Source organism: Miniopterus natalensis, chromosome X (genome assembly GCF_054644295.1).
Source record: "Miniopterus natalensis isolate mMinNat1 chromosome X, mMinNat1.hap1, whole genome shotgun sequence".
Taxonomy (NCBI): domain Eukaryota; kingdom Metazoa; phylum Chordata; class Mammalia; order Chiroptera; family Miniopteridae; genus Miniopterus; species Miniopterus natalensis.
This window is the reverse complement of record NC_142103.1, coordinates 65,923,594-66,067,772: the sequence shown is the minus strand read 5'-3', so window position 1 is coordinate 66,067,772 and position 144,179 is coordinate 65,923,594. Positions and strand designations below refer to the sequence as shown.

At 38.6% G+C, this 144,179-nt stretch overlaps 1 protein-coding gene and 1 non-coding gene across 2 annotated transcripts; one reads left to right on the top strand and one right to left on the bottom strand.

The window, feature by feature from the left end:
• Nucleotides 1-36,812: 36,812 nt before the first annotated feature.
• On the bottom strand, nt 36,813-104,943 carry PASD1 (PAS domain containing repressor 1). Its single transcript, XM_087813378.1, has 15 exons — nt 104,912-104,943; nt 103,788-103,942; nt 101,305-101,387; nt 90,011-90,100; nt 73,683-73,782; nt 73,165-73,278; nt 70,808-70,938; nt 64,977-65,056; nt 48,570-48,654; nt 48,128-48,230; nt 46,195-46,334; nt 41,648-41,830; nt 40,513-40,745; nt 39,009-39,249; nt 36,813-36,941 (listed from the first exon to the last, which is right to left on the bottom strand). Exons 1-15 carry the CDS (start codon nt 104,941-104,943, stop codon nt 36,813-36,815), a joined length of 1,899 nt encoding a protein of 632 aa, XP_087669504.1.
• A 20,747-nt stretch (nt 104,944-125,690) lies between these two features.
• On the top strand, nt 125,691-125,794 carry LOC148090520 (U6 spliceosomal RNA). Its single transcript, XR_015713806.1, has one exon. It is a non-coding gene; the product is annotated as a U6 spliceosomal RNA (small nuclear RNA).
• Nucleotides 125,795-144,179: the final 18,385 nt, after the last annotated feature.

Genomic DNA, 144,179 nt, shown 5'->3' with positions numbered 1-144,179 from the left:
AATCTAATGAACAAAATAAACCAATGAACAAAATAGATTTAGAGACATAAAAGCATAGAACAGACTGACAAATCTCAAAGGGAAGGCAGGGGTAGGGGGTTGGGTGGAGAGAGAATACCTAAGAACTTATATGCATATATGCATAACCCATGGAGGGTGGGAGTGCAAGGTGGAGGGGATCAATGGTTGAAAATAGGGGACATTTGTAATACTTTCAACAATAAAGATAAATAAAAAAAGAAATTATGTCTTAGTCAAGATTCCGTACACAAATACAACTCCAACCTGCCAGCGACTTGATGATATGGATGCAAGGTCCCAGGTGAGTCAAACTTCCAGAAACACTGCTCTAATCTTGACTTTCTGCTAATGGGAAGCATCTCTCTCTCTCTTCTCTCTCTCTCTCTCTCTCTCTCTCTCTCTCTCTCTCTCTCTCTCTCTCTCACACACACACACACACACACACACAGAGGCAAAAACATACATCCCTGCAGAGGGCTCCCAGAAGATGGACTGTAAGAGGAAGCAGCTTGACCTCTGATTTAAGAGGTCAAGTGAACAAACACATGAGGTCTTTAGAAACCCTAGTAGTCATCAGGCACATCTCAGGTCCTGGGACAGGGCTCCGGAAAGGTCTGAGTAAGGTTACCTGGGCCAGCCTGGCTCAGTCTGGGGATAGGGGGCCATTATATAGCCCATCACAACCACATACCCCTTCTATCCCAACATATACAGATACCCTACTCCCGAAAAAGATGATTAAGCAAACAAATTCCCAAAGACTTCGGCCTCCCACCTCACCTAAACCCTCAGTGCATTTCATTTTCCTTACTGCCACCTTCTGGACACTGTGGACACTAGAACTACTACCACTCCCCAAACCTTCTCCCCACCCTCACCCGCTATGGCAAGAGCAGGGCCATTCCTTTCTTATGCCAGGCCGCTCTGGATACCACATCACACAGTTTGCTCCAACCATGCTTGCGGGCTCCAAACTCAAATCCAAATACATTCCTTGCCCCTGACTCTTATGATTTGGGTGTGGCACTACAATCATGCAGGTTTTCAAAAAAGATTGAGCCTCCTGGAGCCACTGCCTTGACTGCAATGTTCACCAAGCATCAGAGACAACCCCAGCCAGCAGCCAGCAGCCTCTGATCTTTGGAAGTGGATACCTTAGGGGAGAAGATGCCGATGAAGGATCTGAGAGGTCAAATGACAACTGTAGTAGTCAGAGTAAACAAAGCAGCTTCTGTCAACAAAGCAGCTCAAGCCACAGTGGTGTCCTTGCTATTCCAGGAGCACCATAAGCATGTTCCCGCTTCAGGATGTATTATACTTGTTCACGTTTCCTGGAATTCTGATTTGTTCAAAGTATGTAACAAATGTTTACTGAGCACCCACTATGCGCAAGTATGTTCAAGAGGCTGAGGGTACAGCAATAAATCAAGTCGTCTAAAAGCCTTGTCTTCATAGGCATTACAGTGAGGGAAGACAGAAAACACAGTAATAATCAAGCAAAATATGGATCATATTCCATCAAATCAAAGATGACATCAACTGCATGATTTAACAACTAAGCCATGCTTCCGATTAAGCCATGATACAATGGCTTTCTTAGCACATACAATTTTTATTTTGTACTTATTAAAAGAGCTTTTTTAGACTTCATGAGACATTGATTTTTATCATAGATCTCTCTGGTGCTTTCATGAAAAAGAAAGTGTAAGCAAAATAAATTGGTTAAATAAAATTGCTCATATTCGGTGGTCAACTCACTTGAATTACTTTTTGACTGAGACTTGTAGATGGCCTGTTTGTCCACCCAGGATCATCCTCTGTGTTGTCAGGAATGTTGGGGAGGTGCCCCGCAAACCCTAAAGCAGGTTTTGAGATTCTCAGAGACTAGCCCACTGTGGACTCCTGCTTGGGGAATGTAGCTAATCTAGCTGATCAAGTTTGATTCACCACCTTGGCACCACCTCCCCACACTGTCCCTATTGCCATTGGTCCCTAGAGGTTAAAGGAGTGATTCCCTATTGTCTCAGAGTTTCATCCTGCAGGCTTTACGTTGGTCATTTTAATGTTTGTATGTGTGTTGTGTTTGGTGCCCTGCTGATAATATTGTAAGATGAGAGGCATCCTTATTTCAGAAACTGACATGTAAACAAAATGCGAAAATAAAAATGCACTTCTTAAGTATGAGCCTTTACATAAATGAGTCTCTGAAATTAACAAAGGTAATATTAAAGAGACATACCTCAATCAGTTGGATCTGAGTTTACACTTGCTCTAAGAATTCTTGTATCCAGGAAGGGTAACTAATATACAGGTGCTTGAATAAAACATTTGTTCCTGTTTGGGTGTATTGTATGCTCACAAGTCTTATATTCTGTAAAAACTTTCTAATTAAAATTTTATTTCAACTAAAAAAAAATGTAGTTCTTGGCACGTCAGGTGGTGATAAGGCCTATGGAGAAAAATAAAGCAGAAAGAGGGTATAGGAAGGGGTAGAGGGTGAGGGACTGGGAACCACTCATTGAGTGGTAACATTTGAGCAGCATTTAAGGCATGTAATGGAGAGAGCTGTGTAGGCAAATAAAGGAAGACTATTCTAGAAAACAGGAACAAGTGCAAAGGCCCTGAGACAGGAGTGTGTTTCTCATGCTTGAGGCACACGGTGTGCAAAGGAAGGGCACTCTGGTGACCTTGCATGTCTCCACACAGGTCACGTAGGCAAGGATCAACCACAGCCTGACTCAAGCCTTGGTGGAATGGCCCATGATCCTTCAAGGAGCATCAGAAAGTGGCCAGTCTTTTGGAGAGCTGTCATAAAGACCCTTTCTCATTTGCCTTTCTATCTCTTGTGAAAGTGCCATGAGGCGGCTTCTCATCGAGTTCCCTGGTTCCAGTGAAGGATAGGACTCTCTACCATGCCTCCTCCTCACCTTACATATAACTGCTATACCCCTACTTTGCTGCACTATGAAACTGGCTTCTCAGCAACAGAGTACTCTTCCACTTGTTTGGCCTATCACCTGACCCTTGTGGAACTAGGGGCATGAAGAGGTGACAGGAGCTCAGTGTAGAAGACTGGTAAGAGAGGGAGTTAGATGAGTCCAATCATCTGTATTATTTCCAAGCCCCTGGTTTCTTTCCTTCACAGCATCTGCTACTCTGCCATTTTTCTAGTTCATCCAGTTTTTCTTGCTCCCAACAGATTGTCGGCTCTTCTCTGTAGCCTCAGCTCCTTCCTGCCTTTCTCATCTCTTTCCAACACATACCTTAGGAACTGTACATATTTCTTCAGTTCTGATTATAAAAATTATCTGCTCCCATTGTGGCAATTTTAGAAATAACCATTCACAAGCCCACGAGATAGAGAAAGCCATTATTAACATTTGTATATATTGCCTTTTGTTTTTTCACTACACAAATCCAATTTTACATCATTTAGTTCATACAGTGTAAAGATATTTTTATTTCCCATTTTTATCTGATTATAAAAGTAATAACATCCACATTATAAAAATATTAAGGCAAAACAGACATATATAAAATAGAAAGTTAAAAATCACCATAATCCCACCACTTGGTGAAAATCTGTATATTTTCTTCCGCATACACATTTTTCTCACAAACACAAAGGAATTGTGAACTGCTTTTTTTTCCTTTATAAGAACTGATGATCTCATGGATGTTTCTCCTTATCAATGCAATACAGAGTGTGGTTGAACCAACATTCTCTCCTATATTTCCTATGTCTTTCCTACTTCTGTTCCCATTTCTTTTTTTTCCCTTGAAAACATGGCTGTTATGATCTTGCTTGTACACATATCTATGGTACTTGACCATTTTCTCCTTTTGTTTTCATGCTTGCAAAGACCTTCTCCACAGTCAATATTAAAAATATATATTATTTGTGCCATACATTTTTACGTTTTCATTAGTTAACATGTACATTTTTAATCTGTCTGGAATTTAATTTGATTTAAAACTTAAGCTAGGGATTAGCTATATTTTTCTAATTGTTTAATCTGTTTGTGGAACACCATCATTTCTCCCATCACCAGTGTGGGAGAGAAGGGGTGGTTTAGGGGACTTGAGCTCCTATAATATTCCATTGACCACTCCCTGGCATTTCTTTGACATGGACAATTAATATTTCCTCAGACTTCAAGTGTCCCCTGCCCTCCCTGCTGACCAGAGAGCCACCCTAAAGATTTGTCTCTAAATTAACTAGAGCTACAGCTATGCTACATGATGGAAGCACCAGTGCCATACATCGTTGGCTCCGTTTCTGGTTTAGCTCACTTGTCTAGTCCATCTCTTCCTATGCCAGTCACAAACCATTAGTAACAATGCAGCTTTAATATACCTGTTAATATATGGTGGATAAAACACCTTCTCATCTCTTGCCCCCAAATATTTCTACTTCTTTCCCTCCAAAATTTTATTATTGCTTATTACCCCTCTATCTAACCTCTAAATTAGTTTAATAAAGCCACAAAAGAAAAATAAAATCACTGTTATCTTCGTGGTAACTGGATTAAAGTTATATATAAAATTTTAGGGAAAGTGATATATTTACAATATAATTACTTTCAATAAAGCACTTGGAATTCCTAAATCTTGTGTGATGTTCCACAGTAAGGTTTTCTAGTTTGCTTCTTATACATTCTACATATTTTAATGTTTTATGCATATATATATATATAAATTATATATTATATAGTATATGTTTTATATTATATTATATAACATATATTACATATAATAGTATATATTATATACCATATGATACATATTATATATTTGTTGCAATTGTGAATGGGATCTTTTTTTTCTAGCTAGTTATTGTTGATTTATTAGAAAGAGGTGGGTTTTTAAAATTTTTATTTATTTATCTTTATTGTTGAAAGTATTACAGATGTCCCCCTTTATATTTCCAAATTGATCCCTTCCACCCAGTATCCACAACCACCCAAGACCTTCTCCACACTATTGTCTGTGTCCATGAGTTATGCATATATGCATGTAAGTTCTTAGGTTAATCTCTCCACACCCATGCACACACCCCTACCTTTCCACAGATTCATCAGTCTGTTCCATGCTTCTATGTCTCTGCATCTATTTTGTTCATCAGTTTATTTTGTTTATTATATTCCACATATGAGTGAGATCATGCAATACTTGTCTTCCTCTGACTGGCTTATTTCATTTAGCATAACACTCTACAGGTCCATCCATGTTGTCTTAAAGGGTAAGAAACTCTTCTTTTCTACCGCTGCATAGTATTCCACGGTGTAAATATCCCACAGCTTTTTTATCCACTCATCTAGTGATGGGCACTTGGGCTGTTTCCAGATCTTAGCTATTGTAAATTGTGCTGCTATGAACATAGGGATGCATAAATTCTTTCTGATTGGTATTTTGGGATTCTTAGGATATATTTTTAGAAGCGGGATCACTGGGTCAAATCGCATTTCCATTTTTAATTTTTTGAGGAAACTCCATGGTGTTTTCCATAGTTGCTGGACCAGTCTGCATTCCCACCATCTGTGTGCAAGAGTTCCCCTTTCTCCACATCCTTGCCAGCAAGTGTCATTTGTTGACTTGTTGATGGCAGCCATTCTGACAGGTGTGAGGTGATATCTCATTGTACTTTTAACCTGCATCTCTCTGATAATTAGTGACATTGAGCATTTTTTCATATGTCTCTTGCCCATCTGTATGCCCTCTTTGGAGAAGTGTCCATTCAGGTTCTTTGCCCATTTTTTAATTGGATTGATTGGTTTCCTTTTGTTGAGTTGTTTGAGTTCCTTATATATTTTGGATATTAATCCCTTATCAGATGTGTCATTGGCAAATATGTTCTCAGATACAGTGGGCTCATTTTCATTTTGTTTATGGTTTATTTTACTGTGCAGAAGCTTTTTATTTTTATTAAATCTTTTTTTAAACATGTCTTTATTGATTTCAGGGAGAGGAGGGAGAGGGTGTGAGAGAGAGAAACATCAATGATGAGAGAGTCATAAATCCACTGCTTCCTGCATACCCCCTGCTGGGAATCAAGCCTGCAACCCTGGCATGTGCCCTGAGCAGGAATTGAGCCAAGATCTCCTGGATCATAGGTCCATGCTCAACCATGAGACATGCCAGCTGGGCAGAAGCTTTTTATTTTGTTTATTTTTTTATTTTCATTTGTTTATTTTCTCCTTTGTTTCCCTTGCCCCTAGGAGATGTATCTGCAAACCTATTGCTACAAGAGATGTCTGAGAATTTACTGCATACATTTTCTTCTAGGATTGTTATGGATTCAAGACTTACATTTAAGTGTTTTATCCATTTTTAGTTTTTCTTGTGTATGGTGTAAGTTGGGGGTCTAGTTTCATTTTTTTTGCATGTACCTGTCCGATTTTCCCAACTCCATTTATTGAAGAGACTGTCCACTGCATTATATGCTCTTGCTTACTTTGTCAAATATTAATAAAGCATAGTGGCTTGGATGAATTTCTGGGTTTTCTGTTCTGTTCCACTGATCTACATACCTGTTCTTGTGCCACTATCAAGCTGTTTTCATTACAGAAGTTTTGTAGTATAACTTGATATTTGGTATTGTGATCCCTCCAACTTTGTTCTTCTTTCTCAAGGTTGTTGTGGCTATTTGGGGCCTTTTTTGTATCTATATACGTTTTTTGGAGTATTAGTTCTAGATATGAGAAATTTGCAGTTGGTATTTTAATAGGGGCTGTATTGAACTTATAGATTGTTTTGAGTACTATGGACATTTTAATGATGTTAATCATTTCAATCCATGAACATGGAAGATTCTACCACTTGTTTATATCTTCTTTTATATCTTTTGCAATGTCCTATAGTTTAGTGAGTACAGGACTTTTACCTCCTTGGTTAAGTATCTTAATTTTTTTGTTGCAATGGGAAGTGGGATTTTTTATTTTCTCCTTCAGAAAAGTCATTATTGGTGAATAAACTTTCCATTGATTTTTGGGTGTTTAGTTTGTATCCTGCCATATTGTGAATTCATTTATTAAATCTAGTAGTTTTTTGGTGGAGTGTTTAGGATTTTCTATGTATAGTATCATGTCATCTGCAAATAATGACAGTTTTACTTCCTCCTTTCCAATTTAGATACCTTTTATATTTTCTTCTTGTCTGATCACTGTGGCTAGGACTTCCAGTACTATGTTGAATAAGAGTGATGAAAAAGGACATCCTTGTCTTGTTCCTGTTTTTAGGGGAAATGCTTTTAGGCTTTTGCCCATTGAGTATTATGTTAGCTATAGGATTTTCATATATGGCCTTTATTATTTTGAGGTATGATCAGTCTATTCCCACTTCACATAGTTTTTATCAAAAATGTGTGTTGGATTTGGTCGAATGCTTTTTCTCTGTTTATTGATATGATCATGTGATTTTTGTCTTTCAATTTGTTTATGTGATGTATCATGTTTATTAATTTGTGAATATTGTACCAGCCTTGCATCCCTGGAATAAATCCCACTTCGTAATGCTGGATGATCTTTTTAATGTATTGCAGGATCTGCTTTGCTAATATTTTGTTGAGGATTTTAGCGTCTATGTTCATCAGGGATATTGGCCTGTAATTAGGAATTAGGATAATGCTGCTTCCATAAAAAGAGCTCAGAAGTGTTCTTTTCTCTTGGATTTTTTGGAATAACTTGAGGTGAATACCTGTTAGTTCTTCTTTGAATGCTTGGTAAAACTCCCCTGTGAAGGCATCTGGGTCAGGGTGCCTGTTTGCTGGGAGTTTCCAGATTACTGCTTCAATTTTATCAACTCTCACTGGCTAATTCAGATTTTCTGATTCTTTCTGAGACAGCATTGGAAGATTGTATTGGTCTAGGAATTTGTCCATTTCATCCAGGTTTTCCAGCTTGTTAGCATATAATTGTTCATAGTATTTTCTTAGAGTCCTTTGTATTTCTGTGGTATCATTTGGTATTTCACCTCTTTTGTTTCTGATTTTACTTATGTGGGTCCTCTTTATATGTTTCTTGATATGTATGGCTAAAAGTTTATCAATCTTGTTTATCTTTTCAAAGAGCCAGCTCCTGATTTCACTGATTTTTGTATTTTTTTTAGTCTCTGTATTTTATTTCTGCTCTGATCTTTATTATTTCCTTCTTTCTATTTACTCTGGGCTTTTCTTGTAGTTCTATTTCTAAGTATTTTAGTTGTAGGGTTAGATAGTTTATTAAAAGTTTTTCTTGACATCATACTCAATGGGCAAAAACTAAAACATTTCCCTTAAAAACAAGAACAGGGAAAAGTTAGATGGTGGTGTAGGTAACAGCTGTACCCGCTGCCTCCCGCAACCACATCAAAATTACAACTAAAATACAGAACCACCATCACTCAGAGCCTCCTGACATCAGGCTGAACAGAAGCCCTACAACCAGGGACCTGAAGAAGCACCAAGACCAGTAGGAGGGGGGAAGACGCCGGCGGATCGGGGCTGAATCACAGAGATGCATCTGCTGGCCTACACCCGGTGCCGCGGTTAAAACCTGGGAGGGAATCTAGGCAGTGGGGGTTTCCCAGAGGACTGAGGGGTCCCAGCTCCACAGCAGGCCCTCAGCCCAGGGCTCAAAAGCCAGGAAGAGACATTCCCATAACTCCGGGCTGTGAAATGAGCAGGGACTGTCTCTGAGGGTCATGGAGGCTTCGGGAGCCCCAGCAGCTCTTCTTAAAGGGCCCGCACACAGACTCAGATGAGCTCCCTCTGAGCCCCAGGGCCAGGCAGCAGCCTGAAAGGAACCTGAGACACTTGGGGAGGAACTAACCTGCCTGAAATCTGGGAAAGAGGTGGAGGGGCAGCTTTCTCCCAGGCAGAAGAGCTGGCAGAGGCCATTGCTCTTATGGCCAGTACTCCCTGCACACAGCCAGCAGTCAGGCGCCATATTTGAATCACCAGCACCTGACTCACACCTTTCACCCCACCTTGGTGATTCCCAGAGGCCCTGCCCCTCCCTTTCCAGGGTTTTTTCTGTGCAAGTGGTTTCTCGAGCCTCAAGCTTAGGACTTTCCTAAAATCTCTCAAACAAGCAGCAGCGTGCCCCATACAGCTTGATAAGTGGCCCCAGGCCTGGCACGAGTGGCAGCCTGCATTGGTTCATAGCTTGGCCTCTCTTGAACACCTCCAAGCCCAGGACAAGTAGCAGCCATCTACGGTTTGCTATGTAGCTCATGCTGGATGGTCCTGGGCAAGGCACTGGCTCAGGCTGACTTTGCACCTCCCAGGAGGCCTCAGAGACAGTGCACCTGGTGGTCAGACTCAACCACACTGGATTACAACCCTACCACATCCACAAGTGACACGCTCAAGGGGCACACTTGGTGAACACCAAAGCTCCACTGAAGTAAATCCTGCTCCATAGGAGTGTCTCCAACATAGCAGCTCTTTGGCCATAGTTGCAGCTGGTCCTCACAGCTGACTGATCTCGGGGGTCAGTTCCTCCCAGTGATGCAACAGCAACCAAGGCTCCACTACAACAGGACAGTGCACACAGCCCACACAGGGGAGCACCTAGAAGGCCCAGCTCAGGTGACTGGGGAGGCTGAGCCACTGGACCCTACAGGACACCTACTACACAAAGCCACTCTACAAATTCCAGCAGACATAGCAGCTCTACCTAATACATAGAAACAAATACCAGGAAGCAGCCAAAATGTGGAGGCAAAAAAACATGTCACAAAGGAAAGAGCATAAGAAATCTCTAGAAAAGGAACTAAATGAAATAGAATCAAGAAAACTAACAGATACAGAGTTCAGAATAATGGTTATAAGGATGCTCAAGGATATTAGTAAGAGTATGACAAAAATGATTGAGAAAATCGATGACATAATAAAGGACCAATTTGAAATGAAGGCTACACGAACTGAAATGAAGAATAATTTACAGGGAATCAACAGTAGAGTAGAGGATGCTGAGAATCAAATCAGCAATTTGGAACATGAAGAAACAAGAAACACCCGACCAGAAGAGCAGAAAGAAAAAGAATCCATAAATATGAAGATAGCATAAGGAGCCTCTGGGACAACTTCAAGAGGCCCAACATTTGTATTATTGGGGTGCCAGAAGGAAAGAAAAGAGAGCAAGAAATTGAAAACCTATTTGAAAAATAATTACATAAAACTTCCCCTACCTGGGGAAAGAAATAGACTTACAAGTCCAGTAAGCACAGGGGGTCCCAAACAAGAGGAACCCAAAGAGGCCCACAGCAAGACACATCATAATTAAAATGCTAAAGGTTAAAGACAAAGAGAGAATCTTTAAAGCAGCAAGAGAAAGGCAATTAATTACATACAAGGGAGCACCCATATGACTGTCAACTGATTTCTCAACAGAAACTTTGCAGGCCGGAAGGGAGTGGCAAGAAATATTCAAAGTGATGAAAAACATGGAACTACCAATGTTACTCTACCCAAGATTACTCTACCCAACAAAGCTATCATTTTGAATTGAAGGTCAGATAAAGAGCTTCTCAGACAAGGAAAAGCTAAAGGAGTTCATCACCACCAAACCAGCACTACATGAAATGTTGAAGGGTCTTCTTTAACAAGAAGCTAAAGAACAAAATAATTTTATGAACTAAATAGATCCAGAGACATTGACACATGTAACAGACTGTCATATCTCAGAGGGAAGAAGGAAGGGGGTTGGAGGGTGGGAAGAGATTAACCAAAGAAGTTCTGTGCATGCATGCATAACCCATGGACACAGGCAATGATGGGGTGAAAGCCTGGTGAGGGTATGGGAGCAAGGTGGAGGGCGTCAATTGTGGGGAGAAAATGGGACACCGGTAATACTTTCAACAATAAAGATAAATTTAAAAAAGAAAAACACACATAAAAAAATAAAACAGGAACAGGACAGAGGTGTCCACATTCCCCATTCTTATTCAACATAGTACTGGATGTCCTTGCCACAGAAATCAAACACAAAGAAAAAAATAAAGGCATACAAACTGGAAAGGAGGAAGTAAAACTGTCATTATTTGCAGATGACATGATAGTGTACATAAAAACTGTAAAGATTCCACCAAAGTAATACTAGATTTAATGATTGGATTCAGCAACGTAGCAGGATACAAAGTTAACATCCTAAAATCAACACCATTTTTGACCATCAGTTGAGCGTCGACCTAGGATCCAGGTGCTTGGGGTTCGATTCCCGGTCAGGGCACATGCCGGGGTTGTGGGCTCAATCCCCAGTCTGGGGCATGCAGGAGGCAGCCAATCAATGACCCCTCTCATCACTGATGTTTCTATCTCTCTCTCTCTTTCTCTCCTTTCCTCTCTCTGAAATCAATAAAGATATATTTAAAAACAAACAAACAAAAACAACCCAGCATTTTTGTACAGCAATAATGAACTACCAGAAAGAGAAACTGAAAACACAATACCATTTACCATTGTAACTGAAAAAAAATCAGATACCTAGGAATAAACTTAACCAAGGATATAAAAATCCTGTACTCAGAAAACTGCAGGAAACTGGAAAATGAAATAGAAGAAGATATAAACAAATGGAAAAAATATACCATGTTCATGGGCTGGAAGAATTCACATCATTAAAATGTCTATATTACCAAAAGTAATCTATAGATTCAATGCAATTCTTATTAAAACACCAACAGCATATTTCACAGAACTAGAACAAATATTCCAAAACTGTATATGGAACCAAAAAAGGTCCCAAATAGCCACAGCCATCTTGAGAAAGAAGAACAGAGTTGGAGGGATCACTTTACCAAACGTGAAACTATACCACAAAGCCATTGAAATTAAAACATCCTGGTACTGGTAAAACAACAGACAGATAGATCAATGGAACAGAACCCCAGAAATTGACCCACACCATTATGGTCAATTAATGTTTGACAAAGGAGACAAAAGCATACAAGGGAGTAAAGACAATCTCTTCAAGAAATAGAGTTGGGAAAATTGGACAAGTACACGCAAAAAAATGAAACTAGATCACATACTTACTCCATAAAGAAGAACAAATTGAAAATGGATAAAAAACTTAAATGTAAGTGGAGAAACCATAAAAATCCTGGAAGAAAACACAGGCAGTAAAATTATAGACATCTCATGTAGTGCAATTTTCACCTATACACCTCCTAGGGGAAGAGAAGCAAAGAAAAACATAAACAAATGGGACTACATCAAACTAAAAAGCTTCTGCACAGCAAAAGAAATCATCCTCAAAATACAAAGGAACCTCAGGGTATGGGAAAACATATTTGCCATGGATACATCTGATAAGGGGCTTATTTCCAAAATATACACAGAATTCATACAACTCAACAAGAGGAAGGCAAATAATCCAATTTTAAAATGGGTTAAGGATCTGAATAGACACTTCTCCAAAGAGGACATAGATAGCAAGAGATATATGAAAAAATGTTCTACATTGCTAATCATCAGAGAGATGCAAGTTAAAATCACAATGAGGTATCACTTCACATCTGTCAGAATGACTACCATCAACAAATCAACAAATGATATGTGCTGGTGTAGATGTGGAGAAAGGGGAACCCTGATACACTGCTGGTAATGCAGATTGGTGCAGCCACTATGGAAAACAGTATGGAGCTTCCTCAAAAATTAAAAATGGAACTGCTTTTTGACCCAGTGACCCTATTTCTAGGAACATATTCTAAGAAACTTGAAACTTATTAGAAAGAACTTATGCACTCCTATGTTCAAATAAGCACAATTTACAATAGCTAAGATCAGGAAACAGCCCAAGTACTCATTAGTAGATGAGTGGATTAAAAAGCTGTGGTACATTTACACCATGGAATACTATGCAGCTGTAAAGGAACAAGATCTCTTACCCTTTGGCACAGCATGGATGGACCTGGAGAATATTATGCCAAGTGAAATAGGCCAGGCAGAGAAAGACAAATATAACATGATCTCACTTATATGTGGAATCCAATTAACAAAATAAACTGATGAATAAATTATATCCCGTGGCATAGAAGAATGGAAAAGACTGACTGATGAGTCTTAGAGGGAAGGTGGGGGTGGGTGGGGTGAGATTAACCAAATAATTTATATACATATATGCATAACCCATGGGCAGACAATAGTGTGGTGAATGCCTGGCAAGGGCGGAGTGTGCGGGGTCAATTGGGGAAAAACGAGGATATCTGTAACTCATTCACCAATAAAGATAAATTTTTAAAAACTATTTTTTTTTTCTTGAGGTAGGCCAGTGTGCTATGAACTTCGCTCTTAGGACTGTTTTTGCTTTTTCCCATTGATTTTGGGTCACTATATGTTCATTTTCATTTGTCTCCAGAAAGTTTTTGATTTCTTCCTTAATCTCTTTGGTAACCCTTTCATTGTTTAATAACATGCTATTTAGCCTCCATGTGTTTGAATGTTTTTGAGTGTTTTTACTGTAGTTGATTTCTAGTTTCATGCCATTGTGAATGAGATGCTTGATATGATTTCAGCCTTCTTGAACTTATAGAGACTTGTGTCCCAACATGTGTTCTATCTTTGAGATCTTCCCATGTGCACTTCATAAGAATGGATATTCTGACAATTGGGGGTAAAATGTTCTGTAAATGTCAATTAAATCCACCTCATCTAGTGTGTCATTCAGAGTCACTGTTTCCGTGTTAATTTTTTGTCTGGAAGACCTATCCAGTGAAGTCAGTGGGGTGTTAAAGTCCCCTACTATGACTGTATTGCTGTCAATTTTTCCCTTAAAGTCCTCCAGAAGTTTTCTTGTATACTAAGGTGCTCCTATCTTGGGTGCATATATGTTTACCAGGGTTCTATCCTCCTGTTGGATCAATCCCTTCAGTATTATGTAGTGACCTTTATTGTCTTTTGTTATTACCTTCATTTTGAAGTTTATTTTATCAGATATGAGTATTGCTACCCCAGCCTTTTTTTCATTTCTATTTGCCTGGAAATTTTTTTTCCCATTCCTTCACTCTCACCCTTTGTGATTCTTTTGTTCTGAGATGTGTATCTTGTAGACAGTATATATTTGGGTCATGTTTTCTTATCCATTCAGCTACCTTATGTCTCTTTTTTGGAGCATTTAATCCATTTACATTTAAGGTTATTATAAATAGGTACTTATTTATTGGCATTTTCATTCTTTATGCCTATGTTTCTCTCTATCTTTCTTCTTATTATTACAGCAGTCCCTTTAACATTTCTTGCAATGCTAGTTTGGTGGTGATATACTCCTGTAGCCTTTTTTTTTTTTTTTTTAATCTGGGAAGCTCTTTATTTCACCATCTATTTTGAATGATAGCCTTGCTGGATAGAGTAGTCTTGGTGTGAGATCCTTGTTTTACATTACTTTGAATACTTCATGCCATTCCCTTCTGGACTGTAGAGTTTCTGATGAAATCAGTTGACAGCCTTATGGGAGCTCCTTTGTAGGTAACAAATTGTTTTTCTGTTGCTGCCTTTAAGATTCTCCTTTTGTCTTGAATTTTTGGCATTTTAATTATGATGTGTCTGGGCTTGGGCCTCTTTAGGTTCTTCTTGGTTGGGACACTCTTTGCCTCCAGAATTTGTGTGACTTTTTCCTTCACCAAATTAGGAAAGTTTTCTGCCATTATTTCTTTAAAAATATCCTCAAAGCCTTGCTTTTATTCATCTCCTTCTGTCACTCCTTTTATTATAATATTTTTACTTTTCACATTGTCATAGAGCTCTCATAAACTGTCCTCCTGGTTTTTCATTTTTTTTTCTTTTTGAATTTTTGATTGAGCTATTTTTTCTACCCTGACTTCTAATTTGCTGATCCAATCCTCAGCTTCAATTAATCTGCTCTTTATTACTTCTAATGTATTTTTTATTTCTGCCATGTCATTCTTAATTTCCTTCATAATTTCCCTATCTTTTCTCATGCCATTATGCATCCTTGTAATCAATATTCTGAACTCTATATCTGATAGATTGCTTATCTCCATTTCATTTAGCTCGTCTTCTGGAGAATTCTCTTGTTACTTTATTTGGGGCTTGTTTTTTGTCTCTCCATTTTGGCTACATGTTTAGGTTTGTTTCTATATATTAGGTAGATCTGTCTGGACTCCTAGTCTTTTGAGAGGGTCCATGGTGCAGTCCAATGTCAGACTGTCTATGTGACTGGTCTTGATTACCCTGTTTGGAGCTGTCAAAGTTCCACAGCTTGTGGCTCCCTCTGGACCATGATGGGCATTAAGGTCTGCTTTCCCAAAACCTGGGTTCAGATGCAGATCAGGCAGACTCAAAGCACCCAGTGATCAGCCTTTGCCTGCAGGCTGATTGTAATTCTGAGTCTCTTAAGGAGCCTCAGGCTGTAGACCACAGCAAGGTATAAACTCCAAAGGGTAGGGCAAGAAGTTTTCAATGGGTGGGGCAATTTTCTCTCCCCACCCCCCAGCAAAAGCTGGATGGTAAATGTGTACCTCAGGAAGATGTCCTCCACAGTATGGGGGAATGACTCAGTAGAGGAATCCAGATGCCCACCCTCTGAGCTCTATTCACAGAGCCAGCAAGCCTGGATTCTCTTCACACAGGTCTGGTCCAGTCTTCCCTCCCTCTGCCAGAGCCCAAGGTGAGTGGCTGCACATGAAACTTTGTATGTTGGCCCTTTAAGAGGGTGCCTGCATTTCCAGCCATCTCTCACTGGTGGACAAAAACCTCTCTGTTTTTCACCACCAGATGTTATGTGGGCACATTTCTCAGTTCTGGAGCTCTGGGCTGGGAAGCTCAGCTTGGGATTTAAACCCCAAAATTCTCAGTGGGAAACCCCACAGCTGAGATTTCCCTCTGGACCTTCAAATGCTGCCTATGGGGGCCCAGCCAGCGCTCTCACACTTCTGCACTTCCTTTCAGTCTCTCTGTGGTCTCTGGTTTAAGTACTTGTTCATGAAGGTGCTCCTCCAGCTATTCTTCATTTGATTTTTCAGGATTTTTAAAAATATTTTAGTTGTAATTCCAGTTTGGTCCTGAGAGCGTGTCAGTGTAGCTTCCACTTATTCTGCTGTCATCTTGGAATCTCTGAAAGGGGCTAATTTTTGTAAAAGTATCCTGTATCCATCAGCTTTGTTAAAAATGTTTCTTGCAAGGCTGGGCGTGGCTCAGCGTTTGAGTGTCAACCTAGGATCCAGGAGATCAGGGTTCGATTCCCGGTCAGGGCACATGCCCGGGTTGCGGGCTGCAGCCGATCAATGACTCATCATTGAGGTTTCTATCTCTCTTTCTCCCTCTCCTTTCCTCTCTCTGAAATCAATAAAATATATATTTTAAAAAAAAATGTTTCTTGATTAAACATCTGTAGTTTTTTCAGTAGGTGATCATAGAATTTGCTGATAATCACAAATATATCTCTTCATTTCCAATATGCCTACTATTTCTCTCTTCTTCTAATGCTACTGCAATGTCCTGTCCTAGGCTTTCTTTTTTTTATTTTATTCATTTTATTTTTAATTTTATTTTTTATTTACAGTTTACATTCAGTATTATTTTGTATTAGTTTTAGGTGTGCAGCATAGTGATTCGACAATCACATAGTTTACAAAGTGTTTCCCCTGATAAGCCAACCTGGCTCCATACAGAGTTACTACAATATTATTTACTTTATTCCTTATGTTTTACTTTACATCCTCATGAGTCCTGTCTTTGGTTTTCCTGGCAAGTCCTCTAATGATTCATGGTGTATAACAATGTTTCATTTGGCATTGGTTGGTATATATTTAAAATATCATGATGAGAAAGAATCATTTTATTCCTACTTTACTACTATTTGTTCAGGAATGAAGTTAAATTTTATTAAGTAACTTTTTTATTTAGAGTCTTTTTAAGTGGATACTAACAATTTTATTCTATGAAGATTTTTAAAATGTACATAATAATTCCTCAGGTAATTGAGGTCTTAGGTTTTTCTATTTTTCATTACTGTAAATGACGCTGCAAGTTAATATCTTTAAAAAATAAATATTCTTATTTTTATTCTTCTCCTCGTCCTCCCTCTCCTCCTCATCCTCTTCCTCCTGTTTCTTCTTCTTCCTCTTCTTCTTCTCCCCTTGGCAGGAGATCAGTGAGTGGCCAAAATTATCAAGCATCACTTATGTGCCTGGTATTAGTGCTGGTGTTTAAAGTGTGTTGATTTTTTGGTTCCATCATCCTTGAATTAGTTGGGGGCACCTTCAGCAGTTAAGTTTTGGTGAACTTTAGAGTGAGTAGGAGGTAGCTAACACAGACAGAGTACTCAAATTATGTTTTTTTAGACTTCTATTCATCTTAATTCAGTTCAATAAATAACCACTGAGTGCTTCTTGAAAATCAGAGATGATCTGAATTAGAGACAGATTCTACCCAGCCTCTGCCTTTAAGAGTTTCTTAGTCACCCCATCGTCATGTGAGTGAGAATACGCATCTACTTCTTAAAAGTAGAATTATGAGTTCATCGCAGTAAAATTCCTGGTAAAAGAATATGCACCTTTAAAGGGTCTATCCCTGAAGAGCTGAGTTGCTATACAACAAGGTTGTAAGAAATCGCAGTGTGTAGTAATTGTTCTATTTACCTCACCCTTGACATAAAGAAATAGTGCAATTCAATTTTCTTTGCAAAATTTATTAAAACACTTTATTGTTTTAGTTTACATTTTTAATCATGCTTAATTTTTCACATGTTCATTCACCTTTTCCATTTCTTTTCTGTGAATTATGTGTGTGTTTTCATTTTTCTGCTTTTCTTGTTGATTCACATATACCGTTTGCATTTTAAGTACACTGATAAGTAGCACACATTTACTCTCTTATTTGCCTTTTATTGTTCCTTATCTCCTTAGCACTCAGAAGTTTGTTTTTTCAATGTATATAAATCTATTTTGTTTTTCCTTTGTGATTCTTTCCATTTCTATTATTTTTTATTTTTTATTTTTATTTTTTGTTTAAAATATTACAGATGTCCCTTTTTCTTCCCAATGACCCATTCCACTCCATCCCATTTCCCTCCCCAGGTCCTCTCCCCACCATTGCCCTTGTCCTTGGGTTGTGCATATATGCATATAAATTCTTGGTTAATCTCTTCCTCTCCACCCACCCACCCTCCTCCATCACTCTGACATTCGGCAGCCTGATCTATGCTTCCGTGTTATTGAATCTATTCTGTTCATCAGTTTATTAAGTTATTTAGATTCCACATATAAGCGAGATCATGTGATGTTTGTTTTTCTCTGCCTGGCTTATTTCACTTAGCATAATATTCTCCAAGTCCATTCATACTGTCCCAAAGGGTATGAGATCCTTATTCTTTACAGCTGCATAGTATTCCATGGTGTAAATGTCCCACGGTTTTTTATCCACTCATGTACTCATGGGCACTTGGGCTGTTTCCAGATCTTAGCTATTGTAAACATAGGAGTACATATATTCTTTCTGATTAGTGTTTCAGGATTCTAAGGATATATTCCTAGAAGTGGGATCACTGGGTCAAAAGGCAGCTCCATTTTTAATTTTTTGAGGAACTTCCATACTGTTTTCCATAGTGGTTGCACCAGTCTGCATTCCCACCAGCAGTGTACCAGGGTTCCCCTTTCTCCACATCCTCACCAGCAGGAGTCGTTTGTTGATTTGTTGATGGTAGCCATTCTGACAGGTGTGAAGTGATACCTCATTGTGGTTTTAATTTGAATCTCTCTGATGGTTATAGATGTTGAGCATTTTCTCATGTGTCTCTTGGATATCTATGTGTCCTCTTTGGAGAAGTGTCTATTCAGGTCCTTTGCCATTTTTTAATTGGGTCATTTGTCTTCCTCTTGCTGAGTAGTATGAGTTGTTTGTACACTTTGGAAATTAGCCCCTTATCAGATTAATCCTTGACAAATACGTTTTCCCAGACCGTGGGGTTCCTTTGTATTTTGAGGCTGTTTTCTTTTGCTGTGCAGAAGCTTTTTAGTTTGGTGTAGTCCCATATGTTTATTTTTTCTTTTGTTTCTCTTGCCCTAGGAGATATATCAATAAGATTTACTGTCTATATTTTCTTTCAAGATTTTTATGGTTTCAAGACTTACATTTAAGTTTTTTACCCATTTTGAGTTTGTTTTTGTGTATGGTGAAAGTTGGTGGTCTAGTTTCATTTTTTTGCATGTATCTGTCCAATTTTCCCAGCACCACTTATTGAAGAGATTGTCTTTACTCCATTGGATGCTCTTGCCTCCTTTGTCAAATCTTAACTGACCATAATGTCATGGGTCTATTTTTGGGGTCTCTGTTCTGTTCCATTGATCTATATGCCTGTTGTTGTAACAGTACCAGGCCATTTTGATTACAATGTCTTTGTAGTACAGTTTGATGTCTGGTAATGTGATCCTTCCCACTCTGTTTTTTGTTTTTGTGTGTGTGTGTGTGTGTTTTTTTTTTTTTGTCAAGATGGTTGCAGCTATTTGGGGTCTTTTTGTGTTCCATATAAATTTTTGAAATGTTTGTTCTAGATCTGTGAAATACACTGTTGGTATTTTAATAGGAATTGCATTGAATTTATAAATTGCTTTGGGTAGTATGGACATTTTAATGATATTAATTCTTTCAATCCATGAGCGTGGTATCTTCTTCCACTTGTTTATATCTTCCTCTATTTCTTTTTTCAGTGTTCCGTAGTTTTCTGAGTACAGGTCTTTTACATCCTGGGATAAGTTTATCCCTAGATACCTTATTTTATTAGTTGCAATAGTAAATTGTATATATATTTTTTTTTAGTTTCTCTTTCTGAAAGTTCAGTTTTGGTGTGTAAGAATGCCATTGATTTCAGGATGTTGATTTTGTATCCAGCTACCTTGCCAAATTTGTTTATCAAATCTAGTAGTACTTTGATGGAGTCTTTAGGGTTTTCCATGTACAATATCATGTCATCTGCAAATAATGGGTCAATTGTTATATCGCCTGTTTCATTTCTGATTTTATTTATTTGGGTCATCTTTGTTTCATAGTGAGTTTGGCTAAAGGTTCATCAGCCTTATTTATCTTTTCAAAGAACTAGCTCTTCGTTTCATTGATTTTTTTTTTTTTGTATTAATTTTTTAGTCTCTATGTCATTAATTTCTGCTCTGATCTTTATTATTTCCTCCCTCCTACTTCAGAGGGGCTTTTTTTTTTGCTGTTCTAGTTCTGGTTCTCTTAGTTGTTGTGTTAGATGTTTCATTAGATCTTTTTCTTGTTTCTTGAGATAGGCCTGTAATGCTATGAATTTTCCTTTCAGGATTGCTTTCACTGAGTCCCATAGATTTTGGGTTGTTGTCTGTTCATTTTTAAATTTTTTTTTCCCATGAAGTGTTTGATTTCTTCCTTGATCTCATTGGTAACCCATTCATTGTTTTATAGCATGCTATTTAGCCTCCATGTGTTTGAATATTTTCAAGTTTTTTTAGGGTGGTTCTAGTTTCATGGCATTGTGATCTGAGAAGATGGTTGATATGATTTCAGTTTTCTTGTATTTGTAGAGACTTGCCTTGTGCCCTAACTTGTGGTCTGTTTTTGAGAGTGTTCCATGTGCACTTGAGAAGAATGTGTATTCTGCTCCTTTAGGATAAAGTGTTCTGTAAATGTAAATTAGATCCATTAGGTCTAGAGTGTCATTTAAGGTCACTGCTTCCCTGTTGATTTTTAGTCTTGATGATCTGTCCAGTGCTTACAGTGGGGTGTTAAAGTCCCCCACTATGATTGTGTTGCTGTCAATCTTCCCCGTATAGTCCCCCAAGAAATTTTTTTTATATTTAGGTGCTCTTATATTGGGTGCATAAATGTTTATAAGGGTTATTTCCTCCTGTTGGATTGATCCCTTTAGTATTTTGCAGTGACCATCTTTGTCTCTTGTTCTGGTCTTTATTTTGAAGTCTATTTTGTCAGAAATAAGTATTGCTACTCCAGCTTTCTTTTCCCTTTGCATGGAATATTTTATTCTATCCCTTCACTTTTAGCCTGTGTGAGATTTTTGCTCTCAGGTAGGCCTCTTGTAGACAGCATATATTTGGGTCCTGTTTTCTTATCCATTCAGCTACTCTCTGTCTCTTGATTGGACCATTTCTTCTGTTTACATTTAAGGTTACTATTGATACCAACTTATTTAATGCCATTTTTCCTCTTTATGCTGATGTGCCTTTCTCTCACTACTCTTTCTTTTTTTTAGAGCAATCCTTTTAGCATTGCTTGCAATGCTGGCTTGGTGGTGCTGAACTCCTTTAGCCTTTTTTTTTGTCTGGGAAGCTCTTTATTTCACCTTCAATTTTAAATGACAGCCTTGCTGGATAAAACAATCTTGGTTGCATGTTCTTGCTTTTCATTACTTTGAAAACTTCATGCCACTCCCTTCTGGCAAGAAGAGTTTTTGTTGAGAAATCAGCTGTTAACCTATGGGGGTTCCCTTGTAGGTCAATGCTTGTCTCTCTCTTGCAGCCCTTAATATTGTCTTTTTTTTCTTGACATTTGCCATTTTAATGATGATGTGTCTTGGAGTCTCTTTGGGCCCCTCTTGTTTGGAACCCTCTGTGCTTCCTGAGCTTGTGTGGCTTTCTCTTTCGCCAGCTTAGGGAAGTTTTCTACCATTATTTCCTCCACCAAATTCTCTATCCCTTGCTTTTTTTCCTCCCCCTCTGGCATTCCTATAATGCAAATGTTGTTTTGCTTCATGTTGTCCCAAAGCTCCCTTAGACTGTCCTCATGTTTTTTAAGTGTTTTTTCTATTTCCTGCTCTGATTGAGTCATACCTTGTCTTCTAAGTCACTTATTCTGTGTTCTGCTTCATTGAGCCTTCTTTTAATTCCTTCCAGTGTATTCTTGATATCAGATACATCATTCTTTATTTCTGTCTGATATTTTTTATGTATGTATTTTTTTCACGTTTTCACTAAGGTCCTCGATCTTATCATCTAGTGCTTTGTTTTTCTCATTAAATTCTTTGAATATCTTCATAATCAATGTTCTGAACTCTGTTTCTGATAGCTTGCTTAACTCCTCATCAAAGTTTTTTTCTGGTGATTTTTCCTTTTCTTTAATTTGGGGGTTGTTTCTTTGTCTTCCTATTTTGGTAGGTCTTAGTGTTTGTATCTATATATTAGGTGTATTTGCTGTCTCCCAGTCTTGTGAGGTGGAATTTTGTCTTGTGAGTCCAATGTAACCCGGAGGTGTCTTTTCCTTATACTTCTGAGCTCTTTGCTCTAGGCATGTCCCTTTTGTGGGTGTCTCTTTTGTGAGTTTTTTGGGTTTTTCTATATGGTTGGGTCTAGATTGTTGTTGGCCAGTCCTTGGGAGGACTCTCCTCTCAGGTTGGCTAACTGTGTGTCTCAGCTCCAAACTCGTCATGTAAGCAGTTGTATGGGTGCTGGCAAGGCAGGACAATACACAATTAAACATCTAGGAAATAAGGAGCATCTTACATAATATCTTGACAGTCACAATGAAAACATCTCAAGTGAAAATAAAACTGGGAGAGTGAAGTGAGAATACAAATTCTAGAGAAAGAAAAAAAAAGCCCAAATAAAAGAGAGAAAGAAAAGTAAAGCTTAGAGAGAGAAAAGTATTTTGTTGTTAATAGTAATGAAAATTTAGAAAATAATAATAATAAACTAAAATGTAAAAAATAGAGAAACTCCTGGGAGGTAATAAAGGCAGAGAAAAGATTCTGAAAGAAGGATCAGCAAAAAATTATGGGACAAAATAGGAGTAGGATAATAGTTGAAAATGAAAAAAAAAATTCAATAAAGAGAATAAGAGAAACTAACAATCGAACAAAAAGACAGGAAGACAGAATGGAGGATAACAAAAAACAGAAAGAAAAGAAGAGGGAAAAAAGTTATGCCAAAGGATCTAAGAGAGAGAGAGAAAGCTCGGGCAGGGAGGGAGTCCAGTAAGAAATTTGGGGGAAACTATAGAGGAAAGCGGTAAACTTGTTATAATGATAAAGCCCCAGGAATTAAGCAGGGACTATCAAAGAAGTTTTGATAGTAGAAGCAAAGATAAAACAAAACAAAGCAAATAAACAAAACAAAACAGAGAGAGAAAAAAACAAAGAACAAGCCAAGCAAAACAAAATTCTTTTATTAAAAAAAGAAAACAATTTAGTTAATAAAATTTTTAAAAAATTAAAAGAAAATTATTATAAAATTTAAAAAGAAGAAAAAACAAATAATTTTTCCCTTTTCTCTTCTTCCTAAGGGAAAAAGAGAACAAACAAACAAACAAAAACACACACACGCACACACACACTAAAAAAACCAAAACAAAAAAAAAGAAAAAGACAGTTAATCAGGTGAGTTCCTTCTGGGCAGCTTATGTTGTCTGAGGCTCTCTGTTTTGTATGCTGATTTCCATTTTCCTGAGAGGTATTTGAGTATCACCCAATGTGAGGATCTGTCTAGGTTTTGCTCTGGTGTCCTTAGGTAGATGGTTGATCGGAGGCTCTCTGTGGACCACCTCCTCTTGTCAGCTATTTTGCAGCTTTGTAGTTGCCTGGTCTTACTCCAGAGTCTTCTGTAGAGTCTTTAGTGTGCAGTATGGCTCAGGGTATCACTCCCCGTACTTAGAGTTTTTGCTGTCAAACGCTCAGTGTGAGGGAGTTAGTCTCTGCTCCACAGCCAGTTCCTCAGTCCCTACCTTGTCCTCTGATTCTAGTTCCCCGTGCACTGGCCTGCTGCACCTTCAGATTGTTTTCAGCCTGTTTCCTTTTCTGTATGGACCGTTTCAACAGCTTGGGTTCAGTGAGTTCGATTGAAAAACATTCCAGGGAGCCCTTTGCCTACCCAGCCTCCAGCAGGGGATTTCCGCTTTTCCCCCAGTTCCCAAACAACAGTCCCTGAGAGTCTTATTCTTGTAAGGTCTTCCTGTCAGCTCTTCTCCCTTTCCCCTCAAGACTGTGCCCTGCAGGTGTGTCTGGGGCCTCAGTGAGCTGGAGCAGCCCCTTTCCTGTTGAGGGTGGTTCTCCCAGGCTGCAAGAGAGACAGCTGTTCTTTGCCCTTCCCTTCCCAGATCTGGTTGGCTGGTCACACCAGGCACACCCCTCAAATAGTCTGCTATGCAGACACCAATCCCAGCTTCTACCCATCTGTTCACCCAGTGCACGCTGGGAAAGTGGGAGCCAGTTCAGTGATCAGAACTCAAAAATGCAAAAAGCAACACAGGCAGAGAGTTCACCTTGCAAGATCCTGCCACCCGTGTGCCAGTGTACCCAGCTGGAGGGGACCCAAAGTCAACCCCACACAGCTCCCCTGTCCGCTGATCTCAGCAACGCTGGGGCAGCACCACAAGCCATCAGGGCACCCTCAGGGCTGGTCACAAATCTCAGACTCTCCCCACCGGGAGCTCAGGGAAGAAGGGCTCTTCTCCCCTTCCCCATTCTACGCAGATTCAGTGCTTTCTGGGGCTCAACACTATGCCTTACAGGAAAGCAGCAGTTCCCATGCGGCTGCTCAATGCAGACCTCTGATCCCTTACTACTTGGATGCCACACGCTTTGGGACCGCCTTTCCTATGGTCAGCACCCTGAGCATTAGGTGCTGCTCCCATCCTCCATTAGATGCTTTGTTTCCTAGGGAGGTGCTGTCCCCTCCTCGAGGACTCACTGATCCCCTGGGTCACTCTGCCCTCCACAGGGGGCAGTCATTTCACTATCCTCTGCTCCGGGAATGAGATCCCTATTTAGGAATGCTGATCCGCACTCCCGAAGGGAAGGAACTTTGTAGCCTCAAAGCCTCTGGTCTTGGAGCCCAGCACAGGCTTCAGGGGGGACTCCTTCTTCCTACACTCCCTCTCTCTTACCGGACTCTATGTGAAGTATAGCACTCCCATTTTAGCACTTCCATTTTCTACCCTAACCATCGCTACTTTGAACATAAGCAAGAGCAACAAAACTTGATAGAAAACAATGACCTCTTCCCCTCCCCTGGCTCTTTGTAAAAGATTTCCGCCCACAAATTTCCAGGGAATAGCTAACCAGAGAACGTTAATTAACACTTATCTTAGCTTCTGTATACTGCTTCGCTAGTTGCCCCTTCCCCCTTAGCCAAATAGAATGTAATTTTTGCCTTTATATTCTCTTTGTGAAGACTGTTCGAGGCTATGAGTTTGTTTAGGGCAGGAGCCTGCTCACAGTCTCTGGCTAATAAATCTCCAAACAGTCAATTTAGTCTCTGTGTGAATTAGTGTCGCATAAGACGGGTATAACATATGATTTTTCTTCAGTGCTCCCTACTGGCACCATGTCCACTCAGGTATGATTCTCTGGTTTTTCCAAGCTGGTTAGGTAGTATTGTACTAGTAAATCGAGTCTGTGGCTGGGAGTGGGGGTGCTCTGCTGCTTCTCACAGTGCTGCCATCTTTTCTCTCCCTTTCAATTTCTTTTAAACATAGAAAGCTTCATACATCCAGGGATTAGAAATATATTTCATAGATTTTTTTAAGTTATTTTTTATAGCTTTACAACTGGAACAAAAAATAAAGCCAAAGGCCCAGAGAGGGTGAAAGCTGACAAAGTTAGGGCTTACAACACTTTCATAGCTCACAGGCCTTTGCCATAACTGTTTCCTCATCCCTGCCCTTTCTCCAACTGGTGACATTCATTTGGGGCTGGGATCCAGTAGAAGCCTGCACTGACACTCTTGTTCTAGCTAGAAGAGGTCTTTCCATCATTTCCCATTAAGGTACTGTCATTTCTTTCATTTTTCTTTCAATTTACATTTAATGATTGTAAATGTAAATTGTAAATGGGCTCCGAAGAGAGTGGAGAATCAGAAGTAGGAACAGAAGCTAAACAGTTATTTATTCAATATGTTTAAGGCATTTATACTCATTTATTCAACAAAATATATAAGTACAGAATGAGATAATTTGTGTCGTTATGAGAGTTTATGACAAAGTAGGGAGGTTTAGTTAAAATTATGCAGTAAGATTAGACCAAGAAACAAGAGGCATAGCTATTGGAAATGATATGTTGCAAAAATTGTATCATTACTTGCAAATTCTTTGATTGCCTGTTTAGAAAGTTAAAGGTAATTAACTAAGTAACATTTTTAGCAAGGTAGATAAATACAAGAAAATTTTTATGAAACTCAACACCTTTCTTATAAATCAGTAATAACCTGCTAGAAAATATAATGGGGAAAAAAAAAAAAAGATCCCATTCAAAATAGCACTGTGCCACTGGGAAGTGACATTTAAACTGAGACCTAAAGGCATACAAACAGTCAAGAGAAGTGGGTGTGAGGGGAGAGAGATAAGCATTTCAGGCATAAGAAATAGCAAGTGCAAAGCCCCAAGACATAAAAGTGATTGATGTTCTAGGCCAAAAAGGAGGCCAGTGTGTCTGGGTCATGGTGAGTAAGGGTGGGGGAAGTGAGAGGCAATGAATTTAGAGAGGGGGCAGGGGTCAATCTATGCAGGGCCTTAGAGGACTTTGAAAGGGGTTCACAACCTTTCTAAGTGCAATGAAATGCATTGGAGTGTTTTAAGCAAGCAAGTGACATGTTTGGTTTTATATTATTGCATAGGGAATGAACTATAAAAAGAAAGAATGGAAGTAAGGAGATCAGTTTAAAAGGTTATTGCAATAAGACATGTGAGAGATGATGGTGGGAGTTTTGGAGGTGAAGAGCAGTTAGTAGGTGTATTCTAGATAGACTGTGGAGATAGAGCCAACAAGATAAGATATTGAGTGGATATGGAAAGTTAAGGATGATCCCAAGTACATTACTTTGTTAGAGTAGCACAAATTGGGTGGTTCTATTAGCCTGGGCTGCCATAACAAAACACTACAGAATGGGTGGCTGAAACCACAGACATCTATTTTCTCATAGTTCTAGAAGCTAGAAGTCTAAGACCAAGGTGCTGCCAAATTCAGATCTTGGTGACGGCTCTCTTCCTGGTTGCAGGTGGCCACCTTTTCATTGTGTCCTCACATGGACTTTCCTCTGTGTGTGCACAGTGAGAAAGGAATCTTTAATGTTCTTTCCTCTTATAAGAGCACCAGTCTTATTGGATTAGGTCCCCGTCCTTCTGACTTCATTTAACCTTAATTACTCCAAATGCAGTCGTATTGGGGGTTAGGGCTTCAATATATAAATTTGGAGGAAGCACAATTAAGTCCACAACAGTGGCTTAAACAAAATAAATTTATTATCTCACAGTTCTGGAAGCTAGATGTCAAAATCAAGATGTTGGCAGGGTTGGTTCTTTTTGAGGGCTGTAAGGGAGAATCTGTCCCAGGTCTCAACTCTAGCTTCTTTTGGTTTACTTAAAATCTTAAGCATTCCTTGAAGTATAGAAGCATTTTCCCCAATCTCTGTCTTCTTGTTCACATGGCATTATCACTGTGTGCGTGTGTGTGTATGTGTGTGTGTCCAAGTTTCTCCTTTTCATAAGGACACCAGTCTTATTCAATTGGAAGCCCACTCAGTATGACCTCATCTTAACTAATCACATCTACAAAGACCTTATTTCTAAATAATTTCACATCCTGAAGTACCTGGCTGTTAGAGCTTCACCTATGAATGTTTAGGGGACACAATTCAAACCATAACCCTGGATTTATGGCTTAGAGAACTAAATGAATGACAGTTTCATCTACTGAAGAGGGAAGACTATGGGGCAAGCAAGGTTGTGGGGATATCACAAGTTTTGGGGACATTAGGTTTGACATGACAATTAGGTGGCTAAGATTGGAGGTATAAAGTGGTCAGTTCCATATATGAGTCTATTAAAGAAATATAGGGGTGTGTGTGTGTGTATGAGAGAGAGAGAGAGAGAGGGAGATAAAGAGAGAGATAGAGAGAGAGAGATATTTAAAACTATGGGACTGGATGTGATCACCTAAGGTGTGAAGGAAGGAGGTAGAGAAATATCCAAAATCCAAGGTCTAAGCCTTCCAATATTTAGAAGTCAGGAGGAAGAACCAGCAAAGGAGAGTGAAGAGGATCATCCAGTAAGGTAGGAGGTGTGGGAAAAAGAAATGAGGTGTCATAGAATCTCAAAGAAGGTAGTATTAACAAAGAGAAGGGGTTGTCCACAGAATCAACACTGCTGAGAGCCAGAGTAACACTAGAGCACAGTAGTGAAAAGTGAACTTGACAGCATGGACTTCATTGGTGACCATAGAAAGAACTATTTTAGCGGAGTGGTAGGAGCTTAGGCTGTATTCTAGTGTGTTTGTGACTACCCTTGGAAGAGATACAAAGTGGAGATAGTACCTGCAGACAAGTTTTTTGAAAGGGTGCAGATAAATATGGAAATTTCTGGGGAGGGGTAGAGGAATCTAGGGATTTTTTAAAAAAAATTTTTTTAAGATGGGAACTGTTACAGCATGTTTGCATAGTGATGGAACTGGTAAAGTAGAGAAGGGAAATTCAATCATGCTGGAGAGAAGGGTATGTGGGGGGGTATGGGATCCAGAATTCACAGAAAGTATCAGTCTTAGAAAGGATAAGGGATACTTCTACCATTTTAGCTTGAGGAAAGAAGGAAAGGTTAAATACAGAGTAAGGTAGGTTAATAGGCTTGGTGATGAGATCATGAGGAAATTTCCATTAAATATCTTCTAATTTCTAAATTGTATATGAACAAGGAAAGTAAGCAGGAGCAGAGTGGGAAGACATAGGAACTTCGAGGAGAGAGCAAATCACCATTCTCGAAAAAGCATAAAACACAGAAGTCCTTCTGAGTAGTGAGGTGTGCCTGGGTGAGGTTGGAGATCATAAATCCATAGGGGTGCACAATCTGTCAGCTTGTGTGATTCTCTCTAGCAGCACAGAGACACTTAAGTGGAGACACACAGAAGACAAATAGTTGAGTTCATCCAAAGTTGAGGATTTGTCAATCAATTGTGACAGAGGGAAAGAGGAAGTGATTATATGATGGAGCATGACTCTGAGGGCACTTGGAGTGTAGAGAAGGAAGATATACTAGGGAGCTAACTAAGGGTTGGACTGAAATCTTCAGAATAGAATTCTCTCTGGTATAGGGTCTGGAGCAGATTGGGTGCTCAGGAATGTTAACTGAATTGGTCACAAGGGAGGCCACTGGAGAGCTATAATACTGAAACTATACACCAAGGGGCAAGAGATGATAAAAAATTAGTCCAACCAAGCTCGGCCTAAAGTTTGGGTGTCCTGTGCCCAGAGCTCCAATGGTCCTTCTGCCTGACTTAAGTTTCCCTATGGCATGGAGGTGAATGATGCTGCCTAACCAAGCTGGAGCCTATTGTATGTACCACCAGATGACCCATTGGTGGCATGTGTGGGGCAGGAACAGAAGAAACCATGAGCCCTAAGACACCGATAAGAGAACCTCCTTTGTTCTTACTGATCCTGTGCTCTTGGCCCATGTCTGGAGTCTGGGCAATGCTTCATCTCTGAGCAGCCACAGGAACAGGCTCTGAGTGTTCTTGGGCACCCTAAGCTACAGGAAGTTGGTACCAAGAAACCCAACCTATGTGCACACCCTGGGAACCGAACCATCAAACTTGGCTAGTAGCATGGAATATAGACTCAGGCTAGCCCCAACATAGAGACCACTAGAGCTAAGTGCCCAGAGCCTGAAAAGGCACTTGTGCTTAAGCAGGGGCCTGGGGAGGCTCTGATGGAGAGGAGAGAGCCCATTGTTCAACAGTTAGTTCCTGGTGCCTTCTGTTTGCCCAGCCCATGCTGGGAACACAAGACAATGAAGACTATCAAGTCATCTGTTAATAATTCATTTACCCCCTCATTTAGTCACACTTTCCTTACTCTCTACTATGTGTCAGTGGAAAAAATAAACAATTATGCCCAAGAAGATAGACTGGGGAAAGGGAGGAGTCAAGATGGATGTCTATTAGCTTGGGTTACAAAGAAGATGAAAGTGCCTGTCTCTGAGAGGGGAGTTACTTTCAAGAGATGCTAAAGAGCCACAGTTTTTTACTGTGTTGATGTTGACTTGTAAGGGGAACACCCACGGGGCAATGTCCAGTATGCAATGGGATGTAAGGGTCTAGAGGCCAACAGGAAGAGCAGAGGTGGGGTACTGAGGTTTGGGAGTCATGGATCACTTCTCAGGAGGGGGCTGGGGACTGAAGAGAGGGAAAGTGCAGTAGTCAAAGGAGGAGAGGGGTCTGAAAAGTAGCTTCCCGGGGACTGCTGCCCTGAGCATGCTTGTAAGTTGAGTAGAAAGGAATGGGACAGGAGAGGAGGGGGAAAGTGAATGCAACAAGGAGTGAGCAGTCTCTGTAGTATCTCAGTCCTCTCAGAGACAATGCACCTCCTCTGTATCTTTGTTAGAGCTAAGGGGGAGGCACAGGGATCAGACTGGCAGGGGATAAAGTGATGACATTTGTTCACTTATTCATTCATTGGTTCCTTGATCTAGAGCAGAGCTTTTATATTTGTCCCTATATGCCAGAGAGCCAGCAGAGGCAAGGAGAGGTACAGTGATTTGCCCAAGGTTTCAGACCAAGTGTATAGCAGGCAGAAATCTAAAATAAAAGTTCAATGTCTTACTTTACTTAGCACCACATCTCAGATGGAAATTGATGGGGATTGCTGCAAGCAGGTAAGGGCAAGAGAATAAAGGAGCAGCACTAAACTGGGTGGTCCCACCTCCTGCCCAGCTCCCCTTCTATCCACAAACATCCCTTGGCTTACTTAGCAGATCATGTGCTCCAAAGTTCTAGGTGTAAATCTCCCTGTGAGCAGAGCTCTTACCGGAGACCTGAGCCTGGTTCTCAGCTGAAGTCAGGCCCATTGCAGCTGAACTTCCAGCCCTTCTCCCCACTACCTTCCCCACTGGCTGGGGGTAGAGCCCTAAACAGATTACACAAAACTTGAGTGTTTCTAAATACCGCAATTTGTCTATCCTGTCTGTTCACCTTTACTTCCATGCCTGTGACATGTTTTGATTCTGCAAGGTTGTGGGTTTTGTTTCATCAATAAGATAATCATGTGGGTAATTACCCTTTGACCTTCAGGGTCAGGGCCTCCATCTGAGCAGGAAATATCCATGACTTCTGGAGTTTGGACCTCTTGGCATTTAGTTGTCACTGCCAGTTCTTCTGCTCTCTTTCCCCTTCTCCCTGCAGTGTTCTCGCCTTTCCTGTGCCACAAACGGATTCACAGAGGTTCATCGGAGTCACCACCAGGGACACTTGCCCACTTAAGTATGGTGCTTTTTGCTCCCTGACTTACACCCTGTTCTCTTATCCACCAAGCTCCCTCATTCCCCAGTCCCATAGGAAAGTGGCAATGCAGGGACCAGGACAGTACCCCCTGCTGGGCGCTACAACAGGTTGTGCACATCCTCATTTCTGAGTCCTTCCCTGAGGAAAAAGCCTGAAGAAGGGCTGGCATGTTACTGGTTAATGTTGAGACGCTTAAGAACACTTATACCTGAGCTAAATAGAGGGTGAACAAAAAGAAAGACTTCCCTGATGCCCAGGGCTGGGTGTGTTGGCTACCTTTTGGCTCCAGGGAAGGCCTGGCCCTTCCCAAGTGCCAGGAAGTTGCTCAAGAAGGCTCAAGGGCTTCACCAACTTGACTTTCTGCAGGATGACCCTGTCCCAAGCAGCTGTTTTTCTTTGTGAAACATCTTCCAGATGACTGTTAAAGACCTCTGTTACAAAGATGTTCTTGGAACATTTGTAGGGTGAAGGTTCAGTCTGCAAAGCATTGTGGCATGGGGGCCTCCAGGAACTGCCCTAGTCTCTACTTGCTACATGTGTGGCAGGAGCTGAACAGAGACATAAGTGCTCCAAGTGAGGCATGAGGAGTCAGGGGGGACACATGGAGCAGAGGGAGCCTCCCAGCCAGGCTTTACATCATGGGCAAGAGTTGGAACTGCAGAGATAGAAAAGAAGGGCATTCTAGTTGTATGGAAGAGTCACAAATCCGTGAGGGTAGAAATGCCAGAACTTGGGTCAAACCCAGTGGTTCAGCAAGGCTGAGGGCAGAGTACATGAAAGGAAGAGGCATGCAACTGTGGAAGAAGGAAAAGGCCAGAGCAAGCCAGACTGAAAATTTGGATTTTACTTGATAACCAGTGGAAAACCAACATCATCTTGCTTACCCATGAAAACAGAAACACATCTCAATTGTTATTATCCTATATGGAGCATTTAATTGGGTCTTTGCTATAAACCAGAGTTTTTATTAAGGTTGTTGTCCATTTTGAGAGATAGGGGTGGACTTTGATGTGGTTTCTTCTCTGGCTGGAGAACCAACACTTTCCTCTCAGCCTAGGAACAGAAGCTTCAGTTCTGAGCTCGTTTCCACCTTACTCCCTTTTCCTTTGCCTGATCTTTCACCCTCAACCTTTCCTTCCCAGTGATTTTGGCAGAGAACAACATTCACACCCCAAAACATTCCAAGTCTTTCACTTTCATTGTCTTCAAAATACTTGGAACATTCAAAATACCACAGAGGGTATTAGCCTTACTGTGTGCTGCAAATGGAGTCAAGGAAGAACATGGACTGGGGCTGAGAGTTTTAATAACACTCTTCCTTTTTTATTTTCAAAGGCATTTGGGAATAAGTCATGCCATAGAAAACACATGAATATTCAGCAGTTAAGTCTATGCATGAAGTATTCTATTGCATACAGACTGTCTTGCTCAGTGAGGAATGAGTTGATGGCAGGTCACGGCAGCTGTGTCTAAAAGCTCTGCCATGTGTGACAACCCAGACATATGTATCATGTTCTTCCAACTTCCTCTGTCCCATCAACTGACAGAGAAATGCAACTCCTATGCCTTCCCAAACAGGGAAGTGAATTGGGCTTCATGTTAGAGAGATAGACAAATCCACACTGAACCGTCATGTCTTGTAGGGTAATGGTAAAGGTATGATGACCTCAGCCAAGGGCCACCTCCCTGACAGCATTACTGGGGGCTGCCTGCTTTCAATATTGGGACTGCTGGTGGCTGTGTTGAGGGAAGAAAGGCCAGGACCTGTGGCTCTTGGTTCTACTTGTATGGGCCCACTCTTGCTGCAGGAACATTGTGTCTACAGGATTGCCAAGCCCTGGCCCCTCTGTGCCTCTACCTCCCCTTCAAGGGGGAAGCTGGTGTGGACCAGGCAGTAGGGGTGAAGACCACAGCTGTCTCAGCAGAGGCCAAGAAACTCTAGGAACAGGCAACACTTGTTTCCCTAGCTAGGTGCCCAGCCATTGAGTAGTATGTGGGCCACTGTGCTCAGGGCCTGGGGTGGAATGCCCGTCTCTCCCAGGCTACCCAGGAAGGAGAGCTGGGCACTGAGGCTGGGACACTGGGGGTGGCATACTAGGAGCAAGGCAAGCTTTGCCTTTGGATTCTCTTTCCCAATTCCTTCCCCAGGATCTGCCTGCTCACAGGCTGCTGGAGGAGTAGTTCATCTCTCTGCTCTCTCTCCCACACCTGAGCAGAGCCCAGAAGTAAAGACCAGGTGGCTTGTGTGAGCTGTGCACTGTGTGTACAAGTGTGTAGGGCCAAGAAGGAGGGTGATAGACAGAAAACACTTATCTTGAGTAGTTCCAGGTGTGGGATCCATTTGAAGTGCTCCCTGATGAAACATTTTGGTATGGACTTTAGTGTCTCCAGAGCCTCCCGGAGCAGTTTTTCACAGACTACCGGGACAGCCATAGCTATATCCAGGTTGAGCTGTCCTTGGAAGCTGTCCCATGCAGTATTCTCGGAGCAGGGATTGAGCCCATAACTGCCTGAGAGACTTCAGTAATACACAAACTCACAACTGGATGATCCTGCGTATGAGCACTGTTTCTGGCTTTTGGCCCCTGCCCTCCCAACTTTCCCTTATTATAAGATGGGGTGTCCTTGCAGTTACTCCTGTGGGGATCCCTGTGAAGAAACAGGTCCACAGAGCTGGTTCCTCTGATCTCCTGGCAACTTGGTCTAGGGCTGACCTGGATGCTGAACAGTGGATTGAGGCAGAGCTAGAGGTGACCACAGACTTCCCAGTGCAGGCTCTTTCTTTGAAATCCAGGTGGTGCTAAAGCCAGCATAAATTGAGCTAGATCAGACAAATCTTGGCCAAGGCATACTCTTAATATTGAATTCAAACAATAACCTCAATGGAATGGCTCCAGTCTAGTCAGCTTTTACAGTGCCTTTCTTGAAGGTTCTTTCAGCATTATCAATCCATCTAGCCTCATCTTCCCTGAGAGCTAGGTAGAAAAGGCATTGTCTCCTCCTCCCTCCTTTTCTTACAATGGAGAAACTGAAGCCCAAGGAGCTTAAGTGACTTGTCCAAGGGACAACAGAGCCTCAGTTGCTTCTCCTAGGAGTGCGCCACTCTAAGGCCTGCCTGACCACCTCTCCCTTACCATGTAAAAGGAGAAACAAGGCAGGGACAAATCTTTTTCTTGTTCAGAACACCAGGTCTGGCTCAGCTGGCATACCTCAGTGGTTGAGTGTCGACCCATGAAGCAGGAGGTCACAGTTCGATTTCCAGTCAGGGCACATGCCCAGGTTTCAGGCTTGATCCCCAGTAGGGGGCATGTAGGAGGCAGCCGATCAATGACTCTCTCTCATCATTGATGTTTCTCTCTCTTCCTCTCCCTTCCTCTCTGAAATCAATAAAAACATATTTAAAAAAACAACACAAAAAATAGGTCTGGCTTATGGGAACTACTGATGCTGCACAGTAAACCTTTGATCTCAGCTGCTCACATGGTCAGAATGCTACCAGTCAACTGAGTAGCTATAAGGAGCCTGTGCACCCTAATGCTCCATCTATGAGGCAGCCCTTGACCAGAGCCTGGACCACTCTGCATGCCAGTGAAGCAGTACCTTTAGTTCTCTTACAAGTTCTTATCACTTTCATATATATGCAGTCCTTCTTGTACTGTCTAGCAGGAACAGGTACAGTGGTTTCATGTACTCCCGAGAGAAGGTGGCAGGAAATGTATCAGCCTGTCTCCCAACTTTGTCTCTCAAGAGAGGCAGCTGCCAATTCAAGAGGCAACAGTCTCTGCCAATGGCTTAGAATGCCAGTCACTTCCAACTCTGCCTATTCAAAGTCAAAGAGGGCATCAAGAATGCCCTGACCTCTGCTCCTACCTCTGCTAGGAAGTCCAAGAAACCTGGATCTTGGAAATGTTCAGCATCTGCTGAACACAATTGGAGATGTATCTGTGTCAAATTGTGATTTTGACAAGTGATGGAACCTTCAGTTATTCCTTCCCAATGGCTACAGAGACATGCCTGAAAACAAACAGCAGTCAGCTCTGGCTGCCCTAACAAAATACTATAGATAGGGTGCTTCAGCAATAGACCTTTATCACAATTCTGGAGGCTGGAAGTCCAAGATCAAGGTGCCAGCAATATAGGTTTTATTGAGACCTCTTCTTTTGGCTTGTAGGTGGTCACCATTTTGCAGTGTGCTGACATGGACCTCCTCTTTGTGCACACAAGGTGAGAGAAGGAGCAAGTTCTCTGTGTCTCTTCACATAAGGATACTAATCCCATCATGAGGACTTCACCTTCATCTAAGCCTAAGCACCTCCCAAACGTCCCGTCCCACCTCCAAATACCATCACATTGCAGGTAGGGCTTTGACATGAATTTGGGGGGGGGGGGCATATTCAGTCCATAGTACCCTGGTAGAGATCATGCTGGCTGAAGAATGTCAATCTTCTCTTGTGGGTATGAGAACTCATGGGCCCTCTTTATTTTAACTTACCACTGGAGTTTGGAAGTTTCCTTTGCCTTCATCCAGCAATGGTTCAATATTGATATTAAAGGCACACGATGGCTTCTGGTAAAGTTATCTAAGGCAGGAAAAATGCTCTCCTTGGTGCCTGACCAGAGAGCACATCACTTAATCACTTTTCTTTCAGGGAGTATATCCTCCCCCAAAAAGGGCTATGGCAAGAGAGAAGGAACCTGCATGCAAAGTGAATGGGTACCTTCCCCTTTATATAGTCTCTGAGGTGATTGATGAGGCATGAGTACATTCTACACAGTGGCTGGACTCTAGGCCAACTGTTGGCCTGGTGAGTCTGTGGCTGCCCTTAGTGTCAATGAATGAGCCAGCAGGCTCCAGCCACACAGGGGACCTGGGCACATAGCCACTTGGGAAGGTAGGGGCCAATGGCCTCTGCAAGTGTGGTAGGGAACTGAGGTGTGAACGAGAAGCTGAGGGGAGCTGGTTACACACAAGGAGCACAACTCCAGAAAATTAACCCTTCACTCGGGACCTTGGCACCAGTCAGCTAAGTCAGTATCATTTCTAAGTTCCAAAAGCCAGTCACAGAAAAAACAAAAATAAAACAAATCAGTCATAAGTTCACAAACAATTTTTATTAAGCTGTGAAGCTGTGGTTATTTTAGGTTGGAATGCCTCAAAATTGGGATGACGTTCCCTATGGGTTTCCTGGTCCCAGTAACAATGTAAGGGAGATTTGGGGCTTGCCAAAGCCTCAGAATTATTGCAGCTTAAGATAGAACAGCTTCTTACTAAATTGTAAACTATGCTTGAAATACTTGTTGGCAGAAAAAAGGCATTCTAACTTGAGCAGACTCTGCAGTTTGTCCACCCATGGTAGAAGAGCTGTGTGTGAAGTTGGGCAGGGTATATTGCGACAGTGGTCTCCTGCCATAGCCTGGCTGCTGTCACACACTAGCACACTAGGGATCATAGGTTGCTTTTGCAGCACGACTTAAAAGAAACAGGTTATGTTCAACTAACAATTACAAAAACAACTTTATGGTAAAGAAAAGTAAGTATCAGCCCCAAACCCCGAGGGATTCTGTGAGCCCCTCTCAAGGCTTGGTATGAGAATACTGCTGCTTCAGCTACTCATCCGATTCAGACTGCTCTGAAGATAAATAAGAGCTGATTTTGTCTGGTGGATATTCAGCAGGGTCCTGGGAAGACTGTGGACCTGAAGGTCCCTGGGCTTCTGCCTCAGGAACTAGTGCCTGCTGGGGAAAAAAGGAACAAGGTGAAGTTCTTTGCTGGAGTTCCTGGGCCCAATTTACAACAGTGAGAGGACCCCTTAGTTTAAGTCAGCAGGGTATTGAAAAGTACTTTGGAACACAAGCCTGCAAGGTGCAGGTAAAAGGTGGTTCTGGAAAAATGAGGTTCCTCCCCACTTTTCTCTCCCAACAGCATTTTGACTTAAAGACCAGCAGAAGCAAGCTTGGGCTCTCCCAAACTTTTCTTAATGCCTAAAGCTACTGGGTCCCACGTCTGTCCTTCCCCAGCCCAGGTCCTCTGCCAGCCATGGCTAGCAAAGACCTTAAAAGGTTTCTCCCCACCCCTACCCTTGGACCTTCCATTACTCAGCTTGGACTAAGTGACTTCCATGTTGAGACTCATTGGCAGTTACCTGGCCCACTTCCACAGTGTGACATGAGTAGTAACAGCTCATTCTGGGCTGTAGAGAAGGAGGAAGGAGGAACAAACACAAAAATGGTGTTACAAAGAATGTGCTGTGGGAGTCTTTTCTGTTGAAGAGAGAGAAACTTGGGCTGGGTTTTAAAGGTAATGCAAGGGTTCAACAAGTGGAATGCAACAGGGTAGAGAAGACGACAGGGGAAACAGAAGAAGGGCTGCACTATGGGCAGAGAGCTGGAAGTGTATAGGAACTCGGGGAAAGGGAGGCCCAGAGACAGTTGAGTGGAGCCATGGCAGGGTGTGGGGGATCCCTAAAGCCCTGCAGACAAGGAAGATCCTACTCAGTCCTGCCCTTGGCAACTCCACTGCATTCCCCCATCTGCACATCCTTCCAGGGTCCTCCCTCATCCATTTCCCTGAGATAAGTGCTCAGCTTTGTCTTAACTCTGCCTCTCAGGGTCCATCCAGAGGGGAAGCATCTTGAGAGTGGGAATGAGGAAAGGTCTCACCAGAGTCTGGCTTGGTAACTGAACCACAGAATCCATTGACCATATGACCTTTTTGTATGGGCAGTACCTCTAACTGATCAACTTTCTAGACACCTGGAAGCTCATTTGCTCAGGGTGTGCTTATAAAATTAACACACCTTCAGCCATTCAAAATATCTAAACTCTTTCATTTTGCCTTAGCTTAGTGTTTTTTTCTTGTTGTTAATTTTTTAAAAGAGGTTAAACTCTATTAAAATTTCTAAAGCCAGAATCAAAATACTTTTGTGAGTGCTGCTGGTTAGAATGAGAGTCTGTGGTCCCCAAGGAGCTTCTGGGAGTGTACTGGGAGCAAAGCCTGCTATGTGACTGCCATCTGGACCAGCTCCCACCACTGCCCTGGAAACATGGCATTGCAGATGGTCCTTGAGGTGGGGTCTGCTCTTTCAAGTACTGGGCACCCCATTGACTTATTACAAGCACACTCAACAGAAGGACCCTTGGTTTATTTTCAGTATGAGGAAACACACCCATACTAGGTCCTGGATTTTGTAGCAGAACTAAAAACCCAAAAGTTCTTAAAGTGGGTCTGGGCTGGGGCAATGGGTTCAGTATATGGCATGACCCACTCTGCCCACATATTTTTGAGGTGTTTTTTTCCTAAATCCTCATCCAATTTTATTAATTTTAGAAAGGGAAGGGAGGGAGAGGGGAAGAAAAAGAGAGAGGGAGAGAGAGAGGGAGAAACATCTATGTGAGTGAGAAACATCAGTCTGTTGCTTCCCATATGTGCTTTGACCAAGGATCAAACCCGCAACCTGGGTATGTGCCCTGACTGGGAATCGAACCCGCCACCTTTCAGTGTACAGGACAACATTCAACCAAATGAGCCACACATACCAAGTCATTTTGAGAAGTTTTTAAGTCAGATTACATTTAATATCCATGAGGACTGCTGACTTTTTCATGGAAGTTTAAAGAGAATCTTTTTACTCAACAGTAAGTTGCTAACACCATGTGAGTAACTGCCCTCAAACTTACTGAGCTTTGAATTCTGGATTTCTTACATGGAGCATAAGCCCATGATGTGTGCCTTATGGAGAACAGGCCAGCCTCTGTGCAGAACCCAACCTGGGTTAGAAGGCAGAGAAGAAGGGGCTGGTATACCTCAGACCTGGTGTCTTGGTCCTGCTCACTGCAAGGCCAACTTTTCACTTCAAATTTAAGGTGACTCTGTGGATCTGATGTTTTATGCCAAAGTCGGATGTAATCCTGTGTGGTCTCCAGGGTGACTAAATCCGAGTCAGAAGATATGGGAGACTGAGAAAAGCTGAAAGGAGAAATCTCACTGCCTGGGTTATGTGCCAGTGGCAATAGATTTTGTTTCTGCTGGTCCTCAGGAAATAAACTGTAAGAGAGGATACATGTTGCAGTGACATGGATTTAGAAAAGGTGGACCAGGAAAATTGTTTTGCTCATCAGTAGGTATTTAAGGCACATTTGTTTTTGGTGGCTAAATCGGATTCACATTTGTGTACTTTCACTCTGGCCTGAATAAAACTCAGTTCTCCAAAGTAAAGCAAATATAAACACTGAGATAAATTACAGTCATTTGTCTCAAGTGGTTTCATTTATATTACTTGGACAGTCCTGGTTCTGCCACAATCATGATCTCTGTGGCCTTGTGCACGTCACTTCACCTACCCCAGTCAGTGACCTGCCCTTCATTACTAAAGAAAGTTAACAGTTGAGAGGGACTGCAAGGCTGATTTCTTCACTCCCAAGTCCAGTGCTCTCTCCACAACCCTAAACCTGTGGGTCTCATTATAAATAGATTTGAGCCCCATCTCAGACTCTGAATCTCTACTTTTAACAATCTATTCAGGTTGATTCTGATGATCAGGCCAAAGGGAAACATAGCACTAACCCACCTCACTAATCCTAAAGGCAGGCCCAGGAGGAAATCCAGAGAGCTTTGGGACGCCTGCTCAGAGAGTTGGCATATATTCAAAAATGTTTATTGGGCACCAAGTATATGCTATGCAAACCCCTTCATTGCTGAGCAGAACCTTCTCTTTCTGGCATTTGAGACTAAAGACTTTATCACTGAGTTGAAAATGTGTTCATGTTCTCATACTGTTTCCCAGTACTTAGTCCTTCAGTGCTTTTGGCTTTTTAGGCATCTGATGGCAATCTAACAACTGTATAACACCCACCTCCTTTATATAGGTCATCAATGCCAGGCAGAGCCCTTCACCTAATGTACTGTGATCACCCAGTGAAGTGGGGGAAGGAAACTGGGAGCCCAAGAGTTATTCAGCTGTGGGCACTCAAGACTTCTCTTAGACATCCTGTGACATGAGAGTGGGTGGATGAAGCCGAGCAAATTCAAGATTTGCATGCTAATTCCCCAGATGACGGGTTTCTTTTATCTAGTCCTCATGTGTCATGAAGACTCCTCTGCCTCATCAATGCATGTTTGGCTATGCACCATGCATGCAGAGGGAGGGAGGGCTGTGGCCACAGAGCAAGATGTGTGGAAGTACATTGCTTTTGATGGGGAGACTTTTGTTGCCCTGTGGGCAAGTCACCTATGATCTCAGGCATGGTGTTCAGCCATAAGGGGATAGCAGTGACCTTAGCCCTTATCACCATTCCATGCACTTCTTACCTTTGCCTTTCATCTTCCTGGCCCCCAAGGTTTTTGTCTTGTTCCTCGGCTACCAATTGGAGAGGAACATCAATGGACTGGATCTGCATGAAAAAAAGAGACTCATCATAGAGGGGTCCAGAGAAGTTTAGCAAAGATATTTGCAGCCTCTGGTTTTCCACAATGATGTTACACTGCTGGGGCTGCTGCTTCTGCAGCAGCTGCAGGTATTGTTCCTGATCCTTCAGGTATTGCTGCATTAAAAGGAGAGATAAAAATATATCAGTGTCTGTTAGAGCCTCCCAGAAATTGATTAGCCACTCTCCATTTACCCAAAGCAGAAGGCAGCAGTAGTCCTGCCTCTCTGGGTGGCTGTCTCCTTGTTTGGTAGGGCACTAGCTGTAGTCATCTTCATGGCTGCGAGAAGCTGCAATCTAGCACTTGTGCATATGTATGTGTGGATGTGTGTCCAGGTCTAATTAGCCACATTTTCTTTATCTCCTCAGGCAAATGAATTGCAGCCAACTGAGTAGTCATTACCCCCTCAGCAGAACCAGGTGAACATTAATTTTCATGAAAATGAATCCCCCTTCAGCTACACAGTGAAAACAGACTTTCCATATCTGGGTGGAGGAATCACAAGGCTAGTTAAACAACTAAGAAAATTTTAAAGAGATGAACGTGAAGCATGAAAGCTTTTGGGCTCACTGGGATCTGTAAAGGACTTCCCCATTTGCTTGGTGCATTGTTTCTTGGGAGCTGGCTCTAAAGACTGGGGTTTATAACTGTCAGTGTGGTGTGATGTGGTTGGCTGCATCTGTAAGGACACAGTATCAACATGTTCAAGGGCCACACCTTTCCTTAGGGCACAAGACATGCTGAGCAAGGAGCAAGACTGCATACAGGCAATCCCACAAGGAAGCCTTGGCTATATATGAGCCACATCTGCCACTCCCAGAGCCCAGCTAGGCCCTTCTCGGCTCCTGCAACCAAGAGAAAAAGGACAAAGCCTTAAGTCCCTACTGAAGATTACTCCAGATGTCCTGTGCTGCCCTGGGGCAGCAGGTGTCAGTACTAACAGGCCTATTGACTACCTCCTTGAAGACGGGCTCTTTCTCCTGTTCCTTCTGCCACTTACATAGAACTGGTTTCTGACCTGAAACTTGGAATCCCGCAGTGTGTTAAGTTGTTCCTTCATCATTTCTAGGGCATCTTTTTGGTTTCTGATGTCAGCCTGCAGCATTTGAGTCTTCTCTTCCAGCTGCTTCTTGAACTTCTTCATCAGTTCTATCTCACGTTTGTCGATGTACGCTGCAATTGGCGATGATATTTTTAAAGGCTGTGGGGGGGAAACACTTATGGTTTATATACAGGGATACTAGATTCTTCAAATCCTACTATACTGTTTTATTTACAAGTTTTGGAAGATTGAGAATGAGACCAACGGCATTCCAATCCTGATATCATTTATTACTAGAAAGTTTTAAAAAATGGTTAAAGAACCCAGAATTTTTAGATCAGAACTGGATCATGGGGACCATTTAGTCTGTCCCCCTCAAAACTTAAAGCTGTAGAATTGGCCCAGAGGAGTGAAGCAATATACCCAGAGTCCTTAAGGTAAGGATCAAAGTGCAGCAGCTCAGATCACAAAGGAAGCATGCAGGAAACATTCATTGAATGCCCGTTAGCACTGCAGTAAGAAGAATGCTCAACTGGAATTTCCTTTGTTCTAGGACTCTTCTAAGCACTGTACAGAAATGAACAAATCTGACCTTCACAACCCCCTATAAAGTAGGTACTTTATAGACATTGTACACAGTTTCAGTACTTGGAGAAATACTCTCCCCTTGGAATCTAACTTTAACTTGAGTAACAGCCTCAGATCTGAAAATGGACAGGTTTATAAAAGTAGAGAGGTTGTTGGGAGACAAAGCAATGCTTCAGGTGGACTGGAATAGAGGGGATGAGACAAATCATATGTGGAATGGAAGCAGAAAAAGAGCTTTGTGTAGACCATACAAGTTTAGGAGGCTAAGGAACTTGAATTTTATTCATCAACCACCTTGTACTGCTGCCATAAGCAGCATTTTAAAACACAGATCTGATTGGGGAAGTGACGTGCTCAAACCTATGTTGTAGAACATGCCTTCTGATGGCACTTCAAAAGATGAAATGAGGGGAGAGAGAAATCTTGGAGTCACAGAAGCAAGTTAGAGAGCTGTGGAGGTAATTCTAGGTAGACGTAAGAGGGACTTGAAACAGACCAGAGGCAGGATACATTTGAGAGAAATTAAGGAAGTGGATAGGCCTTCTCAACTGTTTGCCTGAGGAGGACAGAAAAGAGGTTAGATTCTTGGAAAAAAACACACAAAAACTGTCAAAGTTGTAAGTAAGACCTGGAAACAACTGTTGTTTGCCTTAATCTGTGCTATAGACACTGTGGGTACAAACAAAATTAGAGAATCACAGCCCCAATCCATAGTCTCAGTATTAATGATGAGAAAAAACTACAGGTTCTAGTCAAGATGGCAGCGTAGGTAAATATAGTACCTGAATCCTCTCACAACCACATCAAAATTACAACTAAAGTATAGAACAACAACAATTCAGAACCACCCGAAATCTAGATGAACAGAAGTCCTACAACTAAGGATATAAAAAGAAGCCATATTGAGACTGGTAGGAAGGGCAGAAAAGTGGAACAGGTTGGCCTTACACCCATGTGTGGTTAAAAATGGGGAGGGATATCTCGGCTGCAGAGATCACCCCTGAGAAGTGAGGGGTCTCAGCTCCACAGGAGGCTCCCAGCCCAGGGTTCCAGTGATGGGAGGAGAAGTTATCATCATTTCTTGCTGTAAAAACCAGCAGGGATTGTGGCTGAGAGAGACAAAGGGCTGCTGAGTTTCGAGCTTTCCTCTTAAAGGACCATGCACTGACTTACTCAGACTCACTCCTTCTGAGCTCCATCACTGGGATAAGTAACAGCTCAAAAGGAACCAAGGACATCCAGAGAGGTGTTGGATTGTCTGGCTTTGTGGCAAGAGCTAGAGGGGCAGCTTTCTCACAGGGAGAAGTGCTGGCAGAGGCCATTGTTCCTTTTCTGAGCCTTCTCTCTCCCACAAAAATGGCAGGGTGGTGCCATATGTCAATCTCCATCAACTTGGCTAACACTGTTTTCCCTGCCTTGGTGATTCCCTGAGACCCCACTCCACCCACCTTGCAGGACCACCCAAGCCATTTCAGTGGATTTTCAATACAAAAGGCCTGTCTTAGCTCATGCTTCAAACTTTCCTAAAATCTCTCAAATAAGCAATATGTGCTCCTGGCATGTCCTGTACTTCTAAGTGGCCCCAGGCTTGGCACTAACAGCAGCCATCCTTGGTTCACAGCTTGGCCTCTCCTGGGCACACCCAAACACAGCACAAGTACCAGCCATCTGCAGATTGCTTTGTAGCTCACATCAGTTGACCTTGGGCAGGGCACAGGTGGCAACTGACCTTGGCCCGAACCTCCCAAGAGACCCCAGAGCCAGCCCACACAGTGAACAGTTTCCGATTACATCAAAGCACCACCCAACCACCTACACAAGACACAGTCTCAAGTGGCAAACTCAGCAGACACCAGAGCCCCACTGAAAAAAGTCCTGCTCCATGGGATGGGCCCCTCCACAGTTGATCCTCCATGGTGGTTCTACCAAGTCCTTGCAGGCAATTGGCCTGGTGGTAAAACCATCCCATTCAGGTCCTAACAGCAATCAAAGCTCAACTACAACAGGAGTGTGTACACAGTCCACACAGGGAGCATACCTGCAGAGCCTAGCTCAGATAATCAAGGAGGCTGTGACACTGGACGCTACAGAACACCTACATAAGGCCATCCTACCAAACCTGGGAGATGCAGCAGCTCCCTAATCCATAAAAACAAACACAAGAAGGCAGCCAAAATGAGGACACAAAGAAACATGTTCCAAATGAAAGAATAGGACAAAGCTATAGAAAAAGGACTAAACAAAATGGAGGCAAGCAATCTACCAGATGCAGAGTGAAAAACACTGGTTATAAAGATGATCACTGAAATTAGGGGAAAAATAGATGAACTTAGTAAGAACTTCAACAATGAGACAGGAAACATAAAAATGGAGATAGGAGACAGAAATGAAGACTACATTAACTGAAATGAAGAATATATTAGAGGGAATCCACAGTAGAGTAGATAAAGTGAGGGATCAAATCAGAAATTTGTAATATAAGGAAGTGGAAAACACCCAATTAGAACAGAAAAATGGAAAAAAAGAATCCAAAAAAAAAAAAAAAAAAGAGAACAGTTTAATAAGCCTCTGGGCAACTTCAAGTATACAAACATTCCCATCATGGGAGTGCCAGAAGGAGAGAGAGTAAGGAACTGAAAGTCTATGTGAAAAAATGACAGAAAACTTCCCTAACCTGGTGAAAGAAATAGTCATACAATTCCAGGAAGTACAGAGAGTCCCAAACAAGATGAACCCAAAGAGGTCCACACCAAGACACATCATAATTGAAATGCAAGTTAAAGACAAAGAGAGAATCTTAATAGTAGTAACTGGAAAACAGCTAATTATCTACAAGGGAGCTCCCATAAGACTGTCAGCTGATTTCACAACAGAAATTTTACAGACCAGAAGGGATTGCCATGAAATATGCAAAGTGATGAAAAGCAAGGACCTACACCCAAGATTACTCTACCCAGCAAAGCTATCATTTAGAATCAAAGGACATATAAAGAGCTTCACAGACAAAAAAAAAGCTAAAGGAGTTCATCACTACCAAACCAGTATTATAAGAAACATAAAAGGTCTTCTTTAAGAAGAAGGAAAAAAAAGATAAAAAATATGATTAATAAAATGGCAATAAATTCCTATATATCAACAATTGAATCTAAAAACAAAATTAAAAAAGCAAGAACAGAAACAGACTCATAAGTACAGAGAACATTTTAATGGTTGCCAGATGGGAGGGGGTTTGGGGGGATGGATGAAAAAGGTGAAGGGATAGAAGCAAATTTTTTTTTTAATCCTCACCATAAATTCATTATCTTGGCTGCCAATCCTGATTTTAATAATCCTGTTTAATGTAAAAGATGATCCTCCAAATATGTGATTATATAAACAAATTTGGAGATAGAACAGCAACAGTTTAGTTAATCCAACTGTTTTGATTTGGCCTCAGACCATATACATTGGTGCTGACTATTAAAGGTTGTATATAGCTAACATTCTGAAAGGCATGTTTCTAACCAATAAAAATTCCATTGAGGAAACCTAGTTCTGTTGGGGAAGTATTGGTATGGGTAGATAGGAAAGTCAGCTTCCTTTGATATGGTCAACATCCCCTCACAGATGATGAAGAGCATGGCTCTTAAAAATACTGCACTGCCTTTTCTTGGGGTTAAGCTTCCTATTTAACTCAAATTTTCTCTCAAGCACAAAGTATCTTTGTATATTTCAAGTTAAGAATAGAACAAGGATTCGGTCTTAGAGAACCTTCAACCTCCCTGATTGCTAGGACCCACTAAATTCTCAGTTGCATCTGAAAATCCAGTGCAATAGAAATAGCGATACAGTTAAAACAAACAAAGAAAAAGCATGCTTTCTTCAAAGTGAAACTGAACACAACAGTGAAAATTTGGAGCTTTCCAGAGTTAGTGGTCCCGATAAATATGTGGGGCAAGATTCTCCTGCTCCGCCTTGTTTGTCTGCTTCACCTCTTCCTCCACCTCTTCTATCTCATCCATCTGGTCCATCTGCTCCACCTGTTCCATTTCTTCCACCACAGGTTCGAATTCAAAGTTCTGCGAAGATGATGTAGCTGAGGAAGAAAGCACAAAGAAATTCATGGCCCAAAAAACAAAAGCATCAATGCTATCAAAGAGATTATATAGATTTCTCTGTTTATTTCATTTTATGTTGCAAAAACAGGAGAGTTCAGTTTTATTTCATGTTAAAGACTGGACATGCCAGGTACCAGGAATAATTCAGAAATTACTTAAAAATCTGTCATATCTGCAAATGAAGAAAAGGGAAGGAGTGTCTGACTTTACCTTCACCCAACCAAGCATAAGGGGGTACCCAAACCCATTAGTGTTAAGTGTCTTTTCATCATACAGTTCTTTTGGTACCTTCTAACAGATAAAAACCAAATTAAACCTAGTCATAAATCACTTCGGAAAAACTAAGATTCCCAGGCTATGGAATCTCAGGAGTTCTTGAAGTGACCTTGGAGGTGTTGCAACATGATGCTCTTCAACAGCTCCAAAAAACAAAGTGGAGAAGGTTATTTGAATAATGCAAAATGGTAGAGTCATTTTGGAAAATCATTTGGCAGTTTTTTGCACACGCACTTCCCATCTAACCCAGTAGTCCCACTCGCAAGAATATATCCAAGTGAATTAAAAACATATTCATACACAAAAACTTTATGCAAATGTTTGTAGTAGCTCTGTTTATAGCCACCCAAAAACTTGGAAATAACTCAGATGCCCTTCTACAGATGAATGGATTCTAAAAAACAACTGTGGTACTTTCATAAGATGTGTTACTACTCAGCAAACAAAAATAAATGAACCATTGATTCATTTAACATGGATAAATCTTAAATGCATTTTTTTAACAAAGCCAGACCAAAAAGGCTAGATACTGTATGATTCCATTTATATGACATTCTAGAAAAAGAAAAACAGAGATGGAATACAGATCAATGGTTGCCAGAGGATGGAGAACAGAGTTTGAGTTCAAATAGGCAGGACAAAGGAATTTGGGTGTGACAGATCATTGTGCTTGGTATAATGATGGTAAACAGACACATGACTCTTTGCCTTTGTCAAACCCATATAACTACACCCCAAAGAGTGAATTTGGTGTGCAAACTTAAAGCTAAATTGCTCTCATATATTTTAGAAATCACAATCATGGGTCCATGGACTTTGCCCTCTCCCTTCCAAAATCAATTGTTTTGAAGGATTTTTAAAACAAAGTTTTGAGATTGACAGCAATAATGGAAGGGTTGTTAACTAGAGTATTTAAAAAATAGAGGTATCGCTTCTATATATGAAGAATGCACAATATAAATTATCTGTTATAAGATTGGTTAATTAGAGGACATGGTCTGCATTATGTATCCACCACTGCTTCAAATTTTGTACTATTATATAATTATGTTTATTAAAAGTCTTTAATATTGAAACTTATATAATAAATATTACTGTTCTTGAGACAATCTCTTTTGTCCTAGTACAGTTTCTAAAAATAAGAGATTTCTTTGGAATGCAACTACTATGCAATAAGTAGAAAAGACTGCATGAATATGAAAAGATACTGTTCTTCCAAAGACTGAGATATAGCACCGATCTTTAGAAGATTAAAATTAAATGGGAGAGAGTAATACCATCCCCCTAAGCACTTGAACCATTAATGAGATTCATTTTCATTGTTCTTAAAACATCATCTCAAAAAAATTACAGAAGATGAAGAAAGTTAGAATTTACTCTTTTGATTTCACACCATTATAAATAGACCATTCTCTTCATTGGAAAACCTGTAACTACTCTGTAGGCCACTATTTTTCCTCTGGTAGTTCCTATGCAAATGCCCAAATGTACCTACCCGATGACTGTGTGGTTTCCAGGGAAGATATGCTAGTGTTACAAGATGTATGCGCAGATTCTTGTGATCCATACTGCTCAGCTTCTTCAATATCAACTTGATCCTAGGAATTTCCAAAAAAGAAGATGACATTTCAATTTAGAGACAAAGAGATATATAAACAAGAGGAAACACAGGCAGAGCACAAACTTTGATGCATTTCAAATAATTTCTTACACTGCTTTAATCAATTGAATACCTAACACAAAATCATCATGAAACATGTCCATGAAAAATACTGCTAGAAGATAGTAACAAGCAGAGATTATGGGTGCCACGTGCTATATATTATAAAAAACCTAGAAGAGAAACATTATAGATGTGCTAAAAGCACAAGCATAATAAAAATGTTTGCCAATCAAAAGAAAAATATGCCTTTCAGAGGTGTTAGTAGGATGCTGACCTGCTGGTTCAGAGAGGTGGGAAGGCTGTGAGATAACAGTACCACCACTGACAGGACCTTTTTCCAGAGGTCCTGCACATGCAGCCTACGTTTAGAGCAAGGAGAGACCAATTAGGGGGCTGATTAGCAACTACTCCATGTTTTTAAGGCAGACTAAAGCTGAAAGTCTTATTAGCAAAAGTACCTTTACTTATGGTACCAAAGAGATGGAAATGGCCTTCAAGAGCTTCTAGTGCAACTTCCCCATTTGATAGTGTCAAAGAAAAAATCATATAGCAAGTTAGGAGCAGAGAAAAAGAGAATCCAGTGACTTCAAATCCATCTTATTTCCCTAACCTCGGCTACCTCAATTTAAGCCATCTGATGCTTTAAACTGCATATACTGTATTCCCATTTAGTGATCCACTTCATTTTCCTTAACAACTGGATCTTTTTTGAATAGTCTAGGAATCACTGCTTATATGAAATTTATATACAATACCTGTTTTATTAATGCAATCTTTTACATCTCTGCCAACAAATTGTTTGTTAGTTTGATTGCTTGTTTGTTTTGGATTAAATGAAGACATAGACCCATGCTGACTTTTCTACAAGGAACCTGTTTGTTGGAACTCAATTGTCCAGATCAAAGCCCAGGATTTGAAATTCAGGAAAGTGTGCAACCTCACTATCAAGTACACTGTGTTTTGTACTCCCTAAAATAACTAATATGTTGTTGGGGATGTGGCAGTCTTTTCATTATTTAAAAGGATATTATGGTGAGGTAGTATTCATTGAGATAAGCTATGACCTCTCTCTGTCCTCTTTTTTCTGCTCTTTATCATAGCCCTGTATCAATTTAATCACTAGCTCCTTGCTTCTTGGATGATTTTCAATAGAAATGTATATACTCAAATGTTGATTAAGATGTCCATTTTGTGTGTCCATATGTTTTAGCCTATCAATATAAATACTGTAGGCTTAAATGAACTTAAATGGCAGGATTGTGTGCAGTAATGGTAATTGACCTGAGAAAAACAAAGCAAATAAACTACTTTCGAAGCAAAAAGATGCCAGTCTAAAATGCAATTAAGACTAAGGCCTGAAGACAGCCTTTCAAGACAGACAGCTAGAAATTAAAAAGAAAGATGAAATGAGAATGTATACATGAGGACAAGAAGGCAATCAATATGCTTTTACAACTTTGAGAGAAGTTTTGGATTCACTTTTATTCCATAATTGTCTCCATGAGCAGTGTGCTAAAGGAATTGAAAAGAGAAGCATGGACTTTCAGGCTAAGCATAGAGTAGACTTAGGCATAGAGTAAACTTCAAATGCAGGCTCCAATAACTAACGGTTATGTGAACTACAAATGAGTGTACATTGTGGGGGTGGCAATCCAGAAGTATGGCCCCCAATCTTCACATTTTACCCATGATTAGCTTAATGTCAAAAGTGTTCTGCCTAATTTTTAAGAGATCCTTGCATTTTCCTTTTTGAAACAAAGTGCTATAAGTTTTCCAGTCAAGATGATAGATTGAATAGGCATGAGGAAAATGCTAGATAAAAGAAAGTAGAATTTAAAAAAATATACCCTGGATCTCCTCTTCTTCACCAAACCCTGTTTGATTCCCTTGACAGTGAAACTTCAAAAAAGAAAGTGCTCAATGTGTTCAATTCTACCAACCTTTCTTAAACCAACTCAATCAGACATTATCTCCACCCCCTCATTATACTCTACCAAAACTTTTCTCAAGTTCAGAAATGGCTTCCAGGTCCTAAATCGAATGACCACTTCTGAGTTGTGAACCTATCTAATCTACCGACAGTGTTTGATGCTGTTCATCATTCCCTCTTCCTGCAAATACTTTCTTCTGTCAACTGAAAAGTAATACTAAGTGTTTTGTCACTAATTTAGGGGAAAGTGAAAAAGGTTGCAAACCAGTGCATGTAGGCATGACAACTCATGTGCACACACTTCACGGACTGCCAGGAGAGAGAAGTATATATAGAAGGGGAAAGGACATTAAGGGGATAATTATTATAGAACTTTATTGTAAGCATAGAGTTCTTTCTGTGGAGTTCTCTAAATTATGTAGTGTGAGAACTCCTTCCATAAGACTTTACTTCTCCCATAGACCCATGTTTGCTTAGTCTCAAGTCATCATCATTATCATTTGGATTACCTAAGTAGTCACTTCCTCTCAGTCCCCATTCCTTCTCTTCTCACTAATCTCTTAAATTTGGGGGTGGTCCAGACTTAATCCTTGGTCTTTATCTCTATTTATACTTACTCCCTTGGTGACTGCATCTAAGCATATAACTTTAAGACCACCAATGTTGATGATTGTCATATGTTTATCTCCAGTTCAGCTCTACATTTCCAACTGACTGCCTACAAGGCATCTCAAAAATAAAAATTTTCAAAACTGAGGCTCTGTTATTATACCTCACAACAAACACCCTTAAGCCTGCAAATTCTTCCTCGTTTTCTCCATCTCAGTTAATGTAACAATATCATTCCAGTTGCTCAGGTCAAGCACCTTAAAGTCATCCCTAACTCTTTTCTCTTTCTCACACATCTCATCTAATGTCAGCAAATCCAAGGACTCTTCTTTCAAACTACATCTAGAATCCATCCATTTCTCACAACTTCCACTGTTAAGACCTTGGTCCAAGCTATCATCTCTCACTTGGATTGCTGAGGTAACCTCCTAACTGGGCTCCCAGCTTCTACTCCTGCTCCTCCTCCCACTGTCTTTTCTCAGTACAGTGACTCTTTCAATAAACCAATTGGATCATGTCACTCTTTTGCTCACAAATCTCCAATGGTTTTCCACCTCACTCAGAGTAAAATCCAAAATCCATACAATGGCTTCCATGGACCTACCCGATCTGACTCCCATTATACCTGACTTCATCTATACCTACTCTCATCTTTGTTTCCTCTGCTCAAGCTCTTCTGGACTTCCTGCTATTCCCTGTGGATGAAAAAAGGGGTTCTATGGGAAGTAACTTCCCAGGTGATCTGATCATAAATTCCTAACTGAGCAGATCATGGTAGGTAGTTATGCCCCAGGCATATACCTTTACTAATGTACTAAATGTACAATGTTTAATCTATATCAATCCCACCCACGGCCTTCATTGCTCAATTTTCAACTTAAGATTTTTTCCCATCTTCCATTTTTCTACTTAAAATTTTGAACATGCGTAATACAGTTATAGTTGTTTCTTGTTCTTTTTTAAAGTTTATCCTTATTGTTGAAAGTATTACAGATGTCCCCTTTTTTCGCCCATTGATCCTTTCTCCCCCGCATCCACTTCTCCCCCTAGGCCTTTACCACACTATTGTTGGTGACCATGGGTTATGCATATATGTGTATAAATTCTTTGATTAATCTCTCTCCACCCACTCCCACCCCTGCCTTTCCTCTGAGATTCATAAGTTTGTTGCATGCTTCTGTGTCTCTGGATCTGTTCTGTTCAGCAGTTGATTTTGTTTATTAGATTCCACATATGAGTGAGATCAAATAATATGAAATCAGGAAGAATCAGAGAACCCGAATAGGCCAACAACAATGAAATTGAAGCAGCAATTTAAAAAACTCCCAGCAAACAAAAGCCCTAGTCTGGACAGACCCACAGGGGAGCCCCACCAAACATTCTACTTATTACAGCAGTCCCTTTAACATTTCTAGCAACGTTGGTTTGGTGGTGATAAATTCCTTTAGCTTTTTTTTTTTTTTTTTTGTCTGGGAAGCTCTTTATTTCACCACCTATTTTGAATGATAGCCTTGCTGGATAGAGCAGTCTTGGTTTCAGATCCTTGCTTTTCGTTACCTTGAATACTTCATGCCATTCCCTTCTGGCCTGTAAAGTTTCTGATGAGAAATCAACTGAAAGCCTTATGGGAGCTCCTTTGTAGGTAACAGATTGCTTTTCTGTTGCTGCCTTTAAGATTCTCTGTTTGTCTTGAATTTTTTGGCATTTTAATTATGATGTCTCTGGGCATGGGCCTCTTTGGGTTTTTCTTGATTGGGACTCTGTGCCTCCTGAAATTGTGTGACTTTTTCCTTCAACATGTTAGGGAGGTTTTCTGCCATTATTTCTTCAAACAGGTTCTCTACCCCCCCCTTGTTCACTTTCTTCATCTTCTGGCACTCCTATGATGTGAATATTGTTACATTTTTTTGTTGTCCCACAGCTCCCTTAATCATCTGTCCTCTGATTCTTTCATTGTTTTTTCTTTTTGGTTCTCTGACTGAGTGAATTTTTTCTACCCAGTATTCTAATTCGCTGATACAATCCTCAGTTTCCACTAATCTGGTGTTTATCCCTTCCTATGTATCCTTTATTTCTGTTATGTCATTCTTAATTTCCTCCATAGTTTCCATATCTTTTCTCATCTGTTGAGCATCCTGATAATCAGTAAATCAGTATTCTGACCTCTATATCTGAAAGATTGCTATCTCCATTTCATTTAGCTCTTTTTCTGGAGAATTCTCTTGTTCTTTCATTTGGGGCTTTTTTTGTTTGTTTGTTGTTGTTTTTTATCTCTACATTTTGCCTGCCTCTTTGCATTTGTTTCTATGTATTAGGTAGATCTGCTAGGACTTCCAGGCTTTTTGGATGGTCTATCATGCAGGTCAATGTCAGACGCTATTTGTGACTGAAGATTTCAGTGATCCACAGCTTGTGGCTCCCTCTGCTGAGGCTGGGTGCATTTCAAAATAACCAAGATGTGCACCAAGGTCTGTTTTCCCTAACACCAGGTCCAGAAGCAGATTAGGCAAAGACTCAAAGCATCCAGAGCTCCACCTTTGCTTGCAGGTTGATTGTTATTTTCAGTCTGTAAATGAGCCTCAGGCTGTAGACCACAGCAAGATGTAAACTACACAGGGTGGAGTGAGAGATTTTCCAGGTGGGACAATTGCTTCCCCCCATTCAAAAGCTGTCTGGATGGAGAAATATGTCCTCTGCAGAATGGGGGAATGACTCAGCACAGGAATCCGAGCTCTATCCCCAGTGCTCCCAGTTCTGGATTCTCCTCACATAGCACTAGTCCACTCTGTCTTCCCAATGCCGGAGCCCAAGCTGAGTGGCTACACATGAAAATTTTGGTTTTTGGCCCTTTAAGAGGGTGGCTGCATTTCCAGCTATCTCTCCCTGGCAGACAGAAACTCCAAGTGTTTTTCACAACCATATGTTATATGGGCACCTTTCTCAATTCTGGTGCTCTGGGCTGAGGAACCCAGAGTGGAGTTTAGACCTCAGAGTTCTCAATGGGACATCCCCACTGCTGAGCTATCCCTCTGAACCTCTAGCTGCTGTCTGTGGGGGTCCTGGTCAGCCTTCTCATGCCTCCATACTTCTTACCAGTTTCTATGCAATCTCCACTTTTTGTCCTTGGTTATGAGAGTTCTCTCAAGTTAGTCTGGTTGGTTATTCAGGATGTTTTTTCTATATTTTAGTTCTAATTCCAGTTTGATCCTCAGAGAGTGTCATTGTAGCTTCCATTTAGTCTGCCACTATCTTGGAATGTCTATAATTATTTCTAATATCCTTCCCCCACTAATTCTAAAATCTGTGTTTGTTTGAAGCGAGTTTCTACTGATTGATTTTTCTCTTCAATAAAGTTCATATATTACTGCTTCTTTGAATGCCTAGTATTCTTTGGCTGAATGAATCCTACCTTGTAGGATGCTGGATATTTTTGCATTCCTATAAACATGTCTCATATTTGTTCTGGAATGTAAATTACTTGAACACAGTTTGATCCTTTGTCTTGCCTTAATGATTTCATAGTCAGAACCAGAGCACTAGTTAGCCTAGGGATAATTTTTCCCCACAACTAAAGCAAAAACATTCTGTATACTCTTATACTTCATATCCTGTGTATTATGAGGCTTTCCAGGGTGGCTGACAGAAATAAGAACTATTACCAGCCTTTTATAAATGTAGGCACTATTGCCTCTAATCTTCTTGGATGGTTCTTTCCTTTCACAGATCCCTGACATCCTCTTTCCACGCAATCCTCTCCTCTCTGGTACCCTGCCGACAACCTTAGACTCCCTATATTCTCACTTCATTCTCTACTCAAGCAGTCCACTGGAATTCCTGTGTATTCTCCCTCTTGGTCATATGGCCTGGAAACTTGCTAAAGAGTAAGCTGTTGCAATTATTGGGCTCACTTCATTCATTCCCATCTCTTAAGAGTCCCTACTCTTTGCTGCCTAATGTCCATTATTTTGAAAACTGTTATTTCATTTATTTTGTCTGTTTTATTTTTGTCTATAAGTTAATATTCATTTGGGCACATAAATTTATGAGTGCCTACTGTGTGTGATAAGCCTTGTTCAAGATACCTGGGGATATGTTGATGAGTAAACAGCCCCTGCACTCACAGAAGCTTCATTTTATTTCAGGGATACAGGCAATATACTAATAAATGAGGTTCCTTTGAGCATTATTACATCCATATGAGGTAGCCTGACAGAGCTTATTACTACTTCTATTTTACAGATGAAGAAACTGAGGCTCTCCATGATAAAACAACTTTCCCCAGACTGCATAATTCGTTAGTAGCAGAATCAGGAATCACTCTTATCTTCTGATGTCTAGGCCATCTTTTCCCTCTCAAGTATTGCCATCATTGCAGGAATCCAACCTAACAGTTACATTATGCACCTATGGAGTAACAAGTAAGGTGAAAGACCATCCATTAAAAAGGCTTTTTAGGATGCTTTTTCTGTTCTTCTAAACCCTTTTTCTTGCAGTTTGATTTTATCTAGATTCAGATTATTGAGGAGACACCTAGGTTTCATTTTTCTATTAACGTGTATTCCTATAGAATTCTCAAGTAATGTCTGATGAATGGATAAATGAATAGTACATTCAATGGCTTAGGAAGAGGATGGAAGACAGTCTAGGTTAATTAAAACTGGGTTCTGCCCCAGATGGTATTACATAGTCTCATGAGTCTATGAACACAGTCTAATGCAGAAAGCAGGTCAGTAAACTTTCATTTTGAAATGCACTTGCAAGTCAAAAAGACCTTGAACAACAATGTCTGGCATAGAGCTTAGTTTAATCCTTTTTAAAGCTACTACAGGGACCATCCCAAGCATGGCCATTATTGGCTCCCAACAAGAAATGGCTGCAAAATGGAAGCTCTCATGCTATGACCATATGGGATATTTCTTGAAATTACAACCTTTATATATTGGTAAAAGGAAGCAGAATTTGTCACCCCAAAATATGCTTCTTTGGCATATTATTTTTAGCTGGTTATTTTTAAGAAACAGCAGACACATGAGAAGCCCTGAAAACTGAGAAGTCACCCTTTTGTAAGAAACATTTACATTTATAAGGGAAATCTCCATTTGGAAGGGTGTCTCCTGCTCTGCACCAGGAAGATGACCAAAGCTCTGGAGACTCTTATAAATGCAGAAGGCAAAGAATTAAGTATTCATAACAATTTTACCCTTGTTCACTGTGCTTTTTCTGGTAACCTCCCATAACTGGCCTCCTCTCAACCACCCTCAACATCTTTTGTCTTTAGCTGAGGATGATATTTAAGGTGGTGGCTTGGGCCATTTCAAGGAGTTACTCGATTTTCCTGGGTATCTCCCATTGATACAGGACTCATCTATGTTACTAAACTTGTTTTTCTCCTGTTAATCGGTCTTTTAATACAGGAGCATTTCAGCCAAGAACCTAAAAGGGTAGAGGGAAAATTATGGGAGTAAGAGTCCAAACTTTTAGCCTTTGACTGTCAATGTACGTACGTATGAGGCAGCAGCAGCAGACTCAGCAGGCAGGGGTTCCATTTCAGAACTTATTCTTTGGGCCTGAACACTTCTATAAATAGGTAAAAAAAAGATGGTAAGGACATCTCACTTGCCACTTAAATCATATTTTTCTATAATTATAATAAAATAAGGTTCAAATTTTTCAAAAATATTTATTTTTCTTAATACATATCATCATCAATCTTTGAGGTGTTGCTTTTCCCAAAGAGAAAGTTATTCTTTATCATATCTATAAAATAAACCATTTGGACCTTCATTAGAATAAAGTTTGTTGTAGGTCTCACTGTTTCTTTTTGACAGTGGTGAGCAAAGCAAGCTTCAAAAAAAAAAAAAAAAAAAAAAAGCCAACGTGTATCAGTGAATGTTCTTATTTTTCAAACCAACTGCAATTACAAAAAAATGTCTTCAAGCCAAATTTAATTTTGTTTCCTGTAATTAGAGAAACTCTTCATTCTCTGGCTCATTAACAATTTATTTCTATCAAAATTAGAATTTCAATGCTCAAGGTGAGAATGCAGCTTTATGGCACATTCCTTTCTAAATATTAGCTTAGTTTTTGCCAAATAAGTAAACGATGAGAAAGGGAGAGAGAGGAGAGAGAATATGAATGAATAAGAATCTTGTTTTTTAATACTGAAATTACTTTTTAAGCCTTAAACTTTTTTTTTTTTTTTTTTTTAATATATCTTTACTGATTTCAGAGAGAGGAAAGGAGAGGGATAGAGAGACAGAAACATCAATGATGAGAGAGTCATTGATCGGTTGTCTCCTGCACGCCCCCAACTGGGGATCGAGCCCACAACCCTGGCATGTGCCCTGACTGGGAATCGAACCCCTATCACCTGGTGTTCTGGTCACCATGGCCAGAAGAATATACCTAAGGAACTAACAGTGCAGGTAGAACAAGATCCCTACTGTACAGGACTAGGCCTGACAAGCTAGCCCAATAATCACCGCTCCCCACCCACCCCCCCGAGTTCCCATAGAAAGAACAAACCAGTCACACTCCGATGAAGCATAACCCCATAACTCATTGTAAGACATTGTGTTTAAATCATTCCTTTTGTGTCGCTAAAGGTCCCCCCTCGTTTTCTGTACCAAAAGCTGACAGCCTGACAAATTATTGGAAACCCCTTTACTGCAGTGCCTTTGTGGTTACTGAGCATAAAGTGAGAGAAGAACTGAGGGTCAGTGCTGCAGTTCGGCTCTTACATGGGTGAGACGCGGCAACTGTAGCCGCTGGCCAGCTAATAAAGGCTCCAAAACTCAAACACAAACTCTGGTGGTCGTCTGTCTCGGGTAAGCCCAGAACACTGGATCCTAGGTCAACGCTCAACCGCTGAGCCAGGCCCGGCCAGGCATAACCCTTAAAATTTTATGACAATTATGAAAATGTATTTTGTGTTCAAGAGTTTTTCTTTGGCAGGCCAAAGAGTAAAGAGCCCCTGAAAAGAAGCAGAGTTTAACACCCAAAATATATCCCTCTTTTGGATATTATTTAAATTAATGCTTCCTAAATGTACATTTTGAAACTCCTCTTAATTTTTTACCTTTATAAATAAAAGTGACATAAGTAAAATGAATTTTTTACTGGGTTCTGTGAAATACAGAATGGAGCATTTCTCTCTATTGCATTAGTAATTCACTTTTTGAAACCATACAGGATAATCCAGTTATTCTGTTAATTTTGTATAAAAATTAAGAAAAATAAATTATTTTTTTAAAAACACGACTTGCGCCTGGCCAGCTTTGCTCAGTGGTTGAGCACTGACTTGTGATGCAGGAGATCACAGTTCAATTCCTAGTCAGGTATATGCCCAGGTTGTGGGCTCGATCCCCCGGGGGCGTGCAAGAGACAGCTGATCAATGACTCTCTTTCACCACTGATGTTTCTCTCTCTCTCCTCCTCCTCTCCCTCTCTCTGAAATCAATAAAAATATATTAAAAAAACAAACAACAAAACAAAAAACTCGGGAAAAACCCTGACCTTCCCCTTAACTCCCTCAAAAAATTTAGACAGAGGACCTGCTCCAGGAAGGGGGCTATCATCATAGGTAACCATAGTTTAATATGAACTAAGTGGATAGACAGGGAAGAACCTAGTAAGGCCCCTTTGATCAAAGTCCACTCTGTGTCCCACTGTTAAAGATGGTCCAACCAACATTTCTTTACCAAATGTTTGCTTTTTCATCTCCATGTGAATTGCCTTCTTCTCCTTTAAAGTCCCAAACAACTACCTTCACTTTCCCCTTAGCTTAAGATGGCATATAAGCCTCAAATACATGATTTGTATTCAGGCCCATATTCTTATGGACTCCTCCCGCCCCATACATACATACATACATATTTAATTTGGTCATTTTCTCCTTTTAATCTGTCTTACATCATTTTAATTATTTGACCAGAAAGGAGAACTAAAATGGGAAAGAGGAAAATTTGTCTTGCCCTATACCCCTATCACTGCACAAAATAAGAAACTGGAGTCTGATAACAGATATAATAAAAAGCAAGACAGAGTGGCAACACAGTGACAAACTGGTACCTGTGAAACCTTCTGAATTCATTCAGAGCATACAAAATTTGAATCCAGAATAACTGGATCATTCTTCATGATTTCAAAAAGTGAATACTGATCCAATGGAGAGAAATGTTTTACTTATATCATTTTATAATGGTAGAAACTTAAAAAGTTTCAAAAATATATTTTGGATATCATAAAATATACACTTAGGTAGTATTGATTTAAATAGCATAAAACAATAGTTAATAAGTTAATTCAGTCATTTGTGTGTGTGTTGGTATTATAAAATGTCTAATCTGTATTTCTGATTTGACCTTCAACACCAAGTAACTTAGATATAAAGAGTTAGTTACTTATAAATGTGTCCCTATATCACTTAAAAATAAAATTCCTAAGACATTATAATCTATATTTAATTTTTTTTCAGTATTTGACATAATATAAAAATCTGTTTAGTCTAACAGAATATTTTCTTACTTAGTAAGTATTGATACTTTTCCAAGGTTGTTCTTCAGTTTCTGTTTTTTTTCTTTATATTATCTCCCTTGCAGACCATTGTAGATGAAAAAGGGGTGCTATAATAAATCTAATCGACAGTAACCTCACAAGGTGATATGATCATACATTACTAATTGGGCAGGTCATGGTGAGTTGTCATGCTCCAGGCATATAACTTCTTTAGTAAAAAGTTTCTCTTTGCCTTAAGCAAGCCCTGTCCGATGTTTCCCTGGGTCTGGATTGACACACTTTTCAAATGCTTTTTTTTTTCAGACACCTACAACTATAAACTACTTGTAAAGAGCACATAATCTTGTCAACTATCCTCTAATATAATCCCCACCTTTCTCCAACCATTATATAATCTTCCTTACTTTCCCTCAATTCCAAATAAAAGAACTGCAAAGTGTCATTCTCAGGAATATTTTTCTCAGACAGTTGAGATCTTTCTTCTAAATGTATTCTCTGTTTGGCTCAAATAAACTCGTAAAAATTATTTACCGTTTTGGACATTCTTAAGTTGACACCATATTTTCTCCCTTGGCTTCAACTAAGGGTGACTCTCATATCTCTAGCTCAAGACCTCTCTGTGAGCTAGGCTCATATATCCAACTGCTTTTAGTACTGTAGTCTGGATGTCTAACAGATACCTCAACTCAACATGATCCCATTAACTCTTCCTCCTCCTCCACTGTTTAGTGCAGTATTGCCCTCTATCCAGTCACTCAAGACTGAAACCTGCATGACATCTTTGACTCTTCCCTCTTTTTCAACTCTCTTTTCTTGTGTATGAAAGTTTGTTATTACTTTCTGTCCACATTTTCTACCTGGGAAATTTCTTAAAGGCAGTGCACATGTTTTGAACCCCTTGTATCCCCAGCAGCTAGCACAATGAAAAGCACTTACTTAGTGCTTCATGAATGTTTGCTGAGTGGATAAAGGAATAAAAAAACTGGTTCTTCTTGGCTTGACACAATTATTTTCAAGGATAAGCTGAGGCTTCTATCTGTTCCTTAAAAGCAATTAAATGTCCACATGGGCTTCTAAATAGTAACTATGTATATTTGAGATAAACAGCATGTGAATGAATATTCAACATGGTAACCACTAGTCACATGTAGATAAATTAAAATAAAAATTAAATGAAATTTAAAATTTAGTTCTTCAGTCACATCAGCCACATTCCAAGTGTTCAGCAGCTACTTTGTGGCTAGTGGTTGCTGTATTAGAGTAGATTAAGAGGTCTTATGTCATCACAGAAGGTTCTCTTTGACAGTGCTATATCAAAGGATGCAGTGAGTTGTACTGGACAAGATAATGACTTTGACGACAAAACATTGTGAGACAACTATGTTATGCTTTAAGTCCACTGGCTTGGCTATCAAGAATATAAAATAAAGGAAAGCAAAATTTTCTAAATTCCTCTGTAAATTTATATTTCATGCTTCTCTATAAGTCAATGTAGATGGAAAATATTTGACTTATAATAATCAGAATATACAAGTAACAGATAAACACATACATTGTTAATGAAAAGCTTAAGGAGTATTTCATACCTAACTAGTCTGTGCATGTGAACAATAAATTCAGGTTGAAGATATGAGGTGTAACAGAGGATTTGCAGTCACATTCATTGCTGGCCTTTGGTTAGGAACAGATACAAACAGAACTTTCTTTTTCCAAATGGCATCAGTTAATTTTCAAAAGGAAAGAAAATGATCAAAGAACTTTCTGCTAGTTATATTTACATGAAAAGAACACCTTTTAATTTTACAAAAAAGTACTTCTGTTTCATTATGTAAACTCAAAATGTTGCTCTTCAGTTAGGCCCTTAATGTTTCTTATTCTCGCTCCATTTTAAATCTTTTCCTAATATTTAATATTCATTAGTAAAGTATTCAACACTGGTGAATTACTTTAGTGGAAGGTTGTTCTTGGCTGAAAAAAGCATCTACTTCTACTTGTTATATAAATGAAACTGTAAATATGAAAAAGACATCCAATGAATACTGTCTGTTCATACATCAATGCAGTACAAACTAAAAAAAAAAAAAAAAAAAAAAAAAAAAAAAAAAAATAAGCAGTTGTGACAGAGTCAGAAAACTGATACCAGTAAAAAATAATCCTAAATGACTCTCCTTATTTAGCTTACAGCTGAGGTGGTCTAATCTGAAGTGACAGAGAAAAGGAAAACCAGATATCCTTTCTTAGTTGCAAAAGTTAAGGAGTTAATTTTAAAAATTATTCTAATCAAAGCTAGTCTGCAAACTCACAGAGGAAACCTACTACACCACCCCATCCGAAACATAAAATTTTGGGTCAAGTAGCAGGCATCCTCTTTTTCTCCAGGACCAACTGCATCTTTGCCATCTTAGACAACAAGATTGGTACTATCATCTCCAGAGCCTACCTCCCCACAAGAGTCACTATGCTCTTAAGTGGTTCCCTACGGATCATGCTTAAAACAGTCTCTTATTTTCCCCAGCCCCCACTATTGTGTTTAACATTAGAGCTTCCAAGGAAGGTAGACAGAATTTGAGGTCACACAGACTTGGGTTTAAACCTCAGCTCTGACGCTTCCTAGCTCTGAGACATAAAACAAATATGCTAGCTTCCCTGAGCCCAAGTTTCCTCGTGTTTAAAGTGAGACTAATAATATATGACTCATTATACAAGAACCTTGCAAGGTTCTTGTAAAAAGAAAATAATATTTGGAAAGTGTTTTGTAATCTGTATAGTCCAACGAGATCATCTGAAGTGCTCTCATTAACCATTCTCCCTTTGATAGCTCCATTCCTCTAAATATCTTCACTTAAATATATGATTAGGGATATATAATACTGTAATTTCCTTTTAAATGGTTCTTTTGTGATTTTAATTCTCTCTCTTATAAAATAAGTTCCTCAAAGATGAGTTCTGTATGCACTATCATTTCTCTGTTCCTTCAAAGCCAAGCAGCAGACTCTCTGGTATAGAGATATGCAGACTGGGAATCAAGAATTGTTATTACTAGAGATCACCTAAACCAATACTCTCCTTTGGGCAGGGTTGGGGGTGAAAAGAGGAGTGTTGTATGGCTACAGAGTTCATGCTGGTAGATATCTCCTGAGTGAATCTACAAATTGATCCCTCCTGTTAAAGTAAAACTACAGGTCCAAATGGTATCACTCATGCTAAAAGCTCATGATGCAAACACTTAAATTTAATACCTGATCTAACTGCAATTTCAACTTCTCCCAGAAACATAATCTTAGTCAACCAGTATGGAATTTTTTGCTCAAGCACTAGTATGGTAATCTGCCACATGGGCCCTCTCTCCTCTCTCCAACCCCCATAGAAATAATAAACAATCTGCATGATAAAAACACTTCCCATTCTCTTCCCCCAAAGAAAAAGTGCCTGGGCCCCAAAATATTACTTTCTTTTCTTTTGTTACTGTATTCTTACTCTGCCCTTTTTTCTATAAAAACCTTCTATTTTGCACAACCTTTCTGAGTGCCTTTCTAGTTGCTAAATAGGATGCTGCCAGATTCATGAATCATTTAATTAAAGCCATCTAGATTTTCAAATTTACTGGGTTGACCCGGCCAGTGTGGTTGAGCATCTTCCCATGTACCAGGAGGTCATCGGTTCAATTCCTGGTCAAGGCACATGCCTGGGTTGCAGGCTCCATCCCCAGTACAGGGAGTGTAGGAAGCAACCGATCCATGTTTCTCTCTCATTGATGTTTCTATCTCTCTCCTATCTCCTTTCCTCTCTGAAATGAATAAAAAATATTTTTTAAAAATTACTGGGTTGATTATTGTTTTTAACATGTTAAAATCAGTTCCATCCTTTTATAGTCATACCACAAGCTAACCTATGAACATCCTACACAAAATGAACTGTAAATGAAAATATATGAGCTATTACCAATTCTGCCAAGTACTATGTAACACGTTACTATGCTCTCATTCTTTACAGAAAGAATGTAAACTTGTACCATTACTGGATCCTTATTAGCTTCATTTCTGGAAAACTTTAGACTTTTAGGATGGAAGTAGGGCCAATTCATCAAGTCAATTTATTAACATCAAATTTGCCAAGAATTGGACAGATAACAAGCATAAAAGTGAAACTAGACCACCTCCTTTCACCATATACAACAATAAACACAAAATAGATTAAAGACTTAAATATAAGACTTAAAACCATAAAACTCCTAGAAGAAAAGATAGGCAGTAAAACCTCTGAGATTTCTCTTAGAAGTATTTTTTTTTTCCTGATATACTCCTTGGGCAAGGGAAACAGACAAAATAAACAAAAGAGACAATATCAAATTTAAAAAGTTTTGCACAGTAAAGGAAACCATCCACAAGACAGAAAAGCAACCCACTGAATGGGAGAAGGTATTCAGCAATGATAAATCTGATAAGGGGTTAATACCCAAAATTTATAAAGAACTCATACAACTCAACAAATAAAACAATCTAATTTGAAAATGGGCAGAATTCTTAAACAGACACTTCTCCAAAGAGGATCTACAGATGGCCAGTAGAAATATGAAAATATTCTCAATGTCACTAATCATCAGAGAAATGCAAATTAAAACTACAATGAAATATCACCTTACACCTGTAAGAATGGCTGTCATAAATAAATCAACAAAAAAGTATTGGTGAGGATGTAGAGAAAAGGGAACCCTCGTGCACTGTTAGTGGAAATGAAGATTGGTGAAGCAACTATGGAAAACAATATGGAGGTTCATCAAAAAAATTAATAATGGAACGGCTTTATGATCAAGCAATATCTGAAGAAACTTAAATCACTAATTCAAAAAGAATATATGCACCCCTATGTTTATTGCAGTGTTATTTAAAATAATCAAGCTATGGAAGCAACCGAGGTGCTCATCAACAGAATAACAGACAAAAAAGCAGTGGCACATATATACAAGGAATAATACTTGGTTATAAAAAATGAAATATTACCACTGGCACCAATGTGGATGGACCTAGAAGGTATTATGCTAAGCGAAAAAAGTCAATCAGAGAAAGACAAATACCATATGATCTCACTTATATGTGGAATCTTAAAAACAAAATAAATGAACAAACAAAACAGAAAAAGACTCATATATATGGAGAACAAACTGATGGTTTCCAGAGGGAAGGGGGTTATGGGGTTGGGTGAAAAAGGTGAAGGTATTAAGAAGTATAAATTGGCAGTTACAAAACAGTCACTGGGATATAAAGTGCAACGTAAGGAATACAGTCAATAATATTGTAATAACTACATATGGTGCCAGTGGGAACTTTAAATATTGGGGGATCACTTTGTAAAGTATATGACTGTCTAACCACTAAGCTGTAAACCTCAAATTAATATAAAATAATATTGATGTCACAAAGAGAAAAAAGAAAAAGTCAATCACTTGTATTTATATTCAGTTGGGAAAATATTAATTAAATTACCTGGAAAAAATATTCGGATTAGTAGATTGCTCTTCTGGATCGAATGGTTTGTTTTAATTTTGATGAAAAAATATTTGATGATGTTATTTATCTTGTTTTAGTTTTATTTAATATAAGTGGGTTCCAGGTATCCATTACTTACATAAAGATAGATGAATTTTCCTCATCTGAGGGTTCCATCATCCGAATGTGTTCACCGGTTTCCTTTACAGTTAAAAGTTTCTGCAGAAAAAATGACATTTTAGATATTTAAAATGTACTTACAAAATAAAAATACCTGACACATTAGTATAGCATGTAGTAAATTCAAAAGCAACCTCATATCCAGTGTTACAATTAATCTATATACCAGTGTAGAAAGGCACTGGATTTTATAGATGGGAAACTGAAAGTTACAGAGAAATAATGATTTGGCCCTAGATCCATTTCAAAATTAAACTCTGAGTTCACTGCTATTCCCACTGTACTACACAGCTACACTGTGAAAAAAAAATTCCTCCAAAAAGCCCTCTGTTCTTACAGGATGTGTTCTCCAAAATGCCCACTAATATGGAACAAATACCCTAGAAACCCAGAGAAGAACTGCAATAGATTCACGAGGTGAACTAGGGTCAGGGTGGTGTGCCACATTAGACTTTGTTTCTTCTCAGAGGACGAAGACAGACTTGGGTGTGACCCCCAAAATGGGATGTCAGCCTTCATATGTGAGAACTCAGATTCAAGAGATCCGAATGGGGAAATGCGACTAAGCAACTTCTTTGCTTGTTTTCTCTCTACCACTTTTCTCACCATCTTAAATTTAGAAAAATGATGACATATATCACTAGTCTAAGATTGAATCTAAAGGGATCCTTCACCATTCCTGAAATGCATTCAACTAAAGCCTACATTTTAAACCAAAGAGGAAAGGTAAAGCAAACTTTTTGCCCTCTTTGGATCCTAATGATAACAATAATTGTGATAATAATAATAATGGTGTTTATGACAACTGTAATAGCTCACATTTACTAAATGCTTACCATACATAAGGTGCTGTCTTAATTTATCTTCACAACAATCCTAAAAGGAGGTACTAGTATCACTATTTATAAAAAAAAAAACTGAGGCTAAAATATGTAAGTGACTTAAAAGAAGGTTCTGCAGCTATTAAAGAAAGGATTTGAACCCAACTAGTGCTAAAGAGGACATGAAGCCAACTAGTAGGGAAGTGATTTGAAAACTGGTGGTCTGGCAGAGGCCTCTCTTGTAAGGTGGTTGGATGTACGTTGCAATATCATCACAATGTTAACATGGCCCAAACAGAGCTCTTGATTTAGCCCTGTCCCTGGCCACAAACACAAACACACACACACACACACAGAGACACACACACACCAACTCACACCGTCCTAGTTTTGCTCAAGTTAGTGGCACTTGAGCTGCTCAGAATTAAAAGACAGCTTTTATTCTTGAGTTTCCCTCTTTTGTCTCACACATTTTCAATGCATCAGCAAGGAATTTGGGCTCCATCTCCAAAATATAACCCACATTTTTGTATTTATATCTCCATTAGTACAGTCCTACTCCAAGCCTTATCATCTCTTACATCACTATTCTGACTTCCATTCTTCTTCCCCTATACTTCGTTTCCCACCCAGAAGTCAGCTTGATCTTTTAAAAATAACATCAGATCATGTTGAAGACTACTGGTCAAGACTGTAACATATGTAAATGCTATGCTTGTCTCTTCTCAAGACCACATCAAAATTACAACTTAATTATAGAACAACTACCTTTGAGAACCACCTGGAGACTAGATGAACAGAATTCCTATAACTAAGGATATAAAGAAGAAGCCGCATAAAAACTATTAGTAGAGGCAGAGATATGAAATGGGCTGGTCTGACACTCACATGTGGTAGTTAAGAATCAAGAGGAATATCTCAGCTGTGGAGGTCCCCCTTGAGGAGTGAAGGGTCCAAGCCCAACATTGGGCTCCCAAGCTCAGAGTACCAGTGCCAGAAAGAAGAGTCCCCACAACATCTGGCAGTGAAAATCAGCAGGGACTCAGTCTGGGTGAGATGGAAGGCTGCCGTAGACCCAGGCATCAGGCATCCTTTGGACACAGACTCACTCACAAACACTCATCCTAAGCTCCAGAAAAGAAATAGCAGCTCAAAAAGCATCAGGGGCATCTGGGTAGGAACTAAATTATCTGGCTTCAAGGCAAGGGCTGGAGGCGCAGCTCTTTCCAGGAATAAAGTACCTGCAAATGCCACTGTTTCTCTATTGAACTCTCCCACACTCAAACAGGCTGCAGGCAAAAGTGAGCACCAAATCTGAGTCTCCTTTAACCTGGCTAACACAGTTCTAGCACCACCCTGGTGATTCTGAGACACTGCCCCACTCAATTCATGTGCCCTGCCCTAGCCACTTTTGAAGGCTAATCCACACATGCAGCTGGCTTGGGCTAGCACTGCAAACTTTTCTAAAATCTCTCACAGATCCACAAACCCCAAACAAGCAGCATCTAGCCTCAGTGTACCCTGTACCATTTGCTAAGTGGCCACTAGCCCAACTCTAGTGGCAGTTGGCATCAATTCGCAGCACAGCTTCTCCCAGGCATCTCTAAGTCCAGCACAGACAGTTATCAACCACAGATCACTTGGTATATCAAACCAGGTAGCCCAGGGATGGACACAGGCTGTGGCTGACCTGGGCCTGCACTGGAGTCCCTTCCAAAAAGTCCAGAACCAACATATCTATTAGCTGGCTTCAGACCACATTAGGGCATCACCCAGCATGTGCCACAAATGGCATAACCAAAAAGTAGACTTGGCAGGCACCAGAGGCCCGCTAAAGCAATTCCCACTCTTTGGGGTAAGTCCCCATACAACAGCTCATCTGCTGCAGTCACAGCCAGTACTCACAGTCAGTCAGCCTGAGGGTCAATCTCACCGATTGATGTGTCAACAGCAATTAAGGCAGAACTACAAAAGGAGATCACATACAATGCACACAAGGGTCACACATGGAGCACCAGGCTCAGGTGAACAGGGAGACTGTACCACTGGGTTCCATAAGACACTTACTACATAGGGACACTCTATCAAGACTGGGAGATATAGTAGATCTACCTAATACATAAACGAACACACGAAGTTGGACAAATGAGACAAAGAAACATGTCACAAATGAAATAACAGGACAAAACTCCAGAAAGAGGACTAAAAAAATTGGAAGCAAGCAATCTACCAGATGTAGAGTTCAAAACACTAGTTATAAGGATGCTCAATGAACTTTGGTGAAGAAGAGATAATCTTAGTGAGAACTCCAACAACGACATAGGAAACATAAAAATGGAGATAAAAAATATTAAAAAACACACACAGAAATGAAGAGTACAATACTGAAATGAAGAATATATTAGATGGAGTTGACAACAGATTAGATGAAGTAGAGGATAGAATCAGTAATTTTGAAGACAAGTTAGCAGAAAATACTCCATCTAAGTAGCATAAAGAAAACAAGAATAAAAAATGAAATAGTTCAAGGGACCTCTGGGACAACATGAAGTGTAACAACATTTGCATAAAGGGGTGCCAGAAGGAGAAGAGAGAGAGCAAGGGATTGAGAATCTATTTAAAGAAATAATGACTGAAAACTTCCCTAACCTGATAAAGCAGAAAGACACACAAGTCCAGGAAACAGAGAGAGTTGCAAACAAGATGAACCCAAAGAGGCCCACACCAAGACACATTATAATTGAAGTGCAAGTTAAAGACAAAGGGAGAATCTGAAAAGCAGTTAGTTACCTACAAGGGAGCTCCTCTAAGACTGTCAGATAAGTTCTCAACAGAAACTTTACAGGCCAGAAGGGACTGGCACAAACTATTCAAAGTGATGAAAAGCAAGGACCTACAACCAAAAATACTCTACCAGCAAGGCTATCATTGAGAATCAGTGAAGAGATAGAGCTTTCCACACAAGAAAAAGGTGAAGGAATTCATCACCCCCAAACCAATATTATTATAAATGTTGGAAGAACTTATTGAAGAAGAAACAGAACAAGGAGGAGGAGGAGGAGAAGAAAAAGAAAATTAAAAATCTGAAGAAAATATCTCAAAGAAAACATTCTCACTAAGAAAAGCAAACATAATAAAATCAGTGGATCAACAAACACTAAAGCTTACACAAAGGTTGAAAGGCAAAAGTAGAAAATCACTTTTAACTGCAACAGTAAATTAAGGGATACAAACACACAAGTAAAAAATAATGACAAAAACATAAACATAGTAGTAATCATGGTAATGATTTTAGAAAGTTTTTGAACTTAAGCAACTACCAACTTAAAATAGACTGCTATAAACATAACCTTGTATATATGAAGCACATGGTAATCTCAAACCAAAAATCTACAAGAGATATACAATAAATAAAAAGAAAGGAGTCCAAACACAACACTATAGAAAGTTATTAATATACAAGAAAATAAGAAAGGGACAGAGAAGAACTAAAAAACAATCAGAAGACAATTAATAAAATGGCAATAACTACATATCTATGAATAATGCAATTTAAATGCAAATGAATTAAATATTCCAATCAAAAGATGAATGGATAAAGAAGAGATGGTACATATATATGGTGGAATAGCCCTCAACCACAAAAAAGAATGAAATCTTACCATTTGTGACAATATGGATGGACCTAGAGGGTAATGTGCTAAGTGAAATAAGACAGAGAAAGACAAATACCATATGATTTCACTTCAATGTGGTATCTAAAAAACAAAATAAATGAACAAACAAAACATAAATAAACTCATAGATATGGAGAACAATCAGTGGCCAGATGGGAGAGGGTTTGGAGGACTGAGTGAAAATGGTAAATGGATTAAGAAGTAAAAATTGGCAGCTACAAAATAGTCATGAAAATGTAAAGTACAGCTTAGGAAATATAGTCAATAATTTTGTAATAACTATGCATGGTGTCAAGTGGGTACAAGACTTATGGGGCTCACTTCATTAGTTATGTTAATGTCTAACTATGTTGTATACCAAAAATATAATATTAAATTTCAATTGTAATTGAACAATTTAAAACATTATTTTAAAATTAGATGGTGTCATCCTCCTGCTTTCCACTGCACCTGGAATAAAACCCAAACTCATTATCACAGTTCTCTAAGTTCTACATAATCTGCCCCCTGCCTATTTGTTGTACCATAGTTTCTACTACTCCTTCCCTTTTCACCTTATTGTAATCACATAATAGCCTTTGTTCCCTGAAACCCTCCAAGGCAGTTACTACCTCAGGACTTTTACAGCTGATTCTTCTGTGTTGGCACCTTATAATTATTGCAGGTCTTTATCAAAAGACAGCTTATCAGAAAGACCCTCCCCTGACAACTCTGAACTTCCTGTCCCTACCAGCTATTAGCATAGAATGTTTTATCATCACCATGACACTTGTCTATTGTCTATTTCCCCTGTTTCCCCAGCACAGTGCCTGGCACATAGTAGGTACTTATTAAATATTACTTAGTTAATAAATTCATTGAGCTTAAATCTGCCAGATTAATTCTAATGACTTCTTTTTCTTTAGAGACAAAATCAGTGAGTGGTATATTAGAATACTAAGTGATCAATGAGGATGGGGGGCTGCCTCAAATCTCACCTGTGACAGAAACCTTCCTTTATTCACCTGTCAAATGGTCCCTTCTCTTACTATGGCCCAACAACCAGCTTCTGCATACCTCCTTTATATCAAAACCACTTATAAAAAACTCAGGTATGTTCAGATCTCCACTCAAGTTTTCACCTCTGAAATTCCGGAGCTATTTTTCCTCATTCACATATCCTACCACAACCCTCTGCACACATCAGGTATTTTAGCAATGCTGTCCAGTGGCTGAAGGACCAAAAGGGACGTGGGTTTTCAAAGGAAGCCCATATTGCCACAATGGGGGAGGGACATATACAGCATACTCACCCATAGGGTCTGAGTCCTGAAGATACACACAGTCCCTACTATATAAAACCGATCCTCCAAAGGAATCTGAGTATCAGATGACTCAACATACTTTGGGCTGGGGAAGAAGCGGCTCAAAAACACCAAAGGCTCTAAGGGAGACAGAAGCACACATGTGACAATCTAATAGAAAGGCAGATGAGTAACACAAAAGATGGAAACCTGCCACATTAGTGTGTGTTTGCTAGGCCATCAACAACTTTCTGAATTCTGAGCCATGGATTTTTCCTGTCTTCCTTCTATTCATTCCAGTCACCCTCCCCACGATGATGCCCACAAAAACATGAAGAAGTCATTACTGAGAAATAATTATTGTGAGTTCAGGGCAATTTTCAATCCTATGTTCTTGCCCTTTCAATGATGTTTTAGTTTCCAAAAGAAATTTAGCTCCCATCTTTTATACAGACCACATGGGTATTAATCGTGTGCATGTAATTTGTGTGGATACGTAGTCAAGCAGGTTTTTTTTAAAGGTATCTGAATTTTAGTTTCCAAGATACACAAAAACATATCAGACATTGTGTGAGCTAATTTTTATTGTTTATTTACTCATTCATTCATTCATCCTATTCATTTATTATGTTTTAAGACCTTTAGTGGCAAAGAACTGAGTTCATTATACTCTTAGTTCATGGCATATTATGAACACAGATAAAGTCTCTGCCCCTTTTATTTTTTGTCTCTGCCTCTTCCCCATTCACAGACACCCACTGTCATCTGCCACCTTTAATATATATCCTTGTAAAATATGCAATTTGGTTTTATGTATATGCGTTTACAATTTTCAAAAATGGCATTGTGCTATAGATCTCATTCTGTTTCTTTTTTCAATCAACAATACGGTTTTAAGATCTAACTATATTGTAGTATGTATATCTTGAGTTCATTGTTTTTAACTATTACAAAGTTGTCCATGTTGTATATTTCTCTAGTTTTACTTGTCCATTTCCTTAATGATGCACACTGAGGCTGTCTCCAACTCTCTCCTACCACAAACTATACTATGGCATACATAGTACATGTACTCTTAGACACAGATACATCTGAAAGTTTGTCTCTGGAATATTTCAGCCCAGTGATAGGATTGCTAAGCCCTAGGATAATCAACTTAACTTAAATTCACTGTTTTTCAGGATGGCTTATAAGTTTACATTTCTCTCAAGTGTATTAGTTTTTTCATTTCTCTCATTCTCATCAATGTTTGGTAATATTCACATTTCTAAATGTTACCATTCTGATGGGTGTACAGTGCTCTCTCATTGGTTTTTAAATTTTTCATTTTTGCTTACTAGTGAGTTCAAGCATCTTTTCACATATCTGTTGGACTATTAATCTCTGATTCAAGCCCTAGATGTTTTAATGGCCCCAAATCCGTGTTTATGTTAATTTCTCATCCTGTAGCTCCTGAAAACTTAAAAACTATAAATTCATACCCCATATTCACAGGACATAGATCTGGGTTCTGATTTCCTGTAAATGACACATTTTTTTTCCACTCAAATTCTGAGAGATGGCAACTTTACTCTTCCTCTAGGCCAGCAGAAAGAATTAACTGATTTACTAAGTCTCTAGGTTTTATGTGTTGGTCCTTGAATGAGTGTTAGAATTCCTGACCCCAAACAGTGGAGCTTATTATTATTATTATTATTATTATTATTATTATTTAATCCTCACCCAAGGATATTTTTTCCATTGCTTTTCAGAGAGTGGAAGGGAGAGAGGGAGAAAGAGAAACATCAATGTGAGAGAGACACATCCATTGGTTGCCTCCCTGGTGCACCCTAACAGGGGGGGCCGGAGATCAAGCCTGCAACTGAGGTACATGCCCTTGACTAGAATCGAACCCAGGACCCTTCAGTCTGCAGGCCGATGCACTAACCACTGAGTCAAACTGGTTAGGATGAGCCTATGTATTATTTAAAACCCTCCTAAGCCACCACATAATCAGCTTCCTTTTATCACTGTGGTTCTTTATCACTTTATCCTTTAATTTCTGGCACCCATGGATTTTCCTTTCTTTTAAGCTTGGCTATGCATTAAATTTCTTTTGTTATTCTTTAACAACCGTTTCCTTGTTTTTGTATAAAGGAAGAACCATCCTTAACATCTCAGTCTACCACGTTACCATATGACCCCATCTTGTAAATTTCACTATTAATTTTTTTAAAGTCTAATTAATGTCTGTAACCAAAACTTGTGGTCATATGACTATCAGAGAGTTTGAGAGTACTGACAGCAGAAGGACATTTATCTTAGCAACAAAAGGTTGCATAACTCATGAACTTTATCTAGATCAAATTAAAAACTGAACTGCTTACCATCAGAAATATCTTTTAGGCTCATGATAAATTTTGCATATTCATAAGAAAGTTTATCACCACCCTGAAGATTTCCTCTTTTCAAATGACAGCAAAACTCCATACGTCTCCCTACTAAAAAACAAACAAAAAAACAGATACAAAATGAAGCTGCATTTATATTTTACCATATTCTTTGGAATTATTTCATATGACTACTGTCTTAGATTAGATTTTGCAAAAATATTATTTTCTTTCCATGAACATTAGCACTTGCATAGCTATTTATGTTGTATCTGTAGAGTGGGTTACTAGCTAGAACATTATTTATATAACACTAATGTACTTATACAAAAGCTGAAGCAATTAAGGTTCATAATAAAAAACAAGATTTAATGTAGAAGAGGTTTTTTAACACTAGAAATATAATTTGTGAAATTATATTAAGCCAAACTAATGTCTTCATTTTTACTATTCTTCTGAGTGTTAACTGTTTCTTAAAATCTAAGAATTTACCATTTGAAAAAAAAAATCTATACCTGAGTTTGACACAGGAAGTTTAAAACAAATCTTTCGGAAGACTTCTCTTTTCTCTTGTTCAGGCAGAAGGCTTAGTAATTTTTTACCCACGATCTCATCCTCAAGAATGAAGGAGAGAGACAATAAATTTTGTTATACATGTTATTACTATTCACTTTCTCTATCTCCTTACCTTCAGTGAGACTATCATTTGCCCGCCTCAGCCATCTTATAGTCATACGTGTTGTACTTCTTAAAGTCTCAATTCACATTAACCCACTCTGTGACTACCACCTTTTACCTTCCTAGTGCACTCATGCAAGTACTGCATCTCTCCAACAACTATGCCATCAACTGAGACTTCCAGTCCATTTCTATCACATTTTCACTGTGTATTATTTCCTTCAAATCGTCACATGCCTCCCTACCCAGTTCAGATTTCATAGTCAATCACTATAATCACTCCTATATGCTCTTTCCCTCTGAAATATTTGCATGGAAGAATCCCAACTCTGGTTAATTACAACTCTTCATCTCCCTTATTCCTTCATCCAAGCAACTGAATGTATATGGAGAAAAACCCATAAACATGTTGTGTATTATTTATAAATGGGCAGTTAGCTCTGCCTAGAAATCATTCTATATTTTCCTAGACAATTCGCTCTCTTACTCTTCAAGGTAACTATTTTTTGCCTTTTCCTTCTTTTTCAAACCTCCAACCACTCCTCACCCTCCTCATATTTATCTGGGGATTTCATTTCTTATTTCAATGAAAAACAAAAGGGGAAGGCAATGTTAATATCACCCTGCCACTAAATGTAACAATTTATCTGTTCCTGTGACCAGAGACCTACTTTTCCTCCCATTTCAATGAATAAGGCTCTACTTACGTCTAGTGGACTGCCATTCATCCTCTCTTGGCTATTCAAAGACATCATTCCAGAAAACTTTCCTCACCTGCACATCATCACGCTGTATCTCTCTAATGAGTCTTTCCCATGGTATGCAAATGTTGTATCGGAGATGTTGTAATATCTGTTAGCTCAAAAACAACACAAAATCCAAAAACCAAAAACCTTCCTTAAACATTCTATCTTCCAGCTCTAAGTATTTCTCTGGTCCACTCTAGACAAAAATCCTTCAAAGGAACTATACTTGTGGTCTCTCATTTCTTCACCTCTCTCTCTCTTTCCCTTGAAACCACCCTAATCAGATTCCATGACACTTTTGTAAATGTCACCAATAACCTCTATATTGTCAAATCCAATAGCCAATTATATACCCTCATCTTACCTAACATCTCAGCATTTGGTACAACTGAACCTTTCTTCTTCCTTGAAATACTTTACTTGGCTTCCAGGACACCATACACATTTGGATAACCTTCTCCTTCACAGTTTTCTTTGCTGGATATTTCTCTTCTTCCTAGCTATTTGGCATTGAAGTGTCCAGGGCCTGGCCATTGGACCTCTTCTCTGACTATACTGTCTCCATGGGTAGTTTTTTACAGTTCCAGGTCATTAAATACCACCTATCTGTTAATGACTCCCAACTTCTCATCTTCAGTCCAGACTTCTCCCTCAATTATTCTAGATAACTCAACTTGAATGTCTAATAGAATTTCAATTTTAAGTTATCTAAAATAGTGAACTTAACCTTTTCCCTCACAAAACTTGTTTATCCTTCAGTCTCATTTCAGTAAATAACACCATTCTTTACCCAGTTGATTATCCTTGACTTGCTTTTTTTTCTCAAAGCCCAAATCTAGTCCATTAGCAAACTATATTCATTCTACCTTCAAAATACCTACATAATCACTCTACTTCTCGCCACTTGGTTTAAGCCATCATCTGTAGTTTGGCTTACTGCAATAGACTTAACTGGTCTCCCTGCATCTAATGCTGCCACACCCCTGATCCTACTCCATTCTCCACAGAGCAGGTAGAATGATCCATTTAAAACATAAGTCAGACTTCTGGTCAAGATGGTGAAGGAGGTAAGTATTGTCTTTGGTTGCTCCCAAGATCACATCAAGATTACAACTAAATTATAGAACAACTATCCTTGAGAACCACCTGAAGATTAACTGAACTCCTAAAACTAAAGAAATAAAGAAGAATCAGTGTCAAGACTGGTACAAGGGGTGGAGATTGAAGAAAAGGTAGGTCCCACACCCAGGTGTGGAAGTTAAGAATCAGGAGGGATATCTCTACTGTGAAGGTTCTCCCTGAGGAGCAAAGGGTCCTAGCCCCACACCTGGCCCCCTAGCCAGAACCAACAGGGACAAGAAGAGTATTCCCCTCAACATCTAGCTGTGAAAATCAGTGGGTATTCTTTCCGGGTGAGGTGGAGGACTGCTGGAGTCTCAGGCATTCCTCTTAAAGGGTCCCCATACAAACTTACTGACAGACTCACTTGCTCTGAGCTCTAGTGCTGGAACAGAAGCTCAAAAAGCACTGTGGACAAACAGGGTAGAAAAGAATTATCTGGCTACAGGGCAAGGGCTGGAAGAGCAGCTCTCCCAAGGACAAAACTGTTAACAGACACCATTGTTCTTTTATTAAGCCTTCCCACCAAACAGCTGGCAGATGGGCCCCATTGTTTCTTTGCTGAGCCCTTCTTCAACCCAAGCAAATCTGAGACGCCATCAAACTTGTCCATCCTAGTACCAGCCTGAACCTTTTTCAGGGGCTGTTCCTCACAAACTGCCAGCCTTGGCCTATTATGAGGATGACTCCCAACTTCTCATCTTAGCTCATCATAAAATCTCTCTAAGTGCCACAAACCCAAAACAAGCAGGGGCTGTCCTCAGTATTCCCTTTATCTGTTGATATGTGGTCCCTGGTAATGGCGGCAGTTGTGCTCTGTTGGCAGCATAGCCTCTCTCTAGTGCCTTCATGTCCAACACAGGCAGCTACCAACCACATATCACACTGTAGTTCTTACCAGGTGGCCCCAGGCCAGAAACAGGCAGTGGCTGACCTGAGCCAGCAATCAAGCCCCTCCCAAGAGGCCTCCAAACCAACACACTTGGCGACTCTCTTCAGACCACCTAAGAAAACCACCTAATTAGCTACACTAATGATAAACCCAAAGGGTGAACTTGGCAGACACCAGATCTTCAGAAAGCAAATCTCACTATGCGGGTTCAGCTCCCACACTATAGCTCATCTGCTGTAGTCATGGTCAGTCCTCGCAGCTTGTCAGCGTGAGGGTCAATACCACCCACTGATGTGCCAACAATAATCAAAGCTCAACTACAACAGGGGATCATGCACAACCCACACAAGCGTCACATATGGAGCATCTGGCTGATGTGAACAAGAAAACCGCACCACTGGGCTCCACAGGACACCTACTAAATAAAGTCACACTGTAGAGACTGGGAGATGTAGCAGATCTACCTAATATATAGAAACACACACAAGGAGGCATCCAAAATGAGGAAACAAAGAAACATGTACTAAATGAAAGAACAGAACAAAACTATAGAAAAGAACTAAACAAAATGGAAGCAAGCAATCTACCAGATACAGAGTTCAAAGCACTGGTTATAAGGTTGTTCAATAAACTTAGGGGAATAACAGATGAAACCAGTGAGAATTTATACAAAAAGAAACAGTAAAAAATGAAGAATATAATAACTGAAATGAAGAATACATAAGATGAAATTGACAAAAGATTAGATAAAGTGGATAATTAAATCAGCAATTTGGAAGAAAAGGTAGCAGAAAACACCTAATCAGACCAGCAAAAAGAAAAAGAAATTTAGAAAATGAGGACAGTTTCAGGGGCCTCTAGGACAATTTCCAGCATAACAACATCTGCATCATAGGGGCAGCAGAAGAAGAAGAGAGAGAGCAAGGGATTGAGAATCTATTTAAAGGAATAATGACTGAAAACTTCTCTAACCTGGTAAAGGAAAAACGCACATAAATCCAGGAAGTGGAGAGTCCTAAACAAGATGAACCCAAGGAGGCCCACACCAAGACATGTCATAATTAAAATGTGAAATGTTAAAGACAATGAGAGAATATTAAAAATAGCAAGAGAGCTTCCATAAGACTGTAAGCTGATTTCTTAACAGAAACTTTGCAGGACAGAAAGGGATTGGTATGAAATATTTAAAGTGATGAAAAGCAAGTACCTATAGCCAAGATTATCCAGCAAGACTATCATTTAGAATGAAAAGAGAAATAAAGAGTGTCCCAGACAAGAAAAAGCTAAAGGAGTTCATCATTGCCAAACCAGTGTTATAAGAAATGTTACAGGGACTTAACAAAATAAGACAAAAAATATGGCTAATAAAATGTCAATAACTACATAACTATCAATAATTACTTTATTATTATTAGTTTTTTAATTCTCACATGAGGATATTTTTTTTCCATCGCTTTTCAGAGAAAGTGGTGGAAGAGAGAGAGACAGAGGGAAACACTGATGTGAGAGAGACACATCCATTGGTTGCCTCCCACGTTCAGGATCGAGCTTGCAACTAAGGTACATGTCCTTGGCCGGATTTGAACCCAGGACCCTTCAGTCTGTGGGTCGACGTTTTAACTACTGAGCAAACTGCCTAGGGCTCAATAATTACTTTAAATGCAAACGGATTAAATTAAATGCTCCAATCAAAAGACTTAGGGTGGGAGATCCAAGATGGCGGCAGACTGAGTGGAAGCTACACTGACACTCTCCAGGGACTAATCTGGATTTACAACTAAAACATAGAAAAAACATCCTGAACACCATCCTGAAAACCAACTGAAGACGAGCTGGAGAGCACCCTCTTAACCAAAGAGGAGACTACAAGGAGACTGGTAGAAGTGCGGATGCGAGAGGGCTGGCTAGGCTCCCACAGGCAGCAGCTGAAGGTCCAGAGGGATATCTCAGCTGTGGGGGGGTTCCCACTGAGGACTCTGGGGCATAAACCTCAGGCTGGGCTTCCCAGCCAAGAGCACCAGAACTGAGAAAGTTGCCCACCTAACATCTGGCTGTGAAAAGCAGCCGGGTTTCTGTCTTCCAGGGAGAGGGAGCTGCAACTGGAGGCACCCTCTTAGAGAGCCATTGCACAACACTTCGTGTGCAGCCACTCCCCTTGGGCTCCAGTGGAGGAGGAGTGGAGTGGACTGGAGCTGTGTGGGGAGAGTCATTCCCCCAGACTGTGGGGGACATCTTTCTTGGGAGGTGACCCCTTCAGCTTTTGCCTGAGGGGGGAAGCAATTGCCCCACCCTGCTGGAGAGCCTCTTGCCCTGCCCAGAGGAGTTTCTACAGAGCATGAGGCTTGTTAAGAGACTGGTAACAACTAGCCACCCCACCTTGTGGAGCTTCTACAGCCAGAGGCTCATTAAGAGGATCAGATTAACAAGTTTGCAGACTGAGGCAGACCTCAGGGTGCTTTGAGTTTTTGCCTGATCTGTTTTGGGACCCGGGCCTTAGAAAAGCAGACTTTGGTGTGCATCTCGGTGCAGTCCAAATGCATCCAGCCCCAGCAGTGGAGACCTCAAGCCTGGGGTTGTTGATAGCCCCAAACAGGGTACTCAGGGCCAGTCACAAACTGCACCTGACATTGGCCTGTACCAGAGACCCACCAAAAAGACTGAGAATCCTAGAAGACCTACCTAACATTTAGCCAAAATGGGGAGACCAAAAAACAAGCTCCAAATGAAAGAACAAGAAATGTCTCCAGAAAAAGAGCCAAATGAAGCAGATAAGCAAACTCTCAGATACAGAGTTTAGAATACTGATTGTAAGAATGCTCAACAGCATGAAAAAAGATTTGGAAACTATGAAAAATGACCAGTCAGAAATGAAGAATGACATAGCAGAAATAAAGACTACATTAGAAGGAATAAACAGCAAATTAGAAGAAGCTGAGGATTGGATCAGTGAATTACAAGACAGGGTAGAAAACATCTACTCAATCAGAGACTCAAAAACAAAAAACAATTAAAAAACTGGAGGACAGGCTAAGAGAGCTGTGGGACAGCATAAAACATAACAATATTTGTATTATAGGAGTGCCAGAGGAGGTTGAAAGTAAGCAGGGGTTAGAGAACCAATTTGATGAAATAATGGCAGAAAACTTCCCTAACCTAGTCAAGGAAAAAGGCACACAGGTTCTGGAGGCACAGAGAGTCCCAAGCAAGAAGAATCCAAAGAGGCCCACACCCAGACATATCATAATTAAATTGTCAAAAATCCAAGACAAAGAGAATCTTAAAGGAAGCTAGAGAAAAGCAAACTGTTCCCTTCAAAGGAACTCCCATAAGGCTGTCATCTGACTTCTCATCGGAAACTCTACAGGCCAGAAGGGAATGGCATGAAGCATTCAAGGTAATGCAAAAGAAGGAGCTGAAACCAAGACTACTCTATCCAGTAAGATTATCAATCAAACTGGATGGTGAAATAAAGAACTTCTAAGACAAAAGAAGGTTAAAAGACTTTATTACTACAAAAACAGCATTACAGAAAATGTTAAAGGGACTGCTATAAAGACATAAAATGTCAGTAGATAAGTATCTTTCAATAATAACCTTAAATGTAAATGGATTAAATGCACCAATAAAGAGATATAGGGTGGCTGAATGGATAAGAAAACATGGCCCAACTATATGCTGTCTATAACAGACCCATGTCTGAAAAAAAGACTCATACAGGATGAGAGTGAAGGGATGGAAAAATTTTTTCCATGCAAATGGAAATTTAAAAAAAGCTGGGGTAGCAATACTCATATCAGACAAAATAGACTTCAAAATGAAGACCATAACGAGAGACAAGAAAGGTTATTACATAATACTAAAGGGATCAATCCAGCAAGAAGATATAATTCTGATAAACATATATGCACCCAATATGGAAGCACCAAAATTTATTAAAAAAACTTCCAGAGGACTTTAAGGGAGAGATCGACAGCAATACAGTCATACTCCGGGACTTTAGCACCCCATTGACTTCACTGGATGGGTCTTCCAGACAAAAAATCAACAAGGAAACAGCAACTCTAAATGACACACTAGATCAGATTAATTTAATCGACACTTATAGAACATTCTACCCCAAAGCTGCAAAATATACATTCTTCTCAAGTGCACATGGGACATTCTCAAAGATAGACCACATATTAGGACACAAAACAAGTCTCTATAAGTTCAAGAAGATTGAAATCATCTTCTCGGATCACGATGGAATGAAACTAGAAATCAAGTACAATAAAAACGCTAAAAGACATTTAAACACATAGAGACTGAAAAGCATGTTTTTAAACAATGAATGGGTTACCAAAGAGATCAAGAGAGAAATAAAAAACTTCCTGGAAACAAATGAAAATGAACACACAACTCCAAATCTATGTGACACAATGAAAGCAGTCCTAAGAGGGAAGTTTATAGCACTACAAGCCTATCTCAAAAAACAAGAAAAACTTCTAATAGACTCTTTAACCCTACAATTCAAAAACTTAGAAAGGGAACAACAAGAAAAGCCTAAAGTAAGTAGAAGGAAAGAAATAATAAAGATTAGAGCAGAAATAAATGACATAGAGACTAAAAAACCAATATAAAAGATCAATGAAACCAAAAGCTGGTTCGTTGAAAAGATAAACAAGATTGATGAACTTTTAGCCAGACTCACCAAGAAACAAAGAGAGAGGACCCAAATACACAAAATCAGAGATGAAAGAGGTGAAATAACTACTGACGCAAGAGAAATACAAAGGATTGTAAGAAAATACTATGAAAAACTAAATGCCACCAAGCTGGACAACCTGGATGAAATGGATGAATTCCAAGAAAAATACGACCTTTCAAAACTCAATCAGGAAGAGTCAGAAAGTTTAAATAGGCTGATAACTGCTGATGAAGTTGAAGCAGTAACCAAAGGTTTCCCAGCACACAAAATCCTTGGCCTAAATGGCATCACAGGGGAGTTTTACCAAACATTCAAAGAAGAATTAACACCTATCCTCCTCAAACTATTTCAAAAAATCCAAGAGGAAGAAACACTTCCAAACTCTTTTACAAGGCCAGCATTACCCTAATTCCAAAACCAGACAAAGATACTACAAAGAAAGAGAATTACAGGCCAATATCCCTGATGAACATAGATACTAAAATCCTCAACAAAATATTAGCAAATCGGATCCAGCAATATTTTAAAAAGATCATACATTATGAGCAAGTGGGATTTATTCCAGGGATGCAAGGCTGGTACAATATTCGCAAACCAATAAACGTGATACATCACATAAACAAATTGAAAGGTAAAAATCACATGATCTTATCAATAGATGCAGAAAAAGCATTTGACAAAGTCCAGCACCCATTTTTGATAACAACTCTCAGCAAAGTGGGAATAGAGGGATCATACCTCAACATAATAAAGGCCATATATGACAAACCTACAGCCACCATTATACTCAATAGGCAAAAACTAAAACCATTTCCTCTCAGAACAGGAACAAGAGAAGGGTGTCCACTTTGACCACTCTTATTCAACACAGTGCTGGAAGTCCTAGCCACAGCGATTAGACAAGAAGAAAACATAAAAGGCATCCAAATTGGAAAAGAGGAAGTAAAACTGTCATTATTTGCAGATGACATGATATTGTACATAGAGAATCCTAAAGACTCCAGAAAACTAACAGATTTAATAAATGAATTCATTTATTAAAATGCAATTTATAAAATTTTATATCCAGCAAGGTAGCAGGATATAAAATTAACACCCAGAAATCAATGGCATTTTTATACACCAATAATGAACTCCCAGAAAGAGAAACTAAAAAACAAATCCCATTTACCTTTGCAACTAAAAAAATAAGATACCTAGGAATAAACTTAACCAAAGATGTAAAAGACCTTTACTCAGAAAACTATAGGACACTGAAAAAAGAAACAGAGGAAGATATAAACAAATGGAAAAGTATACCATGTTCATGGATTGGAAGAATTAACATCATTAAAATGTCCATATTACCCACAGCAATCTATAAATTCAATGCAATCCCTATTAAAATACCAACAGCATATTTTACAAATCCAGAGAAAACACTTCAAAAATTTATATGGAACCAAAAAGCACCCCAAATAGCCACGGAAATCTTGAGAAAGAAGAACAAAGTTGGAGGAATCACAATACCGGATAACAAGTTATACTACAAAGCCACTGTAATCAAAACAGTGTGGTACTGGCACAAGTACAGACATATTGATCAGTGGAACAGAACAGAGAACCCAGAAATTGACCCATGCTATAATGATCAATTAATGTTTGACAAAGGAAGCAACAACATACAATGGAGTAGACAGTCTTTTCAATAAATGGTGTTGGAAAAATTGGACAGATACATGCAAAAAAATGAAACTGGACCACCAACTTACACCATACACAAAAGTAAATTCAAAATGGATAAAAGACTTAAATGTAATGCATGAAACCATAAAAATCCTAGAGGAAAACATAGGCAGTAAAATCTCAGACATATCGCATACCAATATGTTTGCTGATACATCTCCTAGTGCAAGAGAAACTAAGGAGAAAATAAACAAATGGGGCTGCATCAAAATAAAAAGCTTCTGCACAGCAAAAGAAACCATCAACAAAACGAAAAGGGAGCCCACTGTATGGGAGAACATATTTGCCAATGACACATCCAATAAAGGGTTAATATCCAAAATATATAAGAAACTTATACAACTTAATAAAAGGAAGACAAACAATCCAATTAAAAAATGGGCAATGGACCTAAATGGACACTTCTCCAAAGAGGACATACAAATGGCTAAGAGACATATGAAAAAATGCTCAACATCAGAATTGCAAATTCAAACCACAATGAGGTATCACTTCACACCTGTCAGAATGGCTACCATCAACAAGTCAATGACCTACAAGTGCTGGCGAGAGTGTGGAGAAAAGGGTACCTTAGTACACTGCTGGTGGGAATGCCGACTAGTGCAGCCACTAATGAAAGCAGTATGGAGTTTCCTCAAAAGATTAAAAATTGGCCTGCTATTTCACCCAGTGATCCCGCTTCGAGGAATATATCCTAAGGAACCCCAAACACCAATCATAAAGAGCTTATGCACCCATATGTTCATAGCAGTGCAATTCACTATAGCTAAGATTTGGAACCAGCCCAAGTGCCCATTAGTAGATGAGTGGATAAAAAAGCTGTGGCACATTTACACCATGGAGTACTATGCAGCTGTGAAGAGGAAGGACCTTTTGGCCCTTGTCACAGTATGGAGGGAACTAGAGAGTATTGTGCTAAGTGAAATGAGCCAGTCGGAGAAGGACAAGTACCAAATGATCTCGCTTATATGTGGAATATAATAAACAAAATAAACTGATGAACAAAGTGGATCCAGTAACAGAAGCTTGGAACAAACTGAGGGATCTCAAAGCAAAGACGGGGAGAGGTGTGTGGGGAGGGATTAATCAGGGAACTTGTATGTTTATTGGCATGGCCCATGGACGTGGATATTGATGTTGGGAGGGCCTGGGGATGGGATGGATGTGAGTGGAAGGGATCAGTAGGGTTAAAAGGGGGACATCTGTAATGGTCTCAACAATAAAGCAAAAAAAAAAAAAAAAAAAAAAGGTCTCAACAATAAAGCAAAAAAAAAAAAAAAAGACATAGGGTGGTGAATGGATAAGTAAACAATACTCATACATATGCTACCTACAGGAGACCCACGTCAGATCAAAAGACACACAGACACACAGACTGAAATTAAAGGGATGGAAAAAGGTATTTCATGAAAATGGAAATAAAAATACAGGGGTAGTAATACTTATATTAGACAAATAGACTTTAAAACAAAGGCTATTAAAAGAGACAAAGAAAAACATTTCATATACAATAGCAAACATATGGAAACAACCTTTGTGGATAAAAAAGTGGTAATATACAGGGTGGGGCAAAGGTAGGTTTACAGTTGTTGGTATGGAAAATGATATAATTATTAATAAATAAGAATACAAGAATAAACTCTGTTTCTCACATACTGACAACTGTAAACCTACTTTTGCCCCACCCTATACAATGTAATATGACTCAGCCTTAAAAAAAATGAATGAAATCTGACCATTTGCAACGACACGGATAGATCTAGAGGGTACCATGCTAAGTGAAATGTCAGAGAAAGACAAATATCACAGGATTTCCCTTAAATGTGGAATCTAAAAAATAAAATAAACAAATAATCAAAACAGAAACAAACTCATGGATACAGAGAACAAACTGATAATTTCCCAATGGGAAGGGGTTTGCTGGGCTGGGTGAAAACTGTGAATGGATTAATAAGTACAAATTGACAGTTACAAAATAGTCATAAGATGTAAAGTACAGCAAAGGGAATATAGTCAACGATATTGTAATAACTATGTATGGTGCCAGGTGGTTATTATACTTATGAGGGAGATCACTTTGTAAGTTATATGAAAGTCTAACCACTATGCTGTACACCTGAAACTAATACAAAATAATATTGAATGTAAACTGTAATTAAAAAATAAAAGTAGAAAAAAATTTAAATAAAAAATAAAACATAAATCACATCAAGTTATTCCTCTGCTAAACATTTTCTACTGGCTACCAAAGTCATTCAGAGTAAAGTCAAAATACTTACAATGGCCTTTACAACTTTGTGTTCTAGTTCTTTGCTGCCTATTGACCTTAGCTCTTCCCACTGTCCCTTTTGCTCACTGTATTCCAGGTACACTGAACTCCTTGTTTATAGTCAAATACACCAATCAAATAGTCTTGGAGTATTTAAATTTCCTCTTCATTCAATGTGTAACACTTTCCCAGATATCTGCAATGGCTCTATCCCTTATTTCCTCCAAGTCCCTACTCAAAAGTATTGTAACAGCACCAATTCCTTCACATTCTCTTCAGCCTTTTTTTCCATAACACTTATCATTACTTGACATTATAGTCACACCTTTTTATCTGTTTATATTCTATCTCCTTCAGTAAAATGTAAATTGCATTAAAACAGAGACCTTGGCTGATTTATTCACTGCTACATCCTCAACACCAAAAAACAGCTTGGCACAAGTGAGTACCCAATACATATTAGTTGAATTAATTAATAATGCTATATCATATAGCTAAAATATGGTGACACATAGATTATTATAATATCAGACATTAAGTTAGGTAATGAGTTTTTAATGTGATAAAAACAAAGCAATAAAGTATTCTTTCTCACATCAATGTTTCTCTCCACCACGCCCCCCCCCCCACTTCCTCTCTCTCTAGAGATCAGTAAGAACATATCCTCAGGTGAAGATTTTAAAAAAAGATGAACCTGATATGAATTTTATTTTCAATGAACACGTAGTTGAGTAGGACAGATGAGACATGCACAAATAATTATGTGATGCAAAGTATAAAATATTACCATAAGAGGTGCCAAGTGCTATGGCTCACCAGTTCTCTCATTAGAAGAATGTGATAGCACTGTCTCTTAAAAAAATTCAAAGTGAGAAGTCTTCTGATAGTGTACATTCCCTTGGATGGAAATAGTGGCAATGAGTTACTTATTAATTAACTACATTCTTCAATAAAGGTAACAGTGACAATGAATGCTTTATAATTGATTACGAACTAAAAACAGTGGATGTAACGATCATTCCAGTGACCCTGTTCATAGTTAAATAAAGGGTAGAAACCTGAAAGCATTATCAACACCATGTTATTTTTATAAGTCTTTGGCATTTGCTCTTCTTATTACACAAGGCAGAAAGATTAAGATACTTAGAACATAATGGAGCAAAGATAAATACCAGTAAAAAATTAAGGAGATTTTTCAAAAGCCAAGTCTGAAAATACCTATTAGTTATCCCACAAATATTAGTTTGCTGAGTCGCAGTCACAGCAAAAAAATAAAGAATAAAGAAATTTACTCCACTCCATGACATTTACAGAATCCAGGCAAACAGTATTTTTTGCTGGCAGAGAAAGTCGCATTAAACATGCATTAGAAAACTGTCAACTGTACAGGGCACCTGGAAGGATAAGAGCCTCTGTACTGGACTGACACTGTATCCTGAATAAAACAAGACTCATCCTTAGTAATTACCTACTAATGATAAGTTTCACAAGGACAACAGAGCAAAACTCATCAAAATTATCACAAACTAACCATATACTTATGATCAAAAAATGCCAAAGTCTCATAAATACTCAATGTTGAGAAAGTCTTTCCATGATGAAATGTGTATTTTAAAAGTTTCATTTGTATAAAAATTGTAAAAGAGAAAAACCCCATTTTTAATTTGGGGGGGGGAAGAGTGATGAAGTAAGGTGAGTAGGTGAGCAGACTGCTAGGAACAGAGGGTAGTGACTACAAGTTTTTCCAAAGGAAAAACTGTCAAGGAAATCAATGATTGAGAAACTGTAATGGCAGATTTCAAATATAAAATACCATGATGATAATAGTCATCATTTTAGTCATGGTATGTGTTATAACATCATAACTTGTATTCCTTTCATCTTTTTGTCACACTCATCCAATCCGTCAGCAAAACTTATCTTACAAAACGCTGACTAATTCAACATCCACCTAATGCAACCCATTACCATCTATTGCCTGGACTATTGCAATAACTTTCCAAATGGACTCCCTACTTTCATGCCTGCCCCCATACCTATTCTTAACACAAGAACCAGAATGATTCTGATAAAACTTAAGTTCAGATCACTTCCCTCATCTGCTCCAAACTCCCCAATGGTTTCTTCCCACCTCAGAGGAAAAGGAAAAGTCACTACAATGGCTTTAAACAAGATGGACCTCTATTACAGCTTTGACCTCATCACCTCCTAGTACTTTTCCTTTTTGGAGTGCACAACACTCCAATCACAACAGTCTTTCTACTGTACCTTTTCTACACCAAGCACATTCCAGCTTTAGTGCTGTCTCACTTGCTCTTGCTTCTGCCTGGAACACACTTGCTCCAGTTATCTGCACTACTCACATACTCTATTTAGGTATTTGTTCAAATGTCACCTAATCAGACAGGTCTTCACTAACCACACCATTTATAATAGTCCACCTTCAGTTACTCTCTTAGTAATATTTTTTCTCTGTTTACAAATGAGAAACTAAAGCTCATGTAGTTAGTGAGTGACAGAGCTAAATTTTAATCTCCAGATTGACTCCAAAGACCAGTTTCTTCCTATCCCACATGCTATTAGTTTATAGTTGCCCAATAGACAGAGGTGCTTTGATTTTTAATGAAATTGTAGATTCCTGGAGCCAGGCAGATACTCTAGAAATGGTTTGGTCTCCATATTAATATAAAGATGTGTGACTTATAAAATTATATTTTAAATCAAAGCTTGAAAAAAGATTGCATATTACAAATTAGGAAAAGTTAGGATTTAATGAAGAAAAATGTAAAATATGTCGCGGGTATAGTCCTTTTTAACCTTGTTTTATAAGAATATATAACTTCATTACCATTTAATGTTTATGTACAGACATAATAGTTATAACTTTATTTTTAAGTACACCAGTCTCAGGCAATCAAGTCCATGGTATAAGATTAGTCATTCAAACTCTTTGTGTCCCAGACATCTTTACTTCAGAGTGGCTGTGTGCATGTGTGTATTATGTGTGTATAGTACCTGAAACGTTGAAGAGCGAAAGAGCCTCTTGAGACTGAAAACTTTGAACCAAAATATATAAAGAAACAAGACTAATATAATTAACACCATCACTGTGAAAAATCTCCATATTATAGGAAAAAGTCACCAATCTCAGTAAATGACAAATCTGGTTTAAGTAATATCTAAAACCACGAAAGTTTGGGTAGTTCTCTGGTCTTCAACATAACAAAATTTAATCTGTAATGGGTTATACTGGTACATTCTTTCTTAAATATAGATTTAAGAAGACCATTTCCCTTCCATGATATAAGTACCCTAAAATCCAGTTCAATGAATAGCTCTAATATTTGTATTTTATTCAGCTCTTTTGGTATCCTACAAATACAAGCTGAATTTGAAAATGTAAACTGTTTTCTAAAAGGAAGCAAGAGAATGAGAAATAAAGAGATAGATCACAGTATCTGTAAATAAAAAGAGTAAAAAAGCTCTCTGGGTTTCTAAGTGGGCTATGGAACATGCCAGCTAGAACATCCTAAGTAGTGGAATAAGATTCTAACCCACTTCTAACTCAACAAAAGAATAACTTAACAGAACTCATATTAATGTACATGTTCTAAACTTGAATGCTATCGGTCTTTGGGTCAGGGTTTGTTAAACCTTGCTGACCAGTCATGAGTATACACATGATTCTGTGTCCAAACATTGCTGACCAGTCACAAGTTAACTCCTGTCTGTATGCACATTAATTTAAGTAACTTTAAACACCTTGCTGACCGATCATGAGTATTCATTCAAGTGCAGAAAAGTAGCTGGCTGCACGGGCAATTTCTAGCTCAAAATGGCCAGTCAGCAAGGTTTGTTAAGTTCTTGAGACAACTTTATGGAGTAGTGAGGAATATACAGTGAAGACAACAATCCAGCTATTATTAAGACAAACAGGCAAATGACAGAGATTTCAGGAGTGGTTGTATTCTACACATCCCCTCTTCACATACATGCAAAACTGGAATATGAAGATTTGTAGTGCTTTCATATTTAAGTGATATATTTGTTAGGTGTGCAGCCTAAAGATCCAGAAAAATTTAGGAAATCATATATTCTGTTAATGATACTATGAAGATTGAAAAAGCTTTCCTGAGAGGGGCATAATAACCCCAAAGGGCTCTGGATGAGCCACCATTCTGGACACAGGAGACCCTGATTACAACTCATGTGTAGGTTTCTCCAGCAATACTTACAACATTGCTAAGCTATGCAATCCTTTCTGTATTTTTTCCTAAATAATATGATAATTTGTTATTTAATATAAAGGAACAAAACTCAAATCAGACCTGGAAACAAATGTCAGGAGCCAGCACGAACAAATTATGACATTTATCATTTAATCAGTATATGGTGGACTTTAAAGAAATGGACAAACATACCCATTCCAGGGAAATCTGCTTCATTTGCAGTCACTTGAGGAGAATGCTATTTCAAAAACCACATTCTTATTTGGAGGTTACCTTCAAGGGCATTTTATAAGCCACACACACACAATGTTTCATTACCTCATATCAGAATGTTTTTATAGGCTTAAACTGAAACCAATGGACACGACAATAGAACAGGTGCACATTTTGACAACACTAAGAATGTCTTTCATGAGTTATATGTTCCTGAAAACAAATAATAATCCCATAAACAACAAATTGAATGATCCTTTCCCAAATTGAGCTGAAAGAACTTACTGGTGAATAGCCAAGGAGAGAAGAGACGCTTTCAGCCGCAAAAATTATCACTCCATCTGCGCTCAGTATTATAATAAAGGAACCTAAGGACTAATGAAGAGAGAATAATATTATAATAGTGGAACAATAATAAAATGATAGTTTTATTTCTAAATGCATAATTATAATAGCAAACTGAAAATGTATTGTGGTCCTTAAATATCAATAAAGCAGGCACATAGTTAATTAAAATTCCATTATTCTGCCTCCTTCACAGAATCTACTTAACCGTAAGCATGAGATGTTTATCACATTACATGTCACTTAGAAAACGAATTTCAACGTATGCCCAATTAACACAGAACTCTTCAATACAAGTTAGCGATATTCATTTCCATGTCTAGGCTGTTTCACATTTAGTTCAAAATTAATTTCAAAACATTAAGAATATTTTGGACGCCATTTTCATTTGTTGTTAGTTTAGTCATCTATTTATAAATATGGCTATAGCCATCACTTTACTGCTACATAATGGATTAGATATCCAGACAAATTCCTTCTGGTAGAGAACACCTACAATGATGAGTAAAAAAATATAAAACTTTATATTTCAAAACAGGACAAAGCTTCTAGTAAAGTAAGGAAAACAACCTGATACCAGAAATGACTAGAACATGGGAATTAAGAGGTAGGGTGATACTGGAACTTTTATTTGCCTTGGGAATAGTGCATAGCACTGAGAGCATAGAGCTTGGGCGACAGAAAGCAAAGCCACAAGGTGGGAGATGAAATTAGAGATGCTTGCATAAAGCCAGGCCTCCTAAATAGCAACACTCTCAGCAGGCAAAATAGAAAGAAAGATCTTATCCAGCAAAGGGAAACAGGGAATGTGCATGCCTGCCTCAGCTTCAGCTCTGGCTAAAGAAAAACTATCTCATCTGCTTATAGCTAAAAAGAAGCACACACTCACACAGATTTGGGGCTGGAATTCACAAACTACCTGTGTAACCCTCAACACCTCAAGCTTAGTATTTAGTTTAAAGTGGTCCTGACTGCAATTATTTTAGAACAAAAGCTCAAAGAATTCATGCAGAAAAAGTTTCAAAAGTATGAGCTCTTAAGAAAATTATAAACACAGGAAAAATGAGAGGCAGTATAAGTAATAAAATGCAGAATCAGATTTAAGAAAAGGAAAAACTGGAATTATAAGAGATAGAATAAAAATAAGTATGCTTAATATGTTTAAATAAATAACAAAGGGTATTGAAAATTTTATGAAAAAACAAGAGACTCAAAATTAACCAGGCAGATGTGAAAATAATCAAACAAAATGTCTAGAAATTATATTATCATCAAAAATAAAAACTCAATGTATAGGTTAAATAGCATCTTAGAACATAGTTGGAAGGACAATTTTTGAACTGGGAGATAGAGCTAAAGAAATGACTCAGACTGCAACACAAAGAGACATAAGAATGGACAATAAGAAAAATTAAGTGACATGGAGAAGAGTGAGAAAGTGCACTAGACATTTTACATGTTTACTTTATTCTCACAACAACTCAGTGAAATAAAGATTTTTTTTACCCATTTTACAGAGAATGAAATAAAAATTCAGAAAAAGGTAACTCTCAAGGACACATAACAAGTAAGTAACAAAGGCACAATTCATATCTCTGTCTGACTCAAAAGACCATGGTCATTCAGGCTTTAGTTTGTGGCCTTTTATATATATATATATAAAATATATCTTTATTGATTTCAGAGAGAGGAAAGGAGAGGGAGAGAGAGAGACAGAAACATCAATGATCAGAGAGTCATTGATTGAGCCCTCAAACCAGGCATGTGCCCTCACCAGGAATCGAACCCTGATAGCCTGGATCTTAGGTCGACGCTCAACCCCCGAGCCACGCCCGGCCGGGCAGTTTGTGGCCTTTTAATTTAGTGAAACTAACCAGTTCCCCTGGAGATAAAAACCATAAACATCTCATGTCTTTAAAGGCAAAAATAAGACTTAAAGGTTTATTCTTTAGCTTATTAACAGTCTATTTTGAATGAATCTGCCAGATAATTAATAAACTTGTCACTAACCTATGCAAAAACTTGTTCATATTTGTTATCACCCAAGATCAGTGGTTTTCGAAGCTCACAAAAAAAAACAAAACAACAGAAACAGATTCAGATGCAGAGAACAGACTGATGGTTGCCAGAGGTGGGGGGTTGGAAGTTGGAAGACTGGGTGAAAAGTGAACAGACTGAGAAGTACAGATTGGTAGTTGCAAAATAGTAATGGGGTTGTAGAGAACAGCATAGGAAATATAGTCAATAATATTGTAATAACTGTGTATCGTGACAACTGGGTACTAGAAATATCAGGGGGAACACTGTAAAGTATAAGATTGTCTAACCCCTATACTGTACACCTGAAATACAAAATAATATCGAATGTAAACTGTAATTAAAAAAACAATTTACAACAATAAAAAAAAATAAAGAAAAAGAAAACACTATAAAAAAAACCTCAGTTGGCATAAGAAGTGTCTGGGGAGCCTGTTATAAATGCAGGCCCCTGGCCTTACCAAGATTGAGATTCTGATTCAGTTTAAGGTGGGTCTCAGGATTCTGTATTTTTACCAAACTCCCTAAGTAATTCTCTTATGCATGGTTTCCTAGCTGCACTTAGAAAAACACCATTCTCTCTCATCATTAATGTTTCTATCTTCCTCTCCCTCTCCCTTCCTCTCACTGAAATCAATAAAAACATATTTTTAAAAAAGAATAGAGAGAAGGAAGATGGTGGCACTGTGAGAAGTAGCAGAGCGCCCCTCTTCCCCCGCTCCCAGCCATGGACCAGATTTACTCCTAAAATACCATGTAGTCAGCTTGGAAAAACCAGAGAAACTTACCTGAGTGAACACAGTGCAAGTAGGGAACACTGAAGAATCATCATAGAGTCCAATAAGAGAAGGGGAGTGTAGAAAGGGGGAGTTCCCCCTGAAGCCTGTACTGGGATCAGAGCCCGGATGCTTGGAGGCTGCGAAGTTTCCTCCCCTTGGGAGTGCGGACCGGCATCCAAAAGCAAGGATCTCATACCCAGAGCAGAGGAGAAGGGAAGGAGGTCCCTGCATTGAGGACAGAGGGAACCAGGGGAGCAGGGAATCCTCGAGGAGGAGACAGCGACTTCCTAGCGAAACAAAACTTCTAATGGCAGACACGACTGGCGTCTAATGTTCAGGTGCTGACCATAAGAAAGGCTGTCCCAAAGGGTGACACCTGAGTAGTAAGGGACTAGAGGACTGCACTGAGCAGCCACACACAGGGACCCTCTGTCTCCATGTAAGGCATGGTGTTGAGCCCCAGAAAGCACTGAAACTGCTCAGCATGGGGAAGGGGAGAAGAGCCCTCCTGCCCTGAGCTCCCGGTGGGGAGAGTCTGAGATTTGTGACCAGCCTTGAGGGGTGCCATGGTGGCGCATGGAGCCGCCCCAGCTTTACTGAGATCAGCAGGGCAGGGGAGCTGGGTGGAGCTGACTTTGAGTCTCCCCTACCTGGGTGCCTTGGCCAGAGGGCAGCAGGACCCTGGCGGGAGGGTGGACTCTCAGGTTGTGTACTGCTTTTTGTGTTTCCGAGTTCTCATTTCTGAACTGGCTCCCACCGTCTCTGCCTGCACTGGGTGGACAGACCAGTAGAAGCTGGGATTGTTGTCTGCATAGTAGACTGTTTGAGGGGCGGGCCTGGTGTGACCAGCCAACCAGACCTGGGAAAGGAGGGGCAGAGCACATCTGCCTCTTCTGCATCCTGGGAGCACCACATTGAACAGGAAAGGGGCTGCTCCAGCTCACTGAGGCCCCAGACACACCTGTAGGGCACAGTCCCGAGGGGGAAGGGAGAACAGCTTACAGGAGGGCATTACAAGAATAGGACTCTCAGGGACTGTTGTTTGGGAACTGGAGGAAAAGCTGAAAACCCCTGCTGGAGGTTGGGCAGGCAAAGGGCTCCCTGGAATGTTTTTCAATCGAGCCCACCGAGCCCAGGATGCTGAAACAGCCGATACAGAAAAGAAAACAAAACAACAGGCTGAAGTCAGTCTGAAACTGCAGCAAGCCAGTGCATGGGGAACTAGAATCGGAGGACAAGGTAAGGACTGAGGAGCTGGCTGTGAAGCAGAGACTAACTCCCTAACAGTGAACGCTTGACAGCGAAACCTCTAAGTAAGGGGAGTGATAACCTGGGCTACACTAGCCATCCTGCACCCTAAAGACTCTACAGAAGACTCTGGAGTAAGACCGGGCAACTACAAGGTTGCAAAATAGCTGACAAGAGGAGGTGGTCCACAGAGAGCCTCAGACCAACCATCTACCTAAGGACACCAGAGCCAGACCTAGACAGCTCCTCACATTGGCTGATACACAAGTATCCCCCAGGAGAACTGAAAGCAGCACACAGAACAGTGAGCTGCAGACAACATAAGCTGCCCAGAAGAAACTCACCTGGTTGACTGTCTTTTTTGTCCTGCTTTCTTTAGTATGGGGGGTGGGGTGGGGGGGTGGTGTGTGTGTGTGTGTGTGTGTGTGTGTGTGTGTGTGTGTGTTCTCTTTTTCCCTTAAGAAGAAGAGAAAGGGAGAAAAATTATTTGTTTTTTTTTTTCTTTTTAAATTTTATAATAATTATTTTTAATTTTTAAAAAAATTTTTAACTAATTTTTTTCTTATTTTATTTTTTTAATAAAAGAATTTTGTTTTGCTCAGCTTGTTTTTTGTTTTATTTATTTGCTTTGTTTTGGTTTATCTTTGCTTCTACTATCAAAACTTTCTTGATATTCCCTGCTTAATTCCTGGAACTTTATCATTATAACCAAGTTTACTGCTTTCCTCTATAGTTTCACCCAAATCTCTTATTGGACTCCCTCCCTGCCTGAGCTTATCTCTCTCTCCTCTTGATCCATTGGCATAACTTTTTTTTTTTTTGTCTTCTTCCTTTCTTTTGTTTTCCTCCCTTCTGTCTTCCTGTCTTTTTGTTCAACTGTTAGTTTCTCTTATTCTCTTTATTGTATTTTTATTTTTTCATTTTCAACTATTATCCTATTCTTATTCGTTCCCTTAATTTTTTGCTGGCCCTTCTTTCAGAATCTTTTCTCTGCCTCTATTATCTTCCAGTGACTTCTCTATTTTTTACATTTTAGTTTATTATTATTATTTTCTAAATTTTCATCACTATTAACAACACTATACTTCTCTCTCTCTCTAAGCTTTATTTTTCTTTCTTTCTTTGATTTAAGCTTTTTTTTCCCTCTAGAATTTCTGTTCTCCTTTCACTCTCTCAGTTCTATTTTCATTTGGTTTGTTTCCATTGTGACTGTCAAGATATTTTGTAAGATACCCCTTGTTTCTTGGAAGTTTAGTTGTGTATTGTCCTGCCTTGCCAGCACCTGTACATCAGCTTAAACTACGAGGTTGAGGCTGAGACACACAGGTAGCCAACCTGAGAGGAGAGTCCTCCCAAGGACTGGTGAACAACAATCTAGACCCAACTACAACAGGAAAGCCCAAAGAACCCACAAAAGGGACACCCACAAGAGGGACACACCTAGAGCAAAGAGCTCAGAAGTATAAGGAAAACATACCTCTGGGCACCACTGGACTCACAAGACAAAAATCCACCCCACAAGACTGGGAGACAGCAAATATACCTAATATATAGATACAAACACTAAGACCTACCAAAATGGGGGGACAAAGAAACAATCTCCAAATTATAGAAAAGGAAAAATTGCCAGAAAACCACTTTGATGAGATGGAGTTAAGCAAGTTATAAGAAACAGAGTTGAGTAATGATTACGAAGATGTTCAAAGAATTTAATGAGAAAAACAAGGCACTAAATGATAAGATTGCAGGTCTTAGTGAAAACATCAAAGAGATACATAACATAAACAAAAATCAGACAGGAATAAAGAATGCTATATCTGACATGAATAATACACCAGAAGGAGTCAAAAGCAGGCTCAGTGAAACAGAAGATAGAATAAGTGCCTTAGAAGAAAAGGTAGAAAAAGTCAATTAGAGCAGCAAAAAAAAAAAAAAAAAGACTTAAAAAGCATGCGGGCAGTCTAAAGGAGCTTTGGGACAACAAGCAACGAAAAAACATTCCATTCACATTATAGGAAAACCAGAGGGGGAGGAAAGAGAGCAAGGGATAGAGAACTTGGAAGAGGAAATAATGACAAAAACTTCCCTTGGCTGGCGAAGAAGAAAGCCACACAAGTTCAGGAACCACAGAAGGTTCCAAACAAGAGGGACCCAAAGAGACCCACTCCAAGACACATCATAATTAAAATGGAAAATGTCAAGGACAAAGAGAAAATATTAAGGGCTGCAAGAGAGAGACAAGCGGTGACCTACAAGGGAACTTCCATAAAGCTAATAGTTGATTTCTCAATAGAAGCTCTTCTGGCCAGAAGGGAGTGACATGAAGTTCTCAAAGTAATGAAAAGCAAGAATATGCAACCAAGATCACTGTATCCAGCAAGGCTATCATTTAAAACTGAAGGTGAAATAAAGAGCTTCCCAGACAAAAAAAAGGCTAAAGGAGTTCAGTACCACCAAACCAGCATTGCAAGAAATACTAAAAGGACTGCTCTAAGATAGAAGAAGAAATAGTGAGAGAAACGTACATGAGCATAAAGAGGAAAAATGGCATTAAATAAGTTTAAATGTAAACAGAAGAATTGGTCTAATCAAGAGACATAAAGTAGCTGAATGGATAAGAAAACATGACCTAAATATATGCTGTCTACAAGAGACCACCTGAGAGCAAGACTCACACAGGCTAAAAGGATGGAATAAAATATTCCATGCAAATGGAAAAGAAAAGAAAACTGGAGTTGCAATTCTTATTTCTGACAAAACAGACTTCAAAATAAAGACCATAACAAGAGACAAAGCTGGTCACTACATAATACTAAAGGGATCAATCCAACAGGAAAAAATAACCCTTAAAAACATTTATGCACCCAATATAGGAGCACTTAAATATATAAAAACTTTCTTGGGTGACTTTAAGAAGGAGATTGACAGCAACACAATCATAGTGGGGGATTTTAACACCTCACTGTCAGCACTGGACAGATCATCAAGACAAAATGTCAACAGGGAAACACAGACCTTAAATGACTCACTAGACCTAATGGATTTAATTGACGTTTACAGAACATTTCACCCCAAAGCAGCAGAATACACATTCTTCTCAAGTGCACATGGAACATTCTCAAAAATAGACCACATGTTAGGGCACAAGGCAAGTCTCTACAAATATAAGAGGATTGAAATCATATCAAGCATCTTCTCGGATCACAATGCCATGAAACTAGAAGTCAACCACTTTAAAAAAACTCGAAAATATTCAAACACATGGAGGCTAAATAGCATGCTATTAAACAATGAGTGGGTTACCAATGAGGTCAAGGAAGAGATCAAACACTCCATGGAGAAAAAAATGAAAATGAACAGACAACAACCCTAAATCTATGGGACACAGCGAAAGCAATCCTGAGAGGAAAGTTCCTAGCAATATAGTCCTATTTCGAGAAACAAGAAAAAGATCTAATGAACCATCCAACAAAACAACTAAAAGAACTAGAACGAGAACAGCAAGAAAAGCTCGGAGGAAGTAGAAGGAAGGAAATAATAAAGATCAGAGGAGAAATTAATGACATAGAGACTAAAAAAAAATACAAAAAATCAATGAAACCAAGAGCTGGTTCTTTGGAAAGATAAATAAGATTGATGCACCTTTAGCCAGACTCACTAAGAAACAAAGAGGAAAGACCCAAATAAATAACATCAAAAATGAAAGAGGTGATATAACAACCGACCCAACAGAAATAAAAAGGAGAGTAAGAAAATTCTATGAGCAACTATATGCCAACAAATTTGACAACATGGGTGAAACGGACAAATTCCTAAAATCATACAACGTTCCAAAGCTGAAATCAAGAACAGGCAGAAAACTTGACTAGGCCGATAACAACTAATGAAATTGAAGCAGTAATCAAAAAACTCCCAGCAAATAAAAGTCCTGGACCAGATGGACTTACAGGCAAGTTTTATCAAACATTCAAAGAAAAATTAACACCTATTCTATTGAAACTATTCCAGAAAATCCAAGAGGAGGGAAAACTCCCAAAATCTTTTTATGAGGTCAGCATCATCCTAATCCCAAAACCACATAAAGACACTGCAAAGAAAGAAAATTACAGGCCAATATCCCTGATGAACATAAATGCTAAACTCCTCACTAAAATACTACCAAACTGGAACCAGCAATACTTTAAAAAGATGATACACCATGACCAAGTGGGATTTATTCCAGGAATGCAAGGCTGCTGTAACATTCTCAAATCAATAATTGTGATACATCACATAAACAAAATGAAGGACAAAAATCATGTGATCATATCAATAGATGCAGAAAAAGCATTTGACAAAGTCCAGCACCCATTTCTGATAAAAACTCTCAACAAAGTGGGAATAGGGGGATCATATCTCAACATAATAAAGGCTATATATGACAAACCTACAGCCAACATCATACTCAATGGGCAAAAACTAAAACCATTTCTCTTAAAAACAGGAACAAGACAGGGATGTCCACTTTCACCAGAGCCATCAGACAGGAAGAAAACATAAAAGGCATCCAAATTGGAAAAGAGGAAGTAAAACTGTCATTATTTGCAGATGATATGATATTGTACATAGAAAACCCTAAAGACTCCATCAAAGTACTACTAGATTTGATAAACAAATTTGGCAAGGTGTCTGGATACAAAATCAACATCCAGAAATCAACGACATTCTTATACACCAACAATGAACTCTCAGAAAGAGAAACTAAAAAAGCAATACCATTTACCATTGCAACTAAAAAAAAATGATACCTAGGAATAAACTTAACCAAGGATGTAAAAGACCTGCACTCGAAAAACTACAGGACACTGAAAAAAGAAATAAAGGAAGATATAAACAAGTGGAAGAATATACCATGATCATGGATTGGAAGAATTAGAATCATTAAAATGTTCATACTACCCAAAGCAATTTATAAATTCAATGCAATTCCTATTTAAATACCAACAGCATATTTCACAGATCTAGAATAAACATTCTAAAAATTTATATGGAACCAAAAAAGACACTGAATAGCTGCAGCCATTCTGAGAAAAAAAAGAACAGAGTGGGAAGGATCACATTACCAGACATCAAACTGTACTACAAAGCCACTGTAATCAAAACGGTCTGGTATTGGTACAACAACAGGCATATAGATCAATGGAACAGAACACAGACCCCAGAAATAGACTCACACCATTATGGTCAGTTAGTATTTGACAAAGGAGGCAAGAACATACAATGGGGTAAAGATAGTCTCTTCAATAAGTGGTGCTGGGAAGATTGGACAGATGCATGCAAAAAAATGCAACTAGACCACCAACTTTCACCATACACAAAAATAAACTCAAAATGGATGAAAGACAGAAATGTAAGTCATGAAACCATAAAACTCCTGGATGAAAACATAGGCAGTAAAGTCACAGGCATCCCACGTAGTGGAATTTTCACTGATACATCTCCTAGGGCAAGAAAAACAAAAGAAGAAATAAACATATGGGACTACATCAAACTAAAAAGCTTCTGCACAGCAAAAGAAAATAGCCTCAAAATGCAAAGGAACCCTCCGGTCTGGGAAAATATATTTGCCAAGGATGTATCTGTTAAAGGGCTAATTTCCAAAGTGTATAAAGAACTCATATTACTCAGCAAGAGGAAGACAAACAACCCAATTAAGAAATGGGAAAAGGACCTGAATAGACACTTCTCTAAAGAGGATTTCCAGATGGCCAATAGACATATGATAAAATGCTCAACATTGCTAATCATCAGAGATGCAAATTAAAACCACAATGAGGTATCACTTCACATCTGTAAGAATGGCTACCATCAACAAGTTAACAAAGGACTGGTGCTAGCAAGGATGTGGAGAAAGGGGAACCCTAGTACACTGCTGGTGGGAATGCAGACTGGTGCAACCACTATGAAAACAGTATGGAGGTTCCTTAAAAAATTAAAAATGGAGCTGCCTTTTGACCCAGTGATCCCACTTCTAGGAATATATCTTAAGAATCCTGAAACACTAATCAGAAAGAATATATGCACCCTTCTGTTCATAGCAGCACAATTTACAATAGCTACAATCTGGAAACAGCCCAGGTGGCAATCATTAGATAAGTGGGTACAAACGTTGTGGGACATTTACACCATGGAATACTATGCAGCTGTAAAGAAGAAGGATCTTGTACCCTTTGGTACAGTATGGATGGACCTGGAGAATATTATGCTAAGTGAAATAAGCCAGGCATCGAAAGACAAACATCACATGATCTCCCTTATACGTGGAATCTAAAGAACTTAATAAAATTATGAGCAGAATAGATCCAATGACATGGAAGATAGATTAGACTGACGAATATCAGAAGGATGGAGGAGGGTGGATGGGTGGAGGGGGAGAGAGTAACCAAAGAATTTATATGCATATATGCACAACCCAATGACACGGACAATGGTGGGAAGTGGGGCTGGGGAAGGGGATGGGACGGGGTAGAATGGGTCTTTGGGGAGAAAAGGGGACATCAGTAAGATTTTAAACAAAAATTAAAAAAAATAATAAATCATATTCGTATATGTAAATCTATTTGTACCTTAAATAAAAATCATAGAAACTTTTATTGATAAAAAAAGAATAGAGTAGATATATCATCATATATGACTATAGTGGAGTGCTAAAAACAAGAAAATAAATGAACCACAGTTAAACACAGCAAGTTGGTTTAATGTCACAAAGGTATCATTAGAAAAATAACCCAGACATCAAGGAATTCAGAGTGGGATATTGCATTAATTGTCATGCAAAACTGGAAAATGTTAAAGTGGGAAAAGTTAAACTTGTTAATTTTGCAAAGTAGGGAGCCAAGTGAATCTTTTAGATGCTGATAATTTCCATTTTTTGACCTGACTGGTATTTATTTAGGTGGTTATTTTATGATAAATCTCTGAGCTGTACACTTATGTTTATGTGTTTTCTATATGTATGTTTTACTTTGGTTTTTGAAAGGATCCTGGAATATTAAGACAATAGAGTTTACTTGAAAATTATAAATTAAAAAAAGAAAAAAGAAATAAAAGAAAAAAAGAAAAACACCATTCTTTATCTTCTATTGTACATATTCTACATACAAAATAATCAAAGAACAAACCAACACTTACCTGTAGTATCATACGGTTGAACTCGTCATAGCTATGAAATGATGGAATCCAATCAGATATCTCTCTAGAGGTTTCTGGATTGTCTTGGTCTTTTTAGAAAAAGAAAGAATAGGAAACTGTCATATTAAAGTGATTAGCTATGGGTATTAGACTTTTCAAAGTTAAAATTAATTTTATAGAGAAGGCTCTTGTGAGAAAATGCTGAGTGCTAGTGAAGGATCTGATGTAGGCTGTTTATAAATTATCATAAACAGAAGTGTTTGGATTTGAAAAAGACCTTGAAGATAATTCAACTCAATTTCTACTATACACATTATGACTTATCTAATAACTTTAAGATATTTTACTTCCAGTTCTTTCCTTTTATTGACATCTTTAAGTCTTTTGAATTCTACCATACCCAGTATTCATATGCTAGATAAGATATATAGCCTGTGTCAAGGGTTCTAAATATATCAAGACACCTAAAATCTCCTCTACCTCTGGCTGGCATAGGAATTCCACAATTTAGTTTCATCTAATAGTTAAGCTTTTAGCTAGGGCCCTTACCTAAGAAATCTTTAAGCCCTATCTTTTGTCTCTTCAAAGCAACTGACACTCTTCTATCTCCCATCCATCCTTCTCCATTCTTCAAGGTTTTCTGGTTTTCCCAATGAGCAGTGTTTTTGTTCCTGTGCTCACTCAGAGCCCTCTCCACCCCACTCCAACCCCACCTACTCCATTAACTTCACTAACTCACGAATTTCAGTAACACAGCCCTCCAATCTCCAACCAATTACAATTGGTCATTGTAATATGTGTCAATAAACGCTAGTTTCTTCTCCTCACCGAGAAGTTAGAGACCCATGCCATACAACTTTTAAAATGTTAAATGCCCTGGATGGTGTGGCTCGGTTGGTTGGGTGTCTTCCCGTGCACCAAAATGCTGCTGGTTTGATTCCTGGTCAGGGCACATGCCTGGGTTGCAGGATCGATCCCTAGCAGGAGGCAAGAGATCAATGACTCTCTCTCATCACTGATGTTTCTCTCTCTCTCTCCATCCACCTCTCCCTTCCTCTCTCTGAAATCAATAAAAACATATTTTTTTAAAAAAGATCACTCTGGCTGTGGATAATACATCAAATTGAGAGGCAAGTGTGGAAGCAGAGAGTCTAGCTAGGAAGTTTCTTCAAAAGTAATTGATGATGGTGGACTGGATTAAGTCGGTACACCAAGGTTAAGGAAATGGGGAGAAATGAATGGATTTGAGATATATTTTAAAGGTAAAACCAAAAGCATTTGCTGAGGTGGTGAGAGAAATGGGGGACAGAAGAATCTCTTCTAGATTTTTAGCTACAGCAGCTAGAAGAATGATTGGTATGACCAGGCATTGAAATGAGGAAACTGGGGTGAAGGTATGGTAGGAAACCCAATGGAATGAAGAAGGATCAAGAGTTGTTTGATCCCTTTCTTTTTTATTAGATATCCAAGTGAAAAGGTCACATAAGAAACTCTCTTATTGGTTTAATAATGAGTATGATATTCAAATATGGAACTCGGGTAGGTGGTCAGGGCTGGAGATAGATTTAAAAAGCAGGGGTCACTGACATCAAGGTAGCACTTCAAATTAAGGGACTGGAGGAGGTTACCTAAGAAATAAGGGTAGATATAGAAAAGGTCCAAGGACTGAGCCCTGGGGCACATAATTTTTAGAAGTTGAAAGGGAAAGTAGAGAATGCAAAAAATGATAAAGGAGTGTCTAATAAGCTAAGAGAGAAACCAGGTGTGTTCTCTTGGAATCCAAGAGTAAAGCGCTCCAAGAAGGAGGGAGCACCTGTCCAGTGCTTCAAAAAATCAAGAAAGATGAGGGCATTTAAGTAACAAAAGTATTCAGCAATGTGGAGGTCACTGTTATTCCTGAGAAAAGTAGTTGTACTGGAATGGTAACTACTCCAGCCACGGTGAGATGGGTTGAGGAAAGAATCGAGCATGAGAAGTTGAGACAAGGTCTATACATTCATATCAGTAACATTTGCTGTGAAGGGGGCACAGAAATATGTCAATAACTAAAGGTATCATGGGGTCAAGAAATTTTTTTTAAGGTAAAAGATTTTTACAGCATGATTATGTGCTTATCATTAACAATGCTCAGATGTTTTAAGTTAAATATACTTAATATTTACACCCTTGGGGCGATGTTTCCCTTAGCAACATTCATCATACACCTTCAAGTGCCTAAGATACAGAAATCTGCCTTATTGCCTAGTATACTTCTACTAATTCTCATTTCCTTGTTACACTTTTGCATGAACCACAATAATATTTTTGACCATAAACAAACTTATGAATGGGGAGAAACTAAATATTTGTGAATTAGAAGGTGTTTGGAGATACACTCTATTAATTAATGCCTCCCAAAGATATATGAGCTATCTCACCCACAACTAATTTTCAATATGGCTATCAAAAACCTATAAAGACGGTTTGAGGTGCTTAGATCAAACCTTCTTTCTCCTGTGAAAGAGCACTAGTGCTCTGCAGGTTTTTTTCTCTATCTCCTTTTACAGGATACCCATGAGTTTGCAGGAAGGCACGGAGTTGAGCAAAGAGGATATTGTAGCGGTCCTTCTTTGTAGTTTCAGATACATTAGGTGCATCCCTAATTGACAAAAAAAATTAGGGTTATTAATGGTAAGAGTAGGACTGGAAATTCAGATAGTAGAGTAATGGATAGGGAGAAATAAAAAAAGAGAAAAGGAAATGTTAATGTTGACATCTGAGCAAAAATTCAGTCCCTTAATCACTCATAGGACAGCAATAACTGTCAATATTAAAGCAAGAAAATGAAAGCCAATCTCATCTTCCTTAAACTGTAAAGCTCTTAAGAATAAGGACCAGACCTGTCTCTATGTCTTCTACAGCAAAGCCCAGCACAGTGTCTAACATTGTGGCCTAAGAATAACATAAAATAAATTAAGTTCAAATTAATTTGAATTTAATGGTGGGTGTTTGTTCTACCATATATTCTTACCTGTTTTTACAAGAGTACTCCTGATTAAAGAAAATTCTTTCTAAATTCTTTCTAAATGATTACTCAAGGGGCTCTCTCAAAGTCACTGCTGCTCAGAAAGCAGGCTGAGTAATAAAAGGCTAATTGAAATTTTTTTGTTTTACCTTTAAAACACACAGATCATACTGAAAATTTTTGACAAAAACATTTTATCTGTGCACTGCAATTTGCTTCCAATGCCTGAACTGAAAAAGAAAAAAAATAAGCTAATTTATCTTCTCTAAGGTAAATTAATTTAAGTTCTATGCAAGCCGAAGCCCTAAAACAGACTTCTAAACCTATCAGGGTGTATAAGCCATTTATTTAATGTTAGTTCTGGGCAGCTACTGAGTAGACATGTAGGACACAATTTAATGAGGGAGATGTCAGATACACAGGTAATATACTAAGTATTATAATAGAATCAAGGCTAAGGGTTATGTGAAACCCACTGGAGAGACCAAATTTCCCTGAGTGAGTCAGGCTTCCCCAAGAAGTAGGATTTTGTTAGATGGTAAAGGGAACAGAGGATGTGGTCGAGGGCTCTGATGGAAATGTGAGACAGTTAAGAATTCATACCTCTTCTCGTCTTCTCTCTCATCCTTATCCATTATTCAATGATGTAACAACGAATTCTGAAATCAAAGTGAAACATTTTACTAAGAAATCAGTCTATGATGAATCACAGTAAAGCAATAAGACTAAACAAAATTATCAATTGTTTAGCACCTTTCCCTCAAGGAATGCCTATTTCTTTTAAAGATAGAATTTCATTAAGTACCAATAACCCACTTATGTAGATATTAAAAACCTGCTTCACTGTGTGATCCCTAATGAACACTTGTCATAACATTACAAATAAATTTATTTGAAAAGCTTACACATTCTGTGAAGTTACACCACTTAATGCAAAAGTCAAGTATTTGTAGGTTTAATACCATACACTTAAATTCTTTAACTTCCACTAACTTCGAGTACGTAATGAAACAAAGACAGATGTGGGTTGAAAGCTTCATATCTAGCTACACACAATACTATGACACAATAGACAGTCTACATTTAGTGTCAATATCAGAAATCCTGGGCATACAAATGGCCCTGAAATCACCACAGTCCTCTACTTTGAATCGTATAATTAAACTCGCACATCATCTCAAGGTCAAAGCTTCAAGGTAGAAGTCAATGACATTCAAATACATATGTATTACATAAGAAAAAACGTAAAACATAGCAAACATCTATCAAATGCTCTCAAGAAAGTAAAGGATAACTCAGGGGTCAAAGATGACAATGAAAACCAAAGCCTGTTAGGACACCAGCCTATGCGGCTGTGGGGGTGGAAAGAGGCATAGTTATACAATAAAGGAGCTTGGGTATTAAGGCCCTCCTGGGTAAAGGAGAATCCAAACAGGGAATTGAAAATAAAACCCACTACGTCCTCCCTACGTACAGCCAAGACTTCCAGAAGATACAATTTCATTTAAAAATTGTCCCACCAACAATGGAAGAAAACAAGGAAGTTTCTCTGTCTCAGCATGTTCTCTACGTAGGGGGAAAAGGGTACTACTAGACTGAGTTAACTTTATTTTTTTTTAATTTTGTTTAATATATCTTTATTGATTTCAGAGAGAGGAAAGGAGAGGGAGAAAGAGAGATAGAAACATCAATGATGAGAGAGTTACTGATCAAGCCCATACCGGGGCATGTGCCCTGACAGGGAATCCAACCCCAGTCGCCTGGATCCCAAGTGGACGCTCAACCGCTGAGCCACGCCCAGCCGGGCAAGACTGAGTTAACTTTAGAGTGCCAGGAAAATCAAAGACAAACCCATTCCGGAAGGATTCTTTCTAAAGCCAAGTTCCACAGAATTTCCACAAATAAAGCACCACTGAAGATGACTTCAAGATCCAAAATTAGAATTTATGTAAGAAAATAATTCACCATATGCCAGAATTAGGACACACACACACACACACACAGCAGGAGACCTCCAAGAACTTCAAATAACTAAAATAACTGAAAGCCATTATAACATAATTCTGTTTAAAAATAATAAAGACAAAATAGATAGAATTTAAAATATGCGAAAAGACCACATAAGAAAAAAAATAAAAAAGAAATTCTATAAATAAAGACATACCCATTGAAATTAATTTCAAAAAGAGAGATTAAGCAATGTATTAAGACACACCAGATAAGAAAATTAGTAAATGTAAAACAGATATGAGGAAATTTACCATATTACCTTTATAGAGAGAAAATAAAATGGAAAATAAGGTTATAAAACATGAAAGACAGTTCTGACCAGTGTGGCTCAGTTGGTTGTAACATCATCCTGTGAACCAAAAGGTGGCAGATTCAATTCCCAGTCAGGGCACATACTCAGTTTGCAGTATGACCCCCTGGTTGGGTGCATTTGATGTTTCTCTCTCAAATCGATGTTTCTCTCTATCTCTCTCCCTCTCCCTTCCTCTTTCTCTAAAATCAATTAAAAAAAACATATCCTTGGTTGAGAGTTTAAAAATTTTTAAAAAACCATGAAAGACAGATGGCAAGACCTAATAAATATCTAATAGGAGTTCTAGATAAAGAGAACAGCAAGAATGGAAGATAAGAGGTAAACAGTTAATAAGCGAATTTTTTTCCAGAATGAAAAATGTGAGCCAATCTGGATAAATCAAAATTTTAAAACCACATCTAGAAATACCAGACCATGAAAGACAGCTAGGCTATTCTAGGCAATCAAACAGATCAGCAAATATCAAAGAATAGTATCATACAGACCATATGCTCTGGCCCTAATGCAACTGAATTAGAAATCAAGAACAAAAAGATAATATAAAACTTTTTTGACTTGGATATTTAAAACAATAGCAACAACAACAACAAAATTTCCTAAATAGCTCTGGAAATCAGAAAATATTCAGAATTGAAATACTGTAAGAATATTACATATTACAACCTGTAATATGCAGCTAAAGCAGTACTGAGGAAATTATGCTTTTAAATGTTTGTTGGAAAGAAAAACAATAAATGAGCTAAGGAGTCAACAAACTGTAAAAACAAGAGTAAAGGTAAAGAAAGGAAAAGCAAGGACATAATAAAGATAAGACCAGAAAATGATGCAATAAAAAAATATACAATAGAACAAATCAGAAAATCTGTTTCTTAAAAAAATAAAACACTCTTTTACCAGACTGATCAAGAAATAAGGGAGAAGACACATTTTGAAATGAAAAATGCATAAGTATGAATAAAAGAGATGAAAAAAGCAGTATGATCAACTCTGTGCCCATAAATTTAAAAGAAACAAAACAGAATATTTCCAAGAAAAAATGTATTTTACCCAAAGCTACTTACAAAACAATGAAAATTTTAATAAATCCTTCAACTGTAAAGAAATTAATTCAATAATTAAAATGTATTCACAGAAAGACAACCTAACCAAACTTAAACAAAACAGCCTCAATGTTTTCACAAATGGATGTTTCCAAGCATTTAAATAACAGGAATTTCATATTTCATGCAATTTATGCCAGAAAACAGATAAAGAGAGAAGCCATCCACCCAACTTATTATATAATGCTAGTCTATTCTTTTCTTATTTTTAAATATTTTTTTGTTTTTCAATTACCGTTGACATACAATATTATATTAGTTTCAGGTGTACAACATAATGATTAGACTTTATATAACTTACTAAGTGATTACCCCAATATTAAGTGTAGACCCATCTGAAGCCATACATAGTTATTACAATATTATTGACTATATTCCCCATGGTGTACTTTACATCCCAGGACTGTTTTTATAACTGGTAATCTGTACACCGTAATCCCTTCCCTTTTTCCACTCCTCCCCTAAACCCCCTCCAATCTGGCAATGATCAAAATGTTCTCTATATCAATGAGTTTGTTTCTGTTTTGTTTGTTCATTTACTTTGTTTTTTAGATTTCATATTGAAATCATATGGTATTCTCAGTTTGACTTACTTCACTTAGCACAATCCATGCTGTTTCAGATAGCTAGATTTCAACTCTTTATCCATTCATCTATTGATGGATACTTAGATTTCTTCCATATCTTGGCTATTATAAATGATGCTACAGCAAACATAAGGATGCATGCTTTTTCAAATTAATGTTTTGGGATTCTTCGAATAAATACCCAGAAGTTGAATTTCTGGGTCCTCCTTTGTCTCGTTATAGCCTTTGTTTTAAAGTCTATTTTGTCTGATGTAAGTATTGCTATGTCGGCTTTTTTTGTTTGTTTCTATTTGCATGAAATATCTTTTTCCATCCCTTTACCTTCAGTCTCTATGTGTCTTTCAATCTGAAGTGAGTCCTCTTTAGGCAGCATATGTATGGGTCTTGTTTTCTTATTCATTCAGTCACCCTATGTCTTTTGTTGGAACACTTAATCCATTTAAATTTGAAGTAATTATTAATAGTTATGTAGTTACTGTCATTTTATTATTCCTATTTTTTACCTTCTTCTTCTTCTTCTTAAAGAAGTCTCTAACAAATCTTGTAATACTAACTTGGTAGTGATGAATTCCTTTAGCATTTCTTGTCTGAAAATACTACTATATCCTTTATACTAAATCAGAAAAGGGCAGCAAAAGGGGAATTTTTATAAGGCAATTTTATTCATGATCCAGATTCAGAAGCCTAAGTAAAATTATCAAACCCAAACCAGAAAAGTATTTTAAAAATTTGAGCAAATTCCAGAAATACCAGGATAATTTCATATTAGAAAAATATAATTCAACATATTAGACAAAAAGAGAAAAATAATGGGATCATCTCAGGCGCTAAAACTGCATTTGATACAATTCAATACACATGTATAATTTTAAAAAATATTCTTAACAGTCTAGATATACAAACAAGAACTTCCTTAACATTATATAGGAAGTCAACCAAAAACATACAAACAATACACTTAAAAGTGGAACACTAAAGCAATTATTTAGTTTCAGGGAAAAAACAAAAGTAGATGTTAAAACCTTTAATAAACAGTGATAAAGCCACTAACTAAATGTGTTAAGAAAAATAAATGAAATAAGTAACTCTTGGATAGGAAAAACCGCCCTCAGTCATGAACACTATCATTATCTTCATGGAAAACCCAAGAGATTCTGCAATTTACTGGGAAAAATACAATAGTTCAGCAAGGTTGTTGTATACAAGATTAATATTTAAAGATTAATTTTGTTCCTATACACCAGGAATCAAAATTAGAAAACAGTTTGTCACTTTTTTCCTCTTTACTGAATTTATTAGGATGACCCTGACTAACAAAACTGTACAGGTTTCAGGTGCACAATTCTACCACACATCATCTGTACACTGTATTGTGTGTGTTCACCACCCCAAATCAAGACTTCACCCATCATCATTTACCCCCCTTATACCCTCCTCCATCTTCCTCCATCCTCCCTCCCCCAAAGGCTGTCAGTTTGCTCTCTATCTATGAATCTGTCACTATTTTGCTTATCAGTTCATTTTGTTCATTAGATTCCACACATGAGTGAAATCACATGGTACCTGTCTATCTATGACTGGCTTACTTCACTTAGCATAATGCTCTCCAGGTCCACCCATGCTGTGGCAAAGGGTAAGATTTCCTTCTTTTTTACAGCCAAATAGTTTTCCATTGTGTAAATGTACCACAGTTTTTTTTATTCACTCATCTACTGATGGACATGGGCTGCTTCCAAATCCAGGTTATTGTAAATAATGCTGCAATAAACATAGAAGTGCATATATTCTTTCAAATCAGTGTTTCAGGTTTCTTTAGAAAACTTTCCAGAGAAAAGACTTTTTAAAAGATACAACAGCAACAAAAATTTATAGTAACTACTGCTTATGACCATGGAATAACTAATATTGGAATAACCTGCCATGAACAACTAGGAAACTTGGCATATTATAGGATATAACTGTTTGGATACATTATATAGCAGGCAGCATATGCCTGTGATCCCTGAGATAAGAGCACAAAGAAGATAAATTACAATAATCCCTAATTTCTACCTGAGCATGGTTCAAGGAGCAGAATCCCAAGCAGAGTACAGAGATCTCACGAAGATTAGGAGACAGAAAGAGGGTTTTAGGAAGGTGAAGATCGCTGGAATTCGTGGAGCAGAATACCAGAAAGAGTTATGGCAAAAAAAAAAAAAAATCTCCAGAAATTTCAACACAGGTTCTCTTGAATTTTTGACTGAATACTAAGCTTTGCCTGTGCAAGGTGACACGCTACAAGACCAATCAAAGAACTACCAGGGAAAGAACAAATACAATGAATTCAAAACTAAGTAATGCATAGTTTTCATCCACCACAGTGGGATGATATCAGGCAATCTAAAATATATGTAACTGGATTTTCCAAAGGAGGAAGCAAAATTTTTTTTTGAATAATGGCCCATTTTTCCATACTGGATGAAAAATATAAACTTATATATTCAAGAAGCTCAATGAATCCAAGAAAATAAACACAACAAAATTTCACCAAGGCACATCATGAAGAAATTGTTGAAAACCAATTATACAGAGAAAATCTTAAAAGCAAACAGAAATGAAAAGCAGTTAATACAAGGGCAAAAAGACTGTCCTTTGTCTCACTTCTCATCAGAACCCAAACCAAAAGAAAATGAAACATCTTTAAAGTGCAGAGGAGGAAAAATCGACTTAGAATTCTATATCCAGCAAAAATATACCCTTCAAAGGAATTAAAGGTAAAATAAAGACATCTGCAGGTGAACAAAATCTGAAATAAGTCAAAGCCAGCACACTAGTACTGCCAGAAATGTTAAAGTACTTCATGTAGAATGAAAAGCTACCAGATGGAAACTCAGGTGCACATAAAGAAATGAAAAACACTGACGATAATATATATGTGAATAAATATAAAAGAATTTTTTCATGTTTAATATCTTTAAAAGATAACTAACAAAAGCAAAGTACTATAAGGTTTATAATATATGTAAAAGTCAAACCTATGGCAATAACACAAAAGACAGCAGGGTGGAAAATAAAAATCTACTCTTATAAGGCTCTTACATTATACAGGGGTGGTCAAAAGTATGTTTACAGCTGTGAGGATGCTAAACACAAAATTTATTCTTTTGAGTTAATAAAGCTACTGTAATAATCATAACTTGCATGTTTTTTCCCATACAAACTGTAAACCTACTTTTGCCAAACTGTGCATAAGTGGCACAATATTAATTCATGGCAGACAGTAATAAATTAAAGGTGTATATTATAAACTGCCTAGAGCAACAAATAAAACACATAAGATATAGATTATAAATGAAAAGACATAAAATGGAATACTAATTAAATAATCATTTAATCCAAAAGAAAGCAGAAAAAGAAGGCAAAGATCAAATGGGATAAACAGAAAACATATAAGAATGTGAGAGACTTAAACTTGACCGTATTAATAATTATATCAACTGTCAATGGACTAAAGACAAATGTAAAGTCTGGGATTGTCAAATCTAGATAAAAAACAGTAAGACCAAACTATATGTGTCTATAAGATACTTACTTCAATTACAAAGACACTTACAAATGTTATATTTTTAAAGTTGTACACCTGAAATTTATATTATTAGCCAATGTTACCCCAATAAATTTAATGAGTTAGTTTACAAGTAAAAGGATAGAAACATATAAACTCAGTAACCCTAATGATAAAAAGCTTTAGTAGCTCATTAATATCAAAGTAGACTCAGGTAAGGAATAGTACCAGGGAAAAAGAGGGACATTTCATAATGATAAAGGAGTCAATCAAGAAGACATAACAACCCTAAATAGATATACATCTAATTGAAAAACATCAAAATGAAGAACTTTAAGAAAAAATAAACAAACCCACAATTATATTTGGTGAGTTCAACACTCCTTTATGAGTCATTAACAGAGCAAGTAAACAGAAAATTAAAGACTTACTGCATTGCCAACATACTTGGCCATGTTTATTTACAGAACACTGGGCCCAGCAACTGTAGAATGCACATTTTTCATTCTATATATAACAGTCATGAAGGTACAAAATTGATGGGCCATAAAACTAGTCTGAATAAATTTAAAGCTTTGAAATCATACAGATTATGGTCTCTGATCAAAATAGAATTAAAATATAAATCAATAACAAATAAGCAAATATCTGGGAAAAATTGGAAATTAAATAACTTTTTTTTTTTTAATTTTTAAATTTTATTTTTGTTTAAAATATTACAGATGTCCCTTTTTCTCCCCAATGAACCGTTCCACCCCGTTCCTTCCCCCTCCCCAGTCCCTCTCCCCACCATTGTCCATGTCTTTGGGTTGTTCATATATGCATATAAATTCTTTGGTTACTCTCTCCCCCTCCACCCACCCGCCCTTCTCCATCCCTCTGACGTTCATCAGTCTCATCTATGCTTCCATGTCATTGAATCTATTCTGCTCATCAGTTTATTAAAGTTCTTTAGATTCCACGTATAAGCGAGATCATGTGATATTTGTCTTTCGCTGCCTGGCTTATTTCACTAAATAACATATTTTTAAATAATTTGTGGGTCAAAGACAAAACTTTTGGAAAAGTTTCAAACAAAGGAAAACAGACAATATTTCAAAATGAATGATTTTGAAAAATAAATTTTAATTCCAAAAACTTCAATAATATGATTTTTATTTATTAGATCTGCATTATATATATTTATGCTGTTGCATATTTCCATCAATAAAATTTATCTTTCTAATTAATTATTCAAATCACCATTTCATGGTCTTAAATAACATTTATAAGCTTCATAGAAAAAAGAAACTATAAAACAAAAATGTGCAAAAATATTACACAGAAAATAATGTCTTTATTGAAATATATAAAATATCTAAATAAATGGAGAGATGTGCCATATCCTTGGACAGGAAGTACCAATATCATAAATTTATCAAATCTCCCCAACTAACCTACAAATTAATGCAATTGTGATAAAAACCCCAGTAGATTGTTTTGGTTTTGTTTTCTATGTAACTTTACAAGTTAATTAAAAATTCCTGTGGGAAGCAACAAATCAGAAATATCCACAATAATTTTTAAGAATAACAACAATGTAAAAGGATGTGCCTTCTTAGATATCAAGGCTAATTATAAAGCTAGAGTATTCAGAAAAATATATAATAGTCCAAAACATAGGTATAGAATAATGGGACATAAGAGACCCATTAAGGAACAAATACATGCATAAATTTAAATTTGTTTTGAAGTTCCTACCACAGTGTGTGTGTGTGTGTGTGTGTGTGTTTTAATGTAGCCCTTTCTATGTATTGGCATTAAAATTTTGAAGTTTCTACCATGGAGGGAGAGGAGGTTGGGAAGGAGAGGGAGAGAGGCAAAGAAGGGGGTGGGGAGAGAAAGAGAGGTGTTTTTAATATAGCCCTTTCTATGTACTGAGGCAACAAACAAAATTTTTTGCAAGCTCTTTAAATACAGGAGCATGCTTTATATGTCTTTGATATTTCTAACAGCACCCAGCTCTGCTAAATATCTGACCACTCTCCTTATCTACTGGATAGGATAGGCACAGACGTATAACTGTTAATGCATTTGAGTCTTTTCCACTCAGTAATGCTCTAAAAGAAAGACTTAAAATCTTATACCAGTGAAAGAACATGCAAAGACTAAAACAGGAATAAGGCTAAGCTCTCAGGCCAAGAGTAGCAGCCTTCCTATTTGAAGTAATAATTTATTCAGAAGAGCAGAGTTATGTACTGAGTGCCTTTTTCCCCATATAAATGGGAAATAATCTAAAATCGCATCAAATTTTATTACTGAAGTATAATATAAAGGTAAAAAAGGTCATGCATGCAAAGCTTTCTTCTTTTTGGGAGGCAAGGGGGGGAGTGTTGTTCCCATCCACTTTCAATTTTCTGGTGGGTGAATGTGTGTGTGTGTGAGTGTGTGTGTGTGTGTGTGTACATACACATACATATAAAATGGGACTATAACGAACTGATTTCTGTAATTAATCATTTTCTCTCTGTGATTATGCAGATACTTTCTAGTGTGGCAATTATGATGACATAGGTCATCAGTGTTAAATTGGAATAAGATTCACAATCGACGGAATTTTCACTCTTAATCTCAGTCTCAAAACTGCCGGAACTAAATAAGTTATCTGTTCAAGGCTCCATGACAATATCAATCTTCTCTGAGACAAGTGACTTGCAGATCAAATCTGGGCTCCTGCTGCTAATGTTCCTGAAATATTTTCAGGGGTCATATCTGGGGCCTATGTGACATACATAACATGTGCCATCATCTCTCAATACAAATAGTTCAGAATTAAATGACACTAAAGGTTTAATCCTGATTTAGAATAAAAATGAACTCTAGAATAAAAAAAGTTCACTACTGTGAACTATTCCTGAAGACTATTCCTGGACTCAGCTAGGCCCAATTTGTTCAATCTTCCAACACCCCTTGACGACTTTAAAGAGTATGAATTATTACACTGTGCTATTGGGGAAAGGGAGAAACTAGACAGAGGAGCAATAGAGAAGCAAGATCATGACTTTCTCTGCATGCAGACCTAAGGTTGTAGAAAAGTCTTAGAATAATGACTACAACATTATAATTCAAGGAATTAACTATCCAAGGGGTGATGACTTTTCCAACAAATTCTCTCCAAATTCAGATAAATACTTGGACTCATCCACCTTTGCCTGCCTGAGGATTTATAAAGTTAATGAAGTTCCATGTGAAATGTCTATACTTGTCACAATCTTCAATTTGAAAAAAAAGAACATTTGTCCAGGACTGGGAATCAAAGCTCCCTTCATCCATCCTCTGGAGATTACATTTCTAATTTTACGGAAACTCTCAGTACTTGTGACACTTCACAGTGGATTTTTCATGTTTTTTAATCAATAGAGGCAACTGAAAAGCATATTTGTGAAGAATCTGTATTAATAAACAGATACTTGTTTTATTATTTAAGAAAGAGGTCACAATATTGTATATGCGATATCAATTAGCCCAATCATTTAAAACATGATACACAAATGAACAAATAAAATACTACCTAGAAAACAGGACTAGGGAAATAAAACATTCAGAGGTATCTTTGGGTGATGCAACTATAGGAAATTAAAAATATTTTTTGCATTTTTAAAGTTTGCTATAATAAGTATGTGTGACATTCAAAATTAAGAAACACCTCTCAAAAATAACATGGGAGACAGTATTGAACAGTGAAGAGTATGGCCTTCGGAATCAACTGGACCTTGTTTCAAATTCCAACTCTACCTCTTTATATTGTGTAACCTTTGGTGAGTTCCTTCACCTTTATGAGTTTCAGTAACCTCAACTGTAAAATTAGGGTTATAATTTCTACAGGTGAAGGTTTTGTGAGAATTAAGTTAATGTATACAAAGTGGCTAACACTGCATCTGGCACATAGCAGCCACTGTATAAGTTGTAGCTTTAATTAGAGCTATTAATATTAATAGCAGTACAACATCTAAAGGACTTTACTGAGCTGCACAGAAGGGGCATTTTTCTCCAGCAGCACTCAGTAGCCCACATACTATAGGAATGGAGGGGGGAGGAGCTCAGATTGACCCTTGGTCAGAGTTTTCTGGGCATGAAGGAGGACAAGAGGCACTAAGGATATTGGCCAGAAAAAGGAGATGAAGGCCATGGCTGGTGTGTCTCACTGGTTAGAGCATTGGCCTGCACACCAAAGGGTTGAGGGTTCAATTCCTGGTCAAGGGCACATACCTGAATTGCAGTTTGCTCCCCATCCCTGGTCAGGGTGGGTGCGGGAGGCAACCAATCTCTCTCTCTCTCTCTCTCTCTCCTTTCCTCCCTTCTTCTCTCTGAAAAGCAATGGAAAAAAAAAATATCCTCAGGTGAGGATTAACAAAAACAATTTAAAAAAAGAAAATGAGATGAATTTTTGGACTATAGTGTAAAGATTAACTATGTCAAGAAGTTGTGGACAAGGATGGGAGAGGTTCACTGAAAAAAAAAAAAAAGTACAGCAGTCAAGGGACTGGAATAAATTCGAGGAGGGCAAAGAACAGGGGTGGTAAAAGTATCATGGAAAGAGCCATAGAAGAATAGAAGGTTCATGGTATAACTGGGGAGAATTCAATTGAAAGTGTCACTTGGTAGTTTCTGGTGATACCAAATGCAATCATGAAAAATTCTGTTTCAAAAAGAGAGCATGAGTGAGAAAGAGAGTGCACATCTTGACCCTTCCACATATGAAGAAGCTGAAGTTAACTAGTTAGTGCTCTATAACCAGGAACAGCTGCCCTCTCTGTGGGGTTGCCTGAATCCCAGGCAGTCACTGGCAGGCCTAATGGAGATATGCAGCAGATTTAGTCCTATTTTAGCAGCAGCCAGAAACCAGAAAGGTGCTCTGCTGATCAGTCTGTGATTCCCTTTTCCCCTCACCCCCTAAACCGGTCTGCCAGTTTGTCGGTCAGCTTACTGACAGAGAGAAGGAAACCCCTGTGGCCTTCACAGTGCAATAGCAGCCAGAACCTGTTTGCCTCATGTAAACATCACTTGAAATGTTTATATAGAATTTTAAAGAAAACCAGAGAGGTTCTGAAGAAAAGCAGAATATAGAGGTTTATATATCTTTGAATATTATTCTGGTTACGATATTTGTTTAAAGGAAAACCCTCAAAGTATTTAAAATGCCATTGTAGAAGATAGTCATGCCACATATTTGTAGTTATAAAATTTTCTGTGCATTATCAGGGATCAACACTTTCTTTATACAGAGACACACACCACATTTTTAAAATAAGCAACTAATTAAGGAAAGTGGTCTTTCAAATCTCAACATGATTCTGGGGATTTTTTAAGTTTATAGGGGAAATGTATGATGGCATGCTTCATCAATTTGAATGAAGTCATCTTCTCTTACTCATAAAAGGTTTATTAAAGATATTTAATCAGTGAGAAAGAATGAAACAGTTACAATTCTCATGTAGTCGGTAATGATGTTAAATATGAATGACATATCAACCAAGTCCAATAAACTGGAATTTTCCACTTTATTTTCAATCAAATCTTTCTTCAAAAATTTTAACTCATAAACTGTATTTTATCAGTTACTATTCCATCTTAAGGGAACATAATTTTACAATGGATAAAATAAAAAATGGAAATTAACTTAGAGTGGACTATGTAATATGTGTGCCACGTATCATGCCAAATAAGCCAGGAAGGGGCAAGTGGCAAAGCCATGCTCAAAAAAAGATCCAAAAGCATGACCAGGCTTCCTGATTCCTTTGGAGTATCCCTACTGAGTGTTTTTTCTTTTCTCAAACCTGGGTTCTTTAACAGCAGGCTCTCACTGCACACAGGTATGGATCTTGGCCTGAGTGAGGTTGTGGGGGAAGCCAGGTAATGAAGGAAATGAGTCCATTTGCATAGAACCACACACACCTACACAGGTAAAATGTCCACTGTTTCCTAGACCAAAGCTGAGGCTCATTCTGTGGTCCCTTCTGAGGACAGGGTCAGGTCAGTTGTGTCCATTGTTATATCTCCAGCACCCTAAACTGTTCCTGGCAGAAAACCCATGCTGAATAAATGTTGGGTGAATGAATCAGTGAAAGAAGATACACTGAGGTCTACCTGGCAAAATGCTGATGAGCAGCCAAAAATTACTGAACACCTTTCACCCAGCTAATCCTGTTTCTAAAAACAGACAGCCCCTCCCACCCCCAAAACGGACAAACCCAGATCCTCAGAGAAACAATGTCAGATCTAAAAGTTTACCTCTTGTTGGTTTCACACTTTTGGGAATTCTGCATGGCATGTTCTCTTAGCCTGAGGCAATAAGGACTACTATGAAGCAAAAAGTTTCTTACAGCCTTCAACATTCTGGCTAAATATTGCAAGTTTCTACAAGGTACAGTAAAAACTGAGCCTGGCCCTGAAAAAGATCAGCAATCCATTAAATTCCTAATCTTAGTCTTATTCCTTGAAGTCTCTGGATCTTTTACAAAATCCTTCCATAGTCCTGACAGTTCTAAAATTTCAGCGATTTATTAATCCCTGCCCCTCTACACCTTGGCAGCACACAGGCTTACAGGGAAGACTGACAGCTACATAAGTCCATTGATTCAAGGCAAGAGAATCATCGCTACTGGATTAGAACTTCACAACAGGCTGCATCTGAGATAATTACATAATGGATCTTGAAGACCTCAACTGGTGAATGGAGAGGAAAGAACATTGCAGGAAGAAAACAGCCTGAGTAAGGATACCAAGGTGAAACATCATGATATAGTGATATCAAACTGTCCTTACCACTTCCTAGTGTGTGAACTCGGCAAGTTAGTTGAACTTTCTAGGCCCCAGTTTCCTCATCTATAAAATGGTAATAATAAAGCACCATTCATTACACAAGGCTGTTGTGAAGATTCACTGAAATAATGGATAGCAAAATGCCTATCTGGCCTAGTGGCAGATACAAAGTAAGGCCTCAGTAAGTATTTTTAAGCAAATTTTGATAACAGACAGAAGTAAAATAGTGGTTACCAGGGGTTGGAGGGAGGGAGAAATAAGGAGATATTACTTAATGGAGCCAGTTTCAGTTTGGGATGATTAAGTTTGGAGATGGTTGCACAGTACGGAGAATTTACTCACTGTCACTCATTTGTATGCTTAAAAATGGTTAAAATGGTAAATTTTATGTTATGTACATTTTACCACCACAATAAAAAATAAAAAATAAAAACAAAACTAAAGTGCAAGGTAAGCAGCGCATTGTGACTGAAATCAAGAACACTTAGGAAGGTAGGCTGGGGCCAGGAGCAAACAGCTTTGAATGTCAGGCTGAGAAGAGTGAACTTGATCTACCTTAGTGCCCCGTGGGGATACTTGGAAGGGTTATGATTTGAATTGGTATTTTATAAAGATATAGTTGATATTTCTTTTTATAAAGATAACCTTGTAGATAAATTAGATGATTAGAAAGAAGTTGAGGCTGAAAGGAAGGATGTCAATTAAATTTTTGTTATTTAAAGTGTAATCCCCAACCCGGCCGGGTGTGGCTCAGCGGTTGAGCGTTGACCTAGGATCCAGGCGATAGGGGTTCGATTCCCAGTCAAGGCACATGCCCGGTTGTGGGCTCAATCAATGACCCTCTCATCATTGATGTTTCTATCTCTCTCTCCCTCTCCCTTCCTCTCTCTAAAATCAATAAAGATATATATTTAAAAAAATAAAAATAAAAAATAAATAAAGTGTGGTCCCCAGTCCAGCAGGATTAGTCTTACCGGAAAGCAAATTCTCAGCCTGCCCAGACCTTCTGAATCAGAATCCTCACGCTACATGATCTCTAGGTAATGCCCATGCACATGAGCCTTTGAGAAGCACTGGCTTTGAAAACCAGAGGACTCTGAATGGAAGAGGTTGAGGACTTGTAGTGGAGCATCGGCAAAGAGAAGTGGAGCCATAACATCAACATTTATGGAGCTTACTACATACAAGCTAGGTATGTAGGTATTTTAAACACCACCAGTTAATCCTTAAAACAGCTCTGTGCAATAGGCAGTATTTACTCCCATTTCCTACATGGAATATTAATTAGCCATTAAAAAGAAGAAAATTCTGGCCCGGCCGGGCGTGGCTCAGCGGTTAAGCATTGACCTAGGATCCAGACGATCAGGGTTCGATTCCCGGTCAGGGCACATGCCCGGGTTGTGGGCTCAATCAATGACTCTCTCATCATTGATGTTTCTAGCTCTCTCTCGCCCTCTCCTTTCCTCTCTCTGAAATCAATAAAGATATATTAAAAAAAAAAAAAAAAAGAAGAAAATTCTGTCATTGGCAACAACATGGATGTATCTTGAAGTCATTATGCTAGGTGAAATAAGTCAGAGAAAGACAAATACTGTGTGATCTTAGTTATACGTGGACTCTAAAAACAAAATCAAATAGAAACAGAGCAGATAGGAGGTGAGGAAAATGGGTAAAGGTGTTAAAAGGTACAAACTTCCAGTTATAAAATAAATAAGTCTTGGGGATATGTATAGCATTGTGATTGTAGTTAACAGTACTGTATTATATATTTGAAAGTTTCCAGGAGAATAGATCTTAAAAGTTCTCATCACGAGGGGAAAAAGAACCTGTTACTATGTGTAAACTTACTGTGGTAATCATTTTGCAATATATACATTTATCAAATCATTATGTTGTACACCTTTGTGGATGAACAGGGGCCACATACTAAACCTGACAAGCTCAGGGAAGGCCTGCATGGCAGCCTTATAAACTCAAGAGACCTAAAATGACCACAGAGGATGGTCTGAAATTAAAAACTCTTTAACTAAAAGCAGTTTATGGCAGGTAGTCATATCTTAGGCTAGAAGCTTCCCTTACAAAGGTCAATTTGCAAGGTAATTAAGCCTGTGTATTGTTTTTTTGCATCTACAATAACATACCTTTGGAATGTCGAAGTAATTTCCTTTTTCTGGACCCCTCAAAGCACAGATACCACACCAGAGCAGAGAACAAAAATCTCCTCATTGTTATTGAGTTAATTGTTGAATGTTAACTATCCTGTACCTTGTTGGCTATCTTGTATGCTGTATCCTATGTAAAAGAAGTATGTGTCTATCATTTTACTTTTTATTCAATCCCAGAGGTTTCCTCCACTTTGCTTTCTCCCTCCTCCCTTATCTATCACCAATGGATTTCATGTAACCCACTTACATTTTCTCTTTTGATTGTAATGTATAAAATAATATGCAAAACTTCCATTCTGTGGAGCATTTTCTCAATTCATTGAGATTTTGCTTCCCACATTGTCGACAGTTTGGCTCAAATAAACTCACAAACATTCTCTACAGGTTTAAATGTTTCTTACACTGACACCTTAAACTTTCACAATGTTATGTGTCAATTATATCTCAATAAACCAGGAAATTTTTTAAATTAGAGTTGAAGTAACTTGTCTGAGGTTACAATGGTAGCACTGACAGAGTTGGGATTTGAAACAGTCTGCAAACATTCGTTTCATCTCCTCTGTACTGCTTTTCAAACCTCAGGGAAAAGCTTTCCCTGCCTTGCTATACTACTCACTTTCTTTCTCTGTTATTAAACTCTGAGATGATGACAGTAGGTGCTCTCTAAACTATTTTGGAGGCCCAACTGATGTGAAAACAGTGTATGAATAAATGGAAAGCTTCCGAGCTTCCTAGCTTCCCACTCGGGTTCAATCTTTCAACAGAACTCAACATTTCCTAACCTCAGTTGCAATAACAGTTCTCCAGAACTAAATTTCTACTGTAGTATGCAGTTATCCTCTAAAAGGAGTAGAAAATCAACAATACAATTTACCATTGCAACAACAAAATTAAGATACTTAGGTATAAACCTAACTAAGGAGACCTGTACTCAGAAAATTACAGGATATTGTAAAAAGAGATAGAGGAAGATATCAACAACTGGAGGAATACACCCTGTTCATGGATTGGTAGAATTAACATCATTAAAATGTCCATACTACCCAAAGCAATCTATAAATTCAGTGCAACCCCCCATTAAAATACCAACTGTGTATTTCACAGGTCTAGAACAAACACTCAAAAAATTTATATGGAACCAAAAAAGACCCCAAATAGCCACGGCAATCTTGAGAAAGAAGAACAAGTTTGGAGGGATCACAATACCAGATATCAAGTTATACTACAAAGCCACTGTAACCAAAACAGCCTGGTACTGGCACAAGAACAGACATATAGATCAATGGAACACAACAGAGAACCCCAAATTTGACCCAAGCCTTTATGCTCAATTAATATTTGACAAAGGAGGCAAGAACATACAATGGAGTAAAGACAGTCTCTTTAATAAATGGTGTTGAGAAAACTGGACAGGTACAGACAAAAAAATGAAGCTAGACCACCAACTTACACCATACACAAGAATAAACTCAAAATGGATAAAAGACTTAAGTGTAAGTGGTAAAACCATAAAAATCCTAGAAGAAAACTTTGGTAGCAACATGTCAGACATCTCTCATAGCAGTATGTTTGCTGATACATCTCCTAGGGCAAGGGAAACAAAGGAGAAAATAAACAAATGAGACTACATCAAAATAAAAAGCTTCTGCAAAGTGAAAGAAGCCATCAACAAAACAACAAAGGAACCCATTGTATGGGAAAACATATTTACCAGTGATACATCTGATAAAGGATTAATTTCCAAAATATATAAGGAACTCATACAACTTAACAAAAGGAAGACAAACAATTCAATTAAAAAATAAGCAAAGGACCTAAATAGTCACTTCTCCAAAGTGGAAATACAAATGGCCAAGAAACATGTGAAAAAATGCTCAAAGTCACTAAGCATCAGAGAGATGCAAATTAAAACAACAATGAGGTATCACCTCACACCTGTCAGAAAAGCTGCCATCAACATATCATCAAATGACAATTGCTGGCGAGGATGTAGAGAAAAGAGAACCCTAGTACACTGCTGGTGGGAATGCAGACTAGTCCAGCCACTATGGAAAACAGAAAACAGTATGGTTTCTTCAAAAAATTCAAAATGGAACTGCCATTTGACCCAGTGATCCCACTTCTAGGAATATATCCTAAGAAACCCAAAACACCAATTAGAAAGAATCTATGCACCCTTATGCTCATAGCAGCACAATTTACAAGAGCTAAGATCTAGAAACAGTCCAAGTGCCAATCAGCAGATGAGTGGATATAAAAGCTGTGGTACATTTATATCATGGAATACTATGCAGATGTAAAAAGGAAGGATATCTTACCCTTTGGGGCAGCAGTGATGGACCTGGAGAGTATTATGCTAAGTGAAATAAGCCAGTCAGAGAAAGACAAGTACCACATGATCTCACTCATATGTGGAATCTAATGAACAAAATAAACTGGTGAACAAAACAGATACAGAGATATAGAACCATGGAGCAGTCAGATGAATTTCAGAGGGAAGGCCAAGGTAGGGAGTGTTGGGGGGGAAATTAAGCAAAGAACTTTTATGCATATATGCATGAACTATGGACACAGACAGTAGTGTAGAGAAGGCCTAGGTGGGGTGGGGTTGGATGCCGGGTGGAGTGGATCAATGGGGGGAAATAAAAGGGGATATCTGTAATACTTTCAACAGTAAAGATAATTTTTTTTTTAAAAATAAGCTGTTTCTTGCCTGCACATCTCTCCTTGACCTTCCATCCTCACTTTCACTCAAAAATTGTTATTAATGACTGAATAAGGGAATAAATGAAGCAACCATGCTTTAATATTGGTTAAAGCATTAGAATTTGCAAATTATTATGTAAAATTAGAGTTGACTTAAGATTATCCCCATGTTACTCTCATGTCCATTTTAGTATGCCTCCTTCCCTAAAACGTCTATGGCTTTTAGACTTCCTACAGAGTTACTCCTTTGCTCCTTACAAAAGCTTAGTAATAATTTATCCTTGACTTGGATTCTACAGATCTACAAAACTCTCCACTATAACTCATGTGGGGGTAAAACTTCATTGCACATTAAACTTATAGAAATTAAAGGTTATTCTAGTCACTCACCCAATTTAAACATTTTACAAAAATGACCAAGATACACCACAATTAAGTCAGAGGCTTATGTTAAATTTTCTAGTTTCTTATTTACGAGACTTTACTGGCTCATAGGATAAACATTTGGTATGAAATTGCACACATTAGATTTACCTTATATGCAATATAAAGAGATGTTGATATTTTAAAATTGTATATTAAATAAAATTCCAATCATATTCAGTGAAAAGAAAACTCACTGAAACTTGATGCCAAGGATTTTAAAAATTTGCAAAATGGAAAAATTTATTTTTTAGTGTTTCTTTAAAGAAAACTAAATTTGTCAAACCATAGCCAAACTCATTTTTCTACAAAGGACAAAGATAGGTTCTCAACAACATGGAACTGAATTTGGTGTGTGACCCAAATCACTCAACAGATGATTCTTTTGAAATAAATCAAATTATTTATTCTGAAACTCTTTTCTTCAACTCTTATCTGAAGCAACACACTCTTCCATCTTCCTTAGAAGGAGAGGAGCCTCTTTGTTTTGCCACAGGTGTGATGCTGGTCCCTCCTGCACTTCCTCTCCAAGGACATAAACTCAGCAAAGTCCATCCTCTCAAAGACATTCAGTGAACAGGAAGAGAGAAGAGATCTCTAATGAATGTCATCCCTGTGCAGTAGCATCTAAGAGCAGATGGAACTGCGTCAACAAATCTTCTCAGTTTAGGGGACTGGGGTTGTTTTCCACCTTCTCTGCAACAGAGAAAGTGCTACACATATAAGGCCAGTCTCTGAACCTACTGGAGATACCCCAGGAGTTTTTGCTACCTTTCAACCTCCTGAAACCTAAATAAGTGCAAACATTCATGGCCAGTTATCCTAGGAAGTCTGAAGTTGCAATTAACTGCTGGTATTCTTCTTGCTCACAAATGGTTCATCAATCTTATTCCTGGAGAGTTCAAGAATGCCAGAGCCATGTGCCATTGCTCACTTACATGAAATTGCCTAGTCCAAGTAACTCAGACTTTCTTAAATGTCATTGCTCTCACAGAATACTAACACCAAAGAATGTTGATAGGTATGAAGCAAAAATAGAAATGAAGCATCCCTTAGTTGGGTATATTTGGAAAATTCTGAGTTAAATATAGTGAAGCAGATTTCTTGACTATGAGATATCTCAAGGCTTCTCATAGGTTTAGGAGCACTGGGAACCTCCAAGACACCTTCATCATGTCTTTGTTTTGCTTTACCTCCCATCCTCAAGCACCTTCCACGGCAAGGTAAATTTTTGCTTACGAATGACAGAAAAGACACTTTGAAAACCTAACAATAAATAATTAATGATATCTGGGATAAAAATGCCAGTCTGGGATACCCCCAAAGACTGAAAGGTGAAGGTGGCAAATGCAAAGCTCATTTTATTCTAGTTTACTGGTTTCAGTCCAAGGTGCTCCCTAAAAGGCCCCCCAGGATAGCCTTCCCAAACACCTGGGACATAAGTCTGAGGATAAAGGACTCTCACCTAAAGTTATTTTTTTATTTATTTTTTAATATATCTTTATTGATTTCAGAGAGAGGAAAGGAGAGGGAGAGAGAGATAGAAACATCAATGATCAGAGTCATTGATCGGCTGCCTCCTGCACGCTCCCTGCTGGGGATCGAGGACCCTGCAACCTGGGCATGTGCCCTGACCGGGAATCAAACCCTGATCTCCTGGATCCTAGGTCGATGCTCAACCGCTGAGCCATGCCCGCCAGGCTAAAGTTATTTTTAAAGAACAATTTCAAGGAGTGCTCACCTCAGCAGCACATATGCTAAAATTGGAACCATACAGAGATTAGCTTGGCCCCTGTGAAAGGACGACACACAAATTCATGAAGTGTTCCATTTTTTTTTTCTTTTTTAATCCTCACCCAATGATATTTTTTCCATTGCTCTTCAGAGGGGATGGGAGACATCGATGTGAGAGAGACACATAGAATTGGTTGCCTCCTGCACTCGCCTGTACTATGGGAATCAAGCCTGCAACTGAGGTACATCCTCTTGATCAGAATAAAATCTGAGACTCTTCAGTCCCAAGGTTGACACTCTAACCACTGAGCAAAACCAGCTAAGGCTGTTCCATAATTTTTTATATCAGTTATACTTCAACAAAGCTGTCATTTCAAAACAGAAAACAGAAAAGACTTCCTTTCAACATATAAAAAAACCAAATGCATTGGTGTGCATTACAAATGTGTCACTCAGAAGTACACATTTAAGATAATGTTCTCCTTTGTGCAAACAGTATGAACCATAAATTAATATTCACTTAATCCCTAACAGCTATATAACCTTTGAAACCAAGAACAAGGTAAAATCTCTTCATCAGGTGTACCACCACAGTGGAATTCCTATACTAAGGAAATATTCCCAATATGGAATTTCAAGGTTGCACAAGGACAATTTGTATTTCTATTGAGATATTTTTATAAAATAAGCAACTTGACAAGAGATACATGTGAGTTCCACTCAATTTTTGAAAATATATTTGTGAACTGGCAGTTACAAAATAATTATGAGGATATAACTAAAGTATAGCACAAGGAATACAGTCAATAATATTGTATTAACTATGCCTGGTGCCAGGTGGGTACTAGATTAAACAGGGGGATAGCTTTGTAAGTTATATAAATGTCTAACCACTATGCTTTAAACCTGAGACTAATATAATACTAAATGTCAACTATAATTGAAAAATTTAAAAATTACATATATTTGTGGAACTGACAAGCTGCATACTTGGGAAAATGCCCTCTTTGAAAAAATATGTGAGAATAATTAAAATTGTTACATTCTAAGATTCCTATGCCTATTTTCCACATCTTTTCAGTTTTTCACAGAAGTATCAAAGTTGTCAGAGAACCTAAATACCAAAGTACATTTATTGCAATAAATATATGTTATATTTTATACATCACAATTTAAAGGAATATATCAGTTTTTCATTTATGAGAATATGATCACATACATAACCATATAAGCATAAAATTAGATGCAAAAATTAACATTCAAGTTCAGTTCTACTTGCATGTTCTACATGCATACACATACACACCTCGTTGATCTAAAATGTCCAATTTATCATAGCCAAAACATATTTTCTTTCCTTTATTTTATTTTATAATTTTCTCAGGGAAATGGTTAGAGTGCTACATTTAGAGCAATCAAATAGAATCTCTTAAGATAAAATATAATTTGCATTTTAAATCTGTAGCTGGTGAAAATCAAAGACATCTGTAATCAGATATTTTTATTATTCCTGCTATACAATTCCACATGTATTTAATTCACAAGTGTTAAGAGTAGACTGTGACTGCCTGAATGATGTTACATCTTGACTTGTGCTTTAAGCCTGACTGAGCATGTCTCCATTGTATGAATTATTGACTAACTCAATATCATTATTATTTTAAAGTGCAGCTCATACTTAGATTTTCCCAAATTACTTGCCGATCAATTTCAAAACACAGGGGACTCTTACTTCTATTAAATTACAAGTGCGCATTAAAATATAAAAGGTAAGTCTAAAAGAAAAGTCTAAAAGATAAAAAATGTTTTCTTACCCAAGAGCGAGAGGTGAAGAAACCAATGAGAGTTGTCTGTAGACACTGGATAGTTTATCTAGATGACCTTCAAAGAAATAGATGTTTCCAAATCAAAAACAGCCCTTTTAGAAACACAAAGGAAGTCAATAATCACATAACTGCACATTTAAAATAAATAAAGCTAAGCGAACCCTCTTCGACTACCAAGACTTTCCAGGTTAGAGAAACTGGGATTATTCCTCACCCAAGAATGTTCTTAAAGCGCTTCTAGCTTCTCCATGAAGTTAAATTTCCTTAGTCTCTTAATTCTAGCCCCCTTAAAGCACCATGGCAGCCTACTTGACCAGAGGGTCTAAGCTTTCTGATGTTATCTTGTCCAGTGGCCTTAATAGAAGCCCTAGGGATGATAAGATTTGCCTCGGTCCCAATTCTCCTTTTGTGCATTAAACAAACAAAACTTTACTTGTAATCCTTAACTTGGTTTATACATATAGAAGCGAATGTTGATGTTCATGAATTTCTTCTAACAGGTGCTGTGGAGCTGTTTTGCATTAGGCAGGGAGTAGTCCCACCTTCCCTGAGGGACACACTATCCTTGCACAATCTGGGCAGTACCAAGGCTGAAAGAAAATGGCATGGTCCCAAAATAGAAATCTGTGAGGCATCTATGAGGCCTAAAGGTATCTGGGGATCTGGATACATGGTTTTGGATGCAAAATGACATCATTTTTGGATGCAAAAACATCAAGTTTTTCAGAATCATTTATAATGCTCTCCTGTGCATGCTGTCCTCAGATTTCTCCTCCCTGAGCCCTTTAGAGCTCCTTTTCTACCAGGCTCTCAGGAAACATCACTTTCTAGGATGAGTCATCATTATCCAAGCCCTTGTAGGTCTCCCCCACTAGAGCATGAGCACAAGGCAGGAATCTGGTCCCATTCATTAGTCCCTGTCCTCAGCACCTGGTACAGCGTAGAAGCTCAAGAAGCATCCAATGGCCTGGCCAGGCACCAAAAAGGTTGTGGGTTCGATTCTGGTCATGGCACATACCTGGATTGCAGGTTCAGTCCCGGGTGGGGGCACATACAGGAGGTAATTGATCGAAGTTTCTCTCTCACATCCATGTTTCTCTCTCTCTCCCTTCCTCTCTCTAAAATCGGTTAAAATATCCTTAGGTAATGATTTTTTTTAAAAGAAGAAGCATCCACTGAAGGGAATCATGGTCATTCTTCAACAGATGACCTTGGTTCACATTAGTCCAAGAGCATCTGCAAGAACTCAGCTGGGTGCCCGTGGTAGCATTCATACACAATGCTTACTCCACTGGTAACTCACATCTAGGCCTACTTGTTTGGTACAGTTTTAACCTTGAGAAAGATCCTCTGACAAGATTTGTCACTTGAAACCATTATGAAACAAGGAATGATGTATACTTGGGAGCCCACCTAGTTAGATAGGTTTGGGTTTGGGTTTTTTTATTAACCTGAATATATATATCTTACCTCATTGCAGATTAGATAGTGTTAGTAAAAGGAGAATAAAGGGGTTCAATTTGTGACTACTAAAGTAATATTAGATGTGCTCTCATATCATGGTCACATGTGTTCTCCTCTTTGCAGTTTTTAAGCATCACTCAAGTAAACTTGTTTCAGTCTGTCACCCAAGGCCCTTTACAATATGACAGAACTCACTTTTCCAGCTGCACCACTACTCATATCTTCTGAATTCCAGGAGGTACTCACCATTACCTAAAGACACACTCTTCATTCCCCTCATCCAGCCTTTGCTCATGAGTCTTCCAGCCTAAAATGTCCCCTTATCTTTACTAATTGATCTATCCTTCAAGGCACATTCCCCAAAGCATCTTCTCCAAGAAACCTTTTGTGATCCTTCTTCTTGTACCTCTGATGGCACCTGCCCTATTTTGCACTAGAGGAAAATCATGTGTTGTCAGTCTCCCCCTCAGTGCAGGGAACAGGGTTAGTTCCTCTCTACAAAACATGACTATATGAACTTAGCCTGTAAAACTGTGAGAAATAAATCACATTCGGTGGTTGAGAATTGTGACAAGAGTTTGTTCTTTTTCCAGAGACCCTAGGATTCAGGGGTGGGGAATGATGCAAGACATAGAAAAAAGATATAAGAAAAAATGTAGGAGAGATGACTTAATATGTAGCCATCTCTCTTTACATAAAGGTATATAAGTGAATGATAGAAAGAGATCTAGTGACTCACTGAATTAAGAATCTGGGCCTGGCTGGGCGTGGCTCAGGGGTTGAGCATCTACCTAGGATCCAGGCGATCGGGGTTCGATTCCCGGTCAGGGCACATGCTCGGGTTGTGGGCTCGATCCCCAGTCGGGGGCTTGCAGGAGGCAGCCGATCAATGACTCTCTCATCATTGATGTTTCTATCTCTCTCTCTCCCTCTTCTTTCCTCTCTCTGAAATCAATAAAGATATATTTAAATAAAAAGAATCTGGTAAGTTTTCTCTGTCTTCAGTTCATTTTTACTTTAAAATATTGAGAGCCTCCTTGGCTGGTTTGGCTAGAGGACTGAAGGGTTCCAGTTTCGATTCCAGCCAAAGGCACATCCCTCTGTTGCAGGTTCAATCCCCGGTCCCTGTCTGGGAGCATGTGGGAAGCAACCAATCGATGTGTTCCTCTCACATCCATGTTTCTCTTTCTCTCTCTCCTTTCCACTTTGAAAAGCAATGGAAAAAAATATCTTCAGGTGAGGATTAAAAAGAAAAAAAAAGTCATTATAAGATTGTTGTAATGATTATATAAAGTAATCCAATAAAAATTTTTTTAAAAAAGTATTGAGAGCCAATCAATGAAACAAATCAAAGGAAATTATACTGGAAGATTCACATACAAAAACTCACAGAAATATTAAATTTGAATCAAGAACCTGAACATATTACAGATTATATTGGAGTATTTTAGGTCACTATTAGTCCATATTTTTTTTAAAGAGCCTGAGGGGAGGGGAATGAGAAGAGGAAGGAGAAGGTGAGGGAGTGCTCCCAGGAGGGACAGCCTAGTCCATGTTTATTGAGGTTCACTCTATAGCAGGTCCTCAAATAACATCATTTTGTTCAACAACATTTCATAAGAACTTAACTCTTTTTTTATCAGTCTAAGGTAAAATTGGTTTTGTTATACGTTGTTTCACTTCAAATCACAGTACCTACTGATGATGTTAAGTGAGGACTTTGACAGTTATGTAACTTTTCTTTGAAATAATTATCATTATTTCTCTGTAGGTCTTTTAGCTTTAAGGTCTAACAAGGATGACAACAACAGCAGCAATAAAAACACCTGGCACAGTGCTTTACTGTACTTGACTCCATTGGAAGTTACCAATGAAACAAGAATTCTGTTTTGAGGACGCCGAGTCCTACATGTCTGGTTTCTGGGCAAATCAAGGTGTCTACAGTGATTTCAAGTGCTTCTATTTATTTACTGTTATTCACGTCCCAAACAGTTATCTACTATAAGCAAGGCATTGTGTCAGCTGTTTTTATTGCCGCTGTTGTCATTGTGGTTAAGCCTTAAAGCTAAAAGACCTACAGAGAAATAATAATTATTATTTCAAAGAGAGTTACAAACTGTCAAAAATTCTTTAAAAATTGAGCAGCTGGAATGTTGAGGAGTATAAGGATCAAATGGGGAAATCAATGTGGTCAGACAGGCTAGGTTTTATTTAATTGTAAGATAGCTGGTCACTACTGCAAATTTCTCAGAAGGAACTAACAAGGTCAGACCAATTTTGAGAGATATGATGCAAGGAGCTCAGACAGGCTGAGGAAAGGTTTGAGTTTAGAAAGTAGTTGTTACAGAAAGAAGAAAGTTGTAAGAGAAGATTGACACCAGACATGCTATGAAGGAGGCTGCTTAATATGAGAAGGGACAATGAGCAAGTTAAGAGATGGATGTGATACCGTTATGGACTTGGGGACAATAAGGGTTAAAGTGGTCGAGGGTGAAAAGGCCTGAGATATTCTTTACTAAAGGGAAACTGGGTTATGGAAGAGTCTGGAGAGAAAATCCACCAGCTATGGGTTATCTTGCATGTTGAGGCACCAATAAAACATTCAGGAAAACTCACCATATACTTGACAAGAATTATTAATTTGACCACAAAGACATGCTATATATTTAGACAGATGACTTGGAAATCTCTTCCAGCTTGGAAAGTCCATTATTCTATAAGACTTGTGTAACAAGATTATATGAAATTCAACTAATCACTTGAGTGCCCTATGGTGAAAGTTACCTGAGGACAAGAAGATAAAACTTTGGAAATATTCAATTAGAAGGATGGAGGAGAAAAGCTGTAACAAGGAGAGAGAAGGGAGCCAAAGCAAGTGAGGAAGTGAGCACAGAAGAGCACCTCTCCACTCCAGAAAAAAAGGAAGCCCAGCATCAGAAAGTAAACTGGGAGAGAACTGGAAACAACAGAAAAGATGTGATATATTTTGCATAATGTCAAAGGATAATTTCAGCACTCCTGAACTCTATGCCACTCTAATCTGTTCCATTTGAAGAATAGTTTGTTCTTTACCAAAAATATCTTAAGCACAAGAAGGTTTTGTCAGTGTTAAACTTAATAACAATGGCATTTACAAAGCCACTTTATTCCACTTTTCCTCCTAGAAACACCTTAACCTGGTCAGTCTCTCTCCCAGCCCTGAACAAAGCCTATAGGCCCAGAAATGCTTAGCTGGTCTGGGGCGGGGCATGACTCTGGACAAAGAAAATTTGAATAAAGGTGTTTTGCTGAGTACAGCTCCTATTTGAGGCTGTACAGTGTTGAAAGGACCATTCTCTAACATAGCAGTGTAATCCTAATGTAGAGCTTTTGTCCCTGAGGCTCTGGTGGGCCAATTTATTCAGTCAACAATTCACAGTAAAAGAATGAATGAACCGCCTCCTTTAGGTAAAGCTAAGGCATCTGGCAGCCCACAGGCCTGACAGCTTATCAAATAAGAGGCAGGACAATTGTTAGCCTCAGACCCAAAAGGTGTTACATAAGGGAATGCCCACTGCTAGTGTTCCTGGCTGCACACTGGGTCTTCACCACTCAAGACAAAGGTCCAGGAGCCCAACCTCCACACAGGAAAGGGGCTGTGGGAGCTGGGAGCTCTCACAAAGCCCTTCGCTACAATACTTCCTAAAGAGATCAAAACCTTTCATCACTATGTAGAACTGTACAATCATTTCCTGTTAAAATGCTGGGGAAACACCAGGCTTCATGTTTCTTTTGCATTTCATTTTTTAAAACAAATTTATTTTCATTTTCCTGTTTTTGAGAGTGTTAAATTTACAAAATAGAGCAGGGAAACAATGTCAACATAATTCTATCACTCAGAGGCAAATGTTACCATTTCAGATTATTCCTTTCCACTCTTTTTTATGTAACTGTGAAAACTTTGTAAATACAGTTTGTTCACAGGGCAAGTCTAACTGATCCTTATTTTTCAACTGAGGAACAAACCTTTTCAAAATTAAATGATTTCTTCTAACTTATTTTAGCCCCCTTGCCTTCAGGTAATTCCTCAGCCTGCATCCCAGTTCGTCTGAATCCTACTACACTATTCCATATACCCTAGGCTGCCTTATCAAAGAAAGCAGGGAAATTGTCTCCTAGAATCTGTTGAGTATTTTTAAGAGGGGCCATGTCCACTAATAAAAACCCATATGCAGTAAAATTTAAGATCAATATATGAATTTTGTGCCAATATCACATGAAAGATTTAAAAAATAGACATCACCTTAGTAAAAAGATTCTCAATGCATTAGCCACACAGTTCTCAAATCAGAAATAGGGGCCAAAGAAACCTTCTGTTTCCTGAATGAAAGACTGGACCTCCTCACTTAAAATGATCTCCCTATCTGTTGCTGACTCTAGGCTGCATGCATGCCAGACCCTCTCCTCCCCACCCCACCTCCAGCTCCCACTTCCACACAATTCATTTTCTCAATACTTATGGTTAATACACAGCCACATTAAAGCAAGACTCCTCAAATGCCCCTCACTGACAACTGCAATATCCTGTGCAATACGTTTCAGATACCTTCTGTGATCACATATGTTGGCACTTTACACAAAATGTTCCAGCTTGTTTCTTGTGGAATGCATAGAAAAAAAGAAACAGCTCTCACTGAGAGTTTCCAGATTCTTCATGGTGATTGACTTTGTGGATTTCACCTCAAAGTACAATCATTTTATGCAGATAGACCTTTCAATTTCCTCGTCAAACTCCTGCCTGTTACTTTAAAGCTTTCTCATTTCAAAGTGCTGTGTGGTCCATGCCATACAACATGGCTCACAACCTGGGTTTCTTGAGAAGATCAGCAAACAGAGCTGATACTAAAGAAGGCGAAAGGTAAACAACTTTTACTAAAGTCTTATTTGCAGAGTACCCAGGAATGTTTCAAAGTGGTCTTGACCCAGCCAGGGGAAGAGAGTGTAGTTCCCACAACTTATTGCCTATACTAAGGGGTAAACTTATTGCTTCATACAAGGAAACAACTGCCTTACAACTTCATTCTCCCAAATGAAAGACCTGAAGTGAGAGGCTAGCAAACCAAAAAATATATATATACTCGCTTTAATCCACACTTTAAAAATTATTAATCCAGTGGCTTAACTAATGGAGGTTGAAAAACTAATGGCAATCAACAATATTCTTGAAAGCAAAATACCTGGTATCCAGTACCAGATCTGCACTAGCTGGGTGACCCGGCCTCTCTGAGCACCTGAAAAATGATTCTAATCCCTGACCGCCCAACCTCATAGTCACTTTCAGGATGATCAGATACCATAAAGAAAGGGAACTTCGATGGAAAGTCTAAGGTGCATTGCACACCCATGTATTTTGTGAGTATCTCATTAAGGTTCACCTTAACCTTGAATGTTCAAGTTCACATTAACAAGGAGACAAGCAGTGTGCTACACACTGGGAGTTCAACACCTCTTAGGAGGCCCTCTCCAGAAAATAGCATTCGTGAATTCAACAAATACTGCAACAAGTAAAACATTGTCAAAAATAAAAAAAAGGAAATATTTTGGAACACTGTGTGCATACATATATTATAATTAAATATCAATGCAGAGAGAACACTAATCAAATACATGGATTTATGCTTTAATTTCAAAAGCAAAATTATTAGTTTGATGGTGCAATATCTAGTATGTCTTGATCTCAGGTATTAGCATGACTGCCCTTAACTGCCTGTCCTCCCAAAAGTACAACTTGTATATTTAAATATGGGTTATATTTATTAGTAGTCATGAACAAACTATAATCAAAGAACAACCTGTTACTTAAACAATGTGCTTCACTGTTAGAAACAGAATCAGAAAAAAAACTCATCAACCTCCAACACCTCTTCCCTTAGTGGGACATTAGCTAAGCTCAGGTCAGGACACATATTCCATAAATATGGATCAAATAACAAGAACAATATTCTGTCTCTCATAAACAACATTTATCAGTCAACTTAATATTTATGTAGTCTTTGGGAAAAGCCTTACAGATATCTTAAGTTTTTGATAAAGGACTATGTAAAGGGAAAATGTAAAGTTTCTTTACAGAGTGTAAACTGGGAGGCCTACTTCAAAGACAGTTTATTTGTTCTATTTAAAAAGTTGACAACTGTTTGGCTCCTCTTTCCAGAGACTGATGTTCTATGATTATCACCTTAAAAACCAAGTGGGGGCCTGGCCGGGTGTGGCTCAGAGGTTGAGCATCGACCTAGGATCCAGGAGATCAGGGTTCGATTCCCGTTCAGGGCACATGCCAGGGTTGTGGGCTCAATCAATGGCTCTCTCATCATTGATGTTTCTCTCTCTCTCTCCTTTCCTTTCTGAAATCAATAAAGATATGTTTTAAAAAAATTAAAAAATAAAAATAAATAAAAAATAAAAACCAAGTGGGGGCCTTTGTCACACACAGTTTGCACCTATCACCATTCAGACATAGCATAAGTAACATGGGTATGACTGGAGATAAAGCAGCTTTTTATGACTGCAGGGTGTGTGACTCAGTTTCCCCACACCAAAACAATAAAAAGGTGCCAAAAGTCCAGAGAAGCCTCTGACAAAGCAAACCCTCCATGACTATGGGTCTTTATTTCAAGGGAGCACAGGGACACATTTTGTCCCTGGCTGTATACTCAGTGTTTTCCTAGATGTCCCACCAGTACCTCACACTCAGGTTCAAAGTGAAACTTGCCCAATCTGCTCGTGCTTCTTTGGGTGCCCCCATCTCAGTGAGTTGAACTAGTCATACAAGTCAGTAAGCTGTGGGGTCATTCTTGGCAGCTTCCTCTTCTTCATCGCCCCCCAAATCTGACCATCCCAGCAAATCCTGATGAGTCTACCTCCCATCAGATGTGGGATCTGGAATTACATTCTTTCTTAAAACCCTGCTGTCCAAGAAATGAAAAGCAACTCCTCAAAATGCCCCTTCCACCAGATGCTGGCTCCCCACTGCTCCTCCTACAAAGGCTTCAGGACTAGCCACCCTTCAGTGATCACCTGCTGGTTTAGAAAACACCATGCTTCTTCACTCCTCCTTGCTTCTGTTTATATATGCCCTTCCCTCTACTTTCTCCTTTTGAGGATATGGAACTCATCCCTCAAAGCCCAATCTAAATCTTCCTCTTCAAGAAAGATGTGCTGAAGCCCATCTCCCAGGTTAAGTCAGTCTCTCCCTCCTCTGCACTACCAAGGATACTAAGTCACATATTCAAGCACAATGTAAACACTTTGGAAATATAATGATTTGTTTCCAAGTCTTTCTGCCCCTTTAGCCTGTGGGATCCCTGAAAGCCATACCTGTGTTTTATTCCCACTGGCTTTTCCCCAATCCCTGGCTTCAAAAGCACCTGTAACAATAGGAATATGTGTTGAATGAAATTTGAGTAAAGGCTAAAACCAGAAGAATTAAACTATACTTTTATCACAATTTTCTTTTGTTTTAACCAACTGCTTTACCCACAACTTTCATTACCACATCAGCTAAACAGCTTTCACTTAATTTAAGAGGAGTAGGAGAATTATAGTCCCTCTTATTCTTATCATTCAAGAATCTGGGTACTTACGAATTGCTCTGCAAACAAATTTGCACACAATGGTCCTGGTTTGGTGGTGCCAGAAGTGGTAGGACAGCCTCTACACCTGCTCTTTGCAGATGGGAGAAGGGTCCAGTTCCTTTCCCTTCCCCCAAGAACTAGACCTGCCAGAGCAAGCCTTGCTCAGAGGCAGAGATCTCTCCATTTAATGACTAATTGATGGGGGGGGGGGGACGAGTGCGTCCCAAAGGCCTCTTCAAGTATTTGACCCAAATACTTGTCAAAGTCATTAGTCAAATGCTTTCCACCTATTGCCTGGAGTTTAATGGAAAAGATCATCCTTTTTTTGCTGCCTCTGTGTGGCTTCACCTCAATGCTTTTCTTCTAGAATAGACAGAAAAATAAGCAAAACAAACCTATGTACTTCAGACAATAACGGGAACTATTTTCTAGAACAAGCACTTTAGGTGGTAGTGTTTATTTCTGAATGTGATCATTGTTATACCTTCTGGGGTAATTAAAATAAACTGACTACCTATTTGACTGTAGAATTGTTTAATTTTATAAAACAGGAAGAATTTATGATTACTCAGGAAATTACATTTTCTCCTTTGTACAGCTGCAGCCCTGGGTGAGAGAAAAAGGACTCTACTAAGAGGTCCTGTCATCATCTGGGATAGAATTTCAACCTGAAAATTTCCCTCAGTTATGACATTCAAAGCCAAACAACTAAGTTTGAAATAAGGGAGAATAAGTGGATCAAAGTAAGAGTTCATTCCATTAAGTACAAGGAGAAATTTATTGCCTGCTATTTTAATTATCTATGAAGATATACTATACATGAAAACCTTTCTCAGAACTGTATATTTTTAAATTAAATTTAATTTAATTTTTAAATTAAATATATTGGGGTGACATTGGTTAATAAGATTATATAGGTTTCAAGTGTATATTTCTATGCTGCATGATCTGTATATTGCAGTGTGTACCCACCACCTAAAGTCAAATCATCTTCCATCATCATATACTTGGCCCCCTTTACCCTTTACTATCCCCCTACACCCTTCCCTCTAGTAACCACCATACTGTTGTCTGTGTCTATGAGTTTTATTTATATCCCACACATGTGTGAAATCATATGATTCTTAGCTTTTTCTAAGTGATTTATTTCACTTAGCATAATATTTTCAAGGTCCACCCATGTTGTCACAAATGTCAGTATTTCATCTTTTCTTATGGCTGAGTAATATTACATAGTACAGGGTGCCCCCCAAAATGTATACACACACTTTAAATAATTATAAAGGCAGAGTTTATTAAAATACATTTCATTTTCAAAATTGAGCTATCAGCTGTCAAAGTGCGTATACATTTTTTTGGGACACCCTACACATATGTACCACATCTTCATTATCCAATCATCTATCAAAGGATACTTTGGTTGTTTCCATGTTTTGGCCACTGTGAATAATGCTGCAGTGAACACAAGGGTGCATATATCTTTGAAAATAAATACTTTCAAGTTTTTCAGGTAGAACCCAGAAGAGGGAACTGCTGGGTCATATGATCACTCTATTCTTAATTTTTTGAGGAACCTCCATACTGTTTTCCATAGTGGCTGTACCAGTTTAAAAATGGATTTTCCTGTTAGAAACAGCAACATTTACAAGGCAAGGACCCAAAAGAGAATCACTTAGTAGTAAAATAACCAGCCAAGATTAGAAAAGCCAAGTGTCTCTCCCTGCGTAATCACAACCCCCAATGGCCTCATCCACCACCCAAGGTCTCCTGTCGGAGGGAGCCACACCTCAAACCACTGAGTTATACAAGCAAAGGACCATCTTCATTTTAATTCATTTACACATGCAATAAACCCGGTTGCCTAAGCTAAAACCCTAGATGATTCACTGGCCTGCTTGCTCACACTGCTCTCCCACTATCAAGCCATTACAACTCTGGGGCTCATCTGCCATCTTAAATTTAAAAAGGAAAAACTGAATGTTTTTGAAGGGATAACAACTACATAAAAAGTTAATCATCTTCTTTTTGTTTAAATAAATAAGATGAAAAATAATCATGCAAAATTTCCCTAATTGGTATAATAAAAAGTATTCTTGCTTTCAGATTCCTTCTTCATGTGTGGGGTCAGAGAAATTAGTGATCTACTACTGCTGATGAAGCCCCAGAAAGATGACAGAGTAACTACACAGACTTTGCCCTCTCCTTTTTCTCTTTCCTCCTCTTTTTCTTTTCAGGCCTTGCCAGATTTCACAGCTATCTATTCTCTTCTCTTACAGGTTCTGCTTCCACCAGAAAAAGAGCAAAATTCCTTGAAATTTAAAAAATCTCCTACTTTGCTGAAAACTGAATCACTTGGCATCTTTAATGGTGCTTCCCTGGTTTGCTAGCCATTAATCTCACCACCACCACAGGCCGCAGTGGCATATAAGCATTCATGTTTTGACTTTGGGTGGTAAAACATGATGCAGTGTACATATGATGTATTATAGTACACTTGAAACCTACATAATTTTCTTAACCAATGTGACCCCAATAAATTTAATGTAAAAAATTTATCCTAGAATGTTTTCAAATATTTAAGAACTGACCACATTTCACAGCCATGTCTTTTTCTTTCAAACAATTCCAGTTTAAAATCCCTAGCACATGGCTTCATGGTAGTTTTACTTTCAGAGTTATAAACTGTTACTATTTTCAAGCAGAATTTGAATTTATAGAATAAAGCCAGTGCCTGTTTGCTGATAACAAAGCAAAATTGAGAACCACTGATAAAATAATTCATTAAATTTTTCTAGCTATGCACTGAGTTCATCTGGTCCAATTATTAACTAAAAACTCAGTTTTTTTACTTCATAGAAGAATTAAAAGCTGCAGCTGCCCTCCCCCAACTAGGTCCAGGACATGCCTGCCTGCCTGCACTCCTTTCTTCCCTCCTTCCCTCTTTCCTTTCTTTCTTCCTTTTTGTTAATCCTTACACAAGGCTTTTTTTCCACTTTTTTTTTTTTTAATCATCACCCAAGGATATTTTTTCCATTGTTTTTCAGAGAAAGTGGAAGGGAGGGACAGAGGAAGGGAGGAAGAGAGAGAGAAACATCAATGTGAGAGACATAGATTGGCTGCCTCCCCTCTGTACGTGCCCCAATCAGGCAGGGATAAAACCTGCAACCCACATTCTTTCTTTTATTGATAGAAAAAGAATTAAGAACTTCACAAACTCCTTCCTTCTCTCATCCAATTTGGCTATATTCCTCAAAGAAAGAATAGTTTCAGAAATATCAATTTAAACATAATAAAAACATTTAACATAAATTCTACCAACCACAAAGGCTTTTCCTCAAACTCTCAAATACACATCCTAACTGCCAATTTTTATCCTTTAAAAACAAAACAAAACAAAAAACACCTCAATTGGATCTTTTGAAAATCCACCGTTGCAACACGGCCTTCAAAACTGGATAATCTGTGAATTCACAGTGCAACAACTGCTAGGTCTACTAAGGCCAGATAAATCTCCTGCTTAAAATGGCTGCCGACCAGTCTTTGCGGAATGGCGCCTCTGCTACTCACTCACTTCCCTCAAAAATCTGTTCTTGAGATTTATACTTACACTAGGAACTTCCTCAAAATTTCCAGAGTCAAAGAGTGCCTCCTGCAATACCACTTGCAACGGTGGCCTTATGGAAGCTTCCAAACAACAAGCTTTCCACTGGAACACCTCAAATTCTTCCCAACCAGGTCTCCCTCCGGGGTGCTCAAGAAACAAAGGCCCCAGGAGACGTCCATCTGAGGGGATACTGCAAGCAGCTCACATGCAACAAGGACAAAATAATTCCACATCACCCAAAGCCTTTTACCTCAGAGAAGCCTTCATCTGTTGTGGCCCAGTCCAACTAAGTCACCCTCTCGGAAGGTCCAGGTGAGCTGGGGACCTGGAGGCCGGGGCAGGGAGGGGGATCTTAGAAGGAATAGGGTGGGTAGCTTGAAGGCTTTGAAGTTCCTCCTTGGCACCCCCCAAGACCTCACTGAAAGCCCTGAGAGTTTTAGGATGAAGCGTTGCTTCTGACTGACTCCTCAAATAATGAAACCGCCAAAGGACGAAGCTCCGGGTGGCGGAAAAGAGCTCTTCCGCCTAGAGCCTGATGTGTTGGGGTCCCCCGAGACCACTTCCGGTACTGGGGTGGGGCTTCCTTGTAGCCCTTAGCTGGCTGAGTCACAACGTTCCACTTTAATCAAGGCCTTTTTTCCTTCTTGGATCCCCGGACACTAGATAAGCAACACCTTATGAAGTGTGTGGAGCCAGAAGGTGAGGGTGTTTTGAGTTCAATCTCGGCTTCATTGTGGAACTAAAGCAGCTCTGATTTCCTTTTCAAAAAGGGGATTGTAGCTGGAAGGGAACCAAAATTTTGTCTGCAATTAAGTATCAAATTAAGTATCAAGTCCTGTTGGGTGATTGCAGCTCAGCAGTGCAAAACTCAGTTATGACTGGATCTCCAGAGATCTAAGGGAGAACTATTTCAGGGTGTTCTCCCTTGACGCTATCTCGTTAAGCATGGTAATCTTGCAACCATAAAGCCAGCTTTCTTTCACACTTTCCAATCTGCCCTGTACTCCTGCCTTTTCCTAAAGAGACATCCGCAAGAGCTTTGCAGGGTTGACTACATTATGCCATTTGACTCAAGTCTGTTTCTAAACACCCTCCAGTAAGACAATTCCAAAACCTTCCTCAGCCACTCAGTCCAGAATTGAATAATCTTCACTGTGGAATAGATTAAACTGCATGTTCTTTCAAAATAATTTTGTAACAAGTTAAAAAGACCTTCAATGAATTGAAAGATCTAAAACCAATTTTAGTTCTGATCCAGCACTCAGGATGAACAAAGTAAATATTAATTTAACAACATTATTAATATTAAACTTTATTCATAATAGTGACAACCCTTGCTCCTCAGACAAAGAGGATATGTCACAGAAAAGACTCCAAAACATTCTATCAGCAATTTTCAACATTTTTCATCTCATGGCACACATAAACTGATTACTAAAATTCTGCAGCACACCAAAAATATAATTTTTGTCTTATTGACAAAAGTTAGGTATAATTTTGATTCATTCACCCGGGATGGCTATTGTTGTGTTGGCTGTTGTCATTTTTTTTTCTAATATGTCTTTATTGATTTCAGAGAGAGGAAAGAAGAGGGAGAGAGAGAGAGAGAGAGAGAGAAAAACATCAATGATGAGAGAGTCAATGATTGGCTGCCTCAAGCACGCCCCAACTGGGGATTGAGCTCTCAACCCTGGCTTGGGACATGTGCTCTGACCGGGAATTGAACCGCAATCTCCTAGGTTGATGCTCAACTGCTCAGCCAGGCCTGGCCAGGCTGTTGTCATTTTTAACTTGCCAATCTAAGGGAAAAGAAGTCAGTGTCTCTGACTAAATAGTCAGGTATTGAATATTTTTAAAATTCTTGCAGCATACTGGTTGAAAATCACTGTCCTGCACAATCCTTCTGACTTCAAAAATGGACCACTCAATCATTCCACAATATATACATATATCAAAACAGCACGTTGTACACCTTAAATATATATAATTTTATTTGTGAGTCACACCTCAATAAAGCTATGGAGAAGTGGACCACTCTGAGGAGTATAGTCATTGGATATATTCTTTTCTCCATACTAAAATTAAGGATAAAATTCTAAACTTTTATGGAGTTTAGAAAGAAGCTCCTAAACTCAGTTTCAGGTGGGACTCATTTTAAAACATAATGATTCTTCCCAAAATGCATTTTAAATAAACCATTTGGATTTGTAGCAGTATTATAGCCTTCAGGCACCACAAATTCTAATTATTACATTTAAAAGCTTTAGCATGATAAGACATCTGAAATATCCAGGAAATGATAAAGCAAAAAGTTTTCAGTGAGGCAGGGATTTATGTAACACTTCCAAAATTCTAAAGCACGATTTTACATAAGAGACAGAAAAGCCACTTCCCATCTTCCCCAACTCTCAATTTCTTCTTGTTCTTAAATCAGTTCTTTCAGTGCCAGATTACCTGCAAGGGAGTAGTGATATTATGTATATACAGGGTGGGGCAAAAGTAGGTTTACAGTTGTGAGTATGCAAAACGCAGTTTATTCTTGTATTATTATTTATTAATCATTGTATTATTTTCCATACGAACAACTATAAACCTACTTTGCCCCACCCTGTATGTAATGCTAGTCATTTGTAGAGCATATCATCACCATTAATTAACTTGAATTATGCATTTAGTACTGAGTTGTCAGAGACAACATTCAAAAGAGAGGGATTATTAAATACATTAATCCTAATAGCTGTTAGCCAAGCTTCCTCGGAAACAAGGCTTGAATCACCCTCAAAAGCAGAGAGATTAGCAGCAGCGAAGTAGAGCAGAAAGAGTTTGGGCTTAAGTATAAATTCTGGCCAGTTTTGGAGAATATAGTTAACGTCTCTGAAGCCATGGTGTCCTCTGAACAATGTGCCAAATAATAAATAGTACCCGCCTCCTAGAGTTGGGAGGATTCAATGGAATGATGCCTACAAAGTGTCTGGCATGGGAACTGGCAGGAAGGAGACCCTGGGCAGTGGGGTTGTAATTACCATCAGGAACCACAATGGAATATTCAACAAAGGCAGGGAGAGCTTCCAGATGTCCATCCTCCTGGAACACAGCAGGCAGGACTCAAGAACTTCCACCTGAGACTCTTCTGCACTTACATGAAGGTACCACCTTACCTCTGGTCTTCCTCAACAAAGAAAAGACAGTTATGAAGAGCTTCTACAGCAAATCTCAAAATTCCGTGGAAATCTCCAAAGGAATTCCCTGGAAGAAAGAAGCCCAAGTGATGTAAGGCTTTACCTCTGTGTGGTCATCAAACTATTAGTTGTTTGGTTAGTCCCCAAAGGAGATAAGTATCTCCTTTTCACATTTCCTGAAGGAAAAGAGAACACACTTACACAAAATCAACATCAAGTCACTACTGGCTTGTAAAGACATCCGCATCCTCGTTCATCTCCAATTCATTCAGATGCCATTCTGTCAAGCTGTGGTAATATTTCTACTACATCTGAAATACACTAATCAACATGTAACTTTTGTTTCCATTAAAAGTTCCCCATTTTACCTGGTATGATATTAGTATATAGTGGTCAACCTTAATGAAGTATAGTCTATTTTACTTGTGGGAAAATTCAATGATAAACATATGAAAGGAATTTGAGTACTATTTTAATTCATTTTGAATTTTTGAAAAATCAATCAGTGAATTCTGGATAAATCTTCCTTTTATTTCTATACACTTCTCATCTCTATCCATGAAGTAGGAAGTGGATGGTCTCTATTTTGTTACCTACTACAGTCTCCATTAACCCACGTGAGTATTCTCCACATTCTCTGTGTTATCTGTCATGAAACATCAGTAGACCTCAGTAAGAAATATACAAGGACTGAAATCAAAGGAAATTTTGGTAAAAATTTGATTTTAAAATGGTTTGTAAGAATCAAAGAACAAATAAATGGAGATGTACCGTGTGCCTATTCTGCACCAGATGTGTGTAGATT

What these genes read in the sequence shown, in the direction of transcription:
- PASD1 (XM_087813378.1), bottom strand. Translation starts at nt 104,943, where the DNA reads ATGGATAAGGATGAGAGAGAAGACGAGAAGAG. An exon ending in GAGAGAGAAGACGAGAAGAG is followed by an intron (nt 103,943 to 104,911) that starts GTATGAATTCTT and finishes TTTGTCAATTAG; the next exon opens with GGATGCACCTAATGTATCTG. An exon ending in TCAGGACTCAGACCCTATGG is followed by an intron (nt 65,057 to 70,807) that starts GTGAGTATGCTG and finishes TTTTTTCTGCAG; the next exon opens with AAACTTTTAACTGTAAAGGA.